Here is a 144,179-nt window from a genome sequence, read left to right on the forward strand (position 1 = left end):
GTGTTTACAAGTGATTGTGGTGAGAAGGCACCAAAGGGTCTGAGCCAAAGGTGGTGGAACTGAGTTCCACCAAGTTCCCCCTGAAAAAAAGCCCTGGTGGTAACCATGCATTAGGAACAAGCAAGGATGTCAGTTCATATGCACATTTTTATTTACAGACTGGCTTTCTAAAATTGTATTAAACACAGATACGTTTATTACATTAGGATAATGATTTTATATATATATAATTAAATAAGATGGCTTTCAACAATAGATTCCCTTTTAATGCAAAAAAATTATTGTCTGACCTGTAGTGCCGTACAAGGCAGTGGAAGAAACCATAGTGAGTATTGGGGATGCAGGTATTTCAACACTCCACAGTGTGGAATGCCTGCTGCAGCTAGGGAAGAAGCATAGCAGTGACATTTTAACAAACAGGCCACCATAAAAGTAAGTATAGATCTTTATCTTTTACAGTATATGATTGAATAAAGGTATCAAGTTTGCTTTATGGCAGATGTCACTAATACCGTGTACACGCGATCGGTTTATCCAATGAAAACAGTCAGATGGACTTTTTTCATCGGACAAACCGATCGTGTGTGGGCCCCATCAGTCTTTTTTCCATCGGTGTAAAAAAATAGAACATGTTTTACATTTTTTCAATGGATAAAAAACCGATAGGAAATTCCGATCGTCTGTGTGGAACTCCATTGGAGAAAAATCCACGCCTGCTCAGAATCAAGTCGACGCATGCTCCGAAGCATTGAACTTAATTTTTTTTTTCAGCTCGTCGTAGTGTTTTACGTCACCGCGTTTTGGCACGGTCGGAATTTAGTCTGATAGTGTGTATGCAAGACTGATTAAAATCAGCTGCATCGGATTTTCGACAAAATCTGATCGCTTACACGGCATTAGAGTTTGTAATAACTTTCCTATACTCAAGATCCATAGTCAGAGTTCACAGAAAACCCGTTACTTCAAGCAATGGGGAACATGTGACCCTTGCCTGATTCCCATTACTCAGGTAAATATAGACTCCTTGTGGAGCCTGCTGTCAGTAGAACCTGCTTTTTCTTAGTCTAGTCAAAGTAAAAAGTTGCTTTAATACAAGTTGCAAATAACACAGTGTGCATTCCAAGCCAAATGATATACACATATGCTAAACCTACATTTACTCTGCATTAAATCACTTTAACACTAAGTCCCCCAAACCAAATTACAAAGTGCCCTGGGACAGTCTTTCTTCCCAGATCTGTGAATTATTTAGTAAACATGTTTCATCTCATTATTTCCCCAAAGGAACAGAAGAAGCCATAATGCTGAGGATATTTATTCATAGTCACAACCCAGGCTTTACAGTAATATGTTTAATAGCCCCCCCCCCCCCATGTTTAAGCTAATTTACACCCAATGGCATCACATGGCACTAGGTGGATTGTGTTTGGGTGACATTAATAAGAGGGAATTGCAGAATCTTTCATTGGCATCATAAAACAGTAAGTTAAGAACATAGGGCCAGATTCACAGAAGAGATACGACGGCGAATCTCTGAGGGTATCTATGCGACTAATTCATAGAATCAGTTACGCATAGATAGCCCTAAGATCCGACAGGTGTTATTGACTTACACCATCGGATCTTAGGATGCAATACTTCGGCCGCCGCTGGGTGGAGTTTGCGTCGTTTTCCAGCGTCGGGTATGCAAATTAGGTTTTACGGCTATCCACAAAGGTTTTTGCATTTGTTACGTCGTCGCTAGTAATTTTTTCCCGTCGCAAAGTTACGGCTGCTTTAGCATGGCTTAACTTTAGATGTTAAAGTATGGCCGTCGTTCCTGGGTCGAATTTCGATTTTTTTTTTTTTTTGCGTAAGACGTCCGGGAATACGAAAGTACGTTACGCACGTCGCCGTTCAAAAAAATGACGTCACTTCGCGCAAAGCACGGCGGAAATTTCAAAACGGAGCATGCGCAGTACGTCCGGCGCGGGAGCGCGCCTAATTTAAATGGTACACGCCCCATTTGAATTAGGCGGGCTTGCGCCGGACGTCTTTACGATACACCGCCGTAAGTTTACACGCAAGTGCTTGGTCAATCAGGCACTTGCACTGAAAACTTGCGGCGGTGTAACGTTAACACGATACGTTACGCCGCCGGAGTTTTCTGTGAATCTGGCCCCCAGCATCTGTCAGTAATGGGAGCACACTAACAGACAGACATCTTCTTTCTTGTTGGTCATTTTCTCCCATTGGTGGATTTCACCACTTTATTTATATATTTATTTTAATTCAAGCAAGTTTCATTCTACTGAATATATTAGGTCAAATTTCTAACTATTCCATTGAGCATTTCTAGTTTGTAAACCAATATTTACTCCTTAGGTCATCATAGATAATTAACAACATTTTACAAAGTTGATAATTGAGGCTTAAAATGTACGCAAAATAAAATGTATGTTAAGTTAGCACTTGGGGTGTATAGTTGAGTTGGAGAGCATTGTGCATGGTCATGGCAAATTATAGTTTGAGTTGGGCTGCATTGAAGAAATACAGTAGTAGATCATGGCTGCTTGGTAAAACTTTGACAGACATTGCCTGCAGCTAAACACTGTCTATACTGTGTTCCATCTTCAGTATATTTCCCATTTGCGCATACAGAGCAATCATTACTTTCTATGCAGCCTCATTTAACAACTGCACCTCACTTGCTATAAATCAGCACAGCATGCTGCCCTGCAACACAGGTACAGTATGTGATAAAGAACACGATATTAGTCACTCAATACCATTCCTGCAGAAATATACAGTAATATGCAATTGTAACCAACTTTGAATGCCATAATGCGCCGTATTGGATATAATAGAAAATAACATTGGTACCACCTACACTATTTTGTTGGACCGTTTCTATAGGTTTCCCCAATGTTCTATGTGTATGGCTTCTATGTGTAGCACCTGTGTGCTTTCAGTACAGGCGATATGTTAAATTTAGAAGGGGGATGAGAGAGTTACTTTGCTCTCATCCAGTTGATTTATGTAAATTGGGTTTCTGCCGGGCTGGACTGTCCTGTGGTTTCATTCTGTTTTCCAGAGATACCTTTCCATCTCTGGGTGACAGGTGGCGCCAGAGGAGTTCAGGCGGAGGTGCCTTTCTCCAGCAGCCAATGAGAGGAGTATTTCCCTCGCGGGGCATGCTGGGGGTGGGTATTTTTGGGCAGACGCATTTTGTGGGGTTCTTCTCCCGTTCCTGGTTCCAGGTGCGGCACCCACCTTTAGGGTGTGCGCACATCATGGGCCCCGGCGATATGGCCTACCAGGCCGGGGCGCACGTGCTACGAGGAGTTCCCAGTTCTGGGCTCTCATGTCCCGGAGCAACTACAGCTGCAAGGGGGCCCCAGTGACTTACTGTGTCCCCACACTCTATGAGGAAGATCCCAAGCGAGTTGTGCTGTTCGGTGGGGAGTCGGTCTGAGGTGAGCCTGGAGGCAGGCGATCCAACAGGGCTTAGACAATCCATCGGGGATCTGGGTGGCCGGACACTGAGAAGTTGCATGCTGCAACTTGTCAGTCGGTGACCCCAAAACCAAGAAGTCTACCTGAGGGAGATTCAGGTAAATTACATTCATTGAGAAGGATTTGCTCCATTATCCACGTTCCAGAGTAAAGGGCCTGTGGCAGAGGTTCCACTCCTATTTCTACTAGTCGGTGGCAGAGACTTGTTCCTTCTCAAGGTTCCGAGTGACACCCTGGCTGCCAGGTCGGTGTGAGAGGCCTGTCCGGGTACACTATCCCCACTCCGGCTGGAGTGGCGACGTGTGTTAAAGTCCCATTGGAGGCAGGACTGCTTCCATTATCCATAGGCCTGAATCTTCAAATTCTCCTTTCACCAACCTATCTCTATCTACCTCAAGTTAACTCTTCGCCGTGTTGGGCAAGAATAAAAGCACAGAAAATGAAACCCTGCTGTTTGGACATTCCGTCATTGTTCTCATCATAATCATCATCCCTGGACACATCACAGAGGTAACATAACACACCGTCCCAATCTAACCAGCGGCTCCTGCGGGGGTAGCGCTACATATGTTTTCTTTATATTAAAATTAAACTTAAAATGCTGGAGTGCAGCAACTTGTCTCTTTCTTCTTACTGATAGTGAAGATTAATGGTAAGAACAGGTAAGCAGGTGTTTATTTGTCCATAATAAATGGATAATAAATAAAGGATTTTTAGAACTCATCTTTTTTTACAATATTTTATTTTTTAAATACACATTATGCATGCTTCTAAAAAAAAATAAAGCAGATTTTATTTTTCTCTTTCTTTGCCCAGGTGCATGAAACACTTATCATGGATCTGAAACTTTTTCAGTTCTTTACAATGTGATCTGTGATCTGAATTTGAGTGAGTGGGTGTCTCGCAGGACAGTGTGCTTACCACAACAATACATGTTATCTGTCTTTGGAAAAGGACTGTTAGCAGTGTTCATTGAATAGACAAGGCAGATAAAAGTTTAACACTGTTGACATGCTGAATTTTAAAGTTACAGGCTGTTTGATAGGTACAAACATATACAGTATTACAATGTCTAGCTGACTGCAGCTGCAAACACAATACCATGCCACCCACAAATCCTATTACATGTTCTTGGTGGTAGAAACAATTATGAGTCCATCATATTGCAGTGGGGATTTTCCATGTGAAGATCCAGCAGTAAATGTTTATCTGTTCGGTGAAGTAGGTGCTTAACCACTTAAGCCCCGGACCATTATGCTGACCAAAGATCAGGCCTTTTTTTTCCCACAAATATAGATTTCATTTGGTGGTATTTGATCACCTCTGCGGTTTTTATTTTTTCCACTATAAACAAAAATTGAGTGACAATTTTGAAAAAAAATCAATATTTTTTTACTTTGTGCTATAATAAATATCCCCAAAATATATATTAAAAAAACATGTTTTTTCCTCAGTTTAGGCCGATGCGTATTCTTCTACATATTTTTGGTAAAAAAAACACAATAAGCGCTTATTCATTGGTTTGCGCAAAAGTTATATCAGCTACAAAATAGGGGGTAGTTTATGGCATTTTTATTAATAATTTGGTTTTACTAGTAATGGCAGCGATCAGCAATATTTATTGTGACTGCGACTTTATGGCAGACACATCGGACACTTTTGACACATTTTTGGGACCATTGTCATTTTTACAGTGATCAGTGCTATAAAAATGCACTGGTGACTGTAAAAATTACACTGGGAGTGAAGGGGTTAACCACTAGGGGGTGATAAAGGGGTTAAGTGAGTACTAGGGAGGGATTCCTACGGTTAGGGGGCATGGCTACACGTGACACGTCACTAATGACCGTTTTCGATCACGGGGGGAACAGCCATCAGTGACAGTGTCACTAGGCAGAATAGGGGAATGCCTTGTTTACAAAGGCATCCCCCTGTTCTGCCTTTTCTGACCGCAATAGCAGTCCGCCCGGGAACATCGAGTTCCCACGAGCATGCTCACGAGCCACGCGGCGTCGCGCTTGCCCACTGGGCGGAAAATTTAAAGGGAAGTACGGGTACGCCAATGTGCCTGCCTATACCATAGTGTCGACGTACATCTGCGTGCGCCGGTCGGCAAGTCGTTAAATGCACACAAACTGAAAAAGAGTCTAAAATAAATACTAGGGCTCTGTTGACAAAAGAGGAGGTCTTGACCTCACCAGGTGGAGCTAAAAAAAAGTCTCAAATGAGGATGACCCTATAATAATGGAGATCTTAGAATCTAGGTTACAAGTGACAATTCTTTCTTAGGATAAATTGCTCCCAGAAATATTAGGGGAGTGTTGGGCTCTGGTCATTTGTTGAAGCTGGACTGTACTCTGTGCATTGAGAATTGAGAATACATGTTCTACTACTGTAGCAGAAAACAACTAGGCCCAAAGTAAGCTAATGCCTCACGTACTCACAAATCCTAGCAGCTGGAGCTGATGAGGGTTTTAGGTGGCCAGAGGTATTAAAGTCACTAAAAGTGGGAAGTGGAATGATATAGTGCATTGGATGGTCCACAAAGAAGCAGTAGCGGGATATTGCTTCCTGTAGGACGATTAGCAGGGGATGGAGGATCAAGCACACATGCACAGTACGCCTCCTAGGGATGAAGTCAGCTCTCTGATCCCTCAAGCTTAAAATGTTACTAAGCCCACAAAAGTAAAATCAGTCTGTATATTCAGTAAAGCATGCTTGTTATACTCACTGTCAGACCTAAGGGATTAATCCTCTAAATTGTGTAAAAAGGCTGTTTGATCATGTCTTCTGTGATCCTTCTCTTCTTCCACTGTCCTCAATCCATCTCCTAATAGTACAGAGCCTTTGAGTCACTCTGCACATGCTCAGTTTGGTGTGTATTGCTGGAGAGTTTTTTTGTCTTGGAAGGATGCATGTGATCGGCAAAGGGCAAATCAGTACTGTCCAGACAGAGGGTCAGGGGTCCCGCAGCCTCATAGGACAGCCAGAGGAGAATGAAAGCTCCTCCTACAAGCTTTAACCAGACACTAATAGAAGTCATAACACTTCTATATACTACTGATGAGAAAGGGAATTTAGCAGTTTATATTTACTAAAATAATTGCAATTCCATGTTCTGTGTACTGTGGGAGACCAGATATAGTGAATGTAGGGCCCTGGGTTTAGTAACACTTTAAGGCCTCGTACACACGACAGAGATTCTCGGCAGAATTCGCCGAGAAACTCGGTCAAAACCCGGATTCTGCCGAGAATCTCTGTCGTCTGTACAGTTTTGGCTCGATGGAGCCGCCGAGGAGCTCGACGAGAAAATAGAGAACATGTTCTCTATTTTCTCGTTGGCCGCGTTGTTCTATAGGAGAAGGCGGCCCGCCGAGCTCTTCGGCGGCTTCATCCCAAAACGAGACGAGGAACTCGACGTGCCAAGCACGTCGAGTTTCTCTGTCGTGTGTACGAGGCCTAACTGTTATTTAGGTTTGATTATGGTGGGAGAATTTATAAAATGACACCCAGTGAGATAGCTTGTAGTGCTTCAACCTAACTGAAAAGATAAAAAGATCATTTTGCCCCTGTACAAATCATTAGTAAGATATCATCTGGAATATGCAGTCCAGTTTTGGGCACCAGTTCACAAAAAGGATATCGGGGAACTGGAGAAAGTGCAGAGAAGAGCAATTAAACTGATAAAATTAGGGTTGTCCCGATACCACTTTTTTAGGACCGAGTACAAGTAACGATACTTTTTTTCATGTACTCACCGATACCGAATACCGATACTTTTTTATTGTCATGTGTCAGTTTTCAAACCACAATCCAGACTAATGATATGAAGAATGTTCCTTAGATTGGTGGTCAGTGAGAAGAATTCCCCATACATTGGTGGTCAGTGAGAAGAATGCCCCTTACATTGGAGCGGTGGTCAGTGAGAAGAATGCCTCTTACATTGGTGCGGTGGTCAGTGAGAAGAATGCCCCTTACATTGGTATGGTGGTCAGTGAGAAGAATGCCCCTTACATTGGTGCGGTGGTCAGTGAGAAGAATGCCCCTTACATTGGTGTGGTGGTCAGTAAGAAGAATGGTCCTTAGATTGGTGGTCAGTGAGAAGAATGCTCCTTTACAGATGGCGAAAACATTAATTGGGATCACTATTTTATTTTTATTTTTCACTGCTGCTTTCACATTAACTTACTGCATCCCCCAGCTCTCCCCTCCCTCCCTCTGGGCCATTCTCAGCTTGACAAAACTCGCTCCCTTGACAAAATGACCAGCAGAAAGACAAGCAAGTAGCAAGCAACCATTGGATCGTAATGCAGTGACGAGTGGGGAAGGAATTCAAGTATGCGTACAATCGTGTCACTACTGTATTTTTTTTTTTTCTTACCGCCTGCTCTGCTCTCCGCTCTGCTTCTCCGCCCTTGCCCTGCTCTCCGTCCACTCTCCGCACGCTGTCCCTCCTCTCCGCCCGCTGTCCGCCCACTCTCCGCCCCGATCTCTGCCGCCTCTCTGCCCACCGCTCTCTCGTCAAAAGAAAGGTATCGAACAGGGCATCGGGAGCATTTGCACGAGTACAAGTACTCGCGCAAATGCTAGTATCGGTATCAGGACAACTCTAGATAAAATGCATGGAGGAGCTGATCTATAAGAAAATATTAGAGGAACTGTTTTTTTTCTTAAGATGAGATTAAGGGGGGGATATGATCAACATGAGTCAATACATAAGTTGTCCATATAGTGAACTTGGTGTTGATTTATTCACTTTAAGGTCATCACAGAGGACAAGGGAACACTCTTTACGTCTGAAGGAAAATAGATTTAATCTCCAAATACAAGAAAAGTTACTTCACAGTAAGAACTATGAAAATGTGCACTCCCTCAAGAGCTTGTCCTGCACAGCGCAGTAGATTGCTTTAAAAAAAAAAAGTCTGGATTCTGCCCTAAATGTACATAATATAACTGGATACTAACATTCATAGGTAAAGTTCATCCAGGGAATATCTGATTGCCTCTTAGGCAATCAGGGAGGATTTTTGCCCCCTGCTGGAGCAAATTGTTCCATGCTTTGCTTGGAGGGGGGGGGGGGTTGCCTTCCTATGGATCAACTGTGGGTGTAGGATTGTGTATATGGGAGTGTATATTTTATTTATTTTCCCTTTTTATAGGTTTAACCTGACTATGTAACTGTCTCTACTAGTTCTCAGAGACTAGGTCACAGCAGACTCTGAGCCAAGAAAGTGCTCTGAGGGTAACTAATGCAGTACACACAAGTCTGGAAAATGCCACAATGCAGAGCCCAGCACCCAAAGGTCACACAATCCAGGTTAAGGCTAACCCTGCAATCAAATGTTCCCAGTGTTCAGCCTTTAAATGCATGTGTCCTTCAATCACACATAAGGACTTTTTATTGCTAGGATACAAAATTGCAAAAAATACTTTAGCAGAAGCAGTGTAAGCAATACCCAAAAGCCTGGCAGCAAAGAGGTTACTCATTTTGTCATCAGGTCTGCACTGAGGACCCAGCTACTGTGATGCTGCACAATATCCTTGTGCTCAGCGTGTCTGTCTGATAGCAGCAGCAATGATAAATATCCTAACCCCCCCCACCCCCTGCTACACACACACAGGCTCTGCAATTTCAGGAGCTAAGCACCGAACAGCTCCTTAAACTGGCCCCAGCTCTCCTTAATAAGCTGCTGTGGGGACGCCCACCTCTTTATGCAGCTCTGGGCAATGCCTAATGGAATCACCCTTCCTCACTGATACATATAAGCTGTAACCCTGACACTGGGGGTGGGGGGGTGTTATCTGGAATGCGTGTCGGTCTCCAGCCCAGGAATGAGTGCATTGAGCATTCAGCACCTTGGATAGAGCATTGCTGTTCAGCACCTTGGACAGCGCAGTGGCCGTTCAGCACCTTGGGCAGAGAGAGTGCAGTGGCCGCACCTCGGACAGCGCAGTGGCCGTTCAGCACCTTGGACAGCGCAGTGGCCGTTCAGCACCTTGGACAGCGCAGTGGCCGTTCAGCACCTTGGGCAGAGAGAGTGCAGTGGCCGCACCTCGGACAGCTCAGTGGCCGTTCAGCACCTTGGAGAGCGCAGTGGCGGCACCTCGGACAGAGCCCTGGCTAGGATGCGGTCAGCACCTTGGACAGCACCAGCAACTCCCAGCCCTTTGGCAGCTCGTCACCCGTGTCTAGGCTACTGACATCTCTCCCCCCAGTGACACCCCCGAGGATCTCATTTAGCGCACAGAGGTAATAGTCGGTCTTCTGTGTAAAGATGACAGACAGGAAAAGTTTGCAGAGCAGCAGAGCCGGGAAACGTAAGAAGAAGCTGTGAGAAGGTGAGGAAGGTGGACGGTTCCGTTTTCCTGGCTGATCTGGAAGGAAGGATGACCGGAGAAGCATGTGCACTAGCAGTCAGATCATCGGCAGTCTCCTGGTGCTCTCTGTGCTGGAGATAGGACTGGGCTTATCCAGCGTGGCAGTGGGAGCTGTCACCTTCATCAGGGTCAGGAACAGGACGGAGCCACCGCCGCAGCTGGGAGACTCTTCTCCGGTATGGAGCGGGGCGTGTGTACGTTAGCCATTTCACTACCTTTATTTCTATACCCTTGTGATTAGGTTAGTCATGCATCCCAATTCACATGCACATTCCCTAAGTCTCCTGTTGCTCATTATCATTACGGTCAGTGGGGTTTTAATAGAGAAGGATAAACTTGCCCAATAGCTCGTGCTGTATGTCTGGGTGTCCATACCTGTAGTGCTCTATAATATTGATACAGGATTACAAATGAAACTAGAAGAAAAAATATATTAATTTGCAGCTTCAGTTCTTGTGTGTTTTTTTTTTTTTAAAGGCTTAAGCTGGCTTTAAAGCCTAAAAGTGTTTTAACCTAAATTGGTTGTAAAGGCAGAATGTTTTTTTTTTTATCTTAACCACTTAAGGACAGAGGGCCAGATTCTGTAAGAATCTGCGTTGGCGTAGTGTAAGCCATTTACACTACGCCACCGCAACTTACAGGAGCAAGTGCCGTATTCCCCAAACACTTGCTCCGTAATTTGCGGCAGCGTAGTGTAAATGGCCCAGTGTATGGCCGCGTAATTTGAAGGGGGCGGCTAGCATTAAAATTAAGCGCGCCCCCGCGCCGATTGAACTGCGCATGCGTCGGGCTAAAAATAGCCCAGTGCGCATGCTCCAGCTCATGACGGAAAATGTCAATGACGCCGAAGTGTGCGTCATTGACGTGAAGTCGTATTCAAGAACGACTTAGGATAACGACGTAACCGACGGGAAAAGACGACGCGGACCCGACGCCATACTTAACATGGCATATGGCGGACTGGCGTAAGGTTACCCCTCATATAGCAGGGGTAACCTTATGCTTACGGAAACGACATAAGCGACGAGTACGCGACGCAAATTCGTTCGGGAATCGGCGTATCAGGCTCATTTGCATAGTCAAATGAGACCTGAACGTAAACGCCACCTAGCAGCCGGCGTTGCATTACATCTAAGATCTAAGGTGCCTTACACCTGTCGGATCTTGGCCGTATCAATGCGAAAATTATTCTAGGAATCACTCGCATAGATACCCGGGCTCAGAAACAGAGATACGACGGTGTTTCCTGAGATACACCGTCGTAACTCTTCTGAAAATCTGGCCCTGAGCCTCTTTCTGAGATTTGGTGCTTACAAGTTAAAAACAGTTTGTATTTTTTTTTTTGCTAGAAAAATACTTAGAACCCCCAAACCTTATACATTTTTTTAACCGCCTAAAGAATAAAATGGCAGTCGTTGCAATACTTTCTGTCAAACCGTATTTGCGCAGCGTTCTTACAAACACAAGTTTTTTTGGAAAAAATACACTTTTTTGACTAAATAAATAAGACAAAAAATACACATTTTTGACTAAATAAATAAGACAACAGTAAAGTTAGGCCATTTTTTTTTATATTGTGAAAGATAATGTTACGCAGAGTAAATTGATACCCAACATGTCACGCTTCAAAATTGCGTCCGCTCGTGGAATGGCGACAAACTTTTACCCTTAAAAATCTCTATAGGCGACATTTAAAAAATTCTACAGGTTGCATGTTTTAAGTTACAGAGAAGGTCTAGGGCTAGAATTATTTCTCTCGCTACTGATCGCGATACCTCACATGTGTGGTTTGAACACGTTTTCATATGCGGGCGCTGCTCACGTCTGCGTTTGCTTCTGCACACAAGCTTGACAGGACGGGACAGGGAGCATTTAAATTTTCTTTTTCTTATCTATTTTACCTTTTATTTTTTTATTTTGACACTGTTCCTTTAAAAAAAAATGTGTCACTTGTATTCCTATTACAAGGAATGTAAACATCCCTTGTAATAGAAAAAAAGCAGGTCCTGTTAAATATGAGATCTGGGGTCAAAAGAATATTTGTCCACGAGTGCCTCGGCCATCCGAGACTCTCCCTCGTGGTTGGCTGAGACACAGCAGAGGCACCATTGGCTCCCACTGCTGTCAATCAAGGTCAGTTAGCCAATCATTAGAGAGAGGTGGTGGGGCGGAACCGCAGCTCCGTGTCTGAATGGCTCAGGTGCCCCCATAGCAAGCTGCATGATGTTGGGGCACTTAACAGGAGGGAGGGGCCAGGAGCACCGAATAGGTACCCGAGAAGAGGGGGATCGGGGCTGCTTTGTCCAAAACCTCTGCACAGAGCAGGTAAGTATAACATGTTTGTTATTTTTATAAAAAATAAAACAAGAGTTTAGCATCCCTTTAATGCACTCCTTGCATCAAAGTTTTTTTTATCTTGCATTCTATGCATTAAGATACAAAGCCTTATGTGTGCAGAAGCCCCCCTCAGCCCCCCTAATACTTACCCGAGCATCATCTCTGTCCAGAAATGTGCAAAAGTGTCTCGGCCATCCAAGACTCTCCCTCCTGATTGGCTGAGATACAGCAGCAGGGCCACTGGCTCCCACTACTGTCAAAGTCAGTCAGCCAATCAGGAGAGAGAGGGTGCAGGGACTGGCTGCAGCTCTGTGTCTGAATAGACACAGGGAGCTGTGACTCGGCTCAGCTGCTTGCTGTGGGAGCACTGAACAGGAGGGAGGGGCCAGGAAAGCTAAAGAGGGACCCAAGAAGAGGAGGATCTGGGCTGCTCTGAGCAAAACCACTGCAACAGAGTAGGTAAGTATACTCCCTTTTACTTACCCGAGTCCTCATTTGATCCAGCACCGTGCACATCTGTAACTCTTCTCTTCCCTCACTTTTGAGTCTTGCTGGCTTTGCTGGAGCACACAGAGCAGATATGTATTGACATTTTTTTATTTTATTTTTTAATTACCTTTACAATTACTTTAACTTACATCTGTGTATCTGCCATTAAGGGTTCCTTAACACATGTGGCAGGGGGTTGGTAAAAATCGATCTTATACATACAATCTTATACAGAGGAGATTGTATATGCTGGCTGTAGTCCTTGCCACATAAAACTGAAAAGCCCACCCAACCACCATGCAATTGTGTACATTATGGTTGCAGGGCAGTTGAAGTACGGTTTTATTGACTTGGGAAATACCGCATATGAACACAGCAGGGGGTATCATTTTTGTTATGGCTCTGAAGCAAAGCATGACAACTGAGGAATGTGTACAACCTGCTCCAGCTGCTGCGTTAATTTAAAGTGGTATTAACTTCATAAGCAAATATTTATTTTAGTCAGCTTACCAATTCTTTGGCTTCATGAACTTGAGTTTAGGAGTTTCTGGTATTTTTTTGCCAAAGCTCCTAAACTCAACTCCTGAAAAGCCTATGGCCCAGATTCTCGTATCTGGGCGTAAAACTGCGGCGGCGTAATGTATGTCATTTACGTTACGCCGCCACAAGTTTTACAGGCAAGTGCTTTATTCACAAAGAACTTGCCTGTAAAGTTGCGGCGGCGTAGCGTAAATCCCCCGGCGCAAGCCCGCCTAATTCAAATGAGCCGGGTAGGGGGCGTGGAGCATTTAAATTAGGCGCGTTCCCGCGCCGAACGTAATGCGCATGTGCCGTCCCTAAAATTTCCCGCCGTGCATTGTGCTAAATGACGTCGCAAGGACGTCATTGGTTTCGACGTGAACGTAAATGGCGTTCAGCCCCATTCACGGACGACTTACGCAAACAACGTAAAAAAATGTATTTTGACGCGGGAACGACGGCCATACTTAACATTGGTTGCCCCTCATATAGCAGGGGCAACTTTACGCGCCGCAAATCTAACGTAAACATCGTAACTTCACTGCGTCGACCACGCGTACATTCGGGAATTCACGTATTTTGCTAATTTGCATACTCAACGGGGAAAATGACGGACGCGACACCTAGCGGCAAAAAAAAAAATTGCATTTAAGATCCGACAGCGTAAGAGCCTTACGCCTGTCGGATCTAATGGATATCTATGCGTAACTGATTCAAAGAATCAGTCGCATAGATACGACGGCCCATATTAGGACTTACGACGGCGTACATTGCGTTGTGCCGTCGTAAGCCTTTTGAGAATATGGGCCTATGTGTCCAGAGTTTAGGAGTTGCTGCTGTTAGGGGAGCTTCAACCTCCCTCTCCTGAACGTGGAAGAATCACATTCAGGATAGGAAAGTTTTGACCACTGGTCGCCGGAAAACACAAACTGCAGTAAAATCCCACCATGTTTTGCATTTTCCCAAAGCCGGTGGTCAAAGTAGGCAGTGTGTACATGAAACCTTAAGCCAAACAGGGATGGCGGAGATTCAAACCATGTATGAGCAGGCTGAATGTCCCCAAGTTGATCGATCAACTTGGGTACAACCAGTCTGTCAGATTTTACATGTGATTATTGCTAGCAGGTATTATAGCCGCTAGCAGTAATCACTGTGGGGTTGATTTACTAAAACTGGAGCATGCAAAATCTGGTGCAGCTGCTCATGGTCTCCAATTTATAACTTCAGCTTGTTCAATTAAGCTCTGACAAAAAAACTAAAATTGGTTTCTATGCACAGCTGCACCAGATTTTGCACACAGGAATTTTAGTAAATCAACCTCTGTGCTGTCCCGGCTTGACGTATCCCCCCCCCCCCCCCCTGTGGAACAAAAGAATGGCTCTGTAAAAGGAATTCCCCATCAACACTGTGTTGATTGGGGCAATAAATTGATTTTCTTTCCTGCATGACCGGCTTTAGATGTGATAAGTGTATTTATATTCTTTTTTGGGCTTTCTTTCCTTTATTTTCACCTAGTGATCAGACCAATAGGTCTGTTGTTTTTCCAAAGAACAACCTCTACCCTAGCATTTACAGGGATGAGGCAAACCATTTGCCACCAACAGGGGTGTTTACAATGATCAACTGTTATTTATTTATGTAAAGTCTTTATCCCAAAACAAAAACAACAACAGATTGCTGTAATTGCTTATAACGTTTTAGCTGGAGTTTAGCTTCAATTTGTTAGTGTATTTAAATCCGCTAACACCTAGCATTTCCCTCTCCCTAGGTTAACAATACTGCTGTCCAAATGTGTCTCTGTTGCTCCCTTCAGTGGGGGCACTCTAAGGCCGCGTACACACGGTCGGACAAAACCGATGAGAATAGCCCATCGGTCTGTTGTCCTTCGGTCCAAAATTTTAAAACATGCTTCAAAATCGAACCGATGGACCGCTGCCCGATCGGTCCAAACCGATGGTTAGTACAGAAAGCATCGGTTCAAAGCGTGCGCATGCTCAGAATCAAGTCGACGCATGCTTGGAAGCATTGAACTTCGTTTTATTCAGCACGTCGTGTGTTTGATGTCACCGCGTTCTGACCCGATCGGTTTTTGGAACGATGGTGTGTACGCACATCAGACCATCAGGCCACTTCAGAGTGAACCGATGGAAATGGCCCGTCGGACCATTCTCATCGGTTTGGAACGACCGTGTGTACGCGGCCTAAGGCCTCGTACACACGACCAAGAATCTTGTCGTAAAACCCCTAGGAGGTTCTTGTCAGGCTTGATGAGAATCTTGTCAAGACCAAATCTCCTCGTTCTCAAACGCAGTGACGCACAACACGTACGACGGCACTATAAAGGGGAAGTTCCATTCCACTGGCGCCACCCTTGGGGCTGCTTTTGCTAATCTCGTGTTACCGCGTGTTAGTAAAAGTTTGGTGAGAGACGATTCGCGCTTTTCAGTCTGTTACACTGTGACGAATGTGCTATCTCCATTACAAACCCTACTTTTACCCAAGGTGCGCTCCCGTCTCATACTTTATTCTGAGCATGCGCGGGTTTCTTAGCATACACATGAATGTGTTTCTCGTCGTAAACCAGCCCGACGAGAAACACAACGAGGAAATTGACACTCCCGACAAGAAAAAAGAGAGCATGTACTCTTTTTTTCTCGGCGAGATCCACGACAGCTTTCTCGACCAAAAACATACACACGACCGTTTTTCTCTGCAAAAAAGCTCTGCCAGCAGTTTTCTTGATGGTTTTTGCAGAGCAAAACAGTTGTGTGTACGAGGCTTAAAAAAAGATAACTGATGCAGTCACTATATCTAATGATTGGTAAGCTGATATAGAATAATAGAATACATTTTGGGGTTTAGGTTTAATACTTCCTTAAATGGGTGGTAAAACCATGCCTCAACTGCCTATGTTTACTGTCCCATAGCCATTTGTAAACAAACCCCAAGTCTGTCTAAATCTTCTAGCACATCTATCACTACCCTCTTCTCAGACTGACACTGGTAGGTAAGGCTGTTAACACTAGGGGTGATCAAGGGGTTAAAATTGTTCCCTTGGAGGGGTTTCTAACTGTGGGGGGAGGGGACTGACTGGAGGAGGAGAGAGATCGCTGTTCCTGATCACTAAGAAAAACAGATCTCTCTCTACTTCCTTGTCAGAACGGGGATCTGTTTGTTTACATTGCTCTGTCTCTCTGTGGAGCAATCGTTGGTGGCCGGCAGACTTTTGCGACCGCCGGTTAAAGTGGTTAACAGTTTCTTCATGACATGTATATCTTAATTGTGTCTTGTTTTCTATTACTATTACATCCAGAGTGTCACCCTTGCAATGTGCATTCTAGAACAGTGCCTCCCAACCAGTGGCTGGCGAATCACATGGGGCTCATCAGACCCCTTGATTGAGTCAATGCTCCTTAGGACACATTGCATGACTTGCTCCCTGATCATCAAAGCATTGTATCCACTGCCAAGGATCAAGTTAATTTTAGCATGAATATTTTATAGAATTGAGATGGGTGCGTGATAGTATTATTGTTTAAATAAAGTTTTGAGTGATATATTGTTTATCAGTAGCTGGAAGCTTATTTAAAAGGACAACTTGAAGGGCAGTAACTTGATCATATGTTACATTTAGGCAGGCAAACCAGTAAAAAAATGATTTCCCATTGGTTGATGGAAGTTATTACACTTTCATATTGCCATTACTCTTTATACTGCCTTACTATACTGTATGTCAGATGGTGTGGTCCACCATCCCTTTGGTATATTTTATATGCCCAAGACGCCAGTAAAGGTTGCAAAACATTAAACCAGAATATTGCATTTTGCTTTTTGTGAGGGGTTAACGTTCATCTAAACCCTAGAACGGAAATTGATAGTTGTGCAGCTTACAGCTCCCAAGATGTGTTGGCTGTATTATTTTTATTTATTTTTTTCCTCAGTTTTTTTCCCTTTATCTTACCTTCGGAATGTTTTACGCACTTAATGACTAGACCATTTTTTGCTATTCAGCACTGTGCTACTTTAACTACCACTTGCTTGATCGTGCATTACGTTACACAAATTTATATAATTTTTTAACACACATAGAGCTTTCTTTTTGTGGTATTTGATCACCACAGTTTTTTTTTTTTTTTTATTATATAAATGAAAAAAGACAGAAAATCTGCTGATATGGCAGATCCTGCTAACACTGCATGTTTGCAGACACTATACTAATGGGGACACTTGTATAGTTCCGACAGTGACCAAGATACATACCTGTACAGACACTACACTAGTAATGGTGTGATCAGTGACTTATAGTGTGACTGTGATAATGTGGTGGGCAATCAGGGACTATGCTATCTGACATCGCTAGTGACTCTAATACAGTGTTTAATGATAATACTGTATGCAGTCACTGTACTAATTGCACTTGCTGGAGGACAGGGGTGATCAGGAGGGCAATTAAAGGGTTAATTGTGTGCCTAGCAAGTGTATGTGTTCTGATTTTACTCAAGACTGGCTGGCTGGCATGGCTTCCTGATTTCAGTTCTGCATGATAAGTGAAATCAGGAAGGAAAAAAAACAGCCAGATCTGTGTTGTGTTTACTAACTCACACAAATCTGTGCTGTGACTGGACACAGCAATCAGTAGGTTCACAGCCAAAATCATTGGCAGCGAGCCTGCTGAAAAACATATGCTGTATCCAAGCACAGCTCAAGAGGCAGGGGGTGTGCTCATGCCTGTCTCAGTGCCCACCTAGATAGCAATGATAACTTGCTACAAATTTGTGGCAGTGTTGAATTGTAAGTCTTTTAACCACTTAAGCCCCGGACCAAAATGCTGCCTAAAGACCCAAGGGGTTTTTACAGTTCGGGACTGCGTCGCTTTAACAGACAATTGCGCGGTCGTGCGACGTGGCTCCCAAACAAAATTGGCGTCTTTTTTTCCCCACAAATAGAGCTTTCTTTTGGTGGTATTTGATCACCTCTGCGGTTTTTATTTTTTGCGCTATAAACAAAAATAGAGCGACAATTTTGAAAAAAATGCTATATTTTTTACTTTTTGCTATAATAAATATCCCCCAAAAACATATATAACATTTTTTTCCCTCAGTTTAGGCCGATACGTATTCTTCTACCTATTTTTGGTAAAAAAAATCGCAATAATCGTTTATCGGTTGGTTTGCGCAAAATTTATAGTGTTTACAAAATAGGGGATAGTTTTTTTGCATTTTTATTTTTTTTACTACTAATGGCGGCGATCAGCGATTTTTTTCTTGACTGCGACACTTCGGACAATTTTGACAAATTTTTGGGACAATTGTCATTTTCACAGCAAAAAATGCTTTATTGTGAAAATGACAGTTTGCAGTTTGGGAGTTAACCACAGGGGGCGCTGTAGGAGTTAGGGTTTACTTTGTGTGTGTTTACTAGTGTAGGGGGGTGTGGCTGTAGGAATGACGTCATCGATCGTGTCTTCCCTATAAAGGGAATGACGCGATCGATGCGCCGACACAGTGAAGCACGGGGAAGCCGTGTTTACACACGGCTCTCCCCGTTCTTCAGCTCCGGGGAGCGATCGCGACGGAGCGGCTATAAACGAATAGCCGCGCCGTCGTCTCGGATCGCTCCTGAAGCCACGGGGACCGCCGCATGTACGGGGGGGGGTCCCGATCGGACCCCCGACCCACGTCAAGCAGGGCACGTATATATACGTACATGTGCCTGCCTGTGCCATTCTGCTGACGTATATGTACATGAGGCGGTCCTTAAGTGGTTAACTTTCAGCACATTTTCACTGGCAAGTTGTACACTTTCAGCCACAAATTCAGACACAGTGACCCCTGTGGTGGGATGAATATTACACAATAGAACCAAACCAGAACTTGCAGCAGACTTGCAGAATGTCTGAAAAGAAAGTTAATGTCGAGTCATGCAATGTGAAAATGCTGCAATTGTGCAACACACTTGTGAAGCCTGGCAAGTCTAGCAATAGCTTACAAAGTCATTTTCAAACTTGCAGCACAATTGCTTGCTATCTGGGCAGTGGAGCCACCAGCAGTAAAATTACTTGTAGCGGCTTGCTCCTTTTTGAGCTGGCACTGCTATAAATTTGGAGGGAAGTCTGAGAGTTAGTTTACTCAGACATGTATGATTTTGAGCAAATTTGGCTTCTGTTGCAGCCATGGCTGTGCTGTGAGTGACCACTATTGTTCGCCTGGGGTGTAGTTGTTACTCCAGGCCAAGGGTGGCAGCAGCTAGGTCAAGGTGATTTGAATATTTTCCCTCGGCAGCCAATCAGTGGGGTTGATCGTCCCGCTGTGCATACTGGGGAAGGGTACCTAAAGGGGAGTTTCAGGCATTTTTAATGTTTATTAAAAGTCAGCAGCTACAAAAAGTGTAGCTTCTGTCTTTTAATAAACATGCACTCACCTGCTCCACGTTCCAGCAGCGCGCCGGCCGGAGCTAAGCTCCTCTCCCCCCCTCTCCGGCCGGCGCCCTCATGGTTACTGTGGGCACCTGGCTGTGACAGCTTTTGGATTCATGGCCGGGCACTCAATGCGCATGCGCGAGCGGCGCTGCGCTATCTGATTGGACAGGCTATCGCCTGGGACCTGTCACGTGTCCCAGGCGATTGCCTACAACCAAAAGGCGATATGACGTATCGCCTTAGCGGCCCCTGGGCGGAAGGAGGAAGTGGGACAGGATGTCCCACTCCTCCTGAAGCCCCCCCCAAAAAGAATTACATGCCAAATGTGGCATGTAAGGGGGCAAGGAGTGGATTAAGCGGAAGTTCCACTTTTGGGTGGAACTCCGCTTTAAGGGACAGACGTCACTGGACCGGTCGTTCCTGGGTCTGTCGTCCCACTACCCCCTGTGTGTGGCACTTCTGGCCGGGGGTGTGTGTTCCTGTAATCCTGGCTCCACGTTGGGACCATGTTGGTCCAGGGTTGTGATCTTCTGAGTAGGCCCAGTAGGCAGATTGGGTCTACGCATTGAAAGGTGATCCTGTGCTGTCCGTCCTGAGGGAGGAAGCCGCTTGATGAAGGACCTCTTGGAGAGGACCGAGCATGATCGAGGCTGGTGTCTCAAGAGGGGCCTTGAACTTCTTCGAAGAATGCACTGTTTACTGAAAGGCTTGATGGTGATCGCCTGTCAGTTTCAAGTTCTACAAGAAATTACTCTGGAGAGATCCGGGTGCTGAATCCTGTACTGTGAGGATTCCAGACCAAAATGTGTCTACATCTGTGGGAAGGTCTGTGGCAGAGATGTTACCATTTTCCGTGTGTCATTCCGGCTGCTAGGCTAGTGAGAGAAACCTATCCGGGTGCGCAAAACCCACTCTGGCTAGAGTGGCGACGAAAGCTGTGTCACTGGAAGCAGGAGTGTTTCCAGATTGAAACTACACACCTGAACCTATCTACCTGTTACCCTTCCACCTCTTCATTCACTTATTTTATTCTTTCACCAAGTTCAGCAAATAAATCTTAGAAAAAGAAATGCAAAGTGTGGACATTGAACTTTTTCAGCTCTCATCTAGTACCCTGGATGGCGAGGAAATAGAGGTAACGTGCCGCCCGAAAATATCCAGCAGCTCCTTTGGGGGTAGTGCCCAAGGATAAGGAGCATCTTTTGGACTACATAACATTGTGTTTGAACTACTTAAATTGATACTATTGGTTCAAATTTTATTTTTTTAAATAACAAACATATCATTCTTACCTCCTCTGTGCAGCTCAGTGTGGCCCCAAACGCCGTTTTCTGGGGTCCCTCGGCGGCTCTCTCGGCTCCTATCTGCTTCAGATAACCCCCTCTGGGAAGCGCTCTCCCAAGGGGGTTATCTTGTGGGTGCACTTCCGAGTACTGCATTCGGCGCCCATAGCTGCCGAGTGCAGGGCTCGGCCCCACCCCCCAGCACCTGCGTCATTGTATTTGATTGACAGCAGCAGGAGCCAATAAAGAGCCTGAGAACCCCGGGTAAGTAAAGTGTTCAGTGACTCCACACCCTAAGGAATTGTGCTTACCAATAGGACATGCCTTGCACTCAATTCCACCAGTGATCCAATTTTAATCAATTTGCTCCACATGTAAAAATAAAATGGCTCCAATAGTGAAGTATATCCAAACTATTTATTAAAAACAGCACAAGAAGCCTTCACACATTGCACTCATATCTATCAAAACAAGCAGAGGCACTTCAACAGTAAACTCGGCAGTGGGCTCCAAAACCAGAGATAAACTTGCGGTAAAACCTTGATGTATTATGGTATTATGGAGCAATTTTGATTTATTGGAGCACTGGTGGAATCGTCTAATACCTTTGGAAACTTTATTCAGCTGTATTGACGAACATGCGAGTGCAAGGCATGTCCTATTGGTAAGCGCAATTCCTTAGGGTGTGAAGTCACTGAGCACTTATGGTGCGGTGGAAGGTCTCAAGCAAGATTTTTTAAGAAGATTAAGTGGACATTTTCCACTTAAGACCCGGACCTTTAGGCAGCTAAAGGACCTGGCCAATTTTTGCGATTCGGCCCTGCGTCGCTTTAACTGACAATTGCGCGGTCGTGCGACGTGGCTCCCAAACAAAATTGGCGTCCTTTTTTCCCACAAATAGAGCTTTCTTTTGGTGGTATTTTTTGCGCTATAAACAAAAATAGAGCGACAATTTTGAACAAAATTGTTGTTACTTTTTGCCATAATAAATATCCCCCAAAAATATATATATAAAAAAAATTTCCTCAGTTTAGGCCGATACGTATTCTTCTACCTATTTTTGGTAAAAAAAATCGCAATAAGTGTTTATCGATTGGTTTGCGCAAAATTTATAGCGTTTACAAAATAGGGGATAGTTTTATTGCATTTTTATAAAAAAAAATTCTACTACTAATGGCGGCGATCAGCGATTTTTTTCATGACTGCGACATAATGGCGGACACTTTTTACTGTGAAAATGACAATTGCAGTTTGGGAGTTAACCACAAGGGGGCGCTGAAAGGGTTAAGTGTGACCTCATTTGTGTTTCTAACTGTAGGGGTGTGTGGCTGTAGGTGTGACGTCATTGATTGTGTTTCCCTATAAAAGGGAACACACGATCAATGACGGCGCCACAGTGAAGAACGGGGAAGCTGTGTTTACACACAGCTCTCCCCGTTCTTCAGCTCCGGGGACCGATCGCGGTACTCCAGTGGCGATCGGGTCCGCAGGTCCCGCGGTCACGGCCACGGAGCTTCGGACGGGGTCGCGGGCGCGTGACCCACGGCTGGGCACTTAAAGAGGACGTACCTGTATGTGCTTGTGCCCAGCCGTGCCATTCTGCCGACGTATATGTGCAGGAGGCGGTCCTTAAGTGGTTAAGTTTAATCACTTGAAATGTACTCACTTATGGACTTGGCTTGTTATTACCTATTTTTGACCACTGGATGAAAGTTTTGACCATTTATTTTACATGTATTTAATTATTTTATATGAATCATATTTTTTGGTATATGTGTGATATATTTTTCACAGGGTGATTTATTTATACACTAATTTAGAATTGTTCATTTACTGAACATAGCGCTACTATTTTGTTCACTCAGAATAAAGGTGAAAAAACATGAGGGTTTACAACCCCTGTAACACCTCTCTTTCTTCTTCAAAACAGGGAAGGTGTTTTATAGTTCATGGAGTTGGCAGGAAATAATGCTAACTAATAAAAGTTCAGAGACAGAGAGTACAAGAAATTATCAGTTTGTACAATTTCTGTCCGAATGATTAGCTACTTTTTTTGCACTTGTCAAACAGATATACAGTAACAAAACACTTGCAGTTATATACTTAACAGAACAAGTAAGAGAAATTTACTGAGAGCTTTTACAGGAACATTAACCACACAAAGAGCTGTGTTATCCACCCAGTGGCTGATGAATCGTATGGGGCTCATACAGTGGGTCCTCCTGATGTTGCCGGAGGCAGTGCTTCTTAGGAGGCATTGCAAGACCTGTTCTTTGAACATCAGAATATTGTATCCACTGCATAGAATCAAGTTCATTTTGACATGAATATTTTATAAAATTGGAATGAAGTGCTTGGTGGTGTTCATTTTTAAATAATGTTTTTAGCGATACTTCATCTATTAATAGCTGGAGGCCTTTTTAACAGCAAAGTTCAAAGGGCAGGCATCATAATATATGACAGGTGGTGTGGCCCACCAAAGGTTTAAAAATACTACCCCAGAATATTGTTTAGTGTTCTATATAATATCCTAGACGTATAATCTTTCTTTCTTTCTTTCTTTCTTTCTTTCTTTCTTTCTTTCTTTCTTTCTTTCTTTCTTTCTTTCTCTTTCTCTTTCTCTTTCTCTTTCTTTCTTTCTTTCTTTCTTTCTTTCTCTTTCTTTCTTCCTTTCTTTCGTTTCTCTTTCTCTTTCTTTATGTCTTTCTTTCTTTCTCTTTCTCTTTTCCCTTGTTTCTTTCTTTCTTTCTTTCTTTCTTTCTTTCTTTCTTTCTTTCTTTCTCTTTCTCTTTCTCTTTCTTTCTTTCTTTCTCTTTCTTTCTTCCTTTCTTTCGTTTCTCTTTCTCTTTCTTTATGTCTTTCTTTCTTTCTTTCTTTCTTTCTCTTTCTCTTTTCCCTTGTTTCTTTCTTTCTTTCTTTCTTTCTTTCTTTTTCTTTCATTTTCTTTCTTTCCTCTTTCTTTCCTCTTTCTTTCACTTCTCTTTCTCTTTTATTCCTCTTTCTTTCTCTCTTTTCTCTTTCTTTACTTTCTCTTTCTTTCCTCTTTCTCTTTCTTTCTTTCTTTCTTTCTTTCTTTCTTTCTTTCTTTCTTTCTTTCTTTCTTTCTTTCTTTCTCTTTCTTTCCTTTCTCTTTCTTTCCTCTTTCTCTTTCTTTCTTTCTTTCTTTCTTTCTTTATTAATAATAATTCAGGTGACAAAAGAAAACCTCCTCTATAACTGTGTCAATGTGCCAATCTGATCAAATGCTCTAGATGATAATTGGATAAGAACTTTGTAAGAATATCATGGAACAGCCTATACATTTACCCAGAGCTTTTTTTCTCAGAAAATAGGTGCAGGAACTCAACCACGACCCTGTTCAGATTTCACAAACAGTAGAAGGGTCTTAAAGGTGCATTAAATACCAGGATTGCATTACATACAGAGTGCAGAGTTCAGGGGGGTTACACACAGAGTGCAGAGCTGTCACTTGTAAACACAGAAACCGGACTTCTTTGTTTACAAGTGATTGTGGTGAGCAGGCACCAAAGGGTCTGAGCATAAGGTGGTGGAACTGAGTTCCCCCAAGTTCCCCCTGAAAAAAAGCCCTGCATTTACCATTTGTTGGCAATTCATATGGAAAACAACTTTTGCTCAATATCTATGTGAGTATGGGCACCAGGGCTCAAGTCCTGCGGGAACGGAGTTCCTGCACTTTTTTCACAGCAGGAACGCAGTTCCCTTTGCAGGACTAGAACAGCCGAGCCGCCCGAGCCAATCTTTCACTAATCGGCAATGCCCAGCTCAAGTCACTGTCAGGGGCAGGCGAACCTTAGTAATCCTTTATGTTACTGGTCGCTTCCTGTATGTGGATTTATCGGGTAGTGTGCGGGTATTCCATCACTTCCTCGATGCCGCAATGTCTCCTGGGAGCTTTTGTCATTGTTCCCAGGAGACATTGTGGAGGTCTGTCGCGAGTTATCGCAGGATTTAGAAAGAACTTGCTTAAAGTTCTTTCTAAATCCCGCGATAACTTGTGGCAGACCTCCGCAATGTCTCCTGGGAACAATGACAAACATGCGGTTTAGTAATTATGCATATGAGCATATAATTATTTTTTTTTTGGTGGGGAAGTGGATCTTGGGTGGGAGTTCCCACACTTTTTTTCCCAGGACTTGACCCCTGATGGGCACCTTATGTGTGAGAATCTGTATCAGAAATCTTTACAATACTGGCCTAATTTAAAAGAAATTAAACATTATCGTCTACTTTTATTATCACCCCATGATGGTTTTCAACAAATAAATGCAATACATTTCAATTTCAGACCTTCAGCTGTTCCTTAACCCTGGAAAGTCTTCACTAAATGGTACAATAACATTTTTGTTTAGCAAATAGTTACCAAAGGCACATGATAACATGAATTATGAGAATAATTAAAAGAATATATTACAATTATTATTTTTCAAAATTAATATTTTCCACCTAGCTGCATAAACTTTTTTGCATTGTCACTTTTGTTTTAAAATAGTAGATATAATGGAGAAACCTAAACACTATCTGCCACTTTCTATCTGTATTAGGCACCCCCAATAGAGATACCTGTATAATATACCTTTGTTGTCACTTTGTCACAACTGCCAGTTCTGAATCCTGCTTCCAGCTTTAGGATAGCATATGATATGACCCCCCCCCCCCTTCATCCTCCACACGCACACACAAAAAGCAGCATTTGGGGTCTTAGCAGCCAATTGCTATTACCCAGCACTGTCACATGGGGCTAAGGGTACATTCTATGTGCAATTATCTACAATAGTGGGTATTGCTAGCATTATTTAAGGATGGGTAGGAGGTACTGAAGAATATTGTAAGCGATAGGCACCAGTGGCCAGGGTAAGGGGGAGGGTTTGAAATCATTTTTAGTACAGATTTTATTTGATGATTAACTAAAGTATAACATTTACTTTAGTTGCCCATTCACGTCTGAGTGTTTTATGAGGCCACTTCCAAAGGCCTGCTGGGAAAACCTATTTATTTGGGAGGAGTCAGGTGATCTGTGTTCTGTGCCAACTGGATGGCTTTCAAGGTGGACGTGTGTTATGTAGCCCCAGGTTGCCAGACCAGAAGCCAGAGGCCTATCCCAGGGACATTTGACTGCTATGCTTCCTGAGGCCTACCCAGGAGCAGGAGAAGCAGCATAGGGTTGGGATTGCAGGATTGGAGTCCAACCGAGTTGCAAAGGTTCAGTCGGACGGGGAACCAGTTGTAGATGGAGGTAAAGGGGAAGCAGTCACCACTAAGGGACCATCTACCTTATTAGCGGAGACTACCGTGATTAAGCTCAAGCAAGTACCAAAACAGTCTTCTCACCAGCTAGGGACGGTGAAGAAGTGGGAAAGCTTCAGTGAGTGCCAAGTCAGGGACACAGCAGGTTAGCAGGGGTGATGCTTGAGGAGTATACAGAGGGTTAGCTGTGGAAAAGCTCAGGAGATCCGGTGATGACTGGGATCTGTAAGTCTAGTGAGAGACTGGGAGTTCAGTGCGTGAAGATCTACACTGGGACACTGTGAGATAACAGAATAACTATTCTGTGTTACCAAGAATGTACGACTACCCTTAGTGACTATTACAAGTTAAGTTGACATAGGAGATAGTGGTCCTACCTATACAGATGTGGCATCCGGCTGGAGGCCTTTCCCTGTATAGCTGTCTACCTATAGATCTAGTCTGCCAATTACCATTGCATCTACCTAAGGGTGTCCTGGGCATAGCCCGCTCTCCCACAGTTCTGGTTAAGAAACAATAAATCTCTTGTTCGCATTCAAAAAGTGACTGGTGCCCATCATTTCATCTTGCATTACACCCATCATGCCTGGTAACCCACTCAACAAGGAAGGATGTCAGCTCTCCCTAACTCTTGAGGTCACCATCAGGCCTCTAGGGGTCCAAGAGCTTGCTACATTTATATATTTTTTGTTAAAAAAAAATCCTCATGAAGGAGGTAGATGTGATCAGCAGGACTGATCCAGTTTACCCATACATATATAAAGTAACAGATCATATATGATATTCATCCATTGCTTGGTGTTATCAGCAAGCACATTTTGCCATGACCTGCTGCTGAAGGTAAAGGCAAGGCCAAGATGGATCAGCTAAAATGTGAATCAAGATGACATCACTGGACTTCCTCTTTAAGCACAATACAGACATTTTTTGCAACAGAGCTCTGTTATTGAGCACTTTGTAGCACCATCCAGACCTGAGGAGCTGGACCATTTCTGCCACAGATAGTCAATGGTTCTGACATGCGAGTACAAGTAAAGTCTAACTGAATAACATTCGTTTTTTTCATCATTCTTCGGTGCCTCTCAGTGAAGCCTGATCTCCTTCAGTCTCTTTCCAACCTTTTCTTGCCTACAACTCAACCAATAGCTGCAAAGCTTTTCTCATGTCGAATTTCATGATTGTTACAAAAAAAGGATCATATTTTGTGTAATGTGTATTGAAATGGCTCACTTGTCTCATGTGGCATGGTGGCAATGAATACCAAAAAGTATGTCACTAGTAGAGATGAGCCGAACACCCTCCCCATTCGGTTCGCACCAGAACCTTCAAACATATCGAACGTTCGCGCAAACATTTAGAACCCCATTGACGTCTATGGGACTCGAACGTTCGAATTCAAAAGTGCTAATTTTAAAGCCTAATATGCAAGTTATTGTCGTAAAACGTCTTTGAGAACCTGGGTCTTGCCCCAGGGAACATGTATCAATGGAAAAAAAGATTAAAAAAACTGTCGTTTTTTCAGGAGCAGTGATTTTAATGATGCTTAAATAAATAAAAAAAAAATGAAAAATTCCTTTAAATATTGCACCTGCCTACCCGTCTATAGTATGCCTGTGAACACGTCTTTGAGAACCCGGGTCTGGCTACAGGGAACATGTATCAATGGAAAAAAGGTTTTAAAAATGGTCGTTTTTTTCAGGACTCCTGAACAAACGATCGTTTTTAAAACTTTTTTTTCCATTGATACATGTTCCCTCGGGCAAGACCCGGGTTCTCAAAGACGTTTTCACAGGCATACTATAGACACTCAGCAGTGTACAATATTTAAAGGAATTTTTAATTTTTTTTTCTTTTTAATTAAAGCATCGTTAAAATCACTGCTCCTGAATCTTTAGGTGCAAACTACAGAGCACACGGCCAGTACACACCAAGTAGCTTTAGATGCAAACTACAGAGGACACAGGCAATAAACCACGTAAGAATACTGCAGCTAGCACAATCACCTGCCTGCCAGTAAATTAGGAAGAACTGATCTAGCTAAACTATACAGTGTATAAATATATATACAACACCTGGGATGTATATATATCCTCTACACACTGTAACATTAACTGACTAGCCTGCCTGCCTGCCTGCTCTATCTACCTGCAAAAAATGACACTCTCTCTATCACCTCTTAACCACCGCAACACACTACACAAGGCCGACCTGCAGGCGGCCTTTTAGAGTGTGGGGCGTGTACTAAACCCCCTGAGCCATAATTGGCCAAAGCCACCCTGGCTTTGGCCAGTTATGGCTCTCTGTTTTTTGCAAGCTGTGATTGACCAAGCATGCGGGTCATAGTGCATGCTTGGCCAATCATCAGCCAGCGATGCCGCAGTGAATTATGGTCTGTGAAACGTAACTTGAATTTGGCGCAAACGACCTGTTTTGTTCCTATTTTGACGGACGATCGACCATACGATGTTCGAGTCGAATTCATGTTCGACTCGAATACGAAGCTCATCCCTAGTCACTAGCACACCAAGGATCTCCAGGTCCAAAGCTTTAATTAGTAATCACGTCAGTCATAGTTACAGAAGCAATGTTTTGGAGCCAGGCAGGACCCCTTCATCAGGCATGAATGATGAAGGGGTCCTGCATGGCTCCAAAACATTTCTTCTGTAACTATGATGTGATTATTGAATAAAGCTTTGAACCCGCTTTGGAGATCGGTGGTGTGCTTGTGACATACTTTTTGCTTGGAATGTCTTTGGTTCCTTGCTGGTGTTCACTGAAGTCCCGACTTATACTCACAGCCAATTTGCAGCAAAGTGTGTGTTGGGAATAGTGTATTTAAATAGTGACTCATTCAACAACAGGAAGTGCCTGAACAAGGACGTCCATGAAATATTAAAAAATATTGAAAATTACTTTGGAAATTGCTATAATATGTTAAAACTCTTATAAATGTTAAATTATTTGGTTTGGGTTTACTTTAACAGCCCCCAGGACCAACTAGAACTGCTGAGACTGGGCACCGTTTTAAAATGCTGCTGAGACAAACAAATGTTATTTAATGTATTCAATATGGTGCCTGAGAATCAAGCGGTTAACCTCAGTGCTTCATTAAAATCCAATCCTGGTAGGTTATAATTATGAAGATTTAAATTACCTTTCAAAAATACTTATTTGGTGCACTTTTCCTAAACATGTGCCCATTAAACTTAACTAAATAATTATTTTCAGTGGAATTATCCATAAAAAAGTAAAACATTTTAATCAACAGAGATTGCTTAGGCCACAAATAAATGTAACATTGTTTATGAAACACATACCGTATATACTCAAGTATAAGCCAACTCGAATATAAGCCGAGGCACCTAATTTTACCACAAAAAAAATAGGAAAACGTATTGACTTGAGTATAAGCCTAGGGTGTCCATCTGCATGTATCACTGTGCCTTACTTTGCCTCACTGTGTCCATGTGCATGCCTCACTGTGTTCATGCCTTACTGTGTCCATGCCTCACTGCGCCCATGCCTCACTGTGTCCATGTCCATGCCTCACTGTGTCCATGCCTCACTTTGCCCATGCCTCACTGTGTCCATGACTAGACTGAAGTTTAACATGGGAGTCTATGGAAGGGGTGCCTGGCTTTGAAATATCGGTGCTCCCCGGCCGTAGGTCCTCTGGACAACAAACTTAGCACACTTGTATAGGAAGAGTGGGGCTATATACCTACGGCCGGCTGATACCGGGTCCCCAAAGTCTGGGAGATCAGGCGCAAAAAGGTGACTCGAGTATAAGCTGAGGGGGGCATTTTCAGCACAAAAATATGTGCTGGAAAACTCGGCTTATACTCGAGTATATACGGTAAGTTAGTCAAAACTAAAAATAATGCACTAAGGAGCTCAGCCTATGGTCCCAGGACCTACACAAAGAAGCCAGCCAAAGAGCACAGATTGATGTGGCAAAGATCCATAGAGTGTGGGCGCACAATACGCCGCTGTAGCGCAAACGCTGTACGCCGCGCCAACGTAGCGTGGAGAGGCAAGCATTGCATTCAGCAAGCTATTGCTCCCAACGCGGCGTAGGTGGAAGTGGGCGTGACCCATGCAAATGATGGGCCATATCACGAACTGCACATGCGCCGTGACGTGGACGCATCCCCCTGCGCCTGCTCACAACCACGTCGGAACAACTGCCTAAACTACGCCGGATCATTGCGTATGGCGTGAACGTAACCTACGCCCAGCCAAACACACGTCTAACGTAAAATACGCCAGCTTGTGTTCCCTGGTGCAGACCTTTACATGTCTGCTGCTGGGTTGCACCTCCTTTATGGGGGAATAACTTTATGCAGGTTCGCCGTATTTCCCTCATTTGCATGTTTGAATGGCTAATCAATGGGAGCGGCACCATGCTCCCAGCCTAAATGTGCGCCCACCCTACGCCGGCGTAAGCAAGCTACATCGGCGGGGTGTAGCCTGGTTTTAGGCGCATATCTGTTTGTGGGTCTGGCATACAGATACGACGGAGCACATTTGCACTTACGTCGGCGTAACTTGTTATACTTCGGCGTAAGTGCTTTGTGAATCTGAGCCTTTGACTGCACATAAAAGGAAGTGCCTGCACAAAGTCCTTTATGGCAGGATTAATTTGTATTATTGTAATGAAATCTGTAGACTAAAAATATTAAAATGACTTTGAATTTGCATTAAAATGTTAAAGTGACACTAAGGGGGTTATTTACGAAAGGCAAATCCACTTTGCACTACACGTGTACTTGAAAGTGCAGTCACTATAGAAATAAGGGGGACATGCAAGGATAAAAAAAAAAAGCATTTTTGCTTGCACATGATTGGATGATAAAATCAACAGAGCTTCCCCTAATTTCAGAGCTTCCCCTATAGCAACTTCCCCTATAGCAACTGCACTTTCAAGTGCACTTACAGTGCAAAGTGGATTTGCCTTTTGTAAATAACCCCCTAAATGATTTCCTTATTCTCCACAAATAATCAATTTCTTACTGTGTTTTTCTGCCTCCTTGTAAGATTCTCGAGTTCCCACACCGTTCCTTTTCCCATTCACTTCCAGTTGTTTGAAGCAAGCAGTGTGCATTAGTAGTGGTCTTGTGCATTGCTCTATGCACATTACAGATCCCATAGTCCATAATCCCTGAGCCATCTTGGGAGTGAGAAAGAGAGGGTGGCTACATTCACAATGGAGAACAAATGTAGCCACCCTCTAACACAGTGGTTCTCAACCTGGGGTCGGACTCCCTCGGGGGTCGAATGATGATTTGTCAGGGGTCATCAAATCCTGGGCTGTTGCTGAAGCCCACACCACTCTCCCAGCCTTTTTGGGGCCACCAAGCAGGGCTATCACTAGAGCCTGTGGCCACCCGGCTGTTCCTGGAGCCCGCAGCTGCCCACTCAGCCTCTTCACAGGCACCCATTCAGTTCACGGCATGGCTGGGGAGGCAGAGACTAGAGGTCAGCTGACTGGTGAGGAATGTGAAGTGGGAGGGGCTGAAGGAGACCCTATCTCCTGATTTCAGCGTAGGTGTCACTGCTACAATACACCACAAATTCAGAGACACAGTGAAGCCGGAGACACAGTGAACAACACTACCTGTGATTAGAGTAGCCATTATACTATGACCTTATGCTTCAATAAAAAACGTTTGTAAACAAAAAAAAAAAAAAAAAAGGACTCAGGTAGTGCTAAATGTCTGTGAGTTAGGGGCACAAATTACTTGTCTTACCTTGGGTGCCGACAACCCACGCTACGAAAATTATTTTACTGTTAGGGGTCCCCACAACTTGGGTCACAGCACTAGAAGGTTGAGAACCACTGCTCTAACAGCAAGTCAGATTGCAGCAGCAAAAAATGGTGCAGGCTGAGAGCAAAGGAAGGTACTTTTTGGAGTTAAAAAACACATACTTGAATGGATTATTTTATTTTAAACCTGAATTTAGAGACTTGTATTACATAAATGCTAATGCTTGCATAGGCGGTTTACAGTGGGAGGGGTACTCAATACAAAATTCCTAAAAACGTAGCCTTTCTAGCTAGTAAAGAGTATCTGTTTCAGGGAATAAAAAACGGAAAATTGTATACTCACCTTTCCGTAATTTTCCTTTCCTGACGCATCTTCATGGCAGCACACAATGGGTTGTGACTCCGCCCCCACAACCTGACAGGATTGGTTACCTATAAATTTGAAGAGGGAACACCCCGCACCATTCTCTGTATATATCATCATTAAACAGCAGGGTGGGATCTGTGTGCTGCCATGAAGATGCGTCAGGAAAGGAAAATTACGGAAAGGTGAGTATACAATTTTCCGTTTTCCTGACGCATTCATGGCAGCACACAATGGGAAATAACTCGCCAGTCGGGAGGGTTTAATGCAATAGTATTTATTTCCTAGTGAGCGGAAGAATTGGCCCTGATAATGGATCTACCAAAGTCGGCTGTAGACAAAAGAGCAGCGTCCACTCTATAGTGGGATATAAACGTATGCCTGGAAGACCAGGTTGCTGCCCTGCAGACGGATTCTGATGAGACACCACAATATGCTGCCCAGGATGTTGCCACTGCCCTGGTCGAGTGCGCTCTGATGCCCTCCGGAACTGTAAGTTGTTGAACGGAGTAGGCCTTCTCGATAGTTTTGACTAGCCAGGAGGCGATGGTACGAGAAGTAGCTGCTTGGCCGCGTCTGGCTCCGTGTGGAATGATCAGGAGAGCCTCTGTCTTTCGAAGGTGAGTGGTAGCCGAAAGGTAGCTGGATATAGTAGTCTTAATGTCCAAGGCGTGGGGTTCGCCGTTCTCGTCCGTAAGGTGTGGAAGGACGATATCCTGGTTGTAGTGGAAGGCCGAAGCAACCTTTGGTAGGAAACGATCTGAAGTCCTTAGTACCACTCTGTCGGATAGGAAGACTAAGTAGGGCTCCTTGGCCATCAGCGCCTGGATCTCTGACACCCTTCTGGCTGAAGAAATAGCGATGAGGAAGGATAATTTCAGAGTCAAGTCCCACAGGGAAATGGAGTCAAACGGAAAAAAGGGTGGTAAGGAGAGAGCTTCTAGAACCACCGAAAGGTCCCATGTAGGAAAGGATGGTCTTCTGGGGGGTCTGATCTTCAGACAAGCTCTCATGAATTGAATAACCAGAGGATGAATAGCCCATCTAGTGCCTGTTTTGGCGGACAGGGCGGATATCTGTACCTTGAGGGTACTTGAATTAAGTCCCTTATCAACGCCCGACTGCAGGAACTCCAGAATTTGGGATGGAGCTGGAGAGACAGGATCCCAGCCTTTTAATTGTGCCATCAGGAAGAATCTTTCCCAAACCCTAGTGTAGGTGGTATTTGTGGAATTTTTCCTGGCTTGCATCAGTGTCGTTATCACCTCTTGGGAGCAACCTTGTTCTCTCAGCCTAATCCTCTCAACCTCCATGCTGTTAGGTGCAGTCTGTCCGGGGCCGGATGGAGGAACTGGCCTTGATATAGGAGATCTGCTGAGAACGGCAGGTGGATTGGAGGCCGGGTGTTGAGCTGCAAGAGGGTCGTGAACCACGGCCTCCTCGGCCAGAATGGCACCACCATGATTACTGTGACTGAGGATCTCCGGAGCCTGGCTAGGAACCTCGCTATTAGAGGAGTTGGGGGAAAGATGTACCCCAGGTTGAAGTCCCACGGGTGTACTAGGCAGTCCGTCCCCTCGGCTGACCGAAAGGGAACTCTGGAGAGGAACCTCGGGCATTTGGCATTCGCTGGTGTTGCTGCCAAGTCGACCTCTGGGATGCCCCATGCCTTCGTTAGGAGGGAGAATGCCCGGTGGTTCAGAGACCACTCGTTGTTCGAGAGCGATTCCCGGCTCAGATAGTCGGCTAGCACATTCTGCGCTGCCGGGACATATACTGCATTCAGGTCCAGAAGGTGTACCTGAGCCCACTCCACTATGGGACGAACTTCTTCCGACAGCGTGCGACTCCGGGTACCCCCCTGTCTTCGAATATAGGCCACCGCGACCTTGTTGTCTATCCGGAGAAGGACACTCTTCCCTCGTAGTAGAGGTGCGAAGGCCAAGAGGGCTTGGAAGGCTGCTCGTAGCTCCAATATGTTGGAGACTACACCCTGGGCTGGAAAGTGCCAACGACCCTGGACCGCATGGTCCTGATAATGAGCCCCCCAACCTCTCTGACTGGCGTCCGTAGTCACTATTTCCGGACTTGGAGGGACTATAGGCCTGAATCTTCTGAGGTTGGGGTGGTGAGTCCACCACCAAAGTGAGTGCTTCACCCAGTCGGGAATACGGATGGACTGGGACATTGAGGTCCCGTTCCACTGTCTGAGGAATGCGTTCTGCAACGTTCTCATGTGCCACTGGGACCACTGCACCATGGGTATGGTTGATGCCATGGAGCCCAGCATGCTTAGGCAGGTTCTGGCTGACGGACGTCTGGACGACATTAGGTTTTGTACTTTCTGTACCAAAGGTACCACCTTTTCTGACGGGAGCTGTACCCTGTTCCGCTTGGTATCCAGCTCTGCTCCCAGGAATATCATGACCTGTGAAGGTTGTAGGCTGCTCTTCCGCCAGTTGATCAACCAGCCAAAGTTCTGGAGGGTAGATATTAGGGTCTCCCGCTGGAGGAGCAGAGTCTCCCGATCTTCTGCCAATAGGAGAATGTCGTCTAGGTAGTGGTGTACCCGTAGCCCCTTTTCCCTGAGGAGTGCAATGAGGGGAAGGAGAACCTTCGTGAACGTTCTGGGTGCCGAGGAGATGCCAAATGGTAGACATCGGAATTGGAAGTGGCACTTGTTGATGGAGAAACGGAGAAATTTCTGGAAGGCTGGATGGATTGGCACATGGAGATAGGCGTCCGACAAATCTACGGACAGCATCCAGTCTCCCAGATTTACTGCCAGAAGGATGGACTGGAGGCTCTCCATCTTGAAGGCCTCTATTCTGATGCTTGCGTTGAGCCGTTTGAGGTCCAGAACGGGCCGAAGATCCCCCGACTTCTTTCGCACCAAGAATAGAGGGGAATAAAATCCCCTGCCCCTTAGGTGCGGAGGAACCTCTATGACTGCCTCCTTCTGAATTAACTCCGAGACGTACTGCAGGAGCAGTTTCCTCTTGTCCGGGGAAGAAGGAACCTTGGTAGGACGAAAGAAACTTCCTGGGAGTGACATAAAATTCCACTTGTGGCCATATCTGATCGTGGAGAGTGTCCACGGGTCTCTTATGTGCTCTGCCCAAATTCGTGCAAAACTCCTGAGCCTGGCGCCCACCTGAGCTGGGTGGGCAGGCGAGCTTTCAAAAGGACTTCTGCTGGTCTCCGGCGGTGAAGGCCTTGGATTTCTGGACTCTCGCAAAGGAAGGACGAGTCGACCTCCAATCCCTTCTGAAATCCTTGCCCTGGTTCTGCCCCCAGCGGTAGGATCTAGTATCCCTGTACCTGTCCGGCAGATTGCGCCTGAAGGCAGGGCCCTTCTGAGGCTTGGGCTTTCTGTCGGAGGGAATAAGTCCAGACTTCCCTCCTGTGACTTTAGAAATTGCTGAGTCCAGTTTCGCACCAAACAGATTCGTGCCGTCATAGGGTATTTTACACCAATTAGATTTGGAAGCAGAGTCAGCGACCCAGGGTTTCAGCCATAAGGCCCTGCGGGCCATTACTGAGGCCAACATAGATCTAGCGGTGGAGCGAATAATGTCCACTGAGGCCCCTGCCATGAAGTCGCCTGCTAGCCTGATTTCTTGTAGGGAGGAGAGCACTTCATTCTGGTCGGTCCCTTCTAGGAGGGCTTTCTCCGCATTGGCCGCCCAAGCAGAAATGGCCTTAGCTACGGCCGCTGTGGTGATGGCTGGCCTGCAGGCCCCCCCTGCCGAGGAGTAGGCTTTTTTCAGTTCCAAGTCGATCTTACGATCGAGGACATCACGGAAGGTGACCGCATCCTCTATCGGCAAGGTGACATGCCTAGCGAGTCGCATGAGGGATGAGTCCACAATAGGAGCATTAATGAAGGAGGTGACCTTGGACTCCTTTAGAGGGTACAGCTTTGCCAGCTTATTGGACAGGCTGGGCCGCTTGTCCGGCTTTTCCCATTCGTCCTTAATGAGATCCTCCAGTTCCTCAATGAATGGAAACAGCTCAGGATCTTTTCTTAATTCAGGGAAGTATTTCCCGAGTTTTTGGGGTTCTTCTATGGTTTCCTCCCAGCCGATAGCCTCCTTAACAGAGCGGGCAAAGGGCTCCACTAAGCTGAAATCAAATCCTGATGTTGGCTCGCGTTCTCCGAAGTCAGAGTGGGTCTCTGCTAGTTGGGCATACGAGCCGTGCGCGGATGAAGGACCCGGAATAGGGTCAGTAGGCATGGCCGTGGTCTCCATGATTGATTCCCGTACCGACTCTCTTAAGATATCCGTGGCCATTCTGGCGTCAGCTTCCTTCTCTCTGGTTGCCTCGGCAAAACAGGAGCGACAGGCTAATTTTCCTGGCAATGCAGCAGCACCGCACACCCAGCAAGCATTTGCTGCAGGACGGGTCTGAAAATGCTCGCGGTGAACTGATGGTGACCGTCTGCGGTGAGACCGGCTTCGACGGGAGCGGCTGCGATGTGATCGGCTATGCCTCCGATAATGGCGAGAGGGTGATCTTGACCGACTTCTGCGAGAGCGTTTGCTGGATGCACGGCTGGACCTCCTTCTTTGCCGTGGGCTTGCATCTCTAGGCCTGATGGGACTGCAAAAACAATGCAGTGTTAGTGGCCGGCACTCTTTTGTCTCTTCACTACTTACCAACTTGGACGGCCTCCTTACCTTGTTTGCTGGTGGTGGTCTGCTAGGGCAGTGGGCTCCATGAAAAGGATGCAAGGACAGCAGCAGGTGTCTGAAAAGAGAAATGGAGATGTTAGGCTTAGGAGAGGAGAAAGGAGCAGAAGGGCCTGGAAGAAGAGGAGCCCCCAAGTACCTGGAGAGCTTTCCTGAAATTTTTTAGGCAGAGCAGCAGCCTAGAGGGAAGAAAAACAGATTTCCCTATTTTTAAAATTGGCGCCGTAGTCGCGGCGCTGATGACGCGGCCGCGCATGCGCAGTAGCGTCCCGCGCCGACCGCCGCCATCTTGGGTGAGGGCGAAAGGTAATCGCTGACGCCATCAGCCTGCTGCGCGCATGCGCAGAGCGACCAGGAGACGCGGTGGCGGCGGTGAGAGGGACAGCAGAGCCCAGCAAAGCCCAGGTAAACTATTGGGCAAACTGGGGACTAGAATAAACAGATAAGACCGCCAAAATGAGCCAGAGCAGCACAGCAGCCTCTAGGGAGCAAAGAATCTAGCAAAAAGGAAAGGGGAGCCATGCCATATTAAGCTTATTTAAAGCTTGTAAAACAGCCAGGATAAATTGCCAGGATGAGACCTTGGACAGACCCCTGAGACCACCAGAGCGGGGTTCCCACCATATAGCTCTATTAGAGACTGTACAGGAGGGACTTCCAAACAGGAGAGGCCTGAACCTGCTGGGGCGATTGCGGTAAGAGGCAAATCTTCTTGTAACGTCCAGTCTTGTCAGGTGAGGATAAAAAAGAGAATGGTGCGGGGTGTTCCCTCTTCAAATTTATAGGTAACCAATCCTGTCAGGTTGTGGGGGCGGAGTCACAACCCATTGTGTGCTGCCATGAATGCGTCAGGAAAGAGAGGTCTCAGTTGCAAACATCTGCAAATAAAGATAAAAGCTGCATACAGCACCAAGGAATACTTTTACTAGCTAGCATAGCTGAATGGCATAGATATTAAGAAATACTTCCCCATGGTGCACCTGTGTTGGTTTTTAGCCCCGGGAGGATTTGCCCCCCTAATGACCAGGCCTTTTTTTGTGATACGGCACTTCGTCTCTTTAACTGATAATTGCGTGGTCATGTGACACTGTAACCAAATTAAATTGATTTCCTTTTTTTTTTCAACTAATAGAGCTTCATTTTGGTGGTATTTTATCACCTCTGCAGTTTTTATTTTTTGCGCTATAAACAAAAACAGGCGTCAATTTTGAAAAAAAAAAAAGATATTTTTTACTTTTTGCTATAATAAATATCCCCAATTTTATTTATTTTTATAAACAAATGTATTTATCAGTTTATGCCAATATATACATACTTTTTGTAAAATAAATCGCAATAAGCATTGATTGGTTTGCACAAAAGTTATAGCGTCTACAACATACAGGGGATATATTTATGGCATTTTTATTATTATTTTGTTTTACTAGTAATGTCGGCGATCTATGATTTTTAGCGGGACTGCTACATTGCGGCAGACGGATTGCAAACTTTTGTCACATTTTTTGGGACCATTGACACTTATACAGCGATCAGTGCACTGATTACAGTTTAAGGGGCAGATCCACAGAGATCTGCACCCGCGTAGCGTATCAGAGATACGCTACGCCGACGTACCTTACCTGGCTTTATTTCGAATCCAGGAAGATTTCGCGCCATAAGTTACGGCGGTGTAGTCTATCTCTGGCGGCGGAATTCAAATCGGCGATTAGGGGGCGTGTTTCATTTAAATAAAAGTGTCCCCGCACCGAATGAACTGCGCATGCGTCGTCCCAAAATTTCCCGCCGTGCATTGCGCTAAATGACGTCGCTAGGACGGCATTTTTTTTAACATAGACGTGAGTTACGTCCATCCCGATTCACGGACGACTTACGCAAAAAAAATAAAAAAATAAAATGAAACGCGGGAACGACGGCCATACTTAACATGGCAAGTCTAACTATACGCCGCAAAACACCAGCTTTAACTATACGCCGGAAAAAGCAGACTGGAGACGACGTAAGAGAATGCGACGGCCGCGCGTACGTTCGTGGATCGTCGGAAATAGCTAATTTGCATACCCGACGTGGAAAACTACGCAAACTCCACCCAGCGGACGCCAAAGTATTGCATCTAAGATCCGAAGGCGTATGAAGCCGTACGCGTGTCGGATCTAACCCAGATGCCATCGTATCTTGGTTTGAGGATTCAAACTAAAGATACGACGCAGGAAATTTGAAAGTACGCTGGCGTATCAGTAGATACGCTGGCGTACTCTCTCTGTGGATCTGCTCCTAAATGTCACTGGCACAAAACAGGTTGACACTAGGGGGCGATCAAAACAAGGTGACAAATGTGTTTTGTTGTGTGAGTTTCTAACTGTGGAGGCAGTATACTGACTGGAGGAGGAGATATATTATTGTTCCTAATTACTAGGAACAACAGATTTGTTTCTCTTGTCAGAACTGGGATTTGTGTGTTTACACACACGAATCCCCGTTCTGGCTCTTGCGCATCAGGTCCCTCGCTGTGACGCGGGCACCTGCTAAGGCTCTTAAAGGAGCCGATGTACAGGTACGTTGATTCGCGCAGGGGAGCCAACCTGCCGCCGTAAATGTATGTGAGCCAGTCAGGAAGTTGTTAAATATACCAAGTAGCAGATAACATTTCATCTGTTAGTTATAATTGTGTGTACTTTTAAAGATTTTTTTCTAATGCAAGTGTCTATTCTTTAGGTGTATGCACTATATGGAGAAATAGGCCTCCAGCATAAGCCTAGGCTCCAGCTGAGCATCCACTTCATTTATGTAACATGTTTCCCACTGTTTGTGCTCTCATAGATTTCCACCTTGATCTGGCGTTCCTATATATATTTTAAAAGATATGTAACTGAAGCCTTTTTTTTTGTTCTTAAATATGGATAAGACAGGTTTTCTTCATTTGCTAGGTAGAGCCGAAACTTTGTATTGGATTTTTAATTCATGTTTTTAAAAAACTGATGATTTATTTCTCTGCAACATACATGAAAATGGTATGTTTTCTATGAAGTACTTTATAATGTTTTACACTTGCATTGTATTGTAGTATGCATAATTTAATCAATGAATGACAGGTTCTTTTTTGAACAGGAGCCACTACTGCACGTACCTTTTTTTCTGATGACTGCCTGAATGATTAATGCTTTATATTTATGAACGTTTTAAATGAGCGCAATGGAAAACATAATAATAACGAGAACAAAATGACCTCCTGAGTTGACTATTTTTGTTTTAATACTTTTCTTTTTGTTGTACCTAAGCAACAAAGAAAATTGCCTCTGACTTTCAAGCAAGTTACAACAGTAGACTTTTGCAAATAAACTTGGCATGCCAACCCGCTTATATTTAAGTAATGCTGTCACTAGCCCTATAGTAGATTCCCTGCAGGACTATATTGATAATATACTCTAATGCCGCGTACACACGATCAGTCCATCCGATGAGAACAGTCCGAAGGACCGTTCTCATCGGTTAACCGATGAAGCTGACTGATGGTCTGATGTGCCTACACACCATAGGTTAAATAACCGATCGTGTCAGAACGCGGTGACGTAAAACACAACGACGTGCTGAAAAAAACGAAGTTCAATGCTTCCAAGCATGCGTCGACTTGATTCTGAGCATGCGCTGGTTTTTAACCGATGATTTTGCATACTAACGATCGGTTTTGACCTATCGGTTAGGTGTCCATCAGTTCAATTTTAAAGCAAGTTCTCATTTTTTTGTCCAAAGGTTAACTGACCGATGGGGCCCCCACACACGATAGGTTTGGACTGAAGAAAACGGTCCTTCAGTCCGTTTTCATCGGTTTTGATCGGCCTTAGAGGTGAACTAAGGGGGTTCAGCAGAGTACAGGCTGTCATTGATGGAGAGAGGATGGGGAAATCTCCTCATGAGCTGAGTTGAGAGTAAAACCTAGGCTCACCCCATGCAAGACTTTTCCAAAAACACACCAAAGCTCCAACTCAAATTAGATTTTTGTACTTTTCGCAAAGTCTTTTTCCCAGGTTATTGAGTGTATGTGCTGAGAGTATGGGCTTAGGTTACCCGTTGCAGCTGGACTGTCTATTTGTCTTTGACAAGATATGTTGCACGATGTGGCAGAGAAAAACTGGGCCTGAAATGGACTGGAGCAAGGCTTTGCATACTCACAAACTCAAGCAGCTTGTGTTAATGAGAGCATACAGTAGGTGTGCGCACAGGGTGTGCCGGATGTGCCCAGGCACACCCTAATCATCCCATTTGCATTAGAATTATCACTCTGTGTAGCAGCAGGAGCATGGGAAAGATCTCCCTCTTACCGGCTCTGCCATAAGAGAAGTGTTTATACTCTTCTCTTTCACTGTGCCAGCAGGGAGATCAATGTTCCGGGGTCATATATATGTAGACACACACACACACATCCATGTGTGTTTGAGATTTAGGGTGCACCTATGAATGAGAGTGTCTGGTGGCCAGGGGTGACCAAGTCAGTGGTGGTGTGGAAATCTTAAAATGAGGTCACCAAGGGAATACAATTATTATCACCAGTGTATCCAGAGTCTTGGATGAAACAAATAATTAACATGAAGATACAGTATATACACATCGGGGGTTATTTACGAAAGGCAAATCCACTTTGCACTACAAGTGCAAACTACAAGTGCAAAGTGCACTTGAAATTGCACTAAAAGTGCACTTGGAAGTGCAGTCGCTGTCAATATAAGGGGTAGATCTGAAATGAGGGGAAGCTCTGCTGATTTTATTATCCAATCATATGCAAGCTAAAATGCTGTTTTTTATTTTCCTTGCATGTCCCCCTCGGATCTACAGCGACTGCACTTTCAAGTGCGTTTTCAGTGCAATTTCAAGTGCACTTTGCACTTGTACTGTAGTTTGCACTTGTAGTTTGCACTTGTAATGCAAAGTGGATTTCCCTTTAGTACATAACACACATATATATATATATATATATATATATATATATATATATATATTATACAATATATAATGTATCTTCATGTTAATTATTTGTCTATAAATAGCTACAGATGGGTTTTAGGTCCTCTTATAAAGGGTAAGTTCATAGTACAGTGGAACCTCGGTTTAAGAGTAACTTGGTTTGAGAGCGTTTTGATTTGCGAGCAACTTTTTTTGTAAAATTCTGACTCGGTTTGCGAGTGTTGACTCGCAAGACGAGCAGAATTCAAGCGAAATAGGATTGTAGTACCTCATTTGGCCTGAGGTACGGGGGCGCAGGAGCCGAACATTGGTCTGCAATACCACGATGGCCTGAGGTACAGGGGCGCAGAAGCTGAGCCGAAGTGTCCTCTGGCGCCCCCCACATCTGGCCGCATTCGGTATTGCATCAAATTGAAGTCAATACGGAACAAATTATTTTTGTTTCCTTTGACTTTGATGGGAAAACTCACTTTGATATGCGAGTACTTTGGATTAGGAGCATATTTCTGGAACAGATTATGCTCGAAATCCGAGGTTTAACTGTATATCGATATTGAAGAATTAATTAATCTGCTTCATAAATGACTATATTATTCTGTTAATACCAATGAAAGGTGACCAGAATTGGGAACTCGGAACTGCAGAAATGCATAGAAAATGTAACCCCCTCCCATTTCTCCCCTTTGTTACCTGATCTGGACTGTTTACTACACATAATGGTTGTTTGTGGGTGGCCTCCCATAGCCTTTTTATTTTTCCTGTAATGGATTGGGGGATTGGGCACCTCTACCTCTGATGATTACTTTATGTACTCCAGTGCTGTCCCATAGAATGTAGAACTAAAGGCAAAAGAGGAAATTTGTCCAAAGTCAGTTGTCAGCAGAACTATGTTTGGCTGAGAATTATCCCAGCATTTTCGTTCAGCAGAATAATCTCAGCAGTTTTGTCCAGCCCTGCTGCCAGCGGCCTGACAGTTTAAAGTGCACTACAACTGAATCCTGCACCAAGGGATACTCATGTTTAGGGCCCTATGAATTCAGGGACCTATGCTTATAATTGACCTAATTCTGTACTCCTAACATACATCTCTTAAAAGGGTTACTAAAGGCATTTTTTTTTATTAAAATACTTAATATTATATAGCCACCGTGTTGACTCATATGGGCCAAACATGTAGCTTTAGCGAAATATCAGGTATTTAGTATTTCTTATTAAGTCTACAGTATTCCTGCTGACAATGCTTTGGTCCAGAAGGGCAGCACCATTTTTGTGCAGCTGTTAAATACATCCATCACTTTGGGAAGCCAGTACTTTCCATTTCATACAGTAAAAAAGAACTAAATACGTATCCCATTAGGTTGAGTTATGTGTGAAAGCAATAATAGCTAAGTCCCCTTTGTTAGTTATCAACAAAACATTGTATCTGTATCCATGTAATAAATTCTCTACATTCTCTCCAACTGTTTAATTCCCTAGCTAGTATAAAGTCAGCCCTCAAAATTGCTGCTATGATAGGGCTGCACTGATGGGCACTGATGAGGCTGCACTGTTGGGCACAGATGAGGCTGCATTTATGGGCACTGATGAGGCGGCATTGATGGGCACTGATAAGCACTGATGTGGCTGCACTGATGAGGCAGGACTGGTGGCAACTGATGAGACGGCATTGATAAGCTGCACTGATGGGGCTGCACTGATGTGCACTGATAAGGCTGCACTGATGGGTGCTAATAGGCTACACTCATGGGCACTAATAGGCTGGACTGATAGCCACTGATAAGACTGCATTGGTGACCACTGATGAGGTGGCACTGATGGGCACTGATAAGCTGCACTGATGGGCACTGACGGGCACTGATGAGCCTCCACTAACAGGCACTGAGGAGGCTGCACTGATGGGCACTGATGAAGCTGCACTGATGGGTACAACTGGTGGCAAGAAACTCTTAAGGCCTGGCTAGTAGCTCAGGACTTGAAATTTTGAGCCCTGATAAAGTGATTAACCTCCCTGGCGGTATGATTATTTCAGAAAAAAGGTGCTGAAAACTGTACCATTATTTGCAAGGAAATTTGGCATTTTATACTGTAGGCCTGCAATTCTTAGGAATAACTCACTTAAATCTGTCCAAACAATAGTCTAGTAGGCATCCTGTGTATGAAATTTTTTTGAAAACAAAATGATAAATTATAATACAATACATAATTATAAATAATTATAACAAATAATAATATAATTATAATAAAAATTATTCAATAATGTAATCAAATCAAAATCACTGAAATTTGCTGAGTTGCAGAATTGTCGCTGTCATTACTTTTATTTTTTATGACGTATTTCCCCACAAATCGCTATCGCACAATTCTGCAAGTGATTATAATTTATTATCGCTGTTTTCTAGCTGCTCTAAAACCATTTTTGACATAAAGGGACACTTTTGGTTGCTATGGACAATCTACAGTGTGCAGGCAGAAAGAACAGTTTTTATTATATAAAAGAACATGTAGGGCACTGGGCAGACCACTAGGGACAAGGGGGGGTGTGTATTTTTTACATACAGTACTGTAATCTATACGATTACAGTATACTGTATGTAATGTGTTTATTTACTTTTTTGAATTTGGCTCTGTTCTCCGCTCCCGTGCGTCGTAAGTCGCAGGGAACGGAGATCGGCGGCACAGGAGGACACTGTGTGAATCGAGCGAGGAGGACCCGCTCGCTCACACAGCGCGGTGGCATCGCTGGATCCAGGGACAAGGTAAGTAAACACTGCCTGTGGATCCAGCGAGGCGAGCCCGAGTCTGACTCGGGGTTACCGATCGCAGCACAGAAATTTAACCCCGAGTCAGACTCGGGAATACTGCCAGGGGGGTTAAGCAGCTTGCTTTTTTCATTGAGACTCAACACTAAAAGTATATGTACACCCGATCACTAACATCTCATGCAGCCCCGGTCAAGGCATACTCTGAACTACAGTTGCACAGACCAGTCTGCCACTGACAGTGTCTCATATGCTGCAGCCACTCATACACAGCCAAGGGCACCATTAATCTGGCAACGTTGAGGACCATAGACGCAGTGATTGGCCAAGGAAACAATGTAGCAGATGAAGGACACATCATGCTTAGCTCCCTTCAACTTTGAAAGGTGGAAACCAGTGGGAAGCAAGGACATCCATTTACTGTTCAGAAAAGCCAGGCCAGAAGTTGTCTTCATGGAAGAATTGTGGCCAGACAAGGCAAAGCAACTCGATTATGCACAAAAATATAGTAACTCGGGTGGAGAAAAATGGGTGCTCTGGAGATTGGAGAGTCTGAGGAAATCGTACCCTTCTTCTTAATCGTTCTGGCTTGTTTGTAGCGATGACATATGGTTATGTCTACATACCCTTCCCATGAGGAAGGTTCGCAAGAAACAAACTGAAACACTTTGGATTCCCCTGGAATAGGTTACACTTGCCTAACCTCACCAGTGGGTAAATGGGTATTGTGGTTTTCTTTGTGTCACCACGAGATTGTAATACAATGTCAGAACAGTTTTGTTTGTAATGTAAAGATGTTTTAAAGTTTTTGTATAAATAAATAATTTACAGTTTCATATAATTTGTGTTACTCCACCACTGAAAGTACCATGGGAGAAAAACTGGTATTGTAGTGGTAATAGGGATGTTGGCAAGATACGACTCTATACAGACCTATCTTGTACAGAGGGTATTTCACTGCTGAGAAAGTCACTGACATCCTGAGTCAGGGGACACAAACATCAGCGGTGGGGTAAACACTATGGGCCAGATTCACATAGATTTAGGTTACTCCACGGCGGCGTAACATATCCCATTTACGTTACACCGCCGCAGTTTTACAGCGTAAGTGCCTGATTCTCAGAACTCTTACCAGTAAACTTGCGGCGGTGTAACGTAAATGCGCTCGGCGCAAGCCCGCCCAATTCAAATGGGGCGGGCACCATTTAAATTAGGCGCGTTCCCGTGCCGAACGTACTACGCATGCTCCGTCGGGAAAATTACCCAACGTGCATTGCGCTAAATGACGTCGCACGGACGTCATTTGTTTAGACGTTAACGTAAATGGCATCCAGCGCCATTCACGGACGACTTACGCAAACGACATGATTTTTTAAATTTCGACGCGGGAACGACGGCCATACGTAATATGGCTTAGAACACCTAGGACTCAGCCCTTATTTTACGCGGCGTATCTCGACGGAAACGACGTAAAGTTAGATCGACGGGCAGCGCGGACGTTCGGGAATCGCCGTAACTAGTCATTTGCATATTCTACACCGACCGCAATGGCCTCGCCACCTAGCGGCCGGCCTAGAATTGCATCCTTAAGATCCGACAGTGTAATTCAATTACACCTGTCGGATCTTAGGGCTATGTATGCGTAACTGATTCTATGAATCAGTCGCATAGTTAGGACGGCCGGAACACAGAGATACGACGGCGTATCAGGAGATACGCCATCGTATCTCTTCTGTGAATCTGGCCCTACACTCTCAAACATGGTAATCTAATTTCAAAAGTAATTTTTATTCTTTTCAATTCAGTAGATTGTGTTAAAATAATATCTGGTGATCCTGTCATAAAGGTACTTGTTCAGGCATTTCCTGTTATAGGGTTACAGCGATCTGTCCCTATCTTTCAGCTGTTCTCCTGGGTTGTCACCCTGTCCAGTGGGTTTCTTATGAAGACTACACATTTGTGCATCTATGGGTCCCTGTTGTCACCAGGAAGCCTGCCCTGGCCTGGCAAATTAGATGCAGCTCATGCTGAAGTGCATGCATGTAGACCATACCTCCCAACTGTCCCTGATTTCGAGGGACTGTCCCTGATTTCGAGGGACTGTCCCTGATTTCGAGGGACTGTCCCTGATTTGGAGCAATGTCCCTCATTCTCCTCATTTGTCCCTCATTTTGGTCTGATCTATACAGATGTATATAAAATGCACTTATTATCTTTCAAAAAGTGTTTCCCAGTGCTAAACGTTTCATCTGATTTCTAAATAGCTGCATTTGTAAATTCCAAAAGCCAATATAAAGAAATAGTAGTGGTAAAAAAAGCACTTGTGGGTTTAACCAATCTTATTTTTTTTGTACAATTCTCCTTTAAGGGGTGTGGCAAGGGGTGTGTCCTATGCCTGCATACTTTTGTTGATAGGTGTCCCTCATTCTATCTCAGAAAGTTGGGTGGTATGATGTAGACAGAAATTGACACTAAAGAGACTGCATGAGTTCAGTAGCACTGAGTTGCAACAGAGAATTAAAAACTTGAAAACAAGTATTTTGCAGTATTTCAAGAAATATACATTATTTAGCAAACAATATATTGTCCAGTTAGGTTTATATACAGCTTTTATTGTTGAATGTACACTTTACTCTGTGTTATGAAAGAAAGTTGTGCGTTTTTAGTGTTGCTAAGGCATGCATTATTTACACTGTTTCCAAAAATGCTCTGAACTGCAGCGAAGAGATATAAATAGGTCTGACTACGTTTCTATGAGACTTCCATGTTGTAGTTAACTGTGTTTTACCCCTGGGAACTACTTAGATGTGAGCACAGCCTCAAATACTACTTGCAGCTTTCCATCTTAGGACCCATTCACATCAGCCTGATTTTCTGCAGTGTGTTGTGCTGCACGTTAACACACTTTGTTGCTGATGCACCAACGATGAGGTATGAAGCATTTTCAGCAGCACACTGCAAAACATAATAGTTGCACTTAAAGTGGAGGTTCACCCTAAAAAAAAATGTTTACATTAAAAAGTACAATAGTAAGTACATTTCATTTCGGCAGTTTTTTTTGCTCTGTACTTACCTTTATATCCAGATTTTGTCCAGGGCTTCCGCGTTCTGACGACTCCGGGACTGGGCGTTCCTATCCCAGCCTCAGGGTTCCGATGACTGCGGGACTGGGCGTTCCTATCCTTCCGTTCAATGATTGACGGCTTGTGAAACAGGTGACCTGTCGCACAACGCGCGTCACCAGATTTCCAGAAATACCCGAGCTAAGAGTCGGCACTATACGGTGCCTGCGCCCGCCGTGTAGAGCTGACTGCGCAGGCGCTGTATAGTGCCGACTCTTAGCTCGGGTATTTCCGGAAATCTGGTGACGTGCGTTGTGCGACAGGTCACCTGTTTCACAAGCCGTCAATCATTGAACGGAAGGATAGGAACGCCCAGTCCCGCAGTCATCGGAACCCTGAGGCTGGGATAGGAACGCCCAGTCCCGGAGTCGTCAGAACGCGGAAGCCCTGGACAAAATCCGGATATAAAGGTAAGTACAGAGCAAAAAAACCTGCCGAAATGAAATGTACTTACTATTGTACTTTTTAATGTAAACATTTTTTTTTAGGGTGAACCTCCACTTTAAGTGCAACTATTATGTTTTGCAGTGTGCTGCTGAAAATGCTTCATACCTCATCGTTGGTGCATCAGCAACAAAGTGTGTTAACGTGCAGCACAACACACTGCAGAAAATCAGGCTGATGGAAGGATAGGAACGCCCAGTCAAGCAGTCATCGGAACCTGGAAGCCCTGGACAACATCAGGATATAAAGGTATGTACCAAGAAATCAATAGCAATAAAGTGCAGCGCAAAACATATAAAATTAAGTAATAACACAATTGATAATCAGATATAAATTATATATAAGAATATATATATATATATAACTCTAATATTAACACAAAAAGAAATCCATAAAGTGCATCAGTGAAAAAAGTCCAAAAGTGCTCCAAATAATGAAGTGACTGATTGTGATTGAATCTCAGAAAGCTGTGATCGACAGGAAGGTTCCTTCGCCAATAGCTAAAAGATGGCCCCTCACCTCAGCCATTCGACCATGGCTAGGTCACAAAACTTTTGAAAAACCTCCAAGGTAAATGTAAGGACACGTCCAAGCTTTAAAGGTTACCAGCAGGCAGCAGACAGCTCAATACTCCCAACGACCACAGAGAAATATATGAAACAAAAAGGGAACAGACTAGTGCTCTCTGTCTCAAACTGGATTTAATAAGTAAAAAAAAAGACCAAAGTAAACTCACATTTTGCAACACTCAGAGCCGAGTGTGAAGCGTATCAGCTTCCGAGCCTTGGAGCTCCGTTTATGCTGATACGCTTCACACTCGGCTCTGAGTGTTGCAAAATGTGAGTTTACTTTGGTCTTTTTTTTTACTTATTAAATCCAGTTTGAGACAGAGAGCACTAGTCTGTTCCCTTTTTGTTTCATATATTTCTCTGTGGTCGTTGGGAGTATTGAGCTGTCTGCTGCCTGCTGGTAACCTTTAAAGCTTGGACGTGTCCTTACATTTACCTTGGAGGTTTTTCAAAAGTTTTGTGACCTAGCCATGGTCGAATGGCTGAGGTGAGGGGCCATCTTTTAGCTATTGGTGAAGGAACCTTCCTGTCGATCACAGCTTTCTGAGATTCAATCACAATCAGTCACTTCATTATTTGGAGCACTTTTGGACTTTTTTCACTGATGCACTTTATGGATTTCTTTTTGTGTTAATATTAGAGTTATATATATATATATTCTTATATATAATTTATATCTGATTATCAATTGTGTTATTACTTAATTTTATATGTTTTGCGCTGCACTTTATTGCTATTGATCATTATTGGGATTTCTATTTGAATTTATCCTCCAGTGCTGGCTTGCATTTTTTACAGTTTTTTGTGTATTTTCCAGCGCGGAATTTCTTCTTTATTTATGTACCAAGAAATCGCCGAAATGTATTGTCCTCAATATGCTGTATCTGCTAGATGCAATTTAATTTTTTTTTTTTTTGGGTGAACCCCGCTTTAAGCATTGAAAGGTGTATGAGGTTGCCATTAAGAATGAATGGCACTGCATCACATCAGCACACATTATTCTGTGTTGCAGTAATGCACAGAGTAATGTACATGTTACTGCAAAGCATTGGTGTAAAAGTCATAGATCTGATCCAATTAAAAGTCATAGATCTGATCCAATTAAAAGTCATAGATCTGAAGGGGGGAGGGGGGAGATTGCTATGACATGGCAAGAGAGAGACTGTGCTAGGGAACTGGCCAGCCATTTTGTTCTAGGTTCAGAGCCACATTGTATTGTGTTTATTTGGGTTGATCTGCCAGGTGCTGCATGCAGGCAGCCCATTCAAGTCTATGGAGATGCAGTGGCTGCACAGACACAGCTGTTGGTCTGATTTGACATATGCGTGGGTGAAGGTAAGTGTGCCACTCACCTATATCTGCACACCTGTCAAAAAAGGGGACAAGCACCTGTGTGCATGCATACACAAATACTTGAATGGACTGTAGCACCTGACGTCTCAAGCCACAAACACATGGTCCATTCACAGACTGCGGGTCTCAGCGGTCAGCGCTTATGTGAATGATGGCTTAATACATTTTAAAGATTTAAATATTATTATTATTATTATTATTATTATTATTATTATTATTATTATTATTATTATTATTATTATTATGTACAGTATAGGGGGGACAACATAATTACAGTACAGTTCAATGCAAAAGTTACAGGAGGGCCCTGCTTGTAGAGCTTACATTCTAAAGGGAGGGGGTGGTGGTACAAAAGGTAATAGCTGCAAAGAATTTGATGGGGGTGGCTCAGGGACAGTTGTTAGGTGGGTGTATGATAGGCTTACCAGAATAAATTCAGGGATCTCCTAAAGGTGGACAGGGTAGGGGGTGATCGGACATACTGGGGCAGGGAGTTCCAGAGGATGGGAGAGGCTCTGGAGAAGTCCTGAAGGCGAGCATGGGAGGAGGTACCAAGGGAGCTAGAGAGCAGGAGGTTCTGTGAGGAGCGGAGGGGACAATTTGGGAAATATCTGCAGATGAGGTTGGTGATGTAGATGGGGACGATGTTGTGAATGGCCTTGTATGTTATGGTTAGCATTTTGAATTTTACACGGTGGGGTAGGGGAAACTAGTGAAGGGAATGGCAGAGAGGATATATATATATATATATATATATATATATATATATATATATATATATATATATATATATATATATATATATATATATATATATATATATATATATATAGGAAATATAAAGGACAGCAGCAATGTAGCAAATTAAATATAATGGATATGAAATATTTAATTAGCTCTGAATCCTAAAATAAATAAAAAAATTGTGTTGTGGAAGTTTCCATAAGTTAGTTCAGTTATATTGTTGCTCAGTTACTGTATAGTGTGCGCTGATTTAAGTGTACAGGCTGTAGTATAATGATATGTTTTGGCGCGCTGCTTTTACACACCTACATACATAGCTGTGAAGTCAGATTTCACTGGCCATGTGTATATTAAAGCCAAAGACTGAAAAAAAATGAACGGTGGGCTTTTCTTAGTGCTTTTTAGTTTGAAAGACCCAGAGCCTTGCTATATAATTTACTGGCAATGCACTCTGCAAGCCATCAGCCACTGGATTGCTCCCACCTCTAATTCAATTACAATATATCTTGATGAACAGGCAATATATACAGTATATATACTTTAAGTTCATTTCATTGCACCTTGATATTCTTGTCCCCCTTGTCTGCTTCTCTATAAAACACACTGCAGCTATTTAAACAGCATCTTTCCACAGGGTTTTACTGTCAATGGAAATATTATCCAACAAAACAGAGTTAGCATAGAAACAATGATATCTGCAGGCGGTAAAACCTAATGCCTGGAATGACTTAAAGTGTAAATCAAGGCAACATTTAAAATAACCTTTTTTAATACAACTAAAGAATTCATTATGCATTTAAACACCCTGCAAGAACAGAAAATAATCAGAAATATAGTATGCTCCAACCTTCCTCTGTAACATGACAACACAGGTTTTAATTCCTAGACATGTGGTGTCAGCCCTGCCAACTTCAAGGCATCTCCATAACCCCTCCTTGTTAACACCCAGAGAGCACGGGAAGGGATTATCTCACAAGAATTCTGACAGAGTCAACAGATAACTTTTAATTTATCAAATGGAATAACAAAACACTCTCAATATTATATTTAGCAGAGCAAAAAAAAAAAGAAGATAAGAGATGTTTATCGTTAGGGTTAGGGTTTACATATACTTTAAAAACAGTTATTAAATGTATACAGCAGAATATAAATATATCATTTCTAAAATTTTACTATGACATATCCCATGGAAATTTAAGTACTATATTTTTTTTATGTGTGTTTATAGTGTGTTCATTTTATTGCCCTTTCCTAGAAGCCCTTTAGCTGGGTCTTAATGTTGAGAGGCAGAACAAACTTCCTGATCACTGTAACTGCTCATCACATGTCCAAAAGTCTGTCCAAAACAAAAAGAAAAAATGCGCCTACTAAGTGCAGTATGTCTGATAATATGGAATTTATTAATTAAAACAGCCAAATGGCTACTCACTAAAAAGTAGTACAAAAAGTAAAAAGGGAAGTGTAGTCACTGTGGATCGTCAGCCGATGATGGTGGCTTCTCTGGTGAAGGTTTTGTCGATTGCTGTCCAGGGAAGAAGCGTGGCAGAGCACTGCGGGCACAGCGAAACCCGGAAGTGACTGTTCGGCGGCGTGCGTTCCAGCCTGGAGCGTACACGGCTCTCGGCGACAAGAAGTGACGTCAGGCAGGGGCTTCAAATCTTAAACAAAGTCTGGGGACAGCTTGGCCGCTTTGTTGGAAGCATGCAGTGAATATGCTCTCAGCACAGAAACCATGGTTACTATGGATGCATAAATACAGCATATAGGCATTAGAACCCATCCTACCTGTGAACATACACTATATTGTCAAAAGTATTGAAATGCCTGCCTTTACACACACATGAACTTTAATGGCATCCCAGTCTTAGTCCATAGGGTTCAAGTTGGCCCATCCTTTGAAACTATAACAACTTCTGGGAAGGATGTCCACAAGGTTTAGGAGTGTGTCTAGGGGAATGTTTGACCATTCTTCCAGAAGCACATTCGTAAGGTCAGGAAATGATGTTGTATGAGAAGGCCTGGCTTGCAGTCTGTGCTCTAATTCATCCCAAAGATTTTCTATCGGGTTAAGGTCAGTCAAGTTCCTCCCCCCCCAAACTCACTCATCCATGTCTTTATGGACCTTACTTTGTGCATTGGTGTGCAGTCATTGTGGAACAGGAAGGGGACATCCCCAAACTGTTCCCACAAAGTTGGGAGCATGAAATTGTCCAAAATGTCTTGGTATGATGATGCCTTAAGAGTTCCCTTCACTGGAACAAAGGGGCCAAGCCCAACCCCTGAAAAGCAACCCCACACTATAATCCCCCCTCCACCAAATCATTTGGAGCAGTGCACAAAGCAAGGTCCATAAAGACATGGATGAGCAAGTTTGGGGTGGAGGAACTTAACTGGCCTCAACCCGATAGAACACCTTTTGGATGAATTAGACTAAAGACTGTGAGGCCTCGTACACACGACCCGACATGTCCGATGAAAACGGTCCGCGGACCGTTTTCATTGGACATGTCTGCTGGCAGAATTTGGTCTGATGTGTGTACACACCATCAGACCAAATTCCCCGCGGACAGAATACGCGGTGACGACACGGTGACGGTCACTTCAACGCCATGCGCGGGTTCTCAGGCCAGCAGACATGTCCGATGAGTCGTACTGACCATCGGACATGTCCGACGGACAGGCTTCCAGCGGACAAGTTTCTTAGCATGCTAAGAAACTTTTGTCTGCTGGAAACCTGTCCGCTCGGCCAGGAATCCGGTCCGGTAGGCCCTACACACGGTCGGACATGTCTGCGGAAACTGGTCCGTGGACCAGTTTCAGCAGACATGTTCGGTCGTGTGTACGAGGCCTGAGCCAGGTCTTCTCGTCCAACATCAGTGCCTGACCTCACAAATGCGCTTCTGGAAGAATGGTCAAACATTCCCATAGACAAACTCCTAAACCTTGTGGACAACCTTCCCAGAAGAGTTGAAGCTGTTATGGCTGCAAAGGGTGGGCCAACTCAATATTGAACCCTATGCACTAAGACTGGGATGCTGTTAAAGTTCATGTGTGTGTAAAGATTTTCTTTGTTGATGACTTGGCGATGAAGTCTCTGGTCTCTTGAAAGACTTGAAAGACTCAGGTCACATTCACATTATGGGATTGATTTACTAAAACTGGGGAGTGAAAAATTTGGTGCAGCTGTGCATGGTAGCCAATCAGCTTCTAACTTTGGCTTGTTTAATTAAACTTTGAAAAAAAAAAACCTGGAAGCTGATTGGATTTTTTACAGAGCTTCACCAGATTTAGCATTTTCCAGTTTTAGTAAATCAACCCCTATGTGTTGCATTATTGTATCTTCTGTAATGCAACATGTTGACATAAGTGCTTGATATGCTATGATAAGGCAGCAAGTTCATTCTGATTGGGATGGCAATGCATTTTATTGCACTATATTTCATACATGCACCTTCTTTTTAACACAATGCATGTCTGTGGTGATACCCTGCATTGTGAGTGTTACTCTCTACTGTAAGAATGTTTTGGGGTGCCATTTAAAATGAATGTCACTGCAACGCACTGTGGGGGTGCACATTGTAGTAACGCACAGCAAAATGTGCACTTTGTACATTGCAGTAAAAAGCACTTACTGTCAGCATTTTGCAGCTGCACTGTTGGCTTGGCTGACTTTTTTATTCAGCATTGTGTGGCTGCAAGGTGGCAATCTTGATTTTTGCCATGGAGGTGCAAGGTTTCCTTTCCTAGATTCTAAACACATCTTCCACCATCACTCTAGTCTACTAATCAGAAACAAAAGTGCATAGCATATGTCTATCACACTCCTGATAGGTCCTGCGAAGCAGAGGATTAGAGAGTGCCTAGAAACGGTTATATTTGTTTTTAATCAAGAATGTTTTTTACTTATTGGTTTGTCACATTATTGTGAAAAGGAATACCAGATAATTATTCATGGGCCGAACGCCCCTGGGTTCAGTTCGCACCAAACCTGAAAATGGAAAACGCTTGTAACTGAGCCACAAACGCTATTAAAGTCTATGGGTCTCAAACCTAAAAAATCAAAAGTCCCCATTTTTTAAAGCTTATATGCAAGTTATTGTCCATAAAAATGGTATGGGGTCCCAGGTAATGCTCTGGGGGACATGCATCAATGCAATTTTTTTTTTTTTTTTTTAAAGATAGTTTTTACAAGAGCAGTGATTTTAATGATGCTTAAAGTGAAACAATAAAAATTAAATATTCCTTAAAATATAGTCCCTGTAGAGTCCCCTTAGTCTACCTGTAAAGTGGTGCATTTGCACCACTTATAGAACCTGCTGCAGCAAAACTGATATATAAAGACATTTACCGTATTTTCCAGCGTATAAGGCGACCAGGCGTATAAGACGACCCCCTTTACAGTCTTTTAAGGTTTTTGGCCGGTACTCACAGTATAAGACGACCCCCCCTTCCGAGGCTTCTGACGCTTTATATTTCTTCCTTCTGGAGCCATATTCTTCTTCCTTCTTGCTGGAGTTGGAGCCAATCATGGCGAGCAATGTATTCTATTAATGAATACAAAGCCTGCTTGGATTGGCAGAGGTTGTAACATCATCAGCCCACGCCTCTCTGACTCTCAAAGCCAATCTGAGCAGTCTACTGTATGTAGCCTGCTCGGATTGTCAGAGGTTGTTACTCTAATCCGAGCAGGCCCTGTATTCATTTGAATACATTGTTCACTGGGATTGGCTAAGCGGTATATACTGTACTGTATGTAGCCAAAGCTACATACAGTATTACTGCACATCCAGCAGGCATCTGAGTAGCTGACCCGGCGTATAAGACGACCCCTGCTTTTTGGCCATTTTTTTTAAGTGTAAAAGGTAGTCTTATACGCCAGCAAATACAGTAAATTAATTTTCCTGGCTGCAAGTCATTGCTAGCAATACATAGATGTAAAAAAAAGCTGCAATGGGGGTCATCCTCCAATCTATACCAAGCCTTTTGGGTCTGGTATGGATTTTAAGGAAACAAATGGCGTTGGGTCCCTCCTACAATCCAAACCAGACCCTTATCTGAGCATGCAGAAAGGAAAAGGGGGGAGAGCAAACCATAGCAGGACACATGCCCTTAGCATGGGGAGGGGGTGCTTTGGGGCAGAGGGAGGCTCTGTCTTTATCAACTTTAATGTAAACCAATTTATATTATATAAGAAATTTGGGATTTTTGGAGCTGGTCTGCAGTATGACTGCAGGTGGTAAGGCCACAGTAGTGGTTTATGGGGGTTTGTGGGAAAAAAACTGCCCCTGCATTAGATGTCAGTGGGAAGAAGAATTCTCTTTACGTTAGTTTTCAGAGAGAAGTTGACTGCGCCTTACACTGGAGGTCAGTGAGAAGAAAACTGTCCTTCACATTGGAGCTCAGAGGGAAGAACACTGGGCCAGATCCTCAAAAGGGATACGCTGGCGTATCTACTGATACGCCGTCGTATCCCTGTTTCTATCTTTGGAACTGATCCACAGAATCAGTTTCCCAAAGATAGGCAGAAGATCCGGCATGTGTAAGGGACTTACACTGCCGGATCTTAGGATGCAGTACCGCATCCGCCGCTGGGGGCATTTCGAGTCGAAATGCCGGTTCGCGTATGCAAATGAGCACTTACGGAGATCCACAAAGCGGTTTAGCTCCGTAAATACTTACGTTGCCATCGTAAAATTAGGGCTGCTTTTACAAAGTGTAAACTGTTTACACTTTGTAAAAGTAGACCCTTCTTTGCAGCGACGCTGATTTTTTTTTTTTTTTTTTTCCGCCGTATCTTTTTTTTTTCCCGACGCAACTTTTTTTACCCGGCGTGATTCTCAAAACACGGCATAACGTCATTTCGCGCTACGCCCGTCGGGAAAATTACGTCACAAGCATGCGCAGTACGGCCGGCGCGGGAGCGCGCATAATTTAAATGGGACTTGCCCCATTTGAATTGGGAACGCCTTGCGCCGGCCGGATTTAAGTTACACAGCCGAAAATTTCTAGGTAAGTGCTTTGTGGATCGGGCACTTAGGTAGAAATTTTGCGGCAGTGTAACTTAAATCAGAATATTTAAGTTACGGCGGCTCTTTGTGGATCTGGCCCATTGTCTCTTACATTAGTATCAGAAAGACAAAACATGACACTTACATTAGTGGTAATTGAAAATGAGACTGACCCTTGCTTTGGTGTCAATGGGAGGCAGAATTCCCTTTTACACAGGGGTCAGTGGGAGGAAGAATGCCTTAGTATTGTTAGTATTGCAGCCAATCGGGAAGGATGTCCCAGTATTGGTGCCAGCAGTTTCCTCCACTGACCTCCACATCACTACTGTGTTCTGTAGTGAAATGGGTGTTAGTGATTCCTGGAAAGGACACAGAAGACTGACATTCTCAGAAGTGTGTTTCCATGCAGACTTCAGGGGATGATTCCTCAGTAACAGAGTGACATTCAGTGGTACATGCAGCAATATTGTGTCTTTTTTTTTCACAGGTGCATTATGTGTGTTGAGCATTTTCCTGTATGTGACAGGGTTACTTTAAATATACTCTAATGCCGCATACACAGGATCATTTTTCGGGTTGTAAAAAATGACTTTTTTCAGGCTCTAGAAAAAACAATTTTTTTTCAACTTGATCATTAAAACGGTCTTGCCTACACACGATCATGAAAAAAAAAATGCTCTAGCAAAGCGCGGTGACGTACAACACGTACAATGGCACTAGAAAAGGGGAAGTTCCATTCGGATGGTGCTACACTTTGGGCTGCTTTAGCTGATTTCATGTTAGTAAAAGACGAATCGCGCTTTTCTAGCGTGATGAATGTGCTTACTCCATTACGAACGCTAGTTTTACCAGAACGAGCGCTCCAGTCTCATAACTTGCTTCTGAGCATGCGCACATTTTTTACGTTGTTAAAGCCCACACACAACCATTTTTTACAACCCAAAAAACGACAACGTTAAAAACGTTGTGAAAAAAATAGAGCATGTTCGAAAAAAAATTTGGCCGTTTTTCAGAACCCGAAAAATGCTCTGAAGCCCACACACGATCGTTTTTAATGACATTATTTTTTAGAACCCGAAAAACGGTTGTGTGTACGTGGCATCAGAACTACAGAAGAACCTTAGAATAAGACCATAATGTATGAGCGTGCAGTAAAGTGTGACGGGGAAAGAAGAAGTGCAATATACATGTCAACCAAATTGTCTCTTACTGAAATCAAATTACTGAGAACACTGTGCTAGAAAAGATTAGGAGCAGCTTCACAAAGGTTCTGTTTTAATAAAAAAATCATCTGTATATATGAGCAGAATTGTGGAAAATAGAGTTAAAAGAAGAGGTTTTCCTTTAAATTCCCAGGCTGCTGCCAATGGCTTTTATCTGCTACATGTCAGATGGTTTTGAGCATCTGGCCTGAATAACTTATTTAAGATTTTTCTTATAGTTACACTGGTAAGAACAGAGCAGTAGGGACTGTTTGGACCCCTGACTACTTTCCATTGTTGATCATATCATTGATCGTTCTGATTCTGAACATAACGGCTTTCCTTGACAAAACAGAACAAGGAACACATAATAACTACAGTATAAAGCTAAGGAAAATAGAAAGTATTACAACTGTAAGTGAAACTTCATACTGGAAGCTATAAGCCAAAAACAGTGCACACACAAAAAAAAAAAGATACTCAGCAAAAGGCTGGAGGAGACACATCAGCTTAATAAATAGGAAAGTTGTCAATAACATCCAATCAGGAGTAGGGATGACAATCATTAATGCAATGATACATTTGACAGGGGCTAAAGGTCAAGAATGTCAGGCTAAGGCTCATACGGAGGACCTAATAGTCATTGATTTTATCGTGTCCTTGTCCACTACATTTGTTCAAGTATGGAAATATTTAATAATTAAGAGCATAATGAGCCTAAAATATTTGCACCCCTAAAAAAAAAAGCTGAATTAAAAAATGTAATCTAGCACTAACTTATCCACAAGTGCCTTATTTTTAGTGCTGATGTGATGCCTATAAAATATAATAGATTACTCTTGCTCTGCAAAAAAATGGTATGTCATAAATAATATCCAGTCAGCCTGCACTAAATACTGTATGTGAATACTACCACACACACAGTGTATATATATTTAACTAAGGCCCCATGCACACCAGACGCTGGTAAACACGAGTTCAGAGGCATTTGGACAGCTTTTTCAACTGCCCCTGAACACATTCAATGTTATCCTATGTGTCCATGCACACAGTCACGTTTTTCTGTGTTTTTCGGCAGTTGCGTTTATGCTATTTTTTTCAGAAGCAAAAAAATGGGTTCAGACGCTAAAGTTTTCGCATTTCAGACGCAAATCACGGCAAAACGCCGCGATTTTGTTTATAGGCGTTTTTAAAGGTGACCTATTTTTTTACATTAGAAATCTCAAAAATGATGGCAAATGATGAAAACACATAAAAAAAACATAAACAAATGTAATTGCTTGCATTGCATTGTGGACAATCCACAACTTGTGGCAGGTGACGTGGCCAGGTGATGTGGCCAGTGGACAATCCACAACTTGTGGCAAGTGACATGGCCAGGTGATGTGGCAAGTGTACAATCCACAACTTGTGGGAGGTGACTTGGCCAGGTGATGTGGCAGATGATGTGGCCAGGTCACGTGGCCATTGGACAATCCACAACTTGTGGCAGGTGACATGGCCAGGTCACGTGGCAGGTGACGTGGCCAGGTCATGTGGCAAGTGGACAATCCACAACTTGTGGCAGGTGATGTGGCCAGATGACATGGCAAGTGGACAATCCACAACTTGTGGAAGGTGACATGGCCAGGTGACGTGGCAGGTGATGTGGCCAGGTGACATGGCCTGGTGATGTGGCAAGTGGACAATCCACAACTTGTGGCAGGTGACATGGCAAGTGATGTGCCAGGTGATGTGGCAAGTGAACAATCCGCAACTTGTGGCAGGTGACGTGCCAGGTGATGTGAACAGGTGATGTGGCAGGTGACGTGGCCAGGTGACATGGCCAGGTGACGTGGCAAGTGGACAATCCGCAACTTGTGGCAGGTGACTTGGCAAGTGGACAATACACAACTTGTGGCAGGTGATGTGGCCAGGTGATTTGGCAAGTGTATAATCCACAACTTGTGGCAGGTGACGTGACCAGGTGACATGGCCAGGTAACGTGGCAAGTGGACAATCCACAACTTGTGGCAGGTGTCGTGGTCAGGTGATGTGGCAAGTGGACAATTCACAACTTGTGGCAGGTGACGTGGCCAGTTGACGTGGCAGGTGACGTGGCCAGTTGACGTGCAGGTGACGTGGCCAGTGGACAATCCACAACTTGTGGCAGGTGATGTGGCAGGTGACGTGGCCAGGTGACGTGGCCAGGTGACGTGGCAGGTGATGTGGCAAGTGGACAATCCACAACTTGTGGCAGGTGACATGGCCAGGTGACATGGCAGGTGACGTGGCCAGTGGACAATCCACAACTTGTGGCAGGTGATGTGGCCAGGTGATTTGGCAAGTGGATAATCCACTTGTGGCAGGTGACGTGGCAAGTGGACAATCCACAACTTGTGGCAGGTGTCGTGGTCAGGTGACATGGCAAGTGGACAATCCACAACTTGTGGCAGGTGACGTGGCCAGTTGACGTGGCAGGTGATGTGGCCAGTGGACAATCCACAACTTGTGACAGGTGACGTGGCCAGGTGACGTGGCCAGGTGACGTGGCCAGTGGACAATCCACAACTTGTGGCAGGTGGCGTGGCCAGGTGACGTGGCCAGGTGACGTGGCAGATGACGTGGCAAGTGGAAAATTCACAACCTGAGGCAGGTGACGTGGCAAGTGGACAATCCACAACTTGTGGCAGGTGTCGTGGTCAGGTGACGTGGCAAGTGGACAATCCACAACTTGTGGCAGGTGACGTGGCCAGTTGATGTGGCCAGTGTACAATCCACAACTTGTGGCAGGTGACGTGGCCAGGTGACGTGGCAGGTGATGTGGCCAGGTGACGTGGCAGGTGACATGGCCAGGTGACATGGCAAGTGGACAATCCACAACTTGTGGCAGGTGACGTGGCAAGTGGACAATTCACAACTTGAGGCAGGTGACGTGGCAAGTGACACGCTAAATACACGTACACTGCTGCTCTCTCAGCTGCTACTCACTCTGGTCTCACAAAATGGCTGAAATGGTTAAATAATACTGTTTTTTGAGCTTAGGGAGGTTCTTATGATGTTTCTGAACCAAGCGCTTATAAACGCAAATGCGGTAAAACGCGTCAAAACGCGGTTTGAAAACGTGTGTTTAGATGAATTTACATCTGTGTCTCGTGTGCATGGGGCCTAAGAATCCCCAAAAGTTTACTATAGGAAAGGGATTAACAAATGGTAACACCTACTCAGTTTCTCATGTGTTGTACATATGAAGCTATTTGGTCCTGAGCATTTTTTTTATAATTTCCAGGCACGGTGCAGGTTGGTAACTATAAAGGGCAGGGATGCCTGAAGTTGCAAATTTACTAGCTAAAAGTGTATACTCACTGTGCTGTAACCTCATTGTAATGTGTATATATATATATCTATCGCTCTCTCTCTCTCTCTATATATATATATATATATATATATATATATATATATATATATATATATATATATATATATATATATATATATATATATATATATATATATATATACAAATATAAATACATATATATATATATATATATATATATATATATATATATATATATATATATATATATATATAGATAGATATAGATATATATATAGATATAGATATATATAGATATATATAGATATATAAATAAATCAGAAAAGTGTGGTTCTCCCAATTATCTCCCACACAAAGTACAGTATGGGGGTTATTTACTAAAGGAAAATCCACTTTGCACTACAAGTGCAAACTACAAGTTCAAAGTGCACTTGAAATTGCACTGAAAGTGCACCTGGAAGTGCAGTCTCTGTAAATCTGAGGGGTAGATCTGAAATGAGGCGAAGCACTGCTGATTTTATTATCCAATCATGTGCAAGCTAAAATGCTGACTAGAAGTGCAAACTGCACTTGAAATTGCACTGAAAGTGCACTTGGAAGTGCAGTCGCTGTAGATCTGAGGGGGACATGCAAGGAAAATAAAAAAACAGCATTTTAGCTTGCATATGATTGGATAATAAAATCAGCAGAACTTCCCCTAATTTCTACGCCTCAGATTTACAGCGACTGCATTTCCAAGTGCACTTTGCACTTGTAGTGCAAAGTGGATTTGCCTTTCGTAAATAATCCCCCCAGTCTATCATAGGTCCAATATGAACTTGCTGAAGTCAAGGATAGAGGCTACTGAAACCATCAGCTTTAAGAAGATCAATTCCCCGAAGAGGTTAATCCTCCCACATGATTTCAGGTATAAGTGGGATAATAAGAGAATCCAGTTGCACAAGTACTGGGTATAATGCTGAAAAGAAACACTAGACCACTTTCTACTCCCTGTCTCATCCTTGCTAACTTTAAAAAATGTATGTCTTATTCTTATTTTGATGTGTATTACATGTGACATCGCATATTACTGGAATTATTGCACTTGAAGTTAATCTGTATGGCAAATATCTATAGGAATTGTTTCTACCATCAGTGCTAAGTTGTATTTGTTATAATTGTTTTTTTTTTTTTAGTTTGATGTGTATTATATGTGAGGCTACATATCACAGAGACCGGTATTGTGGTAATATTGAAGTTTATTGAGAATTCCATACATTAGAGGGTTCCACCATTATTGTTAAGATATTGATTAGTAAGTTAGCACTACACTTTTTTTGTGGTGTGGGAACACATAACAGTGCTGAGCAGCAAGCCTTTTACTGATACTTTTATTTTTATTTTACCTCCAGTAATTTATTGTAAATAGTATTATATTAAAGATCGGCATGTGGCATTATTAAACAACATCAACGGATTTCAGTTGCGCCCCACCAGGCTGACCCCCATTGACAATGTGCCTGTCTGCTGAGTTCATCTCCCCATCTCTGCACTGATGGGAACTGATTCTCAGCACTGATAGGCAGCACTCATGGGCACTGATAGGCAGCACTCATGGGAACTAATAGGTGTCACTGATGGGCACCTATAGGTACCTCTGATAAGCGCCACTTATTGGCAGCACTGATGGCTACTGATAGGCGACACTAGTTGGCAGCACTGATTGACAGCACTGATGGGCACTGCTTGATGGCAATGATAGGTGGAACTGATTGGCACTAATTGGCAGCACTGATGGGCCCTGGTTGGCACTGATAGGTGGCACTGATTTGCAGCACTGATTGGCACGGATAGATGGCATTGGTTGGCACGGATATGCAGCACTGATTGGCACCACCGATGGGCACTGATAAGTGGCACTGATAGGCAGCACTGGTGGGAACTGATTGGTGGCATTGGTTGGCACTGAAAGGCAGCGCTGATGGGCACTGATTGGCAGCACTGAAGGGCCCTGAGTGGCACTGATTGGCAGCACTGATTACCACTGATAGGCAACACTGATAGGCAACACTGATTGGCTGCACTGATAGGCAGAGCTGATGGGCACTGATAGGTGGCACTGATTGGAAGCACTGATTGGTACTGATAGGCAGCAATGATAGGCACTGATTGGCACTGATAGGTGACATTGGCTGGCACTGATTGTCAGCACTGATTGGCACTGACAGGCAGCATTGATTGCCACTCACAGGTGGCACTGATTATCACTAATAGGTGACAGTGGTTGGCACTAATTTGCAGAACTGATTGGCACTGACAGAGGACACTGATTAGCACTTATATGTAGCATTGGTTGGCACTGATTTGCACTGACAGCTGGCACTGATAGTCACTGATGGGCACTGGCAGGTGGCACTGATTGGCACTAATAGATGGTACTGATTGGAAGCACTCATTAGCACTGATAGGCAGCACTGATGGGCACTGATTTGCACTGATATGTGGCATTGGTTGGCATTGATTGACAGCACTGATTGGCACTGACAGGTGGCACTGATTGGCACTGATAGGTGGCATTGGTTGACACTGATTGGCGGCACTGATAGGCAGCACCGATTGGCAATGATAAAGGAGAGGGGGAGTTTCACTTTGAGAAGTCAGCGAGGCTTGTAAGAGCCGCTAAGTGCATGAAACTGTCATGTCATGTAACTGCTTGCAGAGAGAGAAACCAGCTGTCAAAACTCAGCGGTGATGTCGGGGGTGGGCAGGACCAAACAGCTATCAAACACCAGCCAATGATTGGGCTGCTTAAGAAAGGGGCAGGGTCACATACACGGAGCCCAAATCCCCTTGGCTTTCTTCCACACTTTCTTCCACATGTTTGCTGTGTCCTCCACATGGCTTCTTAACTGCAAATGTAACTTCTTATTGCTTTTTTTAACAATGGCTTTCTTCTTGCCACTCTTCCATAAAGGCCAGATTTCTGCAGTGCACGACTAATAGTTGTCCTGTGGACAGATTCTCCCACCTGAGCCTGTGGATCTCTGGAGCTCCTCCAGAGCTACCATGTCTTGGTAGGTTTGTGCCATATTCTTTCTATTTTCCAATAATGGATGAACAGTGCTCTGTGAGATGTTCAAAACTTGGGATATTTTTTATAACCTAACCCTGCTTTAAACTTCTCCACAACTTTATCCCTGACCTATCTGGTGTGTTCCTTGGCCTTTGTGATGCAGGTTGGTTCACTAAGGTTCTCTAACAAATCTCTGAGGGCTTCACAGAACAGCTGTATTTATACTGAGAATAAATTACACGCATGTGGACTCTATTTACTAATTAGGTGACTCCTAAAGGCAATTGGTTCCACTAGATTTTGGTTGGGGGTGCCCTAATAAAGGGGGCTGAATACAAATGCACGCCACACTGTTCACATATTTATTTGTAAACAATTTTGAAAACCATTTATCATTTTCCTTCCATTTCACAATTATGTTCCACTTTGTGTTGGTCTATCACATAAAATCTCCATAAAATACTTTTACGCTTTTGGTTGTAACATGACAAAATGTGGAAAATGTCAAGGGGTATATATATCAACGGCATATTTAAAGTGAAACTAAATATATTTGGATGGCAGGAGCTGACATTCCTCCCAAAGCAGCCTCCTCCAGTGATACAATGTTCACACTCTCTTTTGCCACCTACTACATGCTAACATTGCGCACTGAGTTGCATGCATGGCTCAGTGTACAACTAGATAAAAATTGCTGGCAGGTTAAAATAGGAGCTCTTATTGCACAGGAGTCATACAGAGTCTCTTATGCAATAAAAGCCTACCTGCCAGCAATTTTTAAAAAGGAGCCTTTAGTTCCAATTCAATTGTTAACTGAGTTCCATTATAAAACAAGCACCAAATAAGTATGGAGACTGTCAATGCTGCAGAAGCCTCTGATTTAGCATAATAGACACAAAATGCAACCTGCTTGGCTATCATGTTAAATCAATGGTGTTAGTAGTCATTGCCCCAGAGCTAGTATGAAGATCAGGAGTTTGGACTTTTGATCCAGGATAATGTCTCATACAGTATGGTATTGGATCAGCATAACATTCAAGCAAATAGCATTTTCAGAAGGAGATAATCAATGACAGTCCATTCATTTCTCTTTGAATAGGTTTCCTTTAATCATTTTTATGGCCATGTGTTTTTTTAACCACGTCATATGACGTCCAAAAAGGGGATCTCTTATCCCGGGTGGACGTCATATGACGTCCTGTACTTTGTGTGGTGATATCTGATATCCCGCCACCATCCGGTGCTTCTCCGGGCTCTCCCATGCCATCGGGGGCCCGGAGAGATGATCGCCGTAAGTCGGATGGGAGGCATAGAGATGACTGGAGACGAGATGGTCACCAGTCATCTCTATGACCGCCTGAGGCCCAGCGCGATGTGATGACGTCACGCCCGTGTACCTGTAAGTAAACAAACCGCAATTGCGGTTAGTAAGAAAGAGATCTGTGATTTTTTTTCACAATCTCATTCTTTCCAGCCTGGAAGAGAGATGTGGGGTCTAACTGACCCCGCATCTCTCCTTAAAGAGGACCTGTCACACACTATTCCTCTTACAAGGGATGTTTACATTCCTTGTAATAGGAATAAAAGCGATCAAAAAAAATATATTTTTTTTAAAAAGTGTACAAAATAAATAAATAAGTAAAAAAAAAAAAAAAATTAAAACGCCCCTGTCCCCGGTAGCTCACGCTCATAAGCGAAAGCACACGTAAGTCCCGCCCACGTATGTAAACATCGTTCAAACCACACATGTGTGGTGTCACCATGTGCATTAGAGCTGTAACTCTAAACTGGTAACCTGTAAAAAATTTAAAGCGTCTCCTATGGACATTTTTAAGTAACGAAGTTTGGCGCCATTCCATGAGTGTGCACAATTTTAAAGCATGACATGTTAGGTATCTATTTACTCGGCGTAACATCATCTTTCACATTTTCCAAAAAAAAAAATGGGCTAACTTTACTGTTTTGTTATTTTTTAATTCATGAAATCATTTTTTTTACAAAATTATTGCGCAAATACCGTGCAATGACCGCCATTTTATTTCCTAGGGTGTCTGCTAAAAAAAACATATATAGTGTTTGGGGGTTCTGAGTAATTTTCTAGCAAAAGAATGATGATTTGTACATGTAGGAGAGAAGTACCAGAATTGGCCCGGTATGGAGGTGGGTTTGAAAGCCCTGTATTGAAGTGGTTAAAGACTTTACTTTTGTGCTGTGATTTAAAGCGGAGCTCCACCCTCAAATCAAACTATACATCACAAGCTGTAAAAAAAAAAATGACATGCCTTAAAAGCGTTGTTGCTAGGCAGAATTCCTAATCTGCCTTCTTCCTGCACCGCGGTCCTTCTCCTCTCTAGCCTATGCCACACAGACTCCTGGGAATGTAGTGTCATAATTTCCCAGAAGTCTGTGCACTTCTATGTGCCGAAAAATCGCAGGACCCACCTTGGCCAAGCGCTGTAAAGAGAGTGCTTGGAAGGTGAGTCATTAGGAGTTTTAAAAACGGGATGGGACGTTCCTCCTCAGCCACCGCCCGTTGTCATGAGAACGGCACAAACACTCGGCTACGAGCGTCGCTCTAATGCGCACGCGCGATATCGAGAGGTGCCCCAGCATGCACCTCTCCACGGAGAGGAGTTAAGAAAATGTACTGGCCTTCAGATGCCCACACTTAGAATGGAAACGACCAGATCGTTCACAGCTGTAAACCAGGCAAGTTGTAATATAATTTAACGATCGATTGGCGGTATTTAAGTCTGAGTAATGTGATGTTTAATACTGCTGTTATACTGTTATTTAAATTGCCCAAAAAAAAAAAAAAAAACATTTTGTGACCGGAGCTCCGCTTTAACAAAACTTTCTTGTGGGTCTACATTCAGGTAGGGGTGAAGCTACAAAAAGTAAAATTATTTTATATAGTAAACCACTTGTGCTTAAACCACCCCAACATGCATAGTGTATGTAGGTATAAAAATACATTATTCAACAGATCCATACATTGGAAAATGTGCAGCCCTTGAAGTAAATAAAAATAGTCAACAATATTTATAGTCAACTGCCATGCATAAGACAGTAAAAAATTAATGGACGGTATGTAAACGAACAATAAACCTGTGGAATGGAAGTAATGTTGCATGTATTAAATATTCATAAAGCAGAATCCATCAGTGGTTTGAATGCTTTATAAAAAAGACTAAACTTATTGCAAAGGGCAAACTATAAATCTGTTGTATATTAGGCAGCAAGGATAGGATTTGATTGCTGATCAAATTGTATCTGAATGCATTTTTTTTTATAGAATAGTGAAGAGATTCTGCTGGTCACTGTCACCTTGACTGAGAGGTAGGGAAAATACAACATTTTGTGTTGTCATAACAGCAATATAATCTTCCAATGAAGGATACTTTTACTAGTGACATCTTTCTAAGAAGGCATTTCCCTCTCTTTGGGGAGATTTGTCATTTGCTATAGTTACTGTATCTATCGGCGTATAACACGCACTTTTTTCCCCTTTAAAATCAGGGGAAAATTGTGGGTGCGTGTTATACGCCAATCCCTGCTGTCTCGGAGGAAAGAGGAGAGAGCGCTGCTGAATTACATAGAGCCGCGATCCCCTGTGTACCCGGTGCTTCGTCACGCACAGCCACACCTCCTGGGCCCCTTTTGGGCCACTATTCTGTCTATCATATGAGCAGGGCCAGGAGGTGTGGCTGTGAGTGACGGAGTGCCGGGTACACAGGAGATTGCGGCTTCAATGATAAGAAAGGTGAGGCTGCAGATGGGCACTGAACAGGCTGCATTGTTGGGAAATGTAATGGCTGCAGATGGGCACTGAGCAGGGTGCACTGTTGGACAATTTAATAGCTGCAGATGGGCACTGAGCAGGGTGCATTGTTGGGCAATTTAATGGCTGCAGATGGGCACTGAGCAGGGTGCATTGTTGGGAAATGTAATGGCTGCAGATGGGCACTGAGCAGGGTGCATTGTTGGGCAATTTAATGGCTGCAGATGGACACTGAACAGGGTGCATTGATGAGCTGTGGCCCTAACAAAGTTCTTTATTTAAAATGTAAGTTTTTCTCCTTAAACTTCCCTCCTAAAATTGGGGTGCGTGTTATAGCCGATAAATACGGTAATTTTAATACAATTTATCAAAGGCCAAAACTGGTGGACACAACAGGAAACGGAAGGAAATCCATCCAAAGGAATTGCCCACTTGCTGTCATTGGGAGAGTTGCCATCTATTGCCATCTATTGCTGTTTTGGTGACAATCAAAACTTAGTATTTTCCTCACTTTCAGTCTCAGTAACAACTATCACCAGGACAAACATATGGCCTGCACCAATTTTATGCACACAGAGATTCTTAGTACTTCTTCATCCTTAAGCCTGGTCAGAATTCACTAATTGCACTTTACTCGAGTCCTCAACCTCCCAGTGGTTACAGGTCTAATCTATAGGGGATTCCGTCCAACACCTGAGGACCATAGGAATGGGTGACCAGACGACCAACATCCCCAAACAAGCACTAAGGCTGGCCATATATTATACACATTTCTTATTCAATTTCCTTTAGATTTACCTTCAACTTTGTAGTGCAAGGGCCTGCCTGATTGCATACAAATTTGAAAGTGTTTAGGTTTGACCTCATGTTATATGTTTTTTGTAAATCTAATCCCCGAACTGGATGCTAGATTACACTTTCTCCTAGGTATTGGTTTGTGTCTCACAGAGACCTTACAACCAGTCCAGCATATTTAATATGCAACATTGCTCATCACACCAGGCTGTTGAGAAATGGTTAATTAGCCAAGTTTAACTTCAAATTCTGAACATCTTTGCTGAACACATCACATTTTTTGATTTAATGTTTCTTTTACTGAGTATTTAAACAGTTTACACAGTAAATGTCAACTTTGTATTTATGCTTTATAATCCAAAGGCATGGAAAGACAAAGTCCACACTTATGGTACAATTCCAAAAAACATGGCTGGCAAATTTTCACAACTGTTCCTATTGTCTGGGTGTCTTAAAAGGGGTGCGGTGATGCTCACAAGGCTGTATCAAAGGGACTGATCCAAAAATCACTCTTCCCAATTCCTGCTGTTGGCATTAGGCCTACCTGCGTACCACAAAAGGAAGCGCTTGCTAGCCTCTCTATTGCTCCATTTCTACTCTACTGCCACACTCAATTTTCCAGATCTTCCCTGCCTGTTACTTTAACATGACTGGTCCTTCCCCCTGACAGGTAAGAGACTAGTAAGGCAGGACCAGCTAACAGGGTATACCCTCCCATTACATACTCCATTTACAAAAAATAAATTTCTTTGTGATATGCCTAGTACACACGATTGTTTTTCCCATCAGGAAAACTGCAGTGTTTTCCTTTGGCCGGGAAAACCGGACGTGTGTATGCTCCTTAGCAGTTTTCCCAAAAGGAAAAAAATGAGATCATGTTTTTTCCCACAGTTTTCCTATGGGAAACACTGCGAGGGAGCTTACACACGGCCGCTTTTCCCGACCAAAGTTCTCCTGGCAGTTTTCCTGATGGAAAAACCGTCTGTGTGTACAGGGAAAACTGGACCGAGCCGGTTCCCGGTTTTCCCGGCGGGCTTTTGACCGCCGGGGAAAACGATCGTGTGTACTAGGCATAATCCTATGGGGGGGGGGGGTCCATCAGTAGCTCAACAGCTCAACTGAAATGCAGAGGTAAGTCTGTCACAGCTGTTTCAGGAGTTTTTGGAGATATCCCATACAGAAGTACAGACCTGGTTGGGGTTCAAACACTATCTTACTTCATGCAAGATAGATCAATAAATATTGGGTTGCATTTTTCTTTAAATCTCTGCTTAGCATATGCAAATTACAATGTGTTAAATGTTTTTTGTACAAACTAAAATTCTATATCATTAATTGTGTGCAGTACACTGTGAATCCTGTGAATAGTTGAGAACCTAAAAGCTACAGCATTTTCACAGAGAGTACTTTCATAACTTACATGGATATTTTCAATTATGTGAGTCAGTTTGCGGTAAACTTCCTCATGTAATAGTGAAGATTCATATCCCCTTCTATTCTGCTCCATAAGCGCAGAATCCATTCTGTTTAGCAAACAATGGATGATTTAGTAGTTTATGGCTCACATTTGTCTTTTCATTGCAGTTCCTGATATGTGGAGTGTGCGGCATTTTCTGTGCAAAAAAGAAATCTGGACTCATAGTAAGTGCCTCTGTTTGAAAGTGTGGCTATAAAATAAGTAAATTAAACTGTAGTTAACTTTTAAATGATGCCTGCAATATCTGTGCAGAATTAGACAACATTAATCCAACTGTCAAAGGTAAAATTGCTTGGCATAAAAGAATAATTTAACCAAAACTGTAAACACAGTAAAACTTTCAGTACTAAAGCACACTATGAAATATAATGTTTTTACCTAACAGAAGAAATTCATAAAGTTAATAAATTCTAGTAAAAGTGTGCCTGTTCCAGAACGGGCAAGGTTGTAGTTGTTATAAGCAAAGCAGGAAAAGCGTTTTATATACAGGAGTGTCAATAAGATGTATAAATACAATTTTGTTCTAAGCAAAAAAAAATGTTTTCTATGTGCAAAAGAGGAGCAATGGAGGCAGGAGAGAGCCTAAGTTAGTTGCCGCCTGAGGCAAGTGTGTTTGTTAACGTCCGGATTGTTAGGATGCTGGCACAGCAACAAATGACACTGTGGTATGGCCTGTGCCTGTGCCATAACAACCAAATTCGCTTTGCATCCAGCTACTGAAATTGTGGCAACTAGCTCAGTAACGCAGGTCCTATGTACACTCCACCCTCAGAGCTGCCCTATTGGCATCATGCTCCTGGCTGAAGGGTTTAACAGTGGGCAGAATCTGCAGGACAGGGCCATTAGAGGGTATGACAGTGGGCAGTATCTATAGGGTAGGCGTGTTAAAGCATATAACAGAGGTTGGCATCTGCAGGACAAGAATGTTAGAGGGTATAACAGTGGGCAGTGTCTGCAGGACCATAATGTTAGACGGTATGACAGTGGACTGTATCTGCAGAACAAAAGTCTTAACCCCCTGAGCGGTATTCCCGAGTCTGGCTCGGGGTGGAATTTCAGCACCAAAAGCGGTAACCCCGAGCCAGACTTGGGATCGCCTCGCAGTGTCCACAGGCAAAGTTTACTTACCTTGTCCCTGGATCCTGCGATGCCTCCCCGCTGTGTGATTGAGCGGAGTCTCCTCGCTCGATTCACAGTGCACGTGTGCCGCCGAGCTCCGTTCCCTGCGATGTTACGACGCACGGGGCGGAAACCTGTGCCAAATTGAAAAAAGTAAATACACACAATACATACAGTATACTGTAATCTTATAGATTACAGTACTGTATAAAATAAATACACACCCCCTTTGTCCCTAGTGGTCTGTCCAGTGTCCTACATGCACTTTTATATAATTAAAACTGTTCTTTCTGCCTGCAAACTGTAGATTGTCCATAGCAACCAAAAAGTGTCCCTTTACATCAAAAGTGGTTTTAGACCAGCTAGAAAACAGCGATAATAAATTAGAATCACTTGCAGAATTGAGCGATAGCGATTTGTGGGGAAATTCGTCATCAAACAATAAAAGTAATGACAGCGACAATTCTGCAACTGAGCAAATTTCAGTGTTTTTGATTTGATTACATTATTGAATAATTTTTATTATAATTACATTATTATTTGTTATAATTATTTATAGTTATTTATTATATTATAATTTATGATTTTTGTTTTTCAAACTTTATCATACCCGGGATGTCTACTAGACTCTTGTTTGGACAGATTTAAGTGAGTTATTCCTAAGAATTACAGGCCTACAATATAAAACGCCAAATTTTCATGCAAAATAATGGTACCGCTTTCAGCACCTAAAATCTGACATAATCATACCGCCAGGGAGGTTAAAGGGAATGGCAAAGAGAAGTATCTGTGTGACAGGAGCATTAAAAGCTACAAATATTGTGGAGGCAATATGGACTTTTGTGGTATGGTATGAATTACAAAGTAAATTTACAAAAATATAATTTTTTTTTACAAAATCATACATAATAAAATCAGCCTTAAATACACGGATCCTAGACATTGGATGCTGCTATATGTGGCATATCCATTTATCTGACATACAAGGGACATAAGGGACATAAGATATAGCACTGGATGTACGGATACTAATCTTCCCGTTGTATACTCAATGTGTTTCGGGGTTACCCCCTTCTTGAGGAGTATAAGTCAGAAAAATATCTACAAAAAAGCATATGAATCAAATATACAATAATAACATCAATCTAGAGATTCCCAAGTTTTTGGTGCTGGCTATGTGGGTGAGTTTGTATTGCTCAAAATTCCATCTTTCCATTGGGTCCTATCCATTCCTATTGTGGGGTTACTATCAGAGGTATTAGTCTCTACCTCAGTATTCTACTTGTAATGCATGACAATATACCATGAAGATTTGTCACTAGTTATGTATATATGTTGATGTTATTCTTGTATATTTGATGCATATGCTTTTTTGTAGATCTTTTTCTGACTTATACTCCTGAAGAAGGTGGTAATTCTGAAACGTGTTGAGTGTACAACGGGACGATTAGTATCTATACATCCAGTGCGGAATGACCATCTATAACTAATGTCCCTTGTATGTCAGATAAATGGATGTGCCACATATATCAGCATCCAATGTCAATGTCTGTATTTAAGGCTGATTTTATTATGTATGATTTTGTAAAATAAATGTATATTTTTGTAAATTGACTTTGTAATTCATACCGTACCATGAACGTCCATATTGCCTCCACAATATTCAATTTTTCTATATAATAGAACAAAGGTTTTCTTATCAAGTAGTGTTTCATATAGAAGCCTGCCTATTATTTACATAAAGCCACAAATTTTAATTGTGCACCATTACAACCTTCCAGCCACCTGTGTCCTTACAACCAATGATCTCATCTGTTGACAAGGAGGATGTTGGGCAATTGCATAGCATCCTTGTTTGTCCCTCCCCTGCATCCCTCCATCAACTCTGGATTCACATTAACTGAATGAGTGAGAGAAACTGAGGGAGAAGAGAAACATTGCAATACTAATCATGTCTAGTATGCAAAGGTTGGATATGCTTTGGAAGAATAATCTCCTCTAACATTGGGTGTCCTACGTGTGTGGCTGTTGCTGCGTTATGTAAAACTATTTTGATTTTAAACTTTAGAATGCCGTGCCTCAAGATTGTAAAGAATTTTAAAGGGCGTCTTGACTGAAAAAAGGTTGAGAAACACTCATCTACAGAACAGGACTGGAGTGCTAGGGTGTATGGCAGTGGGCAGTGGCACAAAAAGCTTTGTTGATTCTCTCATAATGTCAAAGGGTGTCATTTATCAAGATAAAAGTTAGGTAAGTAGAAACAAACGGAGGTACCTACTTTGAATACATGGAAATCGGTGATCAACTCAGCGGTGCCAGTATACAAAGCGGCCTATCTCGCCAGATGCTGCCCAGCTAAGTTTGACAAAATTTGGCACGTATGGTTAGAATCAGACAGCACAAACGCAACACAATAGGTTTTGGATCCCCTTAAATGTTTATTTCAGCTAAAAGCCTTGCAGCGATGAAGACCTAATTTTGCTACTACCTAAAGGTTCTCCTTCAGACGTTACCCTCAACCTCAGCACCTCTTCCTAAAGTGGTCACCTGAAGAACAGGATTCATTATCCTTCCCCTTACCTCTTTATTTTGACGACACAAGCAGTTTAAGTTGTAGTAAGTTCTATAGAATAGTTTAAAATCTGTAGGATTGTTATGTTGTTGTTATCTCAGTCGGGGTATGCCCAGAGGCTGTGTTATGTAACTCTTTTTTTCACATGAAAACTCAAAAAAAAGTATTATTTTTTTTAAGATAAAAGTTAGTGCAAAAAGTGCAAAGAAAATAGCTAGCAATGTTATATTTTGACATTTCAGCAGCTCCTCAATTGTTGACAATATTTTTTTATTTAGATCAGAGCTGTTTTTGAATGCTATAATCACTGATCTTTGTATGTTCTTCGGCAGGATAATGGGTCGTTGCTATTTTTTGTGCAATGCACAGATGTGTTATTATATTTCATGTTTTCCACCTTCTAGATGATTCTTTTTTCTGCCTGCTGCATCTGTGGACTCATTGGAGGCATCCTGAACATTCAGTTTCTAAGAGCTCTGTCCAAGAGGTCCTCCTTGCACCTTGCTTCCTTGTCTCTCGCATGTATAGGCATCAGCGGATGCACCATCTCCACTTGGCTTACTTGTCGCTTGGCCAGTTATGAGCAAAGGAGGATGTTTCTAGAAAGAGAACACTCACTTCATCACTCTCATGAAATGACAGAAAAGGTAATGAAATATTAGTTTCTTGGAAAGCTTATCTAAACATTGCTCTGACTAATGCTATTTGTTGTATTAAGTATGGGGTAAGTGCAAAGTGCTCATTATTAGTTTTTACTCTACAGCAGAAAATGACAGCTGGAATCAGAATGGTTGTTGCAATCAATAGCTTTTGGTTTCCCTTGTTTTTGCAGCCTGGATATGTCATGATAATATCAGTGACAGTAAGATACCCAAACAAATAAATGAATACATTTTAACCACTAGCCGACCAGCCACCGTCATTATACGGCCGCAGGTCGGCTCTCCTGGGCGAGAGCCCGTAGCTATACGTCCGCTCTTCGAGCGGCCACTAGGGGCACGTGCGCGCCCCCCGCTCGCCCCCGACTCCTGTGCGTGTGCCCGGCGGGCTCGATCGCCGCCGGGCTCCCGCGATTGCTCGTTACAGAGCGGGGACCGGGAGCTGTGTGTGTAAACACACAGCCCTCGGTCCTATCAGCAGGGGAAATGCTGATCTTCTGTTCATACAATGTATGAACAGAGGATCAGTGTTTCCCCTAGTGAGGCCACCCCCCCCCACAGTAAGATAACACACAGGGACATACTTAACCCCTTCCCCGCCCCCTAGTGTAAACCCCTTCACTGCCAGTGGCATTTTTATAGTAATCCAATGCATTTTTATAGCACTGATCGCTATAAAAATGTCAATGGTCCCAAAAATGTGTCAAAAGTGTCCGAAGTGTCCGCGATAATGTCGCAGTACCGAAAAAAATCGCTGATCACCGCCATTACTAGTACAAAAAATATATTAATAAAAATGTCATAAAAATACCCCCTATTTTGTAAACGCTATAACTTTTGCGCAAACCAATCAATAAACGCTTATTGCGATTTTTTTTTACGAAAAATATGTAGAAGAATACGTATCGGCCTAAACTAAGGAAAAAAAATGTTTTTTTATATATTTTTGGGGGATATTTATTACAGCAAAAAGTAAAAAATATTCATTTTTTTTTTAAATTGTCGCTCTATTTTTGTTTATAGCGCAAAAAATAAAAACCGCAGAGGTGATCAAATACCACCAAAATAAAGCTCTATTTGTGAGAAAAAAAGGACGCCAATTTTGTTTGGGAGCCACGTCGCACGACCGTGCGATTGTCAGTTAAAGCGTCGCAGTCCCGAATCACAAAAAGTGCTCTGGTCTTTGACCAGCAATATGGTCCGGGGGTTAAGTGGTTAAGCAATGTAGGCCCATTCATAGCACTGATGTACTGGATGTACTTTGATAGATTAGATATGGCTATATATATTGTGCAAATATATAGTATCTGCAGAATATTAATACTGTAGCATTACTCATTTGATTACATTTGTCTGTGAAAAGGAAAGTTGTGTGTCATTTCATAATTACTACAGTAAAACATTTTGTGGGGACAAAAATTTTCTCATTAGCCATATTTGCTTAGAAAATGTTAAATAGTTTATTTGCATTCACAGCTGTTTTTACCATAATAGTACCCACAGGCGAGTGCCTAGGACAGTGGGGTAAAATGGTCAGCATGTAAGAAGGATTTACCTTTGTCCCCTTTATTTTTATTTTTGTCCCCCTTCTGTTGCAATGTTTGCATCACTACCACTGATCTACTGGCAGACTGGATATAGTTAGCGGGTGGAGCTAAAGGAGGAGTAAGTTGGAGGAGTGATGGATAGTCCAATGAGAGAGTTGCAGGGTGATCAACCTTTCATGGGTTTCAACTGTTATTGGTTTCCTTGTTCTTTGTACTGGGCTCTGGTGGGAACAGCATTCTCAGGATCATGCCAGAAGATTGGGTTTATAGACTGCGTTAAGAGGTTTGAAGCCTTTATATTGTGCCTTTTGTACCATGCCATCATTTGGAAGTTGCAATGTTTTCTTATCTGAGAATCTTTACTGTTAAAATGATAAAGATGTGGAACTCCCTTTCACAATTGGTGGTGTCAGAGGGGAGCATTGATCATTTTAAAAAGCTTTTAGATAGGCGTGCTAGTGAACGCAATACAGTATACAGGGACAGGGCCGCTGATAGGGCAGTACAGCCAGCCCTGTCGTACCGGGCCCCGGCCCTATCAGCTCATCAGGGGGGCCCGGACAGCTTTATAGTGCAATTCATTCAAACCCCCAAAATAGTGCTGAATACATGACATTGACATCCTACTGGCTTAGGGAGTGTATAAATATATTTTCCTGGGCCCCTTTAGGTGAACAGAGGGGCTCAGGAGGTGGGCACTGGGGAGGGACTATTTTTCCATTTTCGGGCGGAGGTACACAAACCTGTGCCCAGCCACATGCTCTATAGATCCGGCTGCTCTTCCCTGGTGCTTGGCGGAGTGATCCATACAGTGATTTACCTGCTCTGCTCTCTTTCAAGGACTGATATGAGAGAGCTGACAGGGAGAGAACGGAGAAACTAATCCTAGCGACGGCGGAGGGTAGCGCGGTCTGCATCGGGCAGCACACAGTGAGTGAAGTTTTCACTGTAATCTCAGCAGAATCATCTATATCCTCACAGTGCCTTATGATAATGATTCACACAGCACACAAGGTGCTCTATGGCTCTATCACAGTGTGTCAGATGGCTGTTGTGTGCTGACTTTGTTACTTTATGGGTGTACTGTGTGTTACAGATTATAGCACAGTACAGCCACAGCAAAGTCAGCACACGACAGCATGTGGTACACTGTGATAGAGCACATTGTGTGCTGTGTGAATGAATATCCTAATGCAATAAGACTTCATGCACACAGGAGATTTTAAGAATGCCCCTTCTCTTGGCAGCAGCCTTTTGCCAGAGAAAAACACCTGTGTGCATGAGGTCTAAAGATCACAAGGAACTGTAAGATGTTACTGCACACTTGTGTTTTGGTGGGGGGGTGGTAAATACACACAGCTGAGCTGTGTTTTTACAGCCCTTTAACCACTCCATTTTAAAACAGAGCTGGGGCCATGCAAGCATGTCTTTTTTAACACATATACACATTTCTGGCTGGAGACAGCAGCCAGGAGTGTGTGTATGCTTGTAAAGACAGTTGTCAGGTTTCATGTGCAAGTAATACGAGCAGCTCTGAAACCAGCCGATTACTTCCACATTCATTGCACCATATGTCCCCCCGCAACTTTTGAGGCGGGGTCAGAGGCGGGGCCAAGGGCGGGGTCAAAGGGGGCCCCATCAGGTAGGCTGTACGGGGCCCCATGATTTCTAACAGCGGCCCTGTACAGGGATATGGGAAATGTTTGAAACAAAATAACAAACACACTCATACACCCACCCTCACACAGGTTGAACTGGATGAACTAATGTCTTTATTCAACCTTACCAAGTATTAAATTATGAACAACTTCTGGTTAGATGTGTTGTTTTTCATAAAGGATGCCTATTTTTTCAAGTGTCAGCATTTGAAATAGGTTTGAACAAAGTCAGGCTGCAGGTGGCTGTACAAGTGGTTACGTTCTCATAATACACTGGACTGGTTTTAGTCACAAGGTCCTGAAAAATGTGGTACAAAGTGAAAACCTGGTCAGGTCAAGAGCTAGTGGTGGCTAACTAAGAATAGATCTATCCTTCTGTCAGTAAGAAAAGGACCGACTGATAGCAACACGGGTTAGGTGACCTGGGCCTCCATGACAAATGGGCCTTAGATGTGCAGCCAGACATTGTGAGCACTGGCCTGGAACCACAGGAAAATACAAGGCCTTGCAAGAAAATAAATCCTGACCAATAAAAGGATACTTCTGTGGTCTGAGGGATGGCGTTATGGGGTTTTGAACTCATCATCTGTACACATAGGAGCAGACAGTTGGTGTTCGGGTCCTGGGCTAGGAATGGGCTTAACAACCTGGCCCCTTAGTGACCTATACCTCTAACTTGCTAATGATAGTAGCGTTGTTGGCAGGATTGGCCTCCTGGCATAACATGGCACTTGTTGGGGAGATCCTAAAAGATTATAGAATACACTAAAATTTACTAGAAGCCTCAAGGAAGTGCTGGTACCTAGCTAAATGATTACTGTGCATATTAGGAGTGGAGGGGGCGCTCAGTGGTGTGTCTCGTGTCTTTTTAGCAACATTGGTTGAACTTAATGGAAGAAGGCTAGGGCACAACCAGAAAGGCTTTGAAGGTTGTATTTATTAGGCCCTAGACTGGCGTTGGATACTGGTCTAAGATTTGTGCCACAGAAAGGTTATGCCCTTTGCAACCAGGTGATGTCTGACTCTTTTTTGTCTGAATGTGACCAGGTAACTCCAGCAGTGTCTCCGTGAGCAAGGTGTAGTTTTTGCTGTGCGTTCTTGTCCAACCTGTTTCTGGATCAGGCTGAGCCCCAAGACCTGTGCATTTAGGGTGGATTGTGAAAAGACAACACCTAAGCTGGCAATCCCAGAGATAGTGAGGTCCCCCGGCCTCGATGTGCTAATGCACAATTTCCTCATATCTGCTGGAGCTGAGACAGGGGATCCAGAAGAAGAACGCTGTGGTTAGTGAAGTGTCTGTACAAACTAACTTTGCAGAGGGACCGACTGAGCTGCCTGCACTAGTGGAATGCATAGAGTGCAAGAGTCAGGAGTAATGCACAGTGTGTAAGTCATTGGTGGGTTTAGGAATACATAACGCAGAGTGCAAGGGTCTAGGGTATATAATGTGAAGAGTAAGGCCCCCTTCACATGACAAGCCCGCTCCTCGGATCCGCCTGTCTGTTTTTGAGGCAGATCTGAGTGGGCCACCCTTTGACTCCTATGGACAGGCTGGTGTCAGCGGAGATGTGTCCGTGACACCCGCCTGCCATCTGATCCTCTCAAGACAGTAATATGGTAATAGGTTCAGCCATCCGATCCACTATGCTGTCTGTTTCGTTCGATCTCCCCAAAGGGATTAAGCAGGGCACTGATAGGTCCTTCCCCGCTCAGTGAGCAGAGATGGACCTCCTGCTGAGCTGGTAGACTCCGCTGAGTGGATCTCTCCCCTCCCAAATCACCACCAGAACAATTCCCCTGTCCTTTTTATACAGCACACATTTTTGTTCCCTGCCCCCCACCCTGCCAGGTCATTGTGTCCCCTCGAATGCAATTGTCAGATCTCAAATGTCCCTTCTCCCCAACTCCTCCTTCGGTTGTATGTGATGCATGTCAGAGCCAAAGACTAGTGGAAGATTCCCTCAGCCCTGCTGTGTATTATTGTGACAGGCAGCTGGAATCTCTCCCTGCTGACTTCCTGTCACAGTGGGCAATCGTGGCAACAGGGATCTAAGGCATATGCTTGGTATTAGTGCGCTTCTGCAACAAACAGCAGTGGAGCCAAGTGCCAGATTTTGTTGGAATCCAGGATGGTTGTAGGGTACGCGTTATTGCATTTTTAAATGTAAGTAGTGATGTGCAGCTGTGCTCATGTGCTAACAAAGAGCTTGCTGGTATAAAAAGAGAGCAGAGTGATAGAGAGATGGGCTCATCAGTCTGTGGTTTCTCCTTTTAGGCCGCGTACACACGGTCGGTCCAAACCTATGAGAATGGACCGTTCAGTTTTATAGGTCCAAACCGTCTGTGTGTACGTCCCATCGGTCTTTTGTCCTTTGGACAAAAGTTAGAGAACTTGCTTTAAAATCGGACCAATGGATGCCTTCCCATCGGTCCAAACCGATGGTTAGAACACTAAAGCATCGGTTCAAAACCCACGCATGCTCAGAATCAAGTCGACGCATGCTTGGAAGCATTGAACTTCGTTTTTTTCAGCACGTCGTGTGTTTTACGTCACCTTGTTCTGACCCGATCGGTTTTTGGAACGATGATGTGTACGCACATCAGACCATCAGGCCACTTCATCGGTGAACCGATGAAAACGGTCCGTCGGACCATTCTCATCGGTTTGGACCGACCGCGTGTACGCGGCCTTACTGTCTAGTCACTTAGTCACCTATGTTACTAAACTGCAGCAAAGAAAAATTAGATCCCCTGCACCACCAAACAGGGCTGTGCTGTGTAGTGGAGCCGTGTAAATTTCAGAACTGAATGGACAGAAATACACTATAGACCCTGGCTCATAAATAGTTGGTACATACATATGTATTTCATCTGTATATTTAGGTAATTGTTTAGAGTTTAGCCTTAAACAGTTGGATAAGAATGTTAAATGTTCACAACTATCTACTGCCAATAGAAATCCTTCAATTTGTATTTAGGGATGCCAAAATTCCTACTTGATATTAAAAGAAATGTTTGGTGTTTTCAGGTTAATGAGAAAAAAATCAGTCCACAAATCAGACTAAGTTGTGCATTTCACATTTTTTTATGCATGCAGATTTATCAATCCCCAAACTAATTTTATTGACCACGAATTACAATTGGCTGGATTCCTGAACTGTGTGAATCTCTTTGGATTATTCACATCTAAATGCAAATATTCAGGTAAATCTGACTTTGTGAATTACTGATTCTTCTGATTTGATCTCTAATGTTGGGTCATTAAATAAACAAATATAAGAGAGAAATTTCAATAAACATCAGAAAACCTGTACAGCTAATACTTTTCATTGTTTGCAAATTATAGGTTGATAGGACAACATAAGGTTAATGAAAATTAGTGACATCCTGCTAATAAGGTACAGTGGCAAGTCTATTTGGGTTACATGATTTTCATTAATTCTTCTGGGTGACGGGGGTTGAAGAACGTATGCAGTAAGCTACTTAAATGGGTGGTATAGGTACAATTTTTTCCCCCTAAATAGCTTCCTTTACCTTAGTGCAGTCCTCCTTCACTTACCTCTTCCTTCCATTTTTCTTTAAATGTCCTTATTTCTTCAAAAAAATCCTCACTTCCTGTTCTTCTGTTTGTAACTCCACACAGTAATGCAAGGCTTTCTCCCTGGTGTGGAGTGTCATTCTCGCCCCCTCCCTTGGACTACAGGAGAGTCAGGACGCTCTCTACGTTGCAGATAGAGAAAGGAGCTGTGTGTTAGTCGGCATCCTGACTCTTCTGCTCGCCCCCTCCCCCCTCAAGGGAGGGGGCGGAGCACGACACTCCACACTAGGGAGAAAGCCTTGCATTACGGTGTGTAGTTACAGACAGAAGAACAGGAAGTGAGAATTTCTCAGAAGAAATAAGGACAATTTAAAAGCAAAATCGAAGGATGAGGTAAGTGAAGGAGGACTGCACTAAGGTAAAGAAAGATATTTAGGGAATTTTATTTTACCTTTACAACCCCTTTAATAGAATGGGGACTCTAGGGACCGAGGGTACTACAGTCCCTGTTCATGAAGATGCTGCTGTGTCAAGCTGTGTCATATTAAAGGGGGGTTTAGTGTTTTTGCATCTACTATATTCTTGTATATACTACTTTAAAAACGTCTTTTTATTTTTTATGCATTTTAAATATGCATTAATTGTGAGTTTATATTTACTTTTCTAACCCGTTTGTTGAGCTTTAGTCTCCTTTCTCATGCTTACGGACTGATTTGTTAAAAAAATAAAGTACAGTATGTTGTCCACATAACAAAATAGTTCAATAGTTCATCCCTTTTACTTCCTTTTTCTTACCTAGTCTGACAAACTTTCAATCAGAATGACAGTCTAAAACGCAATATTTTACCTTTAGAAAATCCATAACACTCAGTGAAATTAAAGTACAACACATTTTAAATATGTAATAATAAAACAGAGATTTAATATACGGTAACTAGTAGAACAATATAAAATATTTTTAAACGTATGAACTTTGAAAAAACAGATATACCTCACCCAACACCTTTTTTGTAGATCCTTTCCATACTCATTCACATGGGGAGGGGGCCAGGATCTGGGGGCCAGCTTGTTAAATGGCCTCCAGATTTCAACAAGAACCCTGCCCGCAGCCCCCCTCAACCACTGGCCAGGGTTGTGGGAAGAGGCCCTTATCCCCATAAACAAGGTGCTTGTTTTTTGTTCATTTTTGGTGTGGGGGTTTTCCACGCTGTTTAAAAAAAAAATTAAATTGGTGTGGCGTTCTCCTTAAAATCTGTACCAGACCCAAAGAGGCAGGGACGTTTTTTTCACAATGTGTTATTGCCAGCAGTGTTTTTTTTTTACATTCAGCTGTCAGCGGAGAAAAACTGATAAGTCACCTGTTGTTAAGGCCACGGCTACAAAAAATTTGCATCTGAACTGCATCTAAATAGCAGCTGAACTACTAAACTGTCCCCACTCTACCCAAAACTAAGAATAAGGAAAAAAAATGTGACTGGACATATACTTTAAGTATAGAGCTATTTTGTGTACACTAACATATTTAAGCCTTGTGTATGGTCAAAATTACTATTAAATAAGAATAAAAGTGTTTCCGAACAGTTTTATCATATTCTTTTCTATACAGTAAAACCTTGGTTTGAGAGTAACTTGGTTTGAGATAGTTTTGCAAGACAAGCAAACATTTTTAACCACTTGACAACTGGGCACTTAAACACCCTTAATAACCAGACCAATTTTCAGCTTTCGGTGCTCTCACATTTTGAATGACAATAACTCAGTCATACAACACTGTAACCAAATGAAATTTTTGTCCTTTTTTTCCCACAAATAGAGCTTTCTTTTGGTGGTATTTGATCACCTCTGCGGTTTTTATTTTTTCCGCTAATAATGAAAAAAGAACGAAAATTTTGTAAAAAAATGAATTTTTTTTCATTTCTATTATAAAATTTTGCAAAAAATGAATTTTTCTTCATAAATTTGGCCTAAAATGTATACTGCTACATATCTTTGGTAAAAAAAAAAAAAAAATTGGGTTATTATTTAGTCTGGGTGAAAGTTATAGGGTCTACAAGCTATGGTACCAATTACTGAAAATTGATCAATTTGATCACACCTGAAGTACTGACAGCTTCTCTCATTTCCTGAGACCCTAACATGCCAGAAAAGTACAAATACCCCCCAAATGACCCCTTTTTGGAAAGAAGACATTCCAAGGTATTTAGAAAGAGGCATGGTGAGTTTTTAGAAGTTGTAATTTTTTCCCACAATTCTTTGCAAAATCAAGATTTTTTTTTTTTTTTTTTTTTTTTTCACAAAATGTTCATATTCGCCGGTTATTTCTCACACACAGCATATGCATAACACTAATTACACCCCAAAACACATTCTGCTATTCCTCCCGAGTATGGCGATACCACATGTGTGCGACTTTTACACAGCGTGGCCACATACAGAGGCCCGACATGCAGGGAGCACCATCAGGCGTTCTGGAGCACCGAGACCAATTCTGACATTTCTCTCCTACATGGAAAAATCATCATTTATTTGCTAGAAAATTGCATAGAACCCCAAAACATTATATATGCTTTTTTAGCAAAAACCCTAGAGAATACAATGGCGTTCGTTGCAACTTTTTATCGCGCACGTTATTTTCGCAGCAATTGTTCGAATGCGTTTTTTTGGAAATAAAACGGTTTTGTGCTTTTAAAAAAAAAAAAACATTAAAGTTAGCCCAATGTTTTTGCATAATATGAAAGATGAAGTTACGCCGAGTCAATAGATACCCAACATGTCACCCTTCAATATTGCACACGCTTGTGGAATGGCGCCAAACTTCGCTACTTAAAAATCCCCATAGGCGACGCTTTAAATATTTTTACTGGTTACATCTTTTTAGTTGGAGAAGAGCTCTAGGGCCAAAAGTATTGCTCTTGCTCCAACGTTCGCAGCGATACCTCACATGTGTGGTTTGAACACCGTTTTCATATGTGGGCGGGACTTACGTGTGCGGTCGCTTCTGTATACGAGCACGCAGGAACAGGGGCGCTTTAAAAAAAATATATATTTTTATTGTTCATTTCACTTTATTTATTTTAGTTTGATACGTTTTTCCCCAAAAATAAATGTTTTGATCACTTTTATTCCTATTACAAGGAATGTAAACATCCCTTGTAATAGGAATATAGCATGACAGGTCCTCTTTACAGTGAGATGTGGGGTCAATAAGACCCCACATCTCACCTCTAGGCTGGGAAGCCTGAAAAAAAATAAAAACAAATAAAACGATCCTGGTTTCGATCGTAGCGGTGAGTCAGAAGAGGCACCAGAGGGAGAAGGGAGGGGAGACGTCCCCTTTCGCCTCCCGTAAGAACGATCAAGAGGCGGAACAGCCGCCATGATTGTTCTTACGGTGTAGGGAATCGCCGGCTGAAAAAAATGATATCTGAATGATGCCTGTAGCTGCAGGCATCATTCAGATATCCCTGCACAAAGTCAAGGACGTCATGACGGCCGGCGGGCGGGAAGTGGTTAAAACGCATTTTTTTCCCAGAGTATTTTCTGGGTACTGCAGAGTATTAGCCGGGGTATTGCAGAGTATTGGTGTTGGGGTATTGCAGAGTATTGGTGTTGGGGTATTGCAGAGTATTGGTGTTGGGGTATTGCAGAGTATTGGTGCGGGGGTATTGCCGAGTATTGGTGCGGGGGTATTGCCGAGTATTGGTGCGGGGGTATTGCAGAGTATTGGTGCGGGGGTATTGCAGAGTATTGGTGCGGGGGTATTGCAGAGTATTGGTGCGGGGGTATTGCAGAGTATTGGTGTTGGGGTATTGCAGAGTATTGGTGTTGGGGTATTGCAGAGTATTGGTGTTGGGGTATTGCAGAGTATTGGTGCGGGGGTATTGCAGAGTATTGGTGCGGGGGTATTGCAGAGTATTGGTGCGGGGGTATTGCAGAGTATTGGTGCGGGGGTATTGCAGAGTATTGGTGCGGGGGTATTGCAGAGTAATTGCGCAGAGTAATTGTGCAGGGGTATTGCAGAGTATTGCCGGGGAGTAATGCAGAGTATTGCCGGGGAGTAATGCAGAGTATTGCCGGGGAGTAATGCAGAGTATTGCCGGGGAGTAATGCAGAGTATTGCCGGGGAGTAATGCAGAGTATTGCCGGGGAGTAATGCAGAGTATTGCGCAGGGGGGTATGCAGAGTATTGCGCAGGGGGGTATGCAGAGTATTGCGCAGGGGGTGGTATGCAGAGTATTGCGCAGGGGGTGGTATGCAGAGTATTGCGCAGGGGGTGGTATGCAGAGTATTGCGCAGGGGGTGGTATGCAGAGTATTGCGCAGGGGGTGGTATGCAGAGTATTGCGCAGGGGGTGGTATGCAGAGTATTGCGCAGGGGGGTATGCAGAGTATTGCGCAGGGGGGTATGCAGAGTATTGCGCAGGGGGGTATGCAGAGTATTGCGAAGGGGGGTATGCAGAGTATTGCGCAGGGGAGGTATGCAGAGTATTGCGCAGGGGAGGTATGCAGAGTATTGCGCAGGGGGGTATGCAGAGTATTGCGCAGGGGGGTTTGCAGAGTATTTCGCAGGGGGGGGTATGCAGAGTATTTCGTAGGGGGGGTATGCAGAGTATTGCGCAGGGGGATATGCAGAGTATTGCGCAGGGGGGTATGCAGAGTATTGCGCAGGGGGGGTATGCAGAGTATTGCGCAGGGGGGGTATGCAGAGTATTGCGCAGGGGGGTATGCAGAGTATTGCGCAGGGGGGTATGCAGAGTATTGCGCAGGGGGGTATGCAGAGTATTGCGCAGGGGGTGGTATGCAGAGTATTGCGCAGGGGGTGGTATGCAGAGTATTGCGCAGGGGGTGGTATGCAGAGTATTGCGCAGGGGGTGGTATGCAGAGTATTGCGCAGGGGGGTATGCAGAGTATTGCGCAGGGGGGTATGCAGAGTATTGCGCAGGGGGGTATGCAGAGTATTGCGAAGGGGGGTATGCAGAGTATTGCGCAGGGGAGGTATGCAGAGTATTGCGCAGGGGGGTATGCAGAGTATTGCGCAAGGGGGGTATGCAGAGTATTTCGCAGGGGGGGGGTATGCAGAGTATTTCGTAGGGGGGGTATGCAGAGTATTGCGCAGGGGGGGTATGCAGAGTATTGCGCAGGGGGGGTATGCAGAGTATTGCGCAGGGGGGTATGCAGAGTATTGCGCAGGGGGGTATGCAGAGTATTGCGCAGGGGGGTATGCAGAGTATTGCGCAGGGGGGTATGCAGAGTATTGCCGGGGGTATGCAGAGTATTGTAGGGGAGGTATTGCACAGTGTATTGGACAGTATTGGGGCGGGGGTTTCAGGGATGGCTGAGCAGGGATGGATGGATCTGTGACTGCAATAGTCACAGATCCATCCACAGCGCTGCTGACACCCGCGCTCCCCCTCTCACACTGTACCGCTCGGTACAGAGAGAGGAGGGAGGAACCGGCGTCATCAAAAGACGCCGGTTTGTTTACATGTGATCGCTCCGTCATTGGACGGAGCGATCACATGGTAAACGGCCGCTATCAGCGGCCGTTTACCGCGATTCGTGATCGGCCGGGTCCTCTGGACCCGGCGGTCACGGATGTTCCCGTGTGCGCGTCCCAGGGGACGCGCGGGAGACGGACTCTGGGAGGACGTACATTGACGCCCTCCTAGAGTTAACCACCCGCCCTGTAGACGTATATTGTCTATAGGGCGGTTACCAAGTGGTTAAATAATTTTGACTTGATATACAAGTGATGTCTTGATATACAAGTAGTGCCATGTCACAACTGAGTATACAATAGAAGAGAGGCGCCTCTAAGTGTAGCAATATGGTTACATTTAATGAAGGTACAACATTTAGCAACATATTGTTAGACTTAGAGGCGCCTCTCTTCTCTTTTATACTCTGTAGCTCCTGTTGGATTTTGCTTCTAATCCCCTTGTGGAGGCTTCCATTTGTGGATGGACATTTTATGGTTACACAATCTGTCACATTGCTTTAATCCTTTTATATGGACTATAAACTGAAGGACCTATGAATAAATGGTTGTGGAACGAATCATTTGAGTTTCCATTATTTCTTATGGGGAAATTTGCTTTGATATGCAAGTGCTTTGGATTACAAGCATGTTTCCGGAACAAATTTTGCTCACAATCCAAGGTTTTACTGTATTACCATCTATATAACAAAAATATCTTATTTGATTTTGTGATAAGCATGATGTTAGAGCAGATGCAAACACTAACTTAATAACATTTAGTTTGATAAATCTCTGTGTATCATAGACAGTATTGTAATAAAATACTCTTTTTTTATTTATTGTTGTATCTCAATGCTGTTGATTTTAGGCAGCCCTTTTGCAGCACTTCCTGTCTACATAAATGTATTCCAGCGATGGCTGCTTGCCATTTCTTAGGGCCAGTTTTCTGATGGTAACAGTGGACAATGTTTGAGAATGCATGTTGAAACAATCTCTTGTAGACTGCATTGGAAGACCATGTAACAGGGTGACAACACAGGAGCATGACTAGGAGACAAAGACAGAATGATGTTACCCTATAACAGACAGTGCCTAAACTAGGTTCTTAAAGGGGTTGTAAAGGTTTGTTTTTTATTTTCTAAATAGGTTCCTTTAAGCTAGTGCATTGTTGGTTCACTTACCTTTTCCTTCGATTTCCCTTCTAAATGTTTTTTTTTCTTTGTCTGAATTTCTCACTTCCTGTTTCTCCTCAGTAAGCTTGCCTCCATCATCTGGCTGGGGGTTAGTCAGCCAGAACAGCTTACTGAGGAGGAACAGGAAGAGAGAAATTCAGACAAAGAAAAAAAAACATTTAGAAGGGAAATCAAACGAAAAGGTTAGTGAACCAACAATGCACTAACTTAAAGCGGGGTTCACCCTAAAAAAAAATTCTAACATTACATTCAGCAAACTGCCGACATGAACAGTATGCTGGTCTATTTTTCTCCGTACATACCGTTTAATTGTTATTTTCGCCCAGGCTTCCGGGTTCTGATTCCCGTGGGACTGGGCGTTCCTATTGAAAGCTTAGCTGATTGACGTCTGGTGAAAATCTTCCCATGGAGCATAAAGCGCGTCACCAGTTTTCCGTAAATAGCCAACCTCCCAGTCAGTTCTATATGGTGCCTGCGCAGTCAGCTCTACACGGCGGGTGCAGGTGCCGTATAGCGCCGACTCGCAGGTCGGCTATTTACGCAAAACTGGTGACGCGCTTTATGCGCCATGGGAAGATTTTTCACCAGACGTCAATCAGCTAAGCTTTCAATAGGAACGCCCAGTCCCGCGGGAATCAGAACCTGGAAGCCTGGGCGAAAATAACAATTAAACGGTATGTACGGAGAAAAAAAAAAAGAGCAGCATACTGTTCATGTCGGCAGTATGCTGGATGTAATGTTAGAATTTTTTTTTAGGGTGAACCCCGCTTTAAAGGAACTTATTTAGAAAATAAAGAACTAACCTTTACAACCCCTTTAATTGCAGAAAAAGTATTTTAATGAATGCTGCAGATGTAAAATGCTGATAAATTATTTTAAGACTTACATTAACAAGGTAAAGCTTTTATGATATTTAAGTGATTGAGTTTACATATAGCATACTTCAATAAATAATTTATAAACACAATTGTATAGGGCCAGTGACATTGAATGACATTGCTGCTTGCTTTTTATGTAATCTTGCTGACAAAGGGCATGACTTAGTGAAGAATATATATATATATATATATATATATATATATATATATATATATATATATATATATATATATATATATATTTTTCAATAACAGCAAAAACTTTCCTGATCTGAATATAAACATTCCAAGATCAGCATTACCATTGCCAGCAGCAATAAACTGTGCATGTCATTGTGCAGCATATCAATTAACTCTAATGGAACAGAAATAGAAATGACATGACTCATACTTTGCATGGCTGTGTAGTGGAGGCATTGTCCATCACAAATATGAGGAATTTATTTTCTGCCAATTAGAAGTGAAATTACAAGCTACTTGTAATAAAGTAAAAGGTGCCTGTTGAATGGAACAAAGGATATTTCCTGGGGAGAATATTTCATGCAAACAAATCTCTTGCAAACCTAACACAATTGATTGAAAGTGTTGATTTGTCATAGAAAGTAGAGATTATTGGTTGAAATGTGGAAGGTAGAAACATTTCTTCTGCCAACAGGGAATTGCTCTACAATTTAGGGCTTGATCACACAGCCTGAATGCTAAACGCTTATGTCGCGTACACACGACCGTTATTTATGTCATGTAAAAAAACGATGTTTTTCTCAACGTGATTCCTCTCAAGTCTGCCTTGCATACACACGATCGTGATGAAGAATGCTCGAGCAAAGCGCGGTGACGTACAACACGTACGACGGCACTATAAAGGGGAAGTTCCATTCGAATGGCGCCACCCTTTGGGCTGATTATGCTAATTTCCCGTCTCATAACTTGCTTCTGAGCATGCGCGTTTTTCCCCCCTCGTTAAAGCGTACACACGACCATTTTTCACGATGAGAAAAACAACGACGTAAAAAACAACGAGAAAAATAGAGCAGGCTCTAAATTTTTAATGCCCATTTTTCATCGTCGAGAAAAATGCTCTGGGGCCTTTTTTGTAATGACCAATTTAAAAAATGGCATTTTTCTCGTCATGAAAAACGGTTGTGTGTACGCAGCGGCCAGTTTTTGAATGCAGTGAAGGGACAGTGTGATGTGTGATTCTGAACATCAGACTGTTTACTTTTTTTTTTTACTTTATTTAAAGTGCATAAAGTGACACTTTGTTCATATTTTGGAAAAGCAGCATGGGGTGTTGTACTGCTGTGCAGTGACTGCCAGCCCAATCCAAGCTAGCACATAGATTTGTCAACGTTGTGCAACTAAAACTTCTGTTGTTAATGCAAATTTGTATAAATATTTTTTTTTTGCTGGCTAGCTAGCAAGTGTGCTGGCAACTATGTTTAGCTTGCTGTGTTCAAAGCCCTTCCATATGCACCTTACCAGTGGTGCCCCCCCCCCCAATACATGTGCCCAGCCCCTAATCTCCATGCAGAGCACTGAATTTCAATTGGGTTTTGTTTTTTTGGAGGCACATGATTAGAGTCTGAGGCTTTAATTGGCTTAAAAAAAGGGTGGGCTCGGGATGTAGAGCACTGCACCCTGAGCCCACCCAGTTGTGTGATAGTAGCATATTAATATTCGCTATTGTGTTCCTGATTTTCCTCCCGGCCAATTAGGAAGTGGGTCCTGAGACCCGATTAGCTGGGAGTCTTAGGACTCCCGGAAAATTGGATTTAGGGCCCACTTCCTGTTTGGCCAGGAGGGGAAGCAACGTCTGCTCCGCCAAGAGGAGAAGCCCCGGCTCTTCTCTCAGCTGGAGCGAGGAGCAGCAGCACTACCCCTTGTTCTCTATCCTCGTCATCTCTTAAGGTAAGGCCGACTTCCCGTCTGTCTCCTGCAGGGGGGGTGGCAGCAGTGCAAGTGAGGGGGGAGGTTTGTTTGCCGCCCCCTCCAAAATATTGAGCACCAGCCGCCACTGCACCTAACTCTGAAACCTAATTAAACATTTATGACAGTTGCTATTTTTATCTTCCTTTAAAAATATATTTAGGTGATAAAAAAAGTAGAATAAGGTTTTGTAATACGTAATGACAACATAAACTTTTCTAATAATCACAACAGTAAGTTATTGGCGAACACAATAGAGTATCTAATCATGACAATCTTCTACCAGTCATAAGGAAATTCCGATTCTCTCCATTTTTACTACAGCAAGAGGTTACTAACTGCATTCTTCTTTAAATTACATTTTCAATAATCCATATCGGATAAAAACATATTTTTCTTTTAATAATAAAAATATAACAATTGCTGCTTAATCAAATGTGAAATATTTTCTGTCTTTGTTTTAACAGGAAAACATTGAAAACATCAGCAATGGAGGACCACAGCTTGTTTTTAATGGACGAGTGTAGAACAATTTTGTATGATGCATAATGACCAATTCAATTTATACAAGAAGAAGAGAAGAGTTGTGGAACAATGTTTCTAAATTATCCAACAATGTATCCATATATCGCAGCATATTGCCATCCACTAACTGCAACCTACAAGAAGCATTGGTGTATAATACCAAAAAAGACTTGTAACAAGGTTAAACATGTGTTCTTTCTGGAAATAGGAGACACTGAAAATTATGCACAAAGCTATTATTAAGCATGCTACTTTGGAAAGCACAAGGCTTCTAGAGATATATTTTGAATCTCTTTCACACCAACATGTTCACACACAATACAGCGAGCTGAGTAAGTTTGTGTTTCCTTCACATTCTGATCCAACCTCAAGAGAAAGTAGTATGTACTGTATGTATTACGCTGTACCAGCATAATTCCAATTCTTAAATCATTTGACATGCCTTAACGAGTGTGTAAACCCAACATTTCATATTCCTGATATGTGCCTGCTGTGCCATGTATTTGTATGCAAAATGATCATGTTCTCTTTGTATTGTTTCCTTTGTGTGAAATTCCTGGTGTTTCTGCCAGAACCTCTGCTTTCCTGTTAAACTGACCACACCAAGCAGGAGAACACATTGTGGTCAGCTCTCTAGCTGTGCTGAGAACTGAGCCTGCTCTCCTCCAATGATCAGAACCCCCCCCCCCCCCCCCTCACAGCCTTTCAATGGAATATCAGTGTACTGTTGCTTCTCCTCCTTCAGGCTCTTATGCAGCTGAGAACAGAGGGAATGTGCTCACTTGTGAAAAGGGGAAACAAATGTATTTATAATGTTTTTATATCTTCTAGACACAAATATTTTGCCTTTCATTTCTATTTAAAACTGAATGGGTGGTTTTAAAAGGTAATCATTTAAAATCACTTAGGACCAATGGTACCTTTCCAGCAATATTTACTGTGTAGCCCCACCCAGAGGCACACAGCCATTGCCCAAAAAAGGTCCCCTCCAGGTCCTCCACTTACTGCGAATGCATGTCTTGGTCTGGCCTGTAGCTATCCAAAAAATTAATATTGTCGCAGTGTCTTCATGCAAACCTGTAGGAATTTTTAAATGAACATTGTTGCATCAGAAGAGGCCTGTGCACATGCTGCCCCTGAAAAATGTTGCATTTAGCGAACAATAACCAAACCTCTTATGGTTGCGCTTCGGCTTGTTCCTTTCTGTGCTCTCTTCATTTCCCTAGTGGCCAGTAGGGCTGTCCGTCATACTTTGCATCTACTAGGAAAGAAAGTAGAGCGGTAAGGGAAGTTGCAGTGTGAACATGAGAGATCTGGTCAGTGTTTTGCAGAATATTCTGTCCAGGATTTTTGGCTCACCATCGAACAACCTGGACTTGCCTGCATAATCAATGCAGTGTCAGTTTGAGGTGATTATGTAATTATGCAGCCAACTCCAAATGCCTACCCTTTAATGTACATCTACAGCTCCTATATAACAGTTTAAACAAGTACCAAATCCAGTTACTACGTGATGCACAAGCCTAATGAAAAATGATGTGCAAGCCTCATAAAGTGAATACAAAACTTCCTTTGCCTTCCCTGACTGAGACAAATCTTCCGTCATTTATGTCTTTACACATTTCCTCCACATGTCTCATTGCAGTCTACAGTGGGAGGGTTTCACCAGCATAGTTTATGCTGCCAATCTAGAAAGTGGGGCACCAGGTATATAATGACAAACTGTCGCTGATAGCCACACCCCTGCAACACCTTTTCATTCCACTATAGAGCAACCAGGCACAGCTGCGCCCAAGGTTTAGGAGTGTGTCTACGGGAATGTTTCACCATTCTTCCAGAAGAGCATTTGTGAGGTAGGGCACATATGTGTATGAGAAGGCCTGGCTCACAGTCTCTGCTCTAATTCATCCTAAAGGTGTTCTATTGGGTTGAGGTCAGGACTCTATGTAGGCCAATAATGTTGTAAACTGGAGGGACCATCCCCAAACTGTTCCCACGAAGTTGGGAGCATGTGCAAAATGTCTTCATATGCTGATGCCTTAAGAGTTCCCTTCACTAGAAATAAGGGACCAAGCCCAACCTCCTGAAAAAAAAAACACACCATAATCACCCCCTCCACCAAATGATTTTGGCTAGTGCAAAAAGCAAGGTCCACAAAGACATGGATGAGTGAGTTTGGAGTGGAGGAACTTGACTGACCTCAATCTGAAAGAATACCTTTGGGATGAATCAGAGCCTGCAAGCCAGGCCTTCTCATCCACATTAGTGCCTGACCTCACAAATGCGCTTCTGAAAGGTCAAACATTCCCATAGACACACTCCTTAACCTTGTGGACAGCCTTCCCAAAAAATTTGAAGTGGTTATAGCTGCAAAGGGTGGGCCACCCTAATATTGAATCCTACGAACTAAGACTGGGGTTCCATTAAAGTTCATGTGCGTGTAAAGGCAGGTGTCCCAATACTTTTGGTAATATAGTGTATATATTAGCATCTTGAAAAAACAGTGTAGACATTAGAAGTCAGTTACCCAATCATGTCTATGGGGAGCACTAGACACCGGCTGACAGTTTTTCGGGTGAAAACTTAAATCAGACAGGTAACTGTATCTATTTCCTCCTCTTCGGGTTGCCATTGGCAATAACATAAATACTTAGCCAGGAGTATTTTTGTTTAGTTACATAGGGCCAGATTCACAGAAAAAGTACGCCGGAGTATCTGCTGATACCCCGGCGTACTTTCAAATTTGCCGCGTCGTATCTTTATTTGTAATTCACAAACAAAGATACGACGGCTTTTGGCTAAGATCCGACAGGCGTACGGCTTCGTACGCCTTCGGATCTTAGATGCAATACTTCGGCGACCGCGGGGTGGAGTTCGCGTAGTTTTCCGCGTTGGGTATGCAAATTAGCTGTTTACGGCGATCCACGCAGGTATGCGCGTTCGTCGCATTCTCTTACGTCGTCGCTAGTCAGTTTTTCCCGTCGCAAACTTACGCCTGCTATTTCATGGCTTAGATTTAGACCAGCCATGTTAAAGTATGGCCGTCGTTCCCGAATCGAATTTCAAATTTATTTATTTTTTGCGTAAGACGTCAAAAAACACGTCGGGGCGCCGTAATTTCACGCAAAGCATAGCGGGAAATTTCCTAACGGAGCATGCGCAGAACGTTCGGCGCGGGAACGCGCCTAATTTAAATGGTACACGCCCCATTTGAATTAGGCGGGCTTGCGCCGAACGCATTTACGTTACACCGCCGCAAGTTTACAGGCAAGTGCTTTGTGAATCAAGCACTTGCGCTGAAAATTTGCGGCAGTGTAACGTAAACGAGATATGTTACGCCACAGCGCAGGTACCTGAATCTGGCCCATAGTTACATGCTTGGAGAATGAGTTGTCAGAGGGATTAGAATGCTATACATCCCCAAAACTAGTTACATATTCCCCTTCCCCTATCCATGTTAGGGTACCACTTCAATTCCTTTGTCCCAGGCTGTTTATAGGGCTCAGCTTCATTCTTATTTAGCAAAAAATAGCCTCCACCCATCCTGTTAGTGCTAGTGGACATCACCTAATGTCAACAGAAGGGGAGCCTGTTCTGTACAGCATTGGCCAGATAATCCACGACCTCCACAAGGATACAGGAATTTATTTGAAGAATAACACAGCATTATGGTTACCTCAGATATCAAAAGGCTACCATGCGTGTCTGCTCTGAACAAAGATATAGCATGCTTATCTATCACTCATCTGAAAATTAAAGTGGAAGGTTGGTATTTAGATTGTGTAGGCAAATTAAGTTGCAGTCTCACATTTATGGCCAATTTGGGCCCCAAACTATGCAAAATGAATATTATTAATAAATTGCAAAATACCAAAACAAATAAAAGTCTACAAAAATGTTATTTCTAAAGGGTGAAAGTGTGGTGTAGAAATGCATCTAGTATACTTAGTAGCTTGGTATGGTCAGTTCAGATGATTAAATATAGGAAGAAGGATGATTATGGTAGCCTGTGATTACTGCTTGGTACAGTCAATTCAGGGCAATAAGTGTAAGTTGTGGTCCACAGTTGTCAAAGAAGCAAGCAGTTTTTATCATTTGAACTGATATAAAATTTTGCCTTGCACCTTAGTATTATTTAACCACTTAATAATTTGCAAAACAATTTTCAAACAACTCCACATTAACATGGCACCATTGTAGAAAAGATTGGCATAAGCAAGTAGAAGTAGCTAACAAATATATTTATGTGCACGCACATAACACCCTTTTCTACAATTTGATAGGCTGTAACATGAAACAAATATAATGAATATAAAGGCAAAATAATAAAAAAAAATCTACAAGAACCAGTGTAAAAATGATAAATAATGTATATATATGTACAATTTATGAATGAGGTATTGTATGTTTTATAAGTTATAATATTGCAGCTATAGATCAAATGTGTTTCTTGATCTGCTGGTTTAAACATTTTGTTAACAAAGCAATACTGAGCATTGAATGAATTTTAAGGAGAGATATAATAAACTAGACTTTAAATATTGTATATATATAGTGTGTTCTCCTTGCTTTCCTGCTTTTTAAACTCCTAAGCCTCGTACACACGATCAGACTTTCATTGGACAAATCCGTAGATTTTTGTCTGAAGGGCGTTGTCCGTGAACTTGGTATGCATACACATGACAGAACTTTTTCAGTCAACAAACAGGAACGTAGTGACGTACTAGACGTACTATGTGGTTTTTCAGCTCTTTAGCGCCACCCTTTGGTCAACTTCTGCTAATGTTGTCTTATGGTTAGCATTGCTTCCGAGCATGCGTGTTTGTACTTTGGATTTTATCCCAACGGATTTGTGTACACACGATTGGATGATCCGACGTAACACATTTGTTGTCGGACAATTTGAGAGCATGCACAGCCAACATTTGTTGTCGGAAATTCCGACAACAATTATCCGATGGAACATACAGACGGTCAAATTATCCGACAAAACACATTCGTCGGACAATATCCGATTGTGTGTACGGGCCTTTAGAAGGGCTTTGCCAGCAGTCTATCCCCTTCTTCTTTCTGTCATGACCACTGCGGTCCCATTTACCTTCCTCTCTGAGTTTGCTATACTTGTAGAAACCTACATTTCTTTTGTGGCTGTAGTTAATTTTTAGTTGAAATCCCAAAGGTAAGTATGTTGTAAGTAATTTGCATACCAGTGTGCTCCTGTACACATGAGCATATATCAAACACTGATTTTTTTTCCTTTTGAGTGTTGTTATGTATAGGGTTATATAGTGTGTTACTCACGCGCTACCACTTTAAATATCGTATATACTCGAGTATAAGCTACGTTTTTCAGCTGTTCAGTACCTGAATTCTTGCCAGGCGTCCATTTTTTTAAAAGTCGGGGCTTCCTCCTGGTGTTCCATTCTGTGATAGGCATTTGACACTGTGTTCCACCTATCACGGAGGTCCTCTCATCCTCGGACAGTTTCACAGTCGACACTGTGTTCAGTGTTCCGCCAATCTCGGACGTCCTCTTGTTTGAGGATGAAAGAATGTCTGTGATTGGCGGAACACTGAACACAGTGTCTGCTGGGAAACTGAGTCAGAGGATGAGCGGACCTCCGTGATAGGCGGAACACAGTGTCAAATGCCTATCACGGAACACCAAGAGGAAGCCGCGACTTATAAAAAATGGACGCCTGTCATGATTGCAGGTACTCGGGCACAGAGAGGTATGGCACAGTGAGACTGCAATGGGCACAGTGAGGTATGGCACAGTGAGACTGCAATGGGCACAGTGAGGTATGGCACAGTGAGACTGCAATGGGCACAGTTAGGTCTGGCACAGTGAGACTGCAATGGGCACAGTGAGGTAAGGCACAGTGAGACTACAATGGGCACAGTGAGGTATGGCACAGTGAGACTACAATGGGCACAGTGAGGTATGGCGCAGTGAGACTGCAATAGGCACAGTGAGGTATAGCACAGTGAGACTCCAATGGGCACATTAAGGCATGGCACAGTGAGACTGTAATGGGCACAGCGAGGTATGGCACAGTGAGACTACAATGGGCACAGTGAGGTATGGCACAGTGAGACTACAATGGGCACAGTAAGGTATGGCACAGTGAGACTGCAATGGGCACAGTGAGGTATAGCACAGTGAGACTGCAATGGGCACAGCGAGGCATGGCACAGTGAGACTGCAATGGGCACAGTGAGGTATGGCATGGTGAGACTGCAATGGACACAGTGAGTTATGGCACAGTGAGACTGCAATGGGCACAGTGAGGTATTGCACAGTGTGGTTGCAATGGGCACAGTGAGGAGTGTAAATGGGCATTGTTGACCCTCTTTTCCACTTACAGTAGCTGCTGCATTCTCACCCTCGGCTTATACTTGAGTCAATACATTTTTCCAGTTTTTTTGTGGTAAAATTAGGTCCTCTGGTTATATTCGGGTCGGCTTATACTCGAGTATATACGGTAGGTGTAAGAAAAAGAAAACTGAACAGCTGCTATCACTAATAGCTTATGCGTGGCTAATATAACATGCAAGAAAAAGGGGGGGGCGAGTCGTCAAACCAGACACGTGACTTAGTGTAGAGTGCCACCACCTGTAGTTTGCCAATTGACTGGTCTGCTAGGCAACACCACACACCCGTCACTGACACTAATCAGCTGACAGCCACACAATGCAATTTCATAGATATTAACAAGCCTATATAAAGAATACAAACACTGGTGGCACAGAAGTCCAGTCTCTCTACGAGTATGAAAGGAAAAATTACAGAAATACAAGAAAGAAAAAGGGCATGCAGAGATTTGCCTATATGCTATATAATAAAAGGGGGGGGAGGAAATGAAAAACTTCACTGTTTGGGCAGTATTGTTTTATCCGGATGGTGGGAGTCTTTGAATATATTCTCCCAGACAAATACAATGTTTATTTTTTCAGACTGTTTAATTTACGGTATAGAGATATGGCTGTGAGACAGACTTTAAACATCTGTTCAGATTCTAAATGGTGAATATTTGTCCAAGCTTAAAGGGGTTGTAAAGACAAAAATATTTTCCTCTTAAATTAAAGTCTGACAGTAGCTGATAAAGTAAAAAGTAATGTTTTGCATTATAACTAGTTTGATACCTGTTGAAATCGAGCTGTTTTATTCACCTCCGTCACTCCTGAATTATTATTCTCACTGACTTCCTGGTTTGCGGTGCGCATTCATTCTTGCTACATCATGGCCTAATGGGAACTACAGTTCCCATTAGGCTTAGCCTCCATGCCTGTGAGGGATAAGAGAGCATCTTCACGCAGGGCTGTAGTCATAGGGAGGGGGTGAGAACATTCTGCTTTCCACCATGCAAAACAGCTCAGATGCTGGTGGAAAGCAAGAAGAGGAGTGACAGGAAATGGCATTTTCAAACCTGGATTACTGTATTTTGAAGGTCAAAAGGAAAAACGAGGTAAGTGATATTTAAATGCTCTTCCTTACAGCAATCAATTGATCTAATAAAAAACGAACCTTTAGTGTTCCTTTAATGACAACCAGATTAATAAGACCTTCTGTCTACTGCTGGCCATTAAAATTATAAAATATTTGTAATTTTAACTTACCTTTATAGTTTATTATGAAAATATGTATTTTCAGAGGACATTTTTCGTTATTTTCTTAAGTTTACCCTAAAGTGATACTGTCAGCCATTGCAAATTGTTAAAAGTGCAAGCCCAGTCTAAAAACAGGTACATTTACTAGATATAATACCTACTGCTGTGCGCCAATTCTATTCCTGGTTCCATTTTGGAGTTAGAATTTAACTGTCCCAACTTCAGAGCTGAGCTCTGTCTCCAAAGTTAAGTCCCAGTCCAGCCCCTGTGTCAAATGACTGGAACATAAAGGCAAATAAGGATAATCTGACTGGACTGGGGAATGAGAGGTGGGCATAGCTTAGCTCCTTGAAAGCAGGTTAAGCCAAAGTCAGGGAAATTCAAACTCAAATCTCAATGGGAAATCCTAATTTATGCAACGCCTGTTGGGCTCCTTTAACCACTACAGACCCGCGCTATAGCCGAATGATGGCTTCAGCGCGGATCTGAATATCCAACAGGCCGTCAATTGACGGCCGCCCCTTTGGGCGTTCCCCGCGCGCGCTCCAGAGCGCGCTGCGGGGAAACTCTGTGTTGGCCGTGTAACTTGGACACAGCCAATCACAGATCGCCGCGAACGGCCAATCAGAGTGGCCGTTTGCGATGCGATCTGTGCGGCCAATGAGAGATGATCTCATATGTAAACATATGAGATCATCTCTCATTGCCGGCTCACACAGAGACAGCGTCCTGTCTCTGGAGAGGAGAGCGATCTGTGTCCCTTGTACATAGGGACACAGATCGGTCACCCCCCCCAGTCACCCCCCTCCACCTACAGTTAGAACACTATATAGGGAACATGTTTAACCCCTTCCTCACCCCCTAGTGTTAACCCCTTCAATGCCAGTCACATTTATACAGCAATTAGTGCATTTTTATAGCACTGATCGCAGTATAAATGTGAATGGCGACAAAAATGTTTCAAAAGTGTCCGATGTGTCCGCCATAACGTCGCAGTCCCAATAAAAATCGCAGATCGCCACCATTACTAGTAAAAAAATAAATAAAAAAATAATAATTCTGTCCCCTATATTGTAGGCGCTATAACTTTTGCGCAAACCAGTCGCTTATTGCGATTTTTTTTTTTTTTTTACCAAAAATATGTAGAAGAATACGTATCGCCCCAAACTGAGAAAAAAATATGTGTTTTTTTTTAAAAAATTGGGATATTTATTATAGCAACAAGTAAAAAATATTGTAATTTTTTTCAAAATTGTCGCTCTTTTTTGTTTATAGCGCAAAAAATAAAAACCACACAGGCGATCAAATACCACCAAAAGAAAGCTCTACTTGTGGGAAAAAAAGGACGTCAATTTTGTTTGGGAGCCATGTCGCACGACCGCGCAATTGTCAGTTAAAGCGACGCAGTGCCGGAAGCTGAAATTTCACCTGGGCAGGAGGGGGGTATATGTGCCCAGTAAGCAAGTGGTTAACACCCATCAGCAGCACAGGATCCTCTGCAGTACAGACGTTTTTTTTCTTGTCCCTCCTTGATGATGAATAGCACAGGGAGAGAAAAGTAAGGACACTAAGATCTGTGATTAGCTGTTGCTGCAGATGAAGATAAACCTGCCCCTAGTATAAGGAGGACTTCCTATTGGCTGGGCAGGTCAGGAGAGCTGTAATTGGCCACCAACATGGACAGAACTCCGTGACCCATGAAGTGGACAGGAGACCCAGAAAAGTATGTGAAATGAGCCAGAACTCACAGGAAGACCAGCTAGTACAGTGTCTGTTGAGGTGCTGTCTGCTGCCAAGTAAGAGGGCTGAATAGACTATCTGGAGCCTGTGAACCTGTGTACAGGGCTGAAAGTTATCATTGCTGCTGCAATATAGTCTGTGAGCTGCTTGAGATGCTGCAGGTGAGAGCTGCAGTCCAATAGCTGCTGCTGTGCTGAAAGACTGACTGCTGCTGCTGCTGTTCTTGCCAAAAATGAAAGCCTGTGTTCTTTGACCTGTGCTAAGATGGCTGCAATGATGGTGACAGACTGCTGGATGTCTGGGGAGAAAGCTAAGAACTGATGCTAGAGGTTGTGTGCTGCAAGCTATGGCTATGTGCTGCTGTCGCTGCCACTGTCGACTGGTGTCCAGGAAGATGAGTTGGAATCTGCAGCTGTGGGGACCAATGGTTGTGTTGCTAACTTCAACGGCTCAAAGCCACTGCAAGAAAAAACAGAAAACCTTTGGTCCTGAGAAACACATGGCTGCTGTGCCAAGGCTGGTGTCAGGGCCTGGACTTTAACCTGGAATCTCTGCTGTATCTGGCAATGACTATGTTGCTGAGCCACCTGGATGAACAATTCATTGAATGACTTGCCTTAAATCGTGTTTGTCTTGAACCTTGAACTCTCTGTTACTCCTTTGAACTTTCTGATTTAAGCCTGATTTTTTTTTTTTTACTGAAAAGATCTTTATTTTGAAGAAGACAAAATACAAAATACATCCAACAAGGTTGGTTATAAGCATGAACAGTCAGATAAGGCATATCCCAACATAAAACAGTCAGAGGAAAGGACCTCTGTGATCATCAATTAGAACAGAGACATCATATCCACGAAGACAGCTAATTTGAACTCGTAACCATCATCTGTCATAAGTGTCATAAGGAAAGCCTTTAGCAAAGGATCAACCAGGTAAACGGGGAAAAGCGAAAGAAAAGGAAAAAAAAACAAAAAAGATGACAAAAATAAAAGACACAAAAATCATAACGAATCACATGAAATCTTATCATCTGAACGAGATCGAAATAGTTCTTCTCTAATAAACCATGTACTCAAATTTGTCTATGACTGTTCCATTATACGATGTAAGAACCAAGGGCTTCATTTAGCATCATGAAGATGCATAGTGTCTCTAAGAGTGTGATGAATCTTCTCTGTGAGCATAATCTGATCCACCCTAGCTACTATCTGTGCCAGAGGAACCACACTGGACTTCCAGTGGAGTGCAATTGTCCACTGAACTGCCACACAGATGGTGTGTAGCAGACGCATCAGGGGTTTAGGAGTATCAGGGATACTCTCGAACAGCAAACAGTGAGTGTGTGTCAGAGCCATGCCTCCCCCAGCCAACTTATCCATCAAGACCAAGACCTCCCCCCAAGTTGGGCGCAACTTTTCACATTCCCAAAACAAATGCAAGAAAGAACCCTGATGGGATTTAAGCCTGATTTAAGCCAAACGGGAACGGCCCACGTGTGCCGTTCCTTCCGAGCCCGTGCCGCGAACTGCGGCTCATACGCATGTGATGCATACTAGCTCATTCTCTCTTTGTTTTGCAGGTTTTTGTTTTTTTGAGAATTTTAAACCTTTTTTTACATAATGGCCTTCTCCGGAGAGAGGGTCAGGTGTCCTTCAGCCTCATAGGACATTCAGAGTACAATGAAAACTTTACTACAAGTCACAAGACTGCTATATACTGCTGATGAGAAAAGGTATTTAGCAGTTTATATATATTTACTAAAATAATTGCATTTCCATGTTCTGTGTACTGTGGGAGACCAGATATAGTGAATGTAGGGTCCTGGGTTTAGTAACACTTTAAAGCAATAATGGGCCAAAATATAATCATATGTTTTCATCTCACTACCAGAAAAATAAATCAGTCCATAAAGTTATTCTTAACATTAAATAAAAGGTCTACACATTTTGTATAAATTAATATAAATTCCAAAGCATGGTCGATTTCCAGTAGGCACAGTGTGACAGCTCTCTAGATAAACACATCAGCGGTCTTAGCTGTGGGTCATGCAGGTAATTTATGTATCTCTATGTTTCATCTCTCCATGGGCCATTATGCTCTGTTTTTTTGATGAAGAATAACTTGTCATTAAATTTATTTTTCTACAATAATGTCTGACAAGTCAAACTGCTAGATTAACCACCACGGAAATATCCAATGCAATAATTAATATTAAGGAAATATATTTTGTCTCTTTATTTCATGTAATAAAAAAAAAAAAAAAAAAAAAATGAGTAATCAATATACTGACCAGAGAAATTGCTACGTGTTATTTCATACACATGAGGTCACGCTGAAAGACCAACTTAGGGATTTATCTAGAGTGAGCCCCCAGGGGAATTAGATGAATGCTAGGATAAAAAGAGCTGCTTGCATGGTAAGTTTATTGTAAATGGTTGCTGTGTACTGCATCCCTTGTATCAATATTGTTTTAAAGCAGTTCTTCAGTCAGCAGCCACAAATACTATAGCTGACGATTTTTAATATAAGGACACTTACCTGTCCAGAGATCCAACACCATCCTCACCCAAGCCAGTTTTTGCTGCCCTTCAGGTCCCCGGCGCTGGCATGTCTAGGTTTGTGACACCTTGCAGCTTCACAGCTGGCTTCCCACTGCACATGCAAGAGTCGCACTGTTTTTTGTGAATGGTCCTGTAGCCTCTTTAAACCTGTAACATGTCCCAAGAGGTTGAGGGCAGGGGGGGGGGGGGCTTCTATGGGAATCGCCTGGTGATTCCAGTGGAAGTAGGAGCAGGAGCCTGCCAAATATAGGCACTGGCTCTTCCCCCCAAAAAAATCCTTCAGTATCCTTAGAGGAGGGAGGACATTTTTAAAAGCAGAAATTCCTCCTCATTTGTCCCTCAGTTTGGCTTGATCCATATAGATGTATATAAAATGCACTATTTATCTTTCTAAAGGTGTTACCCAGAGCTAAATCTTTCATCCAAATTCTAAATGGCTGCATTTGTAAATTGTAAAAGACAATATAAATAGATAATAAATAAGATAAAATAGATAATAAATAATAGTAGTTAAAAAAAGCCCTTGGATTTAATTAACCATGTTTTGGGTTAATTCTCCTCTAAGGGGGTGTGGCAGGGGGCCTATCTTATGCCTACATACATTTTCTAGTAGGTGTTCCTCATTCCCATCTCAAAATGTTGGGAGGTATGCTTATGATCACATAGACCAGCATGTCAGAAATAGAGATGGCCGGTTCGCCCGGCGGTCATTTCGCGGCAAACTTTGGTCGTTCACAGTCCGCCAAACCGCGGCGGTCCGCAATGTTACATGGGTAAGAACTTTGATCTATGACACATCCATCAGGTGGTGCAGGACAGCAAACTGAGACATTTCAGCACATGAACATACCCCCTACCTTATAAATAGACCTGATCTGGCGGCCATCTTACATTCTGCTTTTTGTCAGTGTAGGGAGAGTGTGCTGTTTGGAGCAGGGACAGACTGTATTCATTCAAATAGCTATCTAAAAGGTCCACAAACGTCCTTTTAAGGACTGGTATAGGTGTGCTACTTGCTCTGCAGTATATACAGTGCCTTGCGAAAGTATTTGGCCCCCTTGAACTTTGCGACCTTTTGCCACATTTCAGGCTTCAAACATAAAGATATAAAACTGTAATTTGTTTTGAAGAATCAACAACAAGTGGGACACAATCATGAAGTTGAACGAAATTTATTGGATATTTCAAACAAATAAAAAACTGAAAAATTGGGCGTGCAAAATTATTCAGCCCTCTTTAAGTTAATACTTTGTAGCGCCACCTTTTGCTGCGATTACAGCTGTAAGTCGCTTGGGGTATGTCTCTATCAGTTTTGCACATCGAGAGACTGACATTTTGCCCATTCCTCCTTGCAAAAAGCTCAAGCTCAGTGAGGTTGGATGGAGAGAGTTTGTGAACAGCAGTTTTCAGTTCTTTCCACAGATTCTCGATTGGATTCAGGTCTGGACTTTGACTTGGCCATTCTAACACCTGGATATGTTTATTTGTGAACCATTCCATTGTAGATTTTGCTTTATGTTTTGGATCATTGTCTTGTTGGAAGACAAATCTCCGTCCCAGTCTCAGGACTTTTGCAGACTCCATCAGGTTTTCTTCCAGGTGTATTTGGTTACTGCTGGATTTTTGCCTCTTTTGCTGCGTTACCTCTGCTACACACATTAAAAAAAAATCCTGAAAAAAAAGTTTTATAACTGGTGCGATAAACCAGTGGCCCCCCAAAACGACAGTTTGAAGCGGGGTGTTATATACCTTCTTCCACATATAATGCGCTTCTCTAGAGACTTTTGTTGTCACAGGGTCATTAAAAAAAATGGCAGAGGCAGGCCCTTCCGCAGGGGTGGTAGTGGTAGGGTAGGAGCACCAGGTCGGAGCCAAAGTGGGAAGTGGCACAAGGTGCGTTCGATTACTTCAATGGATGCACCAGACTTGGTTGAGTGGCTCGCCACCAACACCACCACCACCATATACCCTCCGCTTGAGTCACAGGAATTATTTTCCGATCCATCAGAAGACATTTTGGATGCGCAGCCATTCTTGGCATTGGATCAGCAAGAGGAGGTAGCAACAGCCGGCACTCAGCAGTCTGACGACAATACTCAGATCAGCCCAAAGAGGGTGGTGCCCGCTGTTGCTGCCTACTCCGAGATCTCTACTGTTAGTGATGGGGAAGGTGATGTCGATGATGACGTGTCTACAGACGCCACATGGGTGCCCACAAGAGAGGAATAGGAGGGGAGTTCAGAGGGAGAGATGGACCAGCAGATAGGGAGGAGAAACAGGCCAAACTTACATTGAACAGGAGGGACAAACCAGACTCCAAATGTATCAGGAGCGAGCCATCAAACATGTATGGTCACATCTGGCGCTCCCAGGATGCCAGCCCATGGCTCCGTGGTGTGGTTTTTTTTTAACGTGTCTGCTTCAGACAATAGTGTTGCCATCTGCAGCCTTTGCAGTCAATGCATAAGTCGCGGTAAGCCCAGCACTCACCTAGGGACGACCACCTTAAGAAGGCACCTGGCCTCCCATCACTTAGCCCAGTGGGAGCAACGCCATCAGAACCCACAAAGCCACACTCCAGGCTCTCACCGTCCAGCCTCTTCTCCTTCTCCTTCTCTTCCCCCTCTATGCTCACAATTGTCCTCCACTCCACCTTCCATCATCCCTTCCTCACGTTTTTCTGCAAAAAGGCAGGCTTCCATGGCCCAAACGTTCGATCGTAAAAAAAACGATGACGCCGGCGGATAACCCTCTTGCCCAATGGTTGATCGCTGGCTTGTCAAAACTGATAGCCCGCCAACTACTGCCATATAAACTGGTGGACTCAGAGGCCTTTCGAAAATGTGTGGCCATTAGAATACCACAATGGAAGGTCCCAGGAAGAAAAACATTTTCACAGAAGGGCATCCCAGAGCTATATGGCCATGTTCAGCGGCAAGTGAATGTATCTCTGGCACACAGTGTCGGTGCCAAGATACATCTGACCACAGACACGTGTTCTAGCAAACACGGGCAGGGAAGGTATATAAACAAAGCAAATAATCGCGGTAAAGGAGAAGAAAGTGATAAAACTTACTAAAAAAATTATGATAGAGTAAAATATGATGAATTGTGTTAAATCAATAACTCCAGCTGCAACACCTACAAACATGTGATATACATGTAAGCAGAACAAAAAAATATATAAATAATGTAATTATTCCATACAAATATAAATGACTACACCCTTAGATTATATATTTGAATAGAAAATAAGGAAAAAAACTATTTAGAGTGTCAATGTCCCAACTAAGCCAATGTTGGCACACCCGGGACAATAATCTAAAATTAATAATTAAATATATATAAACACATCAATATCACACTAAAGGCGTTTAACCTGTGCACCTTGTGAAAAAAATATTTTTAACAAATACAAATAATGTGATATCAGATAGATCACGACAATAGACTAGAGTGACATGTCATGATTTTAGGCACGTCTGTGAGTCAAAAAACAGTCCCAAAGGAACCAACATAAGTGGTGAAAAAACATATAACTGTAAAGTCCCAATTCAGCCGACATCCACTGCAGTAGATCAACTAGCAGAAGTAGAGATCCACCACCGATTAAAGGTTGAAGTTTGGTATAGGGAGAAGCAGGGAGGAATCCCAAAGGTCACACCGACAGAACAAAGGTAAGTGTATGCTCTTACCAGATCACCATGAGTGTTAAGCTTGTCGATCGGATGTATCAGGAACCATAAACTCTCCCGCTTCCAGCCGTTTTCTTGCAAGGTAACCGGACACCACGTCTCTCCAATCCACACAAAAAATCTTAACTCACAGGCTCACAGGCTCCATCTTCCAATGGTGTACCCAGGAGGAAAAAAATGAGGGCTCGAGATCGTGAGGTACCGTTAGGCTATTTATTAAAGGTTTAGTAGCCAAAAAGCACTACATGCATCTAAAAATTACCGCCAAAGGCGTATAAAAACACAAACAAGTTAGAGCACAAATTGTAGTCGTACGCCCGTGCTTCCGGGTCACGTACAGCGCGGTGACATCAGTGCGTAGCTCCGCCCTGACATGTTTCAATGTAAAAGTCGTTATCAAAGGGCACGGGCGACGCACTGAAACATCACCTTTTGTAACCACAGAGTGACAACCAAGCCTCCCTCTCATGTGGTGCCGACCAATGGGAATGACCTCATGCTGGTCTATAGACTCGATGCAGAGCGCTCGTAACAACCAGAGGGAGGAGATTTAAAAGGGGTGGGAGCCAATTCCGTGCAGATATCGCAACCCGCATCAGATTGCCAGAATCTCCACCCCTATTAATTCAACAGCCAGCTGCGAAAAAACATTGACTTGAATAGCCGGTAATGAAAGACCAGGTATAGTTGTTTTGATCAGATCCCTGACTCGGTTTGTCCATCAGTAGAGTTCCTCTGTCTAATTTTTCTATTTCACCAGACTGCCTGTGAAGATCTTTAGCAAGGTAGCCTTTGTCTACAAACCTAGAGGTAAGGACTTCAGCTTGTTCATTATAGTCCTCTACTTTACTGCAGTTTCGCCTAAGGCGCAAAAATTGACTCTTGGGTACTTAGTCCAACCAAGCCCTATGGTTCCGGGGGATAAAAGAATTCGGTCTGTAGACTTGAAGTACGTGGAGGTCATAAATTGACCCTCCTCTACCCGTATCTCCAAGTCTAAGAAGTTAATACACTTCTGATCTGCCTCAAACTTCAACCTAATCCCTCGATCGTTAGCATTCAAATCTTCCATATAGGCATCCAGTGATACTATGAACCCCCTCCATAGGAGGAGGACGTCGTCAATGTACCTTGCCCATAGAACTAACTCGGGTCTATGATCGGCATAGACAACGTCCTCCTCCCATTTACCCATGAAGAGGTTGGCCAGGCTGGGGGCAAATTTTGCCCCCATGGCCACACCCCTCTTCTGGAGATTTTTTTTCCACTAAACCAAAAGAAATTGTGAGTTGTGGCAAACAACAATAGGTCCATAATAAATCTCTGTTGAACCAGGGACAAACTAGAGTCATTTTCCAAATAATATTGAATGGAGGAAATTCCCCAATGGTGGGGTATGATGGTATATAGGGACGTAACATCCGCAGTCACCAACCAAAGACCTTCCTCATATGTTGTATTCCTCATTAAATTAATGACATGCTTACTATCACGTATGAAAGCTGGTAATGCTCGAACAAGAGGTTGTAAATATCCGTCTATATATTTGCCAGCCCTGGAAGAAATTGAGTCAATTCCACTAATGATTGGTCTGCCAGGGGGGTGGACCGGATCCTTGTGGATTTTTGGCAAATAATAAAGGCCGGGACAAGGAAGGGTTTTTCCTTTTTGTTCAACACCCCTGAAGAATAACCTTGATTAACTAATTTGATAAGGGCCTTTCTATAACCAGGACGAGGGTCCCCTGGTAGTGGTGAATATGTGTCTTTATCCCCTACCAGCAAATCCAGCTCTTTGACATAGTCACTTAGTCAGATTTGTTTAGGAAAACTATTCCGCCCCCATTGTCTGCCGGGCAAATAACTATACTTTTTTCCTCACATAATTGGTCCAGTCCTGATTGTAATGATTTATCAAGTCTGAATTTTTTTATATTAATTTTTTCTAAGTCCCTAAGGAGAACATCCCTGAATACTTTCATATCTATTTTATCTATCAAATTTTACCATGTGTTTGCTATACCCTTTTGTAATCAATGAATATTTATATATCAGTTTTTCCATCGAATTCAGCAGTGTGCTTCATATAAAGTCCCAAACCCAGCTTTCTCCTTCAATCCCTGAATACTTTAACATTAGGGGCAATGTCCCCCTGGGGGATTAAATAGTGAAGCATTTGATAGTTTAGAGTGTTGAATGACTGAATCACCAATTGCAGGTTCCTTAGCAGGTTTAGACAGAAAAAATATTTTAATGCTAAGTTTTCTCGTGTACTTGTGTACATCCATGTGCACCTGGAATTCATTGAGTGGCCGGGGAGGGGCAAACTTCAACCCTTTATCCAGAATGGAAATTTCCTCTGGAGTAAGTGTGACAGCACTAAGGTCGAAGATCCCATGTCCGGTTATATTCTCTTTCTTTTTGTTCTTTGATTTCCGCCCCCCTCTGGTTCCTCTCTTCTTTCTATAGGCCTTTGTTGGTTTGTATTGGGCCTGGGAATACCCCACTGCTGGTTGTAATCCATATTTCTCCAATGTTCCTGTTGATAAGGGAAATTGGAAAAATTATCAGTACTTGGTGGATAGAAGGAGGATGGCGGTGGAGGATAGTAAAAAGGGGGTCCCACATTCCTAATACATCCATTAGAAGTATCAGAATGTTGGTATTGCCCCCAGCCCTGTTGGTATGGTTCCCTATAGGGATGGTAATCCTGCAAGGGTTGAAAGCGGTTACTCACTGGGATGGAGTAATCGTTATAATGTTCAGTTCCCAATGGTCTCCAGGGAGGTCTACCAAAATCTTTATCCTCCCGTTGGGGAGCATCTGGCTTACGATTCTTGGCTTTTGTCCTCCAACCTGGAGATTTGGGGGTGAGGCCTCTCAGTTGTGAATCTTTAGAGGAAGGTTTCTGTGTATAAGAGGGTTGAGCACATGATTCTCTCCCAGGATATTTGTATGATACTGTCCTGGGACGAAGAATGGGTCTGTTTGGCAGGGTAGGGGGTTGTCGAGGGTTACTTGAATTCCCCAAATCTTGAGGAGGTGCAGTGTCCATCTCTCCAGAGTTCCCCTCATTCTCCTGTATTTTACTCTGCCATTCAAAAACCATTCCTGTCTTGTAATCACCTACATCTCTATTAAACTTTTTCTTTTTCTTATTTTTCTGTTCAACTTCCTCCTTCTCTAGCAGTTTTTTTAAAGCCAAAGATCGCTCCTTGTATTATTCTTCGCTGCTATTCAGAGGCATGAGCTGTTCCTTAATAAGTTTGATTTAATTATCTAGACGTATCAGTTTGCACTTTTACGGAAGGTATATAACTTTCACTGCCCACTGGGTGAACCTTCTGACGGCCGTCAAGCATGTAACCCGTGGCACCCATGTAGATTTGGTTTTACCACCACGGATTACATGCAGGCCTGCCTCTTCTTCTCCTCCTCCTCCTACTCCATCCTCCCTCTCCTCTTAGGCTAACTCCTCCTTTTCCGATGCTACCGTCTCTTCTGCTGCGCCGCCCAAGATCCCCAGAACCGACCTTTGACATGCCAGGTGAGACGTTGCCATGCTGTGCTGCATCTGTTGTGCCTGGAAGACAAGAGCCACACTGGTCCTGCACTCTTTTCACCCTTGCGTTCACAGGCAGATCAGTGGCAAACACTGCTCAATTTGACAGTTGGTAAAGTGGTGTGCGACAACGGTGCCAATCTGCAGAGCGCGCTGAAACAGGGCAAAATTACACACGTGCCATGCATGGCACACATCTTGAACTTGGTCGTGCAGCGATTCGTTGCCAAATACCCTGGGCTCCAGGACGTCTTGCGGCAGGTCAGGAAAATCTTGGCCCATTTCAGAAGATCTTACACGGCCATGGCTTGCCTTGCTGACATTCAGCAGCGACACAACCTGCCCGTCAGACGTCTTATTTGTGACTGCCCGACGCAATGAAACTCAACATTTTATATGCTTGATAGGCTTCTCCAGCAGAAACGTGCAGTTAACGACTACCTGTACGAACTCTGCCGCAGGACAGGTTCTGGGGAGCTTGTTTTTTTTTTCACCGTGCCAGTGGCTGCTCATGCGCGACTCATGCAGACTTCTGCGGCCATTTGATGAGATCACCAAACTGGTCAGTCGCAGCCAGGGCGCCATCAGTGACATCGTACTGTAGGTGACCGCGATATTGTGTCAATCTCGCTCCCTTTCTTGGCGAGATTGACTAGCGCTGAGCCGGGTCGCCATGATGGGAAAAAGCCATCATAGAAGCAACGGGGATCCGACATGGATTCCCGCCAATTCTAGACGTGGCGTTTGGTATGAATTATGAGGGGGAACTCCACACCAAATTTTAAATAAAAAAACGGCATGGGTTCCCCCCCAGGGGCATACCAGGCTCTTAGCTCTGGTATGGATTGTAAGGAGAACCCCCTACGCCGAAAAAACAGCATGGGGGTCCCCCCACAATCCATACCAGACCCATATCCAAGCACGCCGCCCGGCCGGTTAGAAAAGGAGTGGGGACGAGCGAGAGCCCCCCCTCCTGAGCCGTACCAGGCCACATGCCCTCAACATGGGGGGGTTGGGTGCTCTGGGGCAGGGGGGGCGCCCTGCGGCCCCCCACCCCAAAGTACCCTGTCCCCATGTTGATAAGGACAAGGCCGGTTTTTTATTTATAATTTGGCGTGGAGTTCCCCCTCATGATTCATACCAAATGCTGTGGCTAGAATTGGCGGGAATCCCAGTTGGAAACCCCCGTCGCTTCTGTGATGCGCTCGCTGGAATGTGCTTTTTCAATTCCAGCGAGTGCGAGATGTCGGCACCATGTCGCCAAGAATCAGCGCAATGCTGTCGTGCTGGAAACACATTCTTGGCGACAGGTATTGTACCCTATGCCTTCTTTCTGGAGCGTGCATTGCGTTGTGTCATTGATCAAGCCGTCGAGGAGCAGGAAGATGAGGAAGTCGCAATGCTGGATGAATTTCCAGGGGGGCTACTCCACCTAAGACAAGTCAACAACGGGAGTCTGAAGAGGAGTCAGAGGAGGATGGTGCCGGGGCGGAGGAGGAGGAGCAAGAAGAGCATGCTTTAAACCTTTCTGGGATCCCTAGTGTTGTCCGTGGGTGGGGGTGGAGAACGAGGACGACATTATCCTGGATGATGAGCGGGAGCCAGGCCTGTACAGCGCTTCCAGTTTAGTGCAAATGGGGGCCTTCATGCTCTAGTGTTTTAAGAGGGGCCCCCATATAAAAAGCATAAAGGGCAAGGACCAGTACTGGGTGGCAACATACTTAGACCCCCGGTACAAACAAAACATAGCGGAAATGTTACCACCATCACAGAGGGCTATCAGAATGCAGCACTTCCAGGCCTTTCTTCGAGAAATGCTGCATTCTGCTTTTGCGTGCGCTGGCAGAGGAATTTACACTCACAAAGAAACAGTTTCGGGGACCAATCCAACAGCGCCTGCAAGAAGAGGGCGATTTGAAGATGTCTTGGTCACAAATGATATGAGATCATTCTTTCAGCTGACCCATCGACAGCTGTCCTCCGGATCCAGCATCAGGGAACGCCTAGACCGACAGGTGTCCGACTACATCGGGTTAACGGCCGATGTGGACGCACTGAGAAGTGATGAACCCCTGGACTACTGGATGGGCAGGCTTGACCTCTGGCCAGAGCTTGCACAATTTGAAATGGAACTGTTGACTTGCTCCTCATCCAGTGTCCTGTCCGAAAGGACATTCAGCGCAGCAGGGGGGGTCGTGACCGATAAGCGCACTCGCCTAGCTCACAACAGTGTTGACTACCTCACATTTATAAAAATGAATGAAGCATGGATCTCGGAGGAATTCAACACATGTGACCAGTAAACCATGTTTCATTCAAATAAAAAAAAAAAAGAATTGTATAAAAAATCTGTTGGTGGAGAGGAACTATTTTAATAATTACAGTACTTTACGTGAAACATTAAAAATGCAAAATTCCTTTAAATAAAATGCCTCGGAAGTGCCTTGAACCTGCCTATGAAGTGGCACACTTGTGCAATGTATTCAACCAGATACAGCAAAAGTGAAGTTTACAAAGAAATGTCTGTGACATCACTGACCAAACATGTCCATATTTGATATTTGATTTGGCACTGGTGGGCACTGATGAGGAGGCACTGATGAGGCTGCACAGATAGGTGGCACTGATGGGCACTGATAGGTGGCATCAAGCAGTTACCTGTGCAGTGTGAGCACAGCCCCACAGCATTGTCAACAAATTTGCTTGGAGTTCTGCTTCAATACTAACATGCATGAAGTAATGATGGAATCTCTTTAGGCCCCTTTCACGCAAAGGTTGTCTTTCCATCCTTTTGTGACATCTGAGTCTATTCCTTGTTTAGATCCATTTTAAACCAGAGCTTTCAATCTATGGGTGGCTGTATGTAAACTGATTTGCATCTGTTTACATTATCTATGATCAGTCACATTTAGGTCCAGAAAAGGGGAAAAAGATGCGGACCCTTTCCATTTTTTTCCAGACCTGGACAGATTATTTTTTTGCTATATATGTATGTGTCAAAAGTGAAACATCAGAGGACTGTTTAGATCCCTGATAGTACACCAAATGGGGCTCCTAAAAAAATAAATTCAAATAAATTATTGTAAAAAACAATTGTAAAAAAAAGAATAATAAATAAATAAAGAATAGTAACAATTTTTTTTAAAAAAGTAAAAAAAAAAAAAAAATCATTAAAATAAACTACCGACAATCTCTGCCCTACTGACATTGTCCTCCGCTCTACTGACACTGGGGTAGATTCAGGTAGCTACTCTATAATTTACGATTGCGCAGCGTAGTGTATTTACGCTACGCCTCCGCAACTTACAGGAGCAAGTGCTGTATTCACAAAGCACTTGCTCCGTAAGTCGCGGTGGCGTAGCGTAAAAGGGGCCGGCCTAAGCGCGCGTAATTCAAATGTGGAAGGGGGGCGTGTTTTATTTAAATTAAGGATGACCTGACGTGATTGACGTTTTGTACAGACGGCGCATGCGCCGTCCGTGTACATATCCCAGTGTGCATTGCTTCCAAGTACGGCGTAACGATGTATTGGTTTCGACGTGAACGTAAATTACGTCCAGCCCTATTCGCGGACGACTTACGCAAACGACATAAAAAATTCAAATTTCGAAGCGGGAACGACGTCCATACTTAACATTGGTTGCGCCTCCTAATAGCAGGAGCAACGTAACGCCGAACAAGCCTTAACGCAAACAACGTAAAAAACGAACGCCGGGCACACGTACGTTTGTGAATCGGCGTAAGTAGGTAATTTGCATACTCTACGCTGACAACTACGGGAGCGCCACCTAGCGGCCAGCGTGAGAATGCACCTTAAGATACGACGGCGTAAGAGACTTATGCCAGTCGTATCTTAGGCTAATGTCAGCATATCTAGCTTTCTGAATACAGAAAGTAGATACGCCGGCGTAGCTTTGAATTTACGCGGCGTATCTATGGATACTCTGGCGTAAATCGTTCGTGAATCTACCCCACTGTCTATATATATATATATATATATATATATATATATACACAGACACATGTGAGTTTGAGTTTTGGGGTGCACGCCCTTATGCAGGCTGTCCTCTCACTGCAGTGTCATAGAAGGGGACATGTGTCTAAAAGACACATGCTCCCTACCAGCCCAGCCCTATTAACTAGAAGGAAAAACCATGGGTTTATGGGTAAAGACTTTACCCATAAACCCATGTTTTTCTCACACAGTTAAGAGGGAGAATAAGAATCTGTTGCCTGATGAAAATGTATTGTTTTAATCAAGCTACATAATATTCTATCATTTATACAGTAAAATTTATGTAGGTGGATAGGTTTCATCTCTGTGTATCGTCTGAGGCTGTTTACTTCACTGGGTATATGTGGGGGTTTACAACCACTTTAACTACCTCCTGCCCACCATATTGTAAAATGACAGCAAGCGGGATCCTCTCTCATTCTGGGGTGCCGTTAAAAAGTGACATTGTCCAAGTGTCACATCTATCGCATGCCGGCGGGGGTGTGCAGTGAGGCAACGCGGTTGTGCTGTGTTCCTAGGAAACAATGTGACCCCGATCCGGGTAAAGAGCTGATGGTTTGGCTCTTTAACCATGTGATCGGCTGTGTCCAATCACAGCCGATCACATACAGAAGAGCATTTTTTTTACTCTCCTCGCTTCACACTGTCAGGGCACTGATCATCAATGCCCTGTTTATTAATGTAGCCCCAGCAGTACCACCAATCAGTGCCCAGCAGTGACACCAATCAATGCTCATCAGTAATGCCAGTCAGTGCTGCCTACCAGTGCTCTGTGTCTGCTCATTAGTGCTGCCTATTGGTGCTGCCCATCAGTGCCACCTATCAGTGCTCAGCAGTTCCACCTATCAGTGCCCACCAGTGGCGCTTAGCAGTGCTCATCAGTGCTGCATGTCAGTGCCACCTATCAGTTCCCATTAATGCTGCATATTAGTGCCACCTCATCAATGCCCTTCAGGGCAGCCTATCAGTGCCAGTCAGTACCGCCTCAGCGGCGCACATCAGTGAAGGAGAAAAATTACTTATTTACAAAATTTACAGACAGAAACTAAGGCCCCGTACACACGAGAGGATCTATCCGCTGGAATTGATCTGCGGATCAGTTCCAGCGGATAGATCCGCTGGTGTGTACAACCCAGCGGATCTTTTTCCGCGGATTTTTTTCGGGCCGACCGATTTCCAGCGGATAAAAATTTCTTAGCATGCTAAGAAATCTATCCGCTGGAATCGGCTCCAGCGGATCGATCCGGTGGTCTGTACAGACTCACCGGATCGATCCGTCCGAACACATCCCTCGCATGCGTCGTAATGATTCGACGCATGCGTGGATATCCTTATATGACAGCGTCGCGCACGTCGCCGCGTCATCATCGCGGCGACGTCGCGACACGTCACCGCGGACGGAATTCCGCGGGGATTTTGATCTCCTGGTAAGTACAACCAGGAGATCAAAATCCGCCAGTGGATTTATCCGCGGATACGGTCCGGAGGACCGTTTCCGCGGATAAATCCTCTCGTGTGTACCCGGCATAAGAAAAACATATTTTTTCATAATATTCTGTCTTTTTTCTTTTTTTTTGCAAAAAATAAAAAACCCAGTGGTGATTAAATACCACCAAAAAACTGAAGAAAATTATAAAAATATAATTTGGGTTTAGTTAGTTTAGTTAGTTAGTTGCATGACCGTACAATTGTCATTCAAAGTGTGACAATTGGCCTGGGCAGGAATGGGGGGGGGGGGGGGTAGTGCACTGTATTAAAACGCGTCTTAACATCTTTTTATTTTAGCAAAAATAAATACATAAATAACCTTTAATATCACTTTAAGTTACAGCCTGGCAACTGTGTACAAAAAAGAACATATCTTGGACTATTATATATTATTCAGAGAATAAGATTTAAGCTATATAAAGTCAATATACCCAAACAACTCTACTGCGTCTCTGTATTTATCTACTGCACACGTCTCTGTGGTCCTCATTTCCAGCACTTCTTAAAGATGTTTTACAGCTGGTCAAAATAATGTTTGCCAAAAATCTCAAAAGATCTTTGTTCTCATCAGGAATCCATCATTATGACAAGTCCATGTTCACTGCTTTCCTGCAAAAAGTTCATTTTTCTTTTAGAAGTGATAATATATGACTTAATGTGCTGCTAACATTCCGCTTATGCTCACATACTGTTTTATTGTATTAGTGACAAAAAGCTTTGTGTTATTTCTCATAACAGCACCTTGAAAATGTCAAGTCACATAATGGGTTCTGTTCCGTGTTGCACAGTACAAGCATTAAACTGTGTGATAGCATATACATATATTAAACCAATATCTTGGATTTGGCCTAAAATTCATGCAATCATATTAGCTCTTTAAAAGCAGAGAAGCCTTTGTTATTTATCCTTCAGGCTAGTGATCAAGCCTCATAAAAATACAGCCTATATATTTCCAGTTAGTGAACTTTGACAATGATTGCCATTTTCCCACGCAGAATAGAAAAGTTCTAGTGAGGCCAAAATAGAGTGACCACATTTCCAAACTGACATTCAGGGACACCCCCTTCCTAAAAAAAAATATTGTTTATACCTTTTTTTTGTGACCCCATAAATTTCACTGGTTCATCCTGGGACCTGTAGTTCTTCACTGGTTGGGGGGTCACATCTTCAGCTCTGAGGGGTTCATGGTGGGACCTGTAGTCCTTCTTATTTGGGGGTCACAGCATGAACTCCTAATATCTATAAGATGTAACACCCCCCCCCCCAAATTTTAAGGACTACAACCCCCAGCATGAACCCCTGAGATCTAAGGGTGTGATCCCATAGATTTCACAGGATTATGCTGGGACCTGTAGTTCTTCACTATTTGGGGGGCAGGGGGTCTCACATCTTCAGCTCTGGGGGGGGGGGTCATGCTGGGACCTGCAGTCCTTAACTTTGTGGAGGTCACACCCCCCAAAGTGAAGGACTACCAGTCCCAGCATGAACCCCTGATATCTAAAGATGTGACCCCCCCCCAATCCGAAACTCCCAGCATTAAACTGTGAGATCTAAGGTGTGATCCCATAGGTTTTACAGATCTATGCTGGGACCTGTAGTTCTTCACTATTTGAGGGGGTGTCACATCTTAAGCTCTGAGGGGTTCATGCTCATGTTCATGTGTCAGTTTCATTATCCCAGAGAGAAGGCGCCTGTGACAGACCTGCAGAATGCGGAACTGTCTTGGGCAATCCGGGACACGTGGTTACCCTAGGCCAAAACCTGTTTGCCTGCTTATTTAAAAGCAGGAGCCGTAACAAACTTGCAGTAATGCATTTTACCATGCATTACTGGAATGCACTGAAATGTGCTTTATATGCGTATTGCCATTCATTCTGAATGGTACCCCAATACATAAATAAGCATTAATAAACTCAGCTGCAGAGAATTGAATGCCAGCTGCTTTATGTGCTATATTACCAAAAACTAGTGCCAGCGCATTTTTCATTAAAAAGTTAAAGGTTAAACTTTTACATTAAGCTATAAAATACCGCTCCTAACGCACTCCTGCCCATTGAAATCAATGGGCAGAACCACCGAAGCGCCTGCAAAGCACCTCGCCAGCGGTGCTTTGCGGCACTTTTAACCCTTTGTTCTGCCCCTAACAGGGGTTAAAAGCGCCACTAGCACCCAAAAAGCATCTCTAAAACGATGGTAAAATGCTGTTAAAACTAGCAGCACATTACCACAGATGCCCCCCCGCGTTGTCAGTGTTAAAAGGGGTCTAATATAGTGATCAGTGCTAAAAATATGCACTGTCTCTGTACTAATGACACTGGCTGGGAAGGGGTCAACATCAGGGACGATCAAAGGGTTAACTGTGTGCCTAACCAGTGTTTTACTATACTGTGTGAGGTGCTTTTACTAGGGGAAGAGATGGAATTTATTCCCTGTATTGCAGGGACACAAACCCCATCCCTTCTTTCCTGTCAGAATGGCGACCTGCCTTGTTTAGAGATCTCAGTTCTGTCTCCCTGCCTGCTGACCAGCAGGTGCCAGAGGACATCGAGAACCCGGCACCCGCCTATCGTCTTCCGCTGTGTGTAATCACAGCCAAAACGATCCGCCAGTGGTGCGCATGCATGCCCCTTACCCAGAAGTGCAGGATCACATATATATAAGTGACCGGCACACAGCTGTCACCCGGTAGCAGTAAAACTGCTATAAAGCGGACGGGAAGCAGACATCCCCATGATCTCAGCTTGTTATGCTTGCAGGCAGGCACTTAATCTAGGACGCAAGCAAATCTTAGAAAGATTTTGTCATTTTTCCCCTGTAAGCAGTTCTTCCTAAAGAAAAAACCCTACTTAGTCACTAATATCTTCCCCATACTCCTCCATTGCTCAATTTCTGATGTATAGTACATATATATATGTATAACAAGAGCATACATTTTACCCCCCCATACATCCTTCACATTTTATACTAAGTCACCTGAATTCAGTATTTGGCAATTTCTACTGAAGGGTTTAATAACTTGCTGAAAAGCATTTTCACCCCCATTATCATACATAACCACATGATAAATGGTTCACATAGAACTGGCACTGCTTTTCTGTTTGTATCTGAAGAACTGCTGATGCTGTCACTGTGAGCATTATTCTGTTAAAGTAATGTCTATAATGTCTATATTCATTTGGCAAGGTTTATATGAAGTAGTATTAATCCCCACTGAATAATCTTGCAGTTGCGATTAAAGTAAGTTTAATATTTATTTATCCATTTGGGGGAAACTGAATCCATCACACATGACTGGCTAAGTGAATATCACAAAACAAGGGGGGGGGGTCTTGATTAACCCCTTCCCACCCAGCCCTGTTGTCCCTTTTAGGCCCGTTTTACACTTGTGTGACTTGTCCTCCGACTTGGGACTGCAAAGTCACATGACAAGTCGTACCCCATGATTCCCAATGAGTACCACTTATATCTGTGCGACTTCAAGTCACAGTGACTTCAAACTAGTCCCTGCACTACTTTGGTCCGCATTTGATGCAACTTGAGGTCCATAGACCTCAAGATTAAACAAGTATTGCTTCATGTCGCACCAAACTTGCAGCACTCTCAGGTCGCACAAGTATGAAAGGGGGCTAACTGGGATATTACACCTTGGGGTGGGAAAATCTGCTTGATCATGTGACCACTGTGATTGGATGTCACAGTGGTCACATGATCAGGAGCCGGCAGGACCATTATTACTAGAGACTGGGAGTTGTCAGTTGACAGCTCGGTTGCTGTGCTGGGAACATATAGTGAGCTGACTGTCAGCAGAGAAACCTCTGCTGCCCATGGAAGCATATGTGCAGCATGTGGACATTAAAACCCAGCCTCTCTATCGCACATATGCAATATGTGGATTGCAAGAGGTTAGACCATAACTAAACCAAAGAACAAAAATGTAATACATTGTAGCTTACTAGTCCTTAGATGTGGTGGTTGCATTTGTTTTAATTATTCAAGCTAAGAATTTTATTAACTGTAGAAAATGTCTGCTGATCTTTCCAGAGATGCAGTATCCTTGTTGCTTTCTGTGAGCTGACCTAAAAACATATATATTTATTGTATAAACTACTAATCTTCTAATCCCTCATAGGTGTGCACAGTCTATTGCATTACGGTATGCACCCCAAAGCTCAAACATACATGACTTTCTCAGCAGCCAGTTACACCAAATGAATGGGAAGTGCTCTGTGCTGAGTGGCTGTGAACCTACATCATGCATTCAAAGGAGCTGTCCATGCAAGTGAAACAGGCCATTGGCTTAAAAAATGAAACAAATCCATCAGAGACATAGCAGCAACATTAGGAGTGGCAAAATCAACAGTTTGGTACATTCTGAATAAAGAGGTGAGGTGAGCTCAGCAACATAAAAAAGCCTGGACGTCCACAAAACAGTGGTGGATGATCACAGGACAAAGGAAAACCAATTCACAACATTCAGACAAGTGAAGGACACTCTCCAGGAGGTGGGTGTATTGTTGTCAAAGTCTACAATCAAGAGAAGACTTCATGAGAGCAAATACAGAGGGTTCACCACAAGGTGCAAACCATTCATAAGCCTGAAGAATAGAAAAGCAAGATTAGACTTTGCCATTTAAACGAAGCCAGACCAGTTGTGGAAAAGCATTCTTTGGATAAATGAAACTAAGGTTAATCTGTAGCAAAATGATGGGAAGAAAAAAGTGTGGAGAAGGTTTGGAACAGCTCATGATCCAAAGCGCACAACGTCATCTGTAAACATGGTGGAGGCAGTGTGATGGCATGGGTATGCATGGGGTCATTGGTGTTTATTGATGATGTGACAGAATACAGAAGCAGCTGGATGAATTCTGCAGTGTTTAGAGATATTATGTCAGCCCGAATTAAGAAAAATGCAGCAAAGCTTATTGGACTGCGCTTCATAGTACAGATGGACAATGATCCAAAACACACTGCAAAAGCAACCCAGGAGCTTTTGAAGGAAAAGAAGTGGAATATTCTGCAATGGCAGAGTCAATCACCTGATCTCAACCCAATTGAGCATGCATTTCATTTGCTGAAGACAATATTTTGTTGAGTAAAGGATTCTCAACAAAATATTAAAAATTAACATTTTATTTCTGATTATATTCATTTGTCCAATTACATTTGAACCCCTGAAAATGGAGGGACTGTGTATAAAAATGGTTGTACTACATTTTGTACTTATTTATGTTCCACTTCTTGAATTGAAGCTGAAAGTCTGAACTTCAAATTCATTTGGATCGTTTCATTTAAATGTTATTCTGGTGGCATAGAGAGCCAAAGGTCTGAAAACTGGGCCTGTGTCCAAATATATATGGACCTAACTGTATATTGCATTTTAGTTATTGGACTTATAGAAGATATGCTTGAAGCCAAGATTGTGTTCCTGAATGTGCCAATGTAATTACATTTCTGCATATATTAAATTATGGTTTCCTACTGAAAATAGTATGTGTATGGATTTGTATGAGGAAACTCTCCATATACTATATACCTTAAAAACATTGGATTACATTCAAAATCACAATTAAATATCCTACAGTGCTATTTTTTTTATGTACAAAACCATGCACTACTGTACAAAATGTGTTGCTGTAATTTAATACTAATGCTACTGGTCTGTATTGAGAAGTTAGGCATAGGATGATTGGCATGTTTTCTACACATCCAAAGTTACCCCTACAGTACATACGCCATGATCACTGTGCTCACCTACCATCGAGCAGCTTGGGTTATTTATACTCCAGTCACATAAAGGCAAACAAAAAAGCATGAAATTGGCACCACACTATTCAGACAAGAAAAAAACAAACACATGTTATAGAATGATAAAATGAACACCAATTAAACCCAATGTTGTTAGAGATTGATACCATGTAAGCTGTGAAGTAGTTCAAAGAGTGATATTTTTTTGCATGACTCAAAATAATAAAAAGTAATGGAGTGCACCATTTTTTTAAAGTTGCTTTTTATTGAATTGTATCATTCGGGTTGATAAACATTTTAACAACAGTACAATTAAACTATCAAAAGTCAGTTCACAATATTTAACATTAGAAATCTTACAAAGCCTTAGTTATTTGGAATCTACGTCTCTTATATATATGTAACCCCATCCACTTCACCCAAAAGGAAATCATCCAATATTACAAGTAAACTGCTGCATTTATTGTGTATTTCTAATAACATTAACTACTTGCAAATGCTTAAAAAATTAAAATTAATAGTATATGCAAAATTATAAATAAATAAACAATGGTGCCCTATAATATATATATATATACACACATGGGGCCAGATCCACAAAGCGCGGCGCTTCTTTACGGCCGGCGTAGTGTATCTCAGATACACTACGCCGCCGTAACTTACAGCGTATTTCCCGTATTCTCAAAGAATTTGCACCGTAAGTTACGGCGGCGTAGTGTAACTGTGTCGGCGTAAGTGCGCGCAATTCAAATGGATGAGATGGGGGCGTGTTTTATGGTAATACGTCTTGACCCAATGTAAATGACGTTTTTTCTGAACGGCGCATGCGCCGTCCGTGGGGGTATCCCAGTGCCAATGCTTACGACGTGAACGTCATTCTACGCAAAGCCCTATTCGCGAACGACTTACGCAAACAACGTAAAATTTTCAAAATTCGGTGCGGGAACGACGTCAATACTTAACATAGGATACGCCTCATATAGCAGGGGTAACTATACGCCGAAAAAAGCCTTACGGAAACTAAGTAAAAAAAATCGCCGGACGTACGTTCGTGGATCGCCGTATCTAGCTAATTTGCATACTCGACGTGGAAATCAACGGAAACGCCACCTAGCGGCCAGCGGAAATATGCACCTTAGATCCGACGGCATACTAAGACGTACGCCAGTCGGATCTAGCCCAGCTTCAGGCGTATCTTGTTTTGTGGATACAAAACAAAGATACGCCGGAGCAAACTAGAAGTTATGCGGCGTATCAATAGATATGCCGAACTGGCGGTTGAGCAGCTGGCGCAGCCCCTGTCTACCTTATATTTTGTCCTGCAATCCTGCCATTCCACTCGGATGGAGCGCCTCTGGGTGAAATGGAGTGAGGATGTGCCTGGATTGGACAGGGAGGATTGGGATGACTGTCTTGGTGAGAGCGCACAGGCGCTGATCTCTTCCAGGGATAGGTTGATTCAGGTCAAGTATTTGCACAGAACCTACTTTACACCGCAGAGGCTACATGCTATTTATCCTGATAGATCGCCGCTTTGCACCAGGTGCGGTGGGGGGGTGGGCACATTCCTGCACATGTTCTGGAGTTGCCCTAGGGTGGCTCAGTTCTGGACTGGAGTGGTTGAGCTCATTAACTATCGGCTTCATCTAGACTTGCCGGTCTCCCCTACTCTTCTGCTCCTCAGTATTCATGATGATGACCAGAGGCCCAGGTATACCAAAATACTTTTATGTTTCCTTTTCTTTTATGCTAGGAGGGAAATTGTTCTGAAATGGAGGTCCTGGTCCCCCCCTCTGTGGGTTCGTGGGAAAGAGCTATTAGCTCAGCTTTACCTATGTATAAAATGACTTATGTGAATCGGAAATGCCCTGAGAAATATGATAGGGTCTGGCAGCCCTGGACTGCCTGAAGAACATATTTGTGCCCTTTGGATTCTCCACCTTTTTTTTTTGTTTTGTGTTTTTTCCCTTTTTTTCCATTTTGATGCACCTATAATACTGTGTATGTCTTTGATGCTGTTGCCAGACTCCCTACATGTGACTGTTTTGACTTCCATGGTATGAACATTATTCTGTACTGCCTGTCTTTCTCTGTAACTTTTATATATTTTTTTCAATAAAAGAACATTCTGTTCATGTTAAAAAAAAAATAGATACGCCAGCGTAAACGCTTTGTGGATCTGGCCCATACTGTTTATATGCATAACGGGTTGAATATCCTAATGCTAGTGTCTTCTTGTGGATTTTTTATTTAATTATATGTAATTTGAAAACAGTTGAACCTCGGATTACGAGCATAATCCGTTCCAGGAGTATGCTCGTAATCCAAAGTACTCGTATATCAAAGCAAGTTTTCCCATTGAAGTCAATGGAAACAAAAATAATTTGTTCCGCATTGACTTCAATGGGATGCAATACCGAATGCGGCCAGAGGTAGCCCCCCTACCTCTGGCCGCATTCGGTATTGCATCCCATTGAAGTCAATGCGGAACAAATTATTTTTGTTTCCATTGACTTCAATGGGAAAACTTTTTGGCGCTCTCTGGCGCCCCCGCGCCAGAGAGCGCGAAAAACGTCCGAAAAGGCCAAAAAATCCAGAGGACACTTCAGCTCGTTTCCTGGGCCCCGTACCTCAGGCCAAATTAGGTACTGCAGACCTATTTTCGGCTTTGCTCGGCTTTTGCACCCCGTACCTCAGGCCAAATGAGGTACTGCACACCTATTTTCGGCTTTGCTGAGCTTCTGCACCCCGTACCTCAGGCCAAATGAGGTACTGCAGGCCTATTTAGTTTGAATTCTGCTCGTCTTGCAAGTCAACACTCGCAAACCGAGTCAGAATTTAAAAAAAAAGTTGCTCGCAAATCAAAACGCTCTCAAACCAAGTTACTCTTAAACCGAGGTTCCACTGTACAACATACTAAAAATGTATATATACATAAAATCACAACATACTTTAACAATCATACCAACTATAAAAATACAAAAATTGTATGTATATAAAATTATATATTTATAATAATTGGTGGAATAAGTTAATAGTTTGACAAAAAAACTATTGAAATCAATCTCAATAATAAGACAATCTGGGGCTAAGGTGCTAAGCTCCTAGCATGTTTCCTTTTTTTGGACACCATTTGTTTTATATTTGTTTGGTTTATCTTTATATGTCTACGTTGGACTTTTTTACACAGGGTGCACATATATAAAAATCTATTTGGTCTAAAAAAGTAACCACTTTATTAGGGGGTCGGGAACATTATGTACCAATTTGTTATTTATATTGGGAGACCTGCTGTAAATACATTTTGGTTTATTCGGAAGTACTTTGACCAACGTCCTGTCCCAAAATTGGCCATTGTTTTTTAACTACACCTTCAAAATCTTTATATTGTCAGTTGTAATCCATAAAGAATGCCAAATCAAAGTCATTTTATACACTAATTTTATCCTGAGTAGGTCCTGCTGTTCATAAATCTTACTTGTTGTCTTATACCCTGCAAATCTTTTTTTCTTTTTCTTTTTTTTAAGTCTTATCTTTGAACTCTTGGATCAGAAGATCAGCTTGTTGATCAATTCAGTTTTTAAATTGTATGTCTAACCAAAACCTTTTTTCCAGTTTGCATAGAGTGGGGGACAGGGCCGGCCCTATGATGGGACCGGGTGGTACCATGGGTACCAGGCAGCACTTTTAGGGGGGCAGCATACTGATACCCGCCAGCCCGTTCCGCCACCCAAATAAAATTGATGTCCTTTTTTTCCCACAAATAGAGCTTTCTTTTGGTGATATTTGATCACACCTCTGCGTTTTTTTTTTTTTTTTTGCTATAAATATATATATTTTTTAACTTTTTGCCTTAATAAATATCCCCACAATTTAGAAAAATAAACTATGTTCTTCAGTTTAGGCCAATATGTATTCTTCTACATATTTTTGGTACCCAAAAAAACAAAAACAGAATTAGCGTACATTGATTAGTTTGCGCAAAAGACATTGTGGCCGCCGGCAATTCACAGGTCCCTTTATACTCCTGGATACATGTATAGAGTCATGGCATGTCCTTTTATACACCTATATGCATGTATAGAGCCATGACAGGCCCTCTTTATACATCTATAGAGCCATGACAGGCCCTCTTTATACATCTATCGAGCCATGACAGGCCCTCTTTATACATCTATAGAGCCCTGACAGGTCCTCTTTATACATCTATAGAGCCATGACAGGTCCCTTTTATACATCTATAGAGCCATGACAGGCCCTCGTTATACTCCTTTATACATGTATAGAGCCATGACAGGTCCTCTTTATACTCTTATATACATTTATAGAGCCATGGCAGGTCCTCTTTATATTCCTTTACATGTAAAGAGTCTCGACAGGTCCTCTATATACATGTATAGAGCCATGACAGGTCCTCTTTATACTTCTTTATACATGTATAGAGCCATGACAGGTTCTCTTTATACATCTATAGAGCCATGACAGGCCCTTGTTATACTCCTTTATACATGTATAGAGCCATGTATAGTACTCTTTATAGTCATATATACATTTATAGAGCCTTGACAGGTCCTCTTGATATTCCTTTACATGTAAAGAGTAATGATAGGTCCTCTATATACATGTATAGAGCCATGACAGGTCCTCTTTATACTCCTATACATGTATAGAGCAATGACAGGTCCTCTTTATACTCCTTTATACATGTATAGAGCCATGACGGATCCCCTTTAGTTATCATGATATAAAATGATGAATGTGGGGGCCTTTTGGTTGGCATGATTTTTTTTCTGGGGGGGGGGGCAGCATTTCATTCTTGGTCCCAGGCAGCACAATGTCTTGGGCCGGCACTGGTGGGGGAGGATTAACACCCATTAAAAAACAATCATGGACCAGAGCAGAGGGTGTTGTTCTTTAACACCTGAGGCTCAGGGAAAATCAGCCTTTATCCACCCATCGGAATAAATTATAAGGCATTTTTAGTGGTTTATGAAGGACCTGCTTGAAGGGCTGGTGGCATTTGCAGTGGCCTACTTGATGACATTTTAGTGTTCATTCCTAACTTGGAAAAACACTTTATGCATCTGTCATATGTCCTGGACAAACTGATAGCAGCAAATCTGACTGTCAAACCCAGTAAGTTTTAGAAAGGCATGCAAGAATGCCTTGAAGGGGACACTGGCAACAGTGGCAAGTGCTTTGTGCTACAGGCTCAAGATTTCATTTGTTGGTTTCTGTTACAAACTTATGCCTCCACCTCTGCCCTCAAGAGGCTTTCTTCACACCAGGGAGAAAGCCTTGCATTACGGTTACAGACAGAAGAACAGGAAGTGAGGATTTGTCAGAAGAAATAAGGACATTTAAAAGCAAAATCGAAGGATGAGGTAAGTGAAGGAGGACTGCACTAAGGTAAAGGAAGCTATTTAGGGAAAACATTTTTTTACCTTTACAACCCCTTTAACTAGTTATCCCATACTCTATATCAGTGGTTCTTAACCTGGGTTCGATCGAACCCCAGGGGTTCGGTGAGTCAGTCTAGCAGGGTTCGGCGGAGGTCAAGACACACACCTATACACACTGGCGTAGCGTGTGGGGGTCAGGGGGGACGGGTGCACTGGCGCAACATTTAGGGGGGCGCCAGTGTGGACTGTGTCACACTATTAATTTGTATTCACCATGTCACTGTGTCTGTGCACCAGACCGGCCGCCATGTTCAGTCTCGACAATGGCGAGTCAGCATGCTATGATTGGGTGAATAGGTCATGTGGGCTGGCCTGAGCTGGCCTGTCTGTGATCACGGCGGGTGGCGCTTGGAGTCTCCCCCGCCTCTGCCTCGCTGTCACTCCGATGCCGCCGTCCGGATCACTTCACCGACCTTGGCAGTGACACTGCAGGCAGCGGCGGCGCCGCGCCGCATATCGTGGACAGAAAGGATTTGGAAGAGCAGGTGAGACTGAGAGACTCAGACGAGTCATGTTGCTTGCCCAGCCACTGGCAGTATGTCTGGGACTGGGGGAGAGCGACCTGAGCGCCGGAGGTCCAAGACGACTAGTAGGGCATGTGGACTGGAGACAGATAAACATTCTGGCTGATTCTGAACGGTAGTGGCTTATTAAGTAAGTAAATGATATATAACTTGATATATATGATATATAACTTATATACCAAACCTAGAAATTTAGAAAGAATTTTAAAGGTGGACCACATACATAAAAATAATAATAAAAAAATATATTGAGTACAGTGCTATGAGGCTCATGCCTTTCTTGTGCTAATGTTTGCTGCTAATTTTAATGCAAACCTTTGGTAGAAGTTTCAGAATAGTTGTATCTATAGGATCCCAGCTGTTGCACAGTGCTTAGATTTAGATAAATATATACCTAAATATATACCTATAATTAAGAAGGGTTTGGTGAATACGCATATGAAACTGGTGGGGTTCAGTACCTCCAACAAGGTTAATAACCACTGCTCTATATCATTCATGAATATGTTGAATAGAATTGGTCCCAAGACAGAACCGTGGAGTACCCCACTCACCACTCCAGACCAGTCTGAGTACATGTTATTTATCACTACCATTTGGACCCGTTCCTGCAACCAGTTTTTTATCCAAGCACAAACCCCCTGGTCCAAGCCTGCAGACCTCAGCTTGTAAATTAAGCGCTTATGGGGGACTGTATCAAATGCTTTTGCAAAGTATAGATTCACCATATCCACAGGCCTCCCTCTATCTAGATTGCTGCTTACAGCCACGTAGAATGTTAGCAGATTGGTCTGGCAGGAACATTCTCCCATAAACCCATGCTGAGTGATTACTACTAATGATATTCTTCTTCTCAGTAAAACTTTGGATATAATCCCTAACCATCCCCTCCAATAATTTACCCACTATTGATGTTAGGCTGACTGGCCTATAATTCCCAGGAATATGCTCTTTTTTGAATATTGGTACCATGTTGGCTTTTTCTACAATCAGCTGGTACCAATCCTGTCAGTATGCTGTCCACAAAGATTAAGAACAATGGCCTGGCTATAACTTGACTGAGTTCTCTGAGGACTCGCGTTTGTAAGCCATCTGGTTCTGGTGATTTATTTATGTTAAGTCTTTTGTTGACTCTGGACTGTCACTAACACTGCAGTCACTGTCGGTAAACCCTTCTTTTTCCATCATGTGAAAAGCACCTGTGATTTTATATACTTTATATAATATTATATCCACATGCACAGCCAACTCTAAAGTAAAAAAAACGTGCTACAAAAATCCACAATCTCTTTGTTTAACTATGTTTCATTCACCACACAAAAATAGCCCTGTTTGCATGTTTGTTTTCCTCTCTCTTTTTTTTTCTTCTTTCTGTTTTTGTTTTTGGGCAGTGCAAAACTGTCCAGCAGCAAGACAATTTATATGAGCAAGGGACAGCCTAAATGTACTAGTAACAAAGAGTACATGCTAGGATCTTACTACAAGATTAAAGATATTAAAGAGTATGTATCAGTGTAAATTTGGTAAGTAGCAGGACAGTTTAATTGGAATAGTGGGCCTAACTGGTATATGCCTATGTGTTATTTTATCTATAGGGATGGGTGGAATGTGAATAATATAATCTGAGGAGGTTTAGGTACACACTGTTCTTTCACTTAGCTTTTTTTTTCTCTCTTTCAAATGAGCGGCAGCGTGCTGTGAACAAAAGGCAGCTCCGAGAACAGATGGTCAGTAACAAGTGACTGTTCTGATTTGAGCATCCCAAAGTTTAAAAAAGCGCTATCAACCAAAAATAAAAATAAAAACACTAAAGATAAGACAAGCCTGCTTTTTAAAGAGAAACCTTGTAAAAACAAATGCTATGGACATGACACAGCTATAATTGATGTCAACCACAAAATAAAAGAATGAAAAAAAAAACTCTCAATAACTAGACAGTAAGGGGATTGATTGCCCAAGGGGCTATTAGAAATAAAGTACAGTTTTATAACGGACCATAATCATTTAATTCACTTACACTTTGGCTGTTTTACCCCCCCCCCCATTTTATAGAAAGGGGGTTGGTTTAACCAAAAGCTCCCTTATTGGCTTTTTTAAGCCTACTGGTCATAGTTCTATTGCCATGCAGTGCATTATGGTTATCTAGCTATCACAGCATTTGACTCAGACCCATGGGTATGCCAAACCTGAACCTCATCCCTATCTGTGAAATACCAAAAAGGGATCTCATCGATAAAAAAAATTGACATCTACAGAAAATTTGGGTTTTGGTGGCCTGTTTCTTTTAACTAATGGAAACTATATTCCATGTGAAAATGAAGTTGGCTTAATGAAAACTATTTCCAGCTTTAACATAAATCTATAAAAAGGCAAAATGCCAAAGGAAATTAAAATAAAATCTTGCACTCAACATGAATGCAAACATTCGACTGAACAAAATGCAAGACAAATACAGCAAGAGGACAGGAAATTAGTATCAAGTGGTGTTACTATTTTTCTTCGGCTACGTCCTCCAGGGGTGGTAAATCTAAATGCACAGTGTTCTACTTCTTATCAGCAATATATGCTGCAATATCATTTTACTTTATTATAATTCAGTTAGAACAGGGCTTCTGTTTCAGAAAATGCAAAGGGCCAGATTCAGATAGAGATACGACGGTGTATCTCCTGATACGCCGTCGTATCTCTGAGTTCCGTCCGTCGTATCTATGCAACTGATTCATAGAATCAGTTACGCATAGATCTCCCTAAGATCCGACAGGTGTAAATGACTTACACCGTCGGATCTTAGGCTGCAATCTCACGCTGGCCGCTAGGTGGCGCTTCCGTTTGTATACGCGACGAATATGCAAATGAGGAGTTACGCAGATTCAGAAACGAACGACCGCCCGGCGCTTTTTTTTATGTCGTTTGCGTTCGGCTTTTTCCGGGCGTATAGTTACCCCTGCTATATGCGGCGTATCCTATGTTAAGTATGGCCGTCGTTCCCGGGTCGAATTTTGAATTTTTTACGTCGTTTGCGTAAGTCGTTCGCGAATACGGATGGACTTAATTTACGTTCAAGTCGAAACCAATGACGTCCTAGCGAAGTCATTTGGAGCAATGCACGCTGGGAAATTTAGTGGACGGCACATGCGCAGCCGGGACGCGCCTGATTTAAATTTTACACGCCCCCTAGCCGCAGAATTTGAATTCCGCGGGGGGATTTACGATACGCCGCCGCAACTTTAGAGGCAAGTGCTTTCTGAATTAAGCACTTGCCTCAAAAACTTGCGGCGGCGGATCGTAAATCAGATAGGTTACGCGGATCTAAAGATCCGCTAACCTATCTGAATCTAGCCCAAAGTCTTTTTAGCCTGGAAAAGGCCACTATGTTCAGATGGACAGAAAAAAACATGAATTACTCATTACAGGATCAGGCACTGGTTGTGAGCTAATGTAACTTTTCTGTAGCATGTAGAAATATACACTCAGGCCCAGATTCTTGTAGGAGTTACGCCGGCGTATCACCAGATATGCCGTCGTAACTCTGAGTGTGAGGCGTCGTATCTATAAGCCTGATTCTTAGAATCAGTTACGCATAGATTTGTCTTAGATCAGACCGGCGTAAGTCTCTTACGCCGTCGTATCTAAGTTGCATATTTACGCTGGCCGCTAGGTGGTGCTTCCGTCGATTTACGCGTTGAATATGGTAATGAGCTAGATACGCTGATTCTCAAACGTACGTGCGCCCGGACGTAAGTTACGTTCACGTCGACTAGGCATTGAGCGGGCGCAATTTAATTTGAAAAATCGACGTGATACTGAGCACGTCAATCACGTCGGGTCACGATACATTACCATAAAACACGCCCACACTAGCCTAGTTTGAATTACGTATCAGATACACTACGCCACCGTAACTTAGAGCGGAAAATGTTTCTGAATACGGGACCTGCCGCTCTAAGTTACGGCGGCGTAGTGTATCTAAGATATGCTATGCCCGCCTAAAGATAGGCGTTTTTTAGAGAATCCGGCCCTGAGTTCTTAACAGAATTGTGAATATAAAGATAACATGAGCACAATAAAATCAGCACAAATTAGGATCACTAAGTAAACTGATGATTTTTGAGTACCTGAGAAAAAATGAACATTGACCTCTTTAAATATTAGTAGTTTTCTAGTGGCAAGACCAGTATTCTGCTATGATTTTATCCATCTGATTTTAAAGCCATTATTCCAACTAACTTTGCACTTGTGGTTACTGTGTGATTCTTGTGCCAAATAAAGAGATCTCTGGAGACATTCGGGTGAAATTGTTTTCTTCCTTACTTTTTGAGCGATCACCATCTCTTTTTTAGTAGCTGGTCTGGATGGTCATCATGACTTATATCTTTACTTGGGATAAACAAAAAAGAGAACATTTCCATTTACCTGAAGTTTTTAAAAAATCAGGAGATTAAAATGTTTGTAATTTTGGCAAAATCCACAGTCAATAGGTAAGTGAAATCAAAGTGTTTTTTGGTGGTTTCATAAGGGTGGAATGGGCTTTAAATGGGCCTGTTATATTTGTGTGAATCACAAGGGCCACTAGCAGCTGCATGAAGCAATAAGGAGGTAATTGTAGCGCAGTGATTCTTTATGTATTACAATATACCCAGGTTTGCCTTCTGACTGTGGCTTATCTTGATTCCTCTAGTTCCTGACCTTTGGTTTGCTTCTGGACTCTGCACCTTGCTTATGCCTTCGCCTCATCTTCTGCCCATGCAATACTGACCTCGGCCTGGCTCCTGCCTACGCTGTTGTCTTCATTTGTACCTCTGCTGCCTGCCTGTTGCCAACTTCTGCCTGTTTTATCACATACCTTCTTACTGATTCTGCAAGCCCTGTGATGATGTTATGACCCTGTGAGAATATTCTGGGTTTAGTAAATATGGTTTTGGATCTCAACAGCGAAGGCTTCTCAGGGTTCAACCACCGGTTCACTCTCAATGAACAATAAGAGTTTGGGGTTTACTCATCACAACCTCCAGTGAGAAACAGAACTATAATTATGGTAGTTTATTACTTCATAAACTAGATTTAGACAGCAGACTATGAAACAGTCCTTGATATAGTTACTGGCAGTTCAGTATTAAACAGACAGGTTGACTGTGGCTGAATGCAAATGACTCTATTAATGATTCAGTGGTCTTACTGAGGTGAGTGCAGGAAATAAACTTGAGCGGAGATGATAGATCCAGTAATATAACAGATATAGAGCATAAGAACACTGTCCCTTTAACAGTAGAGAAGATATACACTGTAATAACAGCTAATTGTCATTTAGAGTACTTGCGGTTAGATAGTAGCTTCAAGTGGAGGTTTCCAACAGAAAGGTTGCTGACATCCAGATAGCAGGGTACAGGGAAGAGGTGCTGTGAAGCTGATTCAGGGAGGCTGGATTGGTGTCAGGGCTGCTGGCAGATTTGTCCAAGAAGGAGAGGCTGCAAAGGGGTCCCAATACACAGGTGGCGGCAGGCGTCCAACTGCAATATCTGAACACCCTGCCGCCGAACCTGGGGGTTTAAATAGCCCGGGCTCATGAGAGGAGCCGGGCGCCGTACGCTGGAACGCACTTCCGCGTTCCAGCGTGAACCGCAGATGTCCGCGCACCGGAAGTGACGCGGACATCTCACTGAATAGAGCGCAGCTGTTAGGGAGAGGTACAGCTGCGCTCGTACACACTGCATTAACGCTGATAGCGTTACATACTCCCCTCCTCAAGGGAGCACCTCTGGTGCTCCTAATAAGAGATGGTCTATCAGGATACCTGCGATGGAATTGTTTAATGAGTCGAGTAGCGTGGATGTCTGAAGAACATTCCCAGGAGTCATCAATGGAAGAATAGCCTTTCCAACGTATCAAATATTGGAGGGAAGAACCTCTTTTCCTAGAATCGAGAATCTTCTCTACTTGATATTCGGTCTCACCTAAGACTTCAACTGGAGGAGGGGGTTGAGGATCTCTGTTAGGAAATGGATTAGGTTTATATGGTTTGATAAGTGAGACGTGGAATGATGGATGAATCTTCCAATTTGGAGGTAGTAGTAGTTTGACAGCGTTAGCGTTTATGATTTGAGAGATTGGGAAAGGACCAGTGAATTGACGGCCAAGTTTCTTAGAAGGAATTTTAAGACGTAAATTCCGAGTGGATAGCCAGACTAAATCGCCAACATTGTATGAGGGAGGTACTGTTCTATGCGAATCATAATATCTCTTTTGCCTTTGCTGCGCAGCCTCAAGGTTAGAGCGGAGCATGCTCAGAGTTTCCTTTATGGTTGACAGATATCGATCGAGAACCTTATTTGGGTGTAAAATAGAAGGCATACTCTTGGGATGAAATCCATAGTTGGCGTAGAACGGTGAGAACTGAGAGGAAGAGCTGGTGGCGTTGTTGTAAGCAAATTCAGCGTGAGGAAGTAGATGAAACCAGTCATCTTGGAGATGTGTGCAATAACAACGTAAATACTGTTCGAGTGTCTGATTGACACGTTCTGTTTGCCCATTTGTTTGCGGGTGGTAAGCGGTAGACATGCGGTGATCTATTTGTAAGTTTTGACAAAGAGCTTTCCAGAATCTCGAGATAAACTGTGAACCACGATCTGAAATGATCTGGGTAGGCAAACCATGCAATTTAAGGACATTGGGGATAAAAGCTTCTGCTGTCTCTTGAGAAGTTGGTAACTTCTTTAAAGGAACGAAGTGAGCCATCTTCGTTAGAACGTCGACTAAGACCATGATGGTATTAGCGCCGTGAGACCTAGGGAGATCAACTATGAAGTCCATGGAAATGACATCCCAGGGTCTATTAGGTACTGGGATAGAGGTTAGCAGTCCATAAGGAGGCTTCCGTGAATGTTTGTTAGTGGCACAAGTATGACAGGAACCGACATAGTCCTGAACTGTCTTTGTCAAATGAGGCCACCAATAGTCTCTCTTAACGAGATGTATGATCTTACTGATTCCCGGATGACCTGCGAGAGGAGAATCATGGAGTTGTTTGAGCAGTATGAGTTGCAACTTCGGTGGAATGTAAATTTTATCATTGAAGGTAAATATTCCATTAGATTGTTTTAGTAGTCCCTCAGGCAATTGAGAACCCTCTTTGGAAAGGGTTTGGATAAGTAACTCTTTAAAGGACGTAGTTGTACCAATGAATCGGTTAGATGAAAGAATGGAGAGAGGGGGAATCTCCCTTGACTGATCTTCGTGCATGCGTGACAAGGAGTCGGCTTTAATATTTTGTGTTCCTGGGAGGTAGGAAATGTTGAAGTCGAATCTATCAAAAAATAGGCTCCATCTAACTTGACGAGCAGATAGAGTTTTACATGCTTTTAGATGTTGTAAATTGCGATGGTCCGTGAGGATGGTAATAGGGTGTGAAGAACCCTCCAGTAGATGTCTCCAGTTGGCCAAGGCATCTTTTATTGCCAAGAGTTCCTTTTCCCCAATAGGATAGTTCTTTTCCGCCGGTGATAGTGTTCTGGAATAGAAGGCAACTGGATGCAATGGTTCTGATAATGTTGATTGTTGAGAGAGTACCGCACCCAAGGCAAAATGTGAGGCATCGACTTCCAGTGTGAAATGGTATAATGGGTTAGGCAACTGAAGAATGGGAGCGGAGGTATAACTGACTTTGAGTGTATCAAAGGATCTCTGTGCTTCCTTGGTCCAAGAGAAAGGTGTTTTTGAACTAGTTAAACTAGTTAATGGCTTTACAATCGTTGAAAAGTTCTTGATGAATTTTCTATAGTAATTCGAAAATCCAAGGAATCGCTGGAGAGCCTTCCTCGTTTGGGGAATCGGCCAGAACAAGATGCAATCCACTTTGGAACGATCCATTTGGATTACGTTAGGGGTGATCTGGTAGCCAAGAAAAGGAGATACTAGTCTGACTAAAAACACACTTCTCTAGTTTAGCATATAAGGAGTGTGTTCTGAGTCTAGCCAGAACCCAACGCACGTGTCTCTTGTGTTCTTCCGGAGTGTCTGAATAAATTAAAATGTCATCTAGGTAAACTACAACACAAATGTCTAGCAGATCGTGGAAAATATCATTAATGAATCTCTGAAAGGTTGCTGGGGCATTACATAACCCGAAGGGCATAACCACACTCTCGAAAAGACCATATCGCGTCTTGAAGGCAGTCTTCCATTCATCCCCCGACCGGATTCTTATCAAGTTGTAAGCCCCCCTGAGATCTAGTTTTGTGTAGATTTTGGAGGTTTGGAGACGTTCAATGAGTTCTGGAATAAGTGGTAACGGATACCTATTCTTGATAGTGATATTATTGAGAGAGCGATAGTCAATTACTGGCCGAAGTGATCCATCTTTTTTCTTAATAAAGAACAATGCCGCACTTGCTGAAGAAGTGGAGGGCCTAATAAATCCTTTCTTGAGATTCTCATCCAGGTATTCTTTCAAATGTACCAGCTCTGGTTGTGATAAGGGGTAAATCCGGGCAGTAGGTATAGGCTTGTCAGGAATCAGGTCTATAGGACAGTCATAACTCCTATGTGGAGGAAGTATGTCTGCATTGGTCTTGCTGAAGACATCAGCAAATTCATTTAAATAATCTGGCAGATTAGTCGGGTGCCCTTCTGAAAAAGAGATCATGCAGGAAGGGTAACAGAATTCTTTACAGTAGGTAGACTGTAGGGAAAGAGAGTTTGTGGACCATAGGAAAGTAGGTTGATGAAGAAGTAACCATGGAAGACCTAGAACTATAGGAAATACAGGGGATGAAATAATATCAAAAATTAAGGTCTCCGTATGACCACTCGCACAAGTAACCCCAAGAGGGGTTGTTTGAGTCGAAACTGGACCGGAAGAAGAACTAGAACCATCAATAAAAGTGAGTGACACGGGAGTATGCTTGAACACACAAGGAATTTTATTAAATTTTACAACAGTTGAATCTATGAAGTTGCCGCAGGCTCCGCTGTCGACCATTGCTTCAAGAATAATCTCTTATTGATCCCACTGCAGGGTAAGAGGAATAAAGACATAATGATTAGATGTGGTTCCAACTGAATTTAATTTACCAATGTGGGAAAAATTACCTTCAGTATTTCTCTTAAGAAGAGGACAGGTGGAAACGATATGGTCTGGAGCTGAGCAGTAAAGACAGAGATTGTTGGCTCTGCGGCGTTGTTTCTCTGCTGAAGTCAAAGGTCCTTTAATAACTCCGAGCTCCATTGGGGAATCTTTGGGAGGTGATTTAGACCTCCTATAGGAAATGACTGGGTAGATGGTGGCACGTTCAGCTTTTCTCTCTCGCAAACGCCGATCTATTGTCACTGAGAGGTGCATAAGATCTTCCAGGGAATTAGGGAGTTCCACACGAGCCAGCTCATCCTTCATGGCCTCCGACAGACCCAATCGGAACTGATTTCTAAGAGCAATATCGGACCATTGAGTCTCTGTGCTCCAGCATTTAAATTCAAAAATGAAGTCTTCCACAGGCCTCTTCCCCTGTTTAAGATTCCTGATTGAATTTTCAGCTGTTAGCTGTTTGTTGAGGTCTTCATATAACAAAGACATCTCATCAAGAAAAGTGTCAAAAGCTCCTAAGAGATCTCCATGTTCCTCCACATAGGTATCGGCCCATACTCTGGGTTCACCCCTGAGATAAGTTATTAACGTGAGGATTTTAATCCTATCAGAGTAATAGGTACGTGGACGCAGTTCAAACATCAAGCGGCATGAACTAATAAATTGTCTGTAATTTTTTCTTTCACCAGAGAAAGGTTCGGGAGCACAGACCTTTGGTTCTGGTCTATCTCTGGCTTGTACAAAATTTTGATTACGTAAAGCATCATTCTCCATACGTAACTCATTCATATTAGCTGTAAGATTATCCACTCTTTGGGAAAGTGCAACCACATGATTTGCGAGATCCGCTGGATCCATTATTTCTTTTTGGGTTCAGATATTATGTTATGACCCTGCGAGAATATTCTGGGTTTAGTAAATATGGTTTTGGATCTCAACAGCGAAGGCTTCTCAGGGTTCAACCACCGGTTCACTCTCAATGAACAATAAGAGTTTGGGGTTTACTCATCACAACCTCCAGTGAGAAACAGAACTATAATTATGGTAGTTTATTACTTCATAAACTAGATTTAGACAGCAGACTATGAAACAGTCCTTGATATAGTTACTGGCAGTTCAGTATTAAACAGACAGGTTGACTGTGGCTGAATGCAAATGACTCTATTAATGATTCAGTGGTCTTACTGAGGTGAGTGCAGGAAATAAACTTGAGCGGAGATGATAGATCCAGTAATATAACAGATATAGAGCATAAGAACACTGTCCCTTTAACAGTAGAGAAGATATACACTGTAATAACAGCTAATTGTCATTTAGAGTACTTGCGGTTAGATAGTAGCTTCAAGTGGAGGTTTCCAACAGAAAGGTTGCTGACATCCAGATAGCAGGGTACAGGGAAGAGGTGCTGTGAAGCTGATTCAGGGAGGCTGGATTGGCGTCAGGGCTGCTGGCAGATTTGTCCAAGAAGGAGAGGCTGCAAAGGGGTCCCAATACACAGGTGGCGGCAGGCGTCCAACTGCAATATCTGAACACCCTGCCGCCGAACCTGGGGGTTTAAATAGCCCGGGCTCATGAGAGGAGCCGGGCGCCGTACGCTGGAACGCACTTCCGCGTTCCAGCGTGAACCGCAGATGTCCGCGCACCGGAAGTGACGCGGACATCTCACTGAATAGAGCGCAGCTGTTAGGGAGAGGTACAGCTGCGCTCGTACACACTGCATTAACGCTGATAGCGTTACAGATGACATCCAGAACAAGTTCCTGTTCTTTAGCTTCCACTTCATCACAAGATAACGTTTTTCTGCTAGCCAGGACTTAATGCAGGCGCCCATGTCACTACATGTCCTGTCCTACCCTTTCATCAATCTCAGGGGACAAACAGGACAGGAGGTGTAAGGGACAGCTCTCCCATCAGTTTGTTCTTTACCAGGTACATTACATTTATGTTGTATATATGTTCCCTAGTTTTCACTCCAAAACTCCTGGCTGTGTGCCCGACAGATTACACCTCACCAAGGCCCTTTTACAAAAAATGCCACCATCTGCATTCCCCTGACGAAGTTCATAGTACAACATAAGGGGTAAAGCAGAGCTTGGTAAATGTGCTGTGAGAGAACTCTTTACACTTCCTCAGAGTACAGCTTTTCATTTTGTGAAGGATACCAGCCTCTAATTTTACAGTACATTTGACACATTTGTGCACTGAGGGTACATGTGAGCAAAATCACAGAAAATGTTTATGAACACTGTGGATGAGAAAGTGTCACTTTTGTGAGGACTGCAATTTAATTTGGGAAATGTTTTCTGAAGGACTGGACTTTATGTCTTATTATTATTTTGATGGGTAGAGATGTTATAGAATAGACTTGTGTAGTCAACATGTAAACTCAAAGAAATAGGTGGGTAGTGACCCATACATATATTAATATCATTCAGTGCTATTATAGTTTCACTTTAGGAATAGGAGCTCAAAATGTGTCCATCAATGTTGATTAGTATTTATCTTATTATTATTATATGTTATTGCTGAGTTTTGTGGGAATAAAACAGATTTTTTTTTTTATATATTGTTTTTTTAGTAGAGGACTTTTTTTGGTTTAGTAGTAACAGTAGTAACAGTACCTTCTTTCCTTTAGTGCATCAGTGCTTGTGCAGCATAAAGCCATCATGCTGACCTAAAAGGTTTAAGCATGTATTTACAACAAAAGCCGCTTGGTCCCCATCCAGCCTCCTATAGTCAGAGAAGGTACACCACTGTTCATACTACACACAGCGGGTACCTGTTTTGTGGTCCCAAGACCAAGAGTGCTGTGGAATAAACAAATGAATATTGATGGTGAAGATGATGATGATTATGATGTGGGAACACAGCTGATATTGCAGCTCTTAAGCAATAGGTTGTCTAGAAGTTACAAAACAGTTTCTTCACTGTTAAAATGAGAATCAAAACATTAAAATATATAATTCCACACATCTGTTTTTACTATTGCTGAGGAGATGTGCCAAAGGAGATTTTGGGAAACTTTTGGAACTATTACTGAACTAACCTCGATCAACAATGTTCAAAACTAGATGTAAGGATGTGGTAATTTTGCGGTATGTTTTTAAGTATTAGGTTAGTTCTTGGTATACTAAAGATGGGAATACATTTACAAACATGTTTCCTTTGTGAAGTCTAAGTCTACCCAAAATTTAAAGTCTACTGTTGGTGTTGGATAAACACTTGCATGCTGAAAAATGTTGTTTTTCCTGACGAGATTCTTGCAAGATTCTCTTTCCGGCGGAGTGTACACACAGTCCATTTAAAAGAACCGCTGTTCTTTTGAATGGCACGGACACGGTAAAGTCATCGACTATGACGAGCATACGCTCGTCACATTTGATGCCGTCACCGCCATCTTGCTTCACCCTACCTATGCCTTGGAGGCTACCGCGCATGCATCAAAGTCATTTTGAGCATGTGTGGGTTTCCATGGAGAGGGAAGTATACACACGCTCGGGTTTCTCGGCAGGAAAACACTGCCGAGAATCTCACAACGAGAAAATAGAGAGCAGGTTCTCTATTTTTCTCGTCTAGATTCTGGGCAGTTTTCTTGACGAGAAACCTCAAAGCCTCATACACACACGGTTTACTCGGCAAGAAAGCTCTGCCAGCAGTTTTCTTGCCGAGAAAATCGTGCGTGTGTATGAGGCTTCAGATGCATATGGGGTCCATCAAGAAACCTGCAAGTGGAGCCTGGCTTGTGGGGGACAATAATTAATGTTAATAAACCCTCTAGTGCTATATACAGACATGATGCTACTGGAGCCCCAGTGAAGGTGAAACCTGACTGTTGGAAGCATTGCATTTTAAAGAGGTATAAAATCTTTATTTATAATAAGAGTCAAAGTCAATTTTGGCATCTGAGGTGTGAAGGAGGTGGACTACCTTGATTCAGGCCGGTGGTGAAGCCTGGAACATGGCGCCGCGTTCCAGCCTTCACCATCGGCCTGATCCAAGCCTCGGCTTCATCGTGGTCCCAGAGATCCTGCTTGCTAGGATTTCTCCCCCACAGGCAGAAAAATCAGCTGTTCAGAACGACACTCTGCAGTGAATGCCACGCCAGTGTGGACGGACTTGTGCCTTACTTCCTTAACCATGTAAGTGGATAATGCACCTGTATCTCATTAAAGTGTTTACAGTTCTAACCTAGAGGCACCTGTGTTTCTTATCTGATCATCATCAGAGCTCTTGATGATGGAGATGAGCCAGCAGTCTCACTTTGTGGTGAGTTGACACCAGTTATAATCGCCCTCAGATTTGCCCACCAGGAAAAGTGGGAACAAGGTGGCTATGATGCAAAGACAGGAGACCAAAGTGTAGTCAGGATTAAACAAGTAATATTGTCAGTCAGCAAGTAGGTAGTAAACTAAGCGGGTGGCAAGAAAGTAGGCAAGTTTAGGTAGGGATCAATCTGGCCATGAAGAAGACAGTAGACAAAACAGGGGAAGAGAGAATGGTCACACAATCCAGGTCAGCAACACAGGTGTCATGCTTTAGTGTTATAGCTTAAAGCTGGTAGCTAGTAGCTGGTTGGCAGCCCTTCGGTCAGAGTACATACTCAGTATTATTTCCGGTGTGCTCTGGAAGTCCTGGTAGGGATTTTGCGAGTGCCATTGGAAGTACTGGCAGGAATTCTGTGAGTACTATTGGAAGTACCATCAGGGATTCTGAAAGTTCCATTGAAAAGACTGGCAGAGATTCTGAGGCCTCGTACACACGGCCGAGGAACTCGACGTGCCAAACACATCGAGTTCCTTGGCCAGTTCAGCCCTGAAGCCGCCGAGGAGCTCGGCGGGACGAGAGCTCCCATAGAACAACGAGGAAATAGAGAACATGTTCTCTATTTCCTCGCCGAGGTCCTCGTCGGCTTCCTCGGCCGAAAGTGTACACACGGCCGGGTTTCTCGGCAGAATTCAGCCAGAAACTCGGTCGGAAGCTGAATTCTGCCGAGGAAACTGGTCGTGTGTACGAGGCCTGATAGTACCATTGGAAGTACTGGCAGGGATTCTGGAAGTGTTGTAACACAGGCAATGCTGGTCACTAGTAGTTTGCCTCCTGCCTGTCTTGTATGACTACAGCTTCCAGGGTTCAGTTTATCTTTAAAGCGGAGGTCCGGCGTAAAAAAATAAAATAAAAGTCAGCAGTTACAAACACTGTAGTTGCTGACTTTTAATAAGGACACTTACCTGTCCAGGGTGCCCGTGATGTCGGCAGCCGAAGTCGAGCAATCGCTGGCCGCCATCCTCGGTGAGGGAATCAGGAAGTGAAGCATTGCGGCTTCACTGCCCGATTCCCTACTGTGCATGCGCGAGCCATGTGGCGCTATGTGAATGGGCGGATGTCTCCTGGGTCACACACAAGGTCCCAGAAGACACCGCAGTGCAAAGAGGAGAAGAAAAAAGACCCACCGTGGACAAGGAAGTGGCAAATTGGGAGATTTGCCTAGTATCAGCCACTTCTGGTAAGTATAAAAATGTTTTTTTTTTTTTGTTCACATTTTTTGTAGCCTTTTAAGGATGGACCTCCGCTTTAAATCTACAATATTGTATGATAGTTGGATATATAAAGTTTCAACTTGATTTGTATCAGTAAGGCAATGCAAACAATTCTGCGTGACACGAAGATAGGCTGAATGTGAGGTCAAAAAGGAAACATGCCAGCTCAATAACGACCATTGATATGAAGTGGACCGTGCAGGTATCTGCAAAATTCTTTATTGTGTTCCAGACACGTGGCTGGCTGACTGCCTTTCTGCAGCTTTAGCTGGAGACTTGTGTGTTGTACAGCCAGTGAACTCACAGATGGCCTGCAGAAAAACAGGAAGCCCAAGGAAATTCTAAATATGAGGTTTCACAGACTAGAAGTAAATTCCAGAATCATAAATCTACACTTTGTATGTACGCTTTGTATTATAAAACAAAAAGAATATGGTATAATGCAGAAGTCTGACCAATGCCAGATGTTTTTGTTTCTTTCAGCTCCCTTTTTGGCACATTTTTCAAGTCTATTGGCCTGTTATTACTTAATACAATCAACACTAGCGTGATCTTTCTCTGAAGATAAAAATATTAACATATTCTAGAGACCAGAAATTAATTAATCAATGTGCTTTGTGATAATCATCACTTCCAGTTGTGGTTGCCTATTTGGTTTAATACTCAACTATAAGAAAAAAAAATTCTGATTAAATTGGCTTAAGAGCTATCCAGTGATTTAGACGCGATTTGCGTTTTGCATTTTTTATTTGGCCAATTTGTTGTTGGGCAGATAAAAAAATCGCAAAAAGTGAATCGCTTTAAAATCGTGTAGTGGCTAATACGCACTACATGCTTTTCTGCAGCTTCTCCATTGAAGTCTATGGAACCAAAAAAGCACAGCTTTTCATTTAAAAAAGTCCCTGACACTTTCCAAAAATGTAGTGGGTGAAAAAGGCATAGATGTAAACGTGTGCTATAAGAAATCATATTAAATAAACTGTAGTGCGTTTCAGCAAAAAGCACCAAAAAACGCGGACCGTTTTCATCGGACATGTCCGCTCGGAGATTTCGGTCTGATGGTTGTATACACCATCAAACCGAAATCCCCGCGGACAGGATACGCGGTGACGTGGCCGCAACGATGACGTGGCGACGTGCGCGACCCTGGAAGGTCAATGCTTCCACGCATGTGTCGAGTCACTTTGACGCATGCGGGGGATTCCGGCCCAGCGGACATGTCTGATGAGTCGTACTGACCATCGGACATGTCCGACGGACATGGTTCCAGCGGACATGTTTCTTAGCATGCTGGTCCGCTGGAAACCTGTCCGCTAGGCCGGGAATACGGTCTGTTCGGCCGCACAGAAGACCGAACATGTCCGCGGGAAACTGGTCCGCGGATCAGTTTTAGCAAACATGTTCGGTCGTGTGTACGAGGCCTGATGCCGCGTACAGACGGTCGTTTTTTGTGATGAAAAAAACCGACGCTTTAAATCATG

At 43.1% G+C, this 144,179-nt stretch overlaps 1 protein-coding gene across 4 annotated transcripts; it reads left to right on the top strand.

The window, feature by feature from the left end:
* Nucleotides 1-9,601: 9,601 nt before the first annotated feature.
* Nucleotides 9,602-92,367, top strand: TMEM196 (transmembrane protein 196). 4 transcript variants are annotated; one of them, XR_005749393.1, is made up of 5 exons: nt 9,602-10,067; nt 70,698-70,754; nt 74,686-74,928; nt 81,243-81,349; nt 91,626-92,367. XR_005749393.1 is itself a non-coding variant. In XM_040352824.1 (5 exons), exons 1-4 carry the CDS (start codon nt 9,897-9,899, stop codon nt 81,507-81,509), a joined length of 489 nt encoding a protein of 162 aa, XP_040208758.1. In that variant the 5' UTR covers nt 9,602-9,896; the 3' UTR covers nt 81,510-81,543; nt 91,626-92,367. The 4 variants fall into 4 exon arrangements, 3 of the variants coding, with proteins under 3 accessions (XP_040208758.1, XP_040208756.1, XP_040208757.1); XM_040352824.1 differs by lacking the exon at nt 81,243-81,349 and adding an exon at nt 81,492-81,543; XM_040352822.1 differs by lacking the exon at nt 81,243-81,349.
* The last annotated feature ends 51,812 nt before the right edge of the window (nt 92,368-144,179 follow it).

The sequence above is a fragment of the Rana temporaria genome, chromosome 5 (genome assembly GCF_905171775.1).
Source record: "Rana temporaria chromosome 5, aRanTem1.1, whole genome shotgun sequence".
Classification (NCBI taxonomy): Eukaryota; Metazoa; Chordata; class Amphibia; order Anura; family Ranidae; genus Rana; species Rana temporaria.

Excerpts from the sequence above, each read along its gene's own strand:
- TMEM196 (XM_040352822.1), top strand. The coding sequence starts at position 9,897 with ATGTGCACTAGCAGTCAGATCATCGGCAGTCTCCTGGTGCTCTCTGTG. Across the intron at positions 10,068-70,697 it reads CGGTATGGAGCGGGGCGTGT|TTCCTGATATGTGGAGTGTG; the intron begins GTACGTTAGCCA and ends TTTTCATTGCAG. Across the intron at positions 70,755-74,685 it reads AAAAGAAATCTGGACTCATA|ATGATTCTTTTTTCTGCCTG; the intron begins GTAAGTGCCTCT and ends TCCACCTTCTAG.